A 123,322-nucleotide genomic window follows, 5' to 3' on the forward strand; every position below is an offset into this window, starting at 1 on the left:
ACGCTGCAAAGACTCTCCTGAATCACCAGCTTCAGCTTCTTCTTCTTCTCCACCTGCTCACCGCAGCCAACCAGAGTTAGCAGGAGGTGCTAACTGCTACAGGAGCCGCCAGCTTCAGGCCTGGACAACAACCAAACTCCTTCTTCAGTGACAATGTGCTAACTACTGGGCCTTTACATGAGAGGACTAGTTAAACCTGAAGCTCTGCATAGAGCTGTTGAACTTTGATGAAGATGTGTTGATTCTATTATAGTGATTGAGTTCTACTGACAACGATATCAGTAGTTATCAACCTGTAAACCAACGTTAGCTCTGCCACACACACACACACACACACACACACACACACACACACACACACACACACACACACACACACACACACACACACACACACACACACACACACACACACACACACACACACACACACACACACACACACACACAGGGTCTGCATACTAATCTTGCTTTACTAACTAGTTAACTAACAACCTGTACATTTCACATCAAAGACAACATCCCACAGTAACTGAACACCGTCTGACGACTCCAGATGTTTTACAAAACAAATCAGCTTCACATCAACTCATTCTAGAAATGTTCCTTTAACAGAGACACTCAGGAAGCAACGCTACAGACTGGCTTCTATGTTCTATTGTTCTCCAACACCTGGTGGAGACCGAGGACGGCCTTCCTGCTCTCTGGTAACCTCCACTCTGAGTGGAGCTGCTTGTTCTCCAACACCTGGTGGAGACCGAGGACGGCCTTCCTGCTCTCTGGTAACCTCCATTCTGAATGGAACTGATTGTCCTCCAACACCTGGTGGAGACCGAGGACGGCCTTCCTGCTCTCTGGTAACCTCCATTCTGAATAGAGCTGCTTGTTATTAATCATTATCGATAGCCAAACTGCCAAAACACTACATAAACGCACCACGTGATCCTTATGAGGTAAGAAACCCTTACATAAATGGTTCTCCGTGCGCAAACTCCTAACATGTTCAATTCAATTCAACTTTATTTATACAGCACCACATACAACACGGTCATTTCTAGGTGCTTTTAACAGAGAGAAACCCAACAGATCCATATGAGCGACAGTAGAAAGGAAAAAGTCCATCTAACAGGAATAAACCTGCAGAACCAGAGGCTTCAGATCACAGAGAGAGAGAGAGAGAGAGAGAGAGAGAGGGGGGGGGGGGGGGGGGGGTACAGAGAGAGAGGAGGGGGTTATGGCAGTGTCCTGCACCAGTCCTCACTGTAAGCTTTAGTAAACAGAAAAGTCTTCAGCCAAACCTTCAAAGTAGAGACTCTGTCAGGCTCCTGAACTGAAACCAGGAGAGGGTTCCTCATGGGAGGAGCCTGAGAGCTGGAAGCCCCGCCTCCATTCTACTGGTAGAAAAGCTAGGAACCTCCAGTAAGCCAGCACTCTGAGAACCAAGAGTTCTTCTGGGGAGGTCTGGGACCAGCAGTTCTTTAAGATATGATGGAACCTGGTTGTTAAGAGCGTTCTAAGTTAGAAGAAGGATTTTAAATTCTCTTCTAGATTGAACAGGGAGCCAATGAATGTTACATCTAAAACCCTCATTTTCATGTTGAAATGATGTTTGTGTATCTTCTAAGAATAACGCCATGAGTGCATGCTCAGTTTGAGGTTTTATACAGGATCTTAGTCCACCCGGCCCCGTACGTTCAGATAGGTTGTCTCTAAAGTCTTTAGGACCGAATCACGTGTTTTATTAGAGTTCAGGAGCAGAAGATTACAGGCCGCCCAGTCTTTTATATGAACCTCCGCAGTACAACATAGAACTTCTTTGTAAAAGCATTAAATATTATCATATTGTCTTCAATATTGCTGTATATTTGTGAATATTAAAAACTTTTCCATTTTTCCTCTGTATTACACCAGTCACTGATTAGTTGCTAGTTTGTGACACTAAAAACACAAACAATCTCATTGAGCCAGAAAACAGAGGGAAATGGGAGTTCTTCGCCCCCGTTTGTTAGCCAGGACCATAATTTTCCTTCACCTCGGTTCTGTTAATCGTCACAATAGTGAAGAGTAACTCAGACGGTCCTGTTCCTGCAGCAGACGTCAGAGCCACGGTACCAGTCTGATGCTACCTGTACTTTTATTTCATTGGTTTGCCCTTTAAACTGCCCACAACTCCTTTTAAAGGCTGAACTCATTTAATTATGTAACGCGTGTGTAAAAATAACACTCAGTGTGCATGTAACATGAAGGTGATTCCCGTTTGTAGATCGGACGATGCCACAATTCCAGTTTAATGTTCATGTTTGGCTGTGAGAGGATAAAAAGTGGTCTTAAACATTAATCTGTATCAAAGCCTCCTCAGTGGGCGCAGGCCCTTCAGTCCGGGCGAGACATCTGCTGAGGAGCTCGTCCTTGGCACATCTCAAATTTACACCCACATAAAAAGGTAAATACCCTGCAAGGCTGCACAGATACAAGCTGCTGATTGTCCTTCCTATTACAGCTTTATGGAAGGTGTAATTCATACAGACATCACCCACCAGTGAGCTTTAACCCACAATCCTCTACCCTCGGAAAATTATCAGCCCATATACAGCGCAGACAAAATACCTCCGCCAGTAAAAACCCTATAGAGGAGCAGGTGAGATGATGGAGCATCATGCTGCTCACGTTTTCCTTCACTGGGAGAACAACTCTCCCCGGTCTCTGCTCGGAAAACACTCAGCTCATTACTCTCAATGGTTAATCATATCTGTGTGTGTGTGTGTGTGTGTGTGTGTGTGTGTGTGTGTGTGTGTGTGTGTGTGTGTGTGTGTGTGTGTGTGTGTGTGTGTGTGTGTGTGTGTGTGTGTGTGTGTGTGTGTGTGTGTGTGTGTTGCCCCATCACATAAAACATCCCTCCTCAGAGGACACTGCTGCTGAGCCATCAGACCACCTCCCGCCATTCCTCTCAGTCCTCCAAGGACACACACACACACACACACACACACACACACACACACACACACACACACACACACACACACACACACACACACACACACACACACACACACACACACACACTCCTCGACGAGACGGCTGCAGGATTTCCTAGGAGGGTTTTTTCATGTCAACATAACAAAGTTGTGGAAACGTGGACATTTCTAATGTGTTGACTCAGCAGAAACAATTTCATTCATCCATTCATCTTTTTTACAACTGATGATGTCGGGAGGGTGAAGCTGACTAATGGTCCATTCAATAATAAATCCTCTAACCCTAACCCTAACCCTGATCCTGATCCAGACTATAAACCCAGTTAATCATGGAGGGAGAAGAAAATTTTACTGATTTAATCTGATTTGTGAAACAAAGCAAACAGACGTTCATTGACTTTATTCTGAAGTGAAACAATGAGAAAATTTTACATTTCAGTTCATTTACATCAAATAATTATTTGACATTACTACAATAAACATTTTTTTTGAATGTAACTAAATTCAAAGAAAGATCTGTCGTTGTATTTTGTAAAACAAGTCTCATCGTATTTATTTTTCTTTAGAAATTATAACACGTTACATATTTGTAAAAAACACAACAATGTTCTATCCTGCTCTTTCAGGTGGATTTCATCCTCGTCACTACTTGTCCCGGTTGGACTTGTTTTCCTTGAATACAATCAGATAAATATGAATTGAAGGTGGACAGACATGTTTAGTTGAGTTCGTCCCATTCCAAACTGTTTCCCGTGGACAGACTCGCTCTCTGCAGCTTTACGTGTCCTTGACTTTGAGAGTTGTGCTCTTTGTATATTTGCTCTTTAAAAAAAGAGGATGTGGAATTTTTCAATCCGCCGTGTGAATCAGAAGAAGCACCGTTTTGGCCGGAGGGCTGGTTTCAGAGGCGTGCTGAGGTTACTCTGTCTCACTTAACTCGCGCCCTGCCACAGTTTGTTTGAGCACCTTATTAAACTGCCGTCGTGTTGTAGCGCTCTCCATGACCTGCCACAGATAAAAAATCTGTTTACTGTAAATTGCACCCCACTCCCTCTCAAATACCATCTGCTGCCTGGACCGTGCTGCGCCCGCCGCCGCTAAAAATAGATCCCCTGATTGGTTCCTGAGGAGACGGGGGGGGGTGGGGGGGTGGGTGGTGGGGGGGTGGAGGCACATCAGCCGGGAACGTCTTGTTCACGAGTCGGATTTTGACGTACGACTGTTTCTATGCCTCAGAGTCTCTGCTGAACATGACAGCAAACAGAGAGTCAAACACCGGTGTTTTAAAACATTTAGAGCCAGAAGGTCAGCAGAGCCAGATGTTCTGCTCTTTTCTTCATTAGAGATCATGTCTGGGACCTAAACGCACTCCTTTCAATTAATTCAGCACAGTGCAATTAAACAAAAATCAAAAAAACAGGACAATTAATGGAAGACTGAACATTTCTCAAAGCACCTCAGAAAGTTCCTTTCAGTTCTTCTCAGTTCCAGTTCCACTGTACAGCTAGGGCTCCGGACTTTCCAGGGTCAAATGCAGTGGAACCAGTTCAGACGTCGCCCACATCGGTCAACAAGGTCTGGGTCAACCCGGGTAAACTGGTGACTAACGACTAACGGCAAATATGAAGAAGGGCAGAGGAGGTGGAACCAATGAAACGCTCAGACACAAGCCTTCTTAACGACAAGGAAATCTGTCGAGAATCTGCAGTTACTTTGAAACTGAGGGCCTGTTCACGATGCAACGATATCCAGTGGGAAAAGGGAAAGTCTGTTTACTGGACAACGGTGCTCAGAGCCGCTGAAAACACAACTTTGTGGGAATGACCCCAGGGCAGAACTTCTCGAAAAAGAAAAAAAAAAACTTTGACTCCATTGCTGTGTAATTAAAACTAAAATAATCATAGTTCAGGAACATTTCATACTTTGAAGGAATTACCTTTTCGATATTGCTCAATTCTATTTCTAGGGTGTGGCGGTGCTGCGACATCACGGCGCCCCGAAGAGCTGATAAGAGTCAAGGGTCTTGCTCCGGTAATCCCAGTTTGACCTGGCAATATACATGTATGTGCTGGCTGGCCAATAGAGGGCGCCACGGTTTTTTTAAAAATTAATAAACTGTAATAATTTCAAAATCTTCTTATGCCAACAAACTAACAAAGGTCCCTGAACTGTATTCGCTTCATTTTCTATGGATAATCTTCAATGTGTGTGTGTGTGTGTGTTATTTACATCTTAAAAGCATGTGACGCACTTTGTGCTACAAAAACTATCTGAAAAGTGCTATAGAAATAAAGTTTGATTTGATTTGAGCAGCCAAACTATTTTAAAAAGTGGGACACGTAGTCCAGACACTACGGTACTCATTCTACCTACTCATCATACGCGTGTTTCGAGACATGTGTGTTACACTCAGGTGTGACTTATATTCCAGAAAATATCTTTTCTCATTCAGCCTGCTGGCTGGAGGCCATGTTATGTAACACTTGTAGTAGTTAGAAATTAGATTTTATAAATGTTCCTGCGTTCCGTGTCATTGTGTGATTTGAAGCCGTCGTTGCCCACGTGGGCGTTGAAGTCCCCCAGTAGAACAACGGAGTCCCCAGTTGGAGCACTATCCAGCACCCCTCCCAGGGACTCCAAGAAGGTCGGGTACTCTGTACTGCTGTTCGGTCCGTAGGCCGAGACAACAGTCAGAGACCTGTCCCCTACCCGAAGGCGTAGGGACGCGACCCTCTCGTTCACCAGGGTGAACTCCAACACATGGCGGCTGAGCTGTGGGGCAATAAGCAACCCCTCGCCAGCCCGCCGCCTCTCACCGCGGGCAACTCCAGAGAAGTGAAGTGTCCAGCCCCTGTGGAGGAGCTGGGTTCCACAGTCCAAGCTGTGGGTGGAGGTGAGCTCGACTATATCTCGATGGTATCTCTCTACCTCCTGCGCAAGCTCAGGCTCCTTCCCCCCCAGCGAGGTTACAGTCCATGTCCCAAAAGCCAGATTCCGTATCCGGGGATCGGGTCGTCGAGGCCCCCGCCGTCGACCGCCACCCAATCCACATTACACCCAACCCCTACGGTAGCCTCTGTGGGTGGTGGGCTCACAGGAGGAAGAGGAGGGACCCGCGTCATCCCTTCGGGCTGGGCCCGGCCACCAGGCGCTCGCATGCGGGCCCCAACCCCAGGCCTGGCTCCAGGGTGGGGCCCCGGCTGCGCCTCACCGGCCGACTTTCCTCTTTTGTTGTTTTTTCATAGGGGGCTTATTATCATTATTATCGTTGTTATTATTACCGTTATTATTATTAATAACTGGAGAAGGAACGAAGCCCTCCCCTCCATGGCACAGGGGGACCTGCACACGGGGGGGGGTGCAGGTCGCCGGCCCGCCGAGAAGGGGGGGTTTGTGTTCCGTTTCGGAAGGACCCAGTGGACTGATGGCGGGGGGAGGAGGAGCAAGGAGGAGGAGGAGGAGGACGAAGAGGAGGAGGCAGTCAGGTTGAGGGGGGTGAGAGGATGGATGGGGGGGTCCACCTTTCAGTGGACTGCTGAAGTATCTGTACTTTGAAGACTAGTGAAGGAGAGCGACGACAGATTTTTTCTGTTCATCTTCAAAGCTTCATTTATTTAGCAGATTTTCTCTGAATCACGTTTCCTTATTCCAAAGTCTTTTATTTGTGTAAATGCAGAAACGAGACACTTGGCTGTTTTTGTCCACTTTTATTGAACCAAATGTGCAATAAACATCACAAACAGATGGTGGCGCTGAAGACGCTTCTGTGTGACAATCATCAATCATTCTTCTTCCACTCCACCTTGTGTTGTTCCGTCACGGAAAATCAATAAAATACGTTTGTAATGTGACAAAATGTGGAAACGTTCAAGATCGTTCAGGACCGATACTTTACTTTTGAAAGACACTACAGTGTGGAGAGTAGAGGTTCTAAGACGGAACCCTGTGGAACTCCAAGTTTAACTTTAGTCTGAGCTGATGAGTTGTTAACATGAAGGATGTGGAACCTGTCAGATTTAATCTGACTGATCCAGTTCAGCACTGTTTCTTTAATCCTGATGAAATGTTTAGTATAGTGTAGTATCACTTCTATAGACCGTTGAGGGTTTCTGGGACGTCAGTCGACCCGGTCAGTGGCTCTGCTCGGCTCGGCTCGGCTCGGCTCGGCTCGGCTCGGCTCGGCTCGGCTCGGCTCGGCTCGGCCCAATCGGTCCGGTTGGCTGTGTGGCTCAGCTCGGCCCAGGCCCTTCGAGCAATGGCTGTTCTTTGCTTCTACCATATTTCATTGCTTTTCCACAGAAACGGCAGAAACTCTGAAACCGATGTCGTTTTCATGTTGTCTTGTTTGTAGTTCACTCCGTCTCGTGTCTCTCTTTGTGTCTTTGTGTAGTTTCTCTTTGTGTCTTTGTGTAGTTTCTCTTTGTGTCTTTGTGTAGTTTCTCTTTGTGTAGTTTCTCTTTGTGTCTTTGTGTAGTTTCTCTTTGTGTCTTTGGTCTTGTTTTGTAGCTGTTGGTTGTTTGGTGACTTTTTGTCTCTTTTGTTGTGAGTCTTTCACAGGTCCGTGCCATCATCTGTGTGTGTGTGTGTGTGTGTGTGTGTGTGTGTGTGTGTGTGTGTGTGTGTGTGTGTGTGTGTGTGTGTGTGTTTGTGTTGTGTGTGTGTGTGTGTGTGTGTGTGTGTGTGTGTGTGTGTGTGTGTGTGTGTGTGTGTGTGTGTGTGTGTGTGTGTCACATGAGAAGACAACCATAGATAAATTAATCTTAGCTGAACTTTTTGGTACTTTTTCATTTGAGTGACAGTATATTCATTAAAGGTCAGTCCACGCTCCAGTCCACGCTCCAAGTCCACGCTCCAGTCCATGCTCCAGTCCACGCTTCAGTCCACGCTCCAGTCCACGCTCCAGTCCACGCTCCAGTCCACGCTTCAGTCCACGCTTCAGTCCACACTTCAGTCCACGCTCCAGTCCACGCTCCAGTCCACGCTTCAGTCCCTGCTCCAGTCCACGCTTCAGTCCACGCTCCAGTCCACGCTTCAGTCCACGCTTCAGTCCCTGCTCCAGTCCACGCTCCAGTCCACGCTCCAGTCCATCCTTCAGTCCACGCTCCAGTCCACGCTCCAGTCCACGCTCCAGTCCACGCTTCAGTTCACGTTCCAGTCCACGCTTCAGTCCACGCTCCAGTCCACGCTCCAGTCCACGCTTCAGTCCACGCTCCAGTCCACGCTCCAAGTCCACGCTCCAGTCCACGCTCCAGTCCACGCTTCAGTCCCTGCTCCAGTCCACGCTTCAGTCCACCCTTCAGTCCACGCTCCAGTCCACGCTCCAGTCCACGCTTCAGTCCCTGCTCCAGTCCACGCTTCAGTCCCTGCTCCAGTCCACCCTTCAGTCCACGCTCCAGTCCACGCTCCAGTCCACTCTCCAGTCCACCCTTCAGTCCACGCTCCAGTCCACGCTCCAGTCCACTCTCCAGTCCACTCTCCAGTCCACGCTTCAGTCCACGCTCCAGTCCACTCTCCAGTCCACTCTCCAGTCCACTCTCCAGTCCACCCTTCAGTCCACTCTCCAGTCCACCCTTCAGTCCACGCTCCAGTCCACGCTTCATTCTTTGGTTTCTATGGTTGAATCATGATGTTTGTCTTCGTTTTCACTGAAGTTATTTGAAAGCTTTCTTTTTTCTCTTCTCCAGTCTAGATCAGGACAAACTCCAGACACACACACACACACACACACACACACACACACACACACACACACACACACACACACACACACACACACACACACACACACACACACACACACACACACACACACACACACACACAGCTAAAACTTCTATAGGAACATCCACCACAGGTTTTCAGAGTACTCTCACCGATTAGTCCTTGATGACCTCAGTCTGAGACTCTGCGGTCTGGAACTAGTTAATCTGAAGTTAAACCGCATCTCAGAAAACCACTGGAATTGTTTGGATTAATTTAGACCAGATTATCTTAATCCTAATTTTATATAAACCCTGAACCGGGCCTCTAAGTGTTGTTTCTCGTGTTCTCCACAAGGAGGCAGTGAAACCACAACTTCCTCTTCTTCTGCACCAGAACTTCACACTTCCTTCTCTTCATTTTCTTCTTTTATTTGTAAAGCTCTAAATCACATCAACAAACCTTCCAGAGCCTCTTACAATGATAGAGAACAACAGAACCCAACTAAACCTTCCAGAACCTCTTACAATGATAGAGAACAACAGAACCCAACTAAACCTTCCAGAACCTCTTACAATGATAGAGAACAACAGAACCCAACTAAACCTTCCAGAACCTCTTACAATGATAGAGAACAACAGAACCCAACTAAACCTTCCAGAGCAGCAGATGGAACAAGCAACAGTGGAAACCAGGAAAAACTCCCTCGCAGGAAGAAAGGGGGCGGAGCCTAGACTCTGGACGACACACTGACAGTTTCATGGTGGATTTACGTGGTTTTCCACTGAAATCAGCCCCATTGTGACTGTGAATTAGACTGTCGGGTCGACCAGCAAGGCTTTAGGATTCTATCCATGCTTTGGACATTTTGCATTCACTGAGGCCCCGTTTACACGATAACGAATGAGAGTGTATCAGCAAAACTTTCTTCACTTTTGGGGGGTCCGTTTACACGACACCAGTGTTCTGATCCACTGTATCCACAAAGTTTTTAATCCGGCTCCCAAGGTGGAAAGATTCTTTCACAGCCGCTAATCCCTCCTGCAGAGACTGATGGAGGCTCCAGAGCCTGTTACTGCTCATCTCCCCCTCCTGCTCTCCAGTTGTAAACAAACATGGCCGACCCGTAGTGGTACGACCCGTGGTGGTACGACCCGTGGTGGTACGACCCGTGGTGGTACGACCCGTGGTGGTACGACCCGTAGTGGTACGACCCGCGGTCCATATTCTAGTTTTATGGTCCAGATCAGTAGTTTAATAGTTGAGACTCTCCCTGATATCATGCGGTTCCTCATCAGTCCATACGGATGTCAGGTTCTCTACATTTTCTTCACCTTTATAGTGTTTTGTTCTCTGCACACGTCTGTGTAGTTTCATAACAAAATCAAGCAACAGCGCCCTCCAGTGGCCCGGCATACTAACTACACCATTATCTCTGTGTCTGCTGCTGCAGTGGAAACGCCCCCACTTGTTTTTTGCGGATTATGTGTTGTCACGTGAAACGTTGTCGTGCAAACAGGGCCTTAGTTTTATTCCTATTAAAAGTGTGGGTATTGTATTTGTTTTTATACAAAACCTCTTGAAGCTGATGAATTTAAATACCCTGTTAAAGTTCACATCATTCTTTAACGTGCTGTTAAAGTTTACATTATTCAACAATCTGACAGACAAATCGGGCCCCAACTTTTCCTTTTCTGTTTGTCTTTCTCTAGATTGGATTTTTGATTTTTGCACAAGTTGTTAGGCAATTTTGTCTTTTAAGTAAAGCCTTTAAAAAATTGCTATGACTTCTTTATTTTTATAGATGGTATAAATGCTATTCATTTCTTTTATTTCCATTTGTTTGAATTTCTGTTTTGTTAATTTATTTTAAATTTATTTTTTATATCTTTTGTTTGTTTTTATATTGATTTATATCCATTTCATCTCTATTATTAGTTACTACTTTTTATTATTTTATTTCAGTTGTTAATGTTTTCTTCTATTTTTTCATGATTTATTTCTTACACGTTGAAGCTCCTTCATATTGAAATATCAATATATTGATTGGTTAAAAAAAAACGTCCGGTTAACAAACGGCGCTGATGTAATCTGCCTAGCAACAGTCAGCTCTTCAGCTGATTGGCTGCCGCCCCTCTAACACATTTTAAACATTCTCATGAGCCTTTTTCTTCTTTAATATCATTGTAAATACACAGATTACCTACATTAGATATTATTATTAGCTCAGCCTCAGTGACTGTGGATCAATATATTAAGTTATGAAGGTGTAAAGTTTGATAAAATGAAAAGCAAAGCAAACACATTTTTGAAGGAATGAATTATATTTGTCCGATAAGGTTCAAAGGGCTTTACTGCAGTTTTCTTTTCAGCTTTTCTTATTCTGGTGTGTTTCATGGTTATTTTAGGGAAGTGGTGATATAATACTGATCTATTCTGTACAGAAACTTTTAAAGGGGACATATCATGCTAAATCCACTTTTTTAGCCCTTAAATGCATTTTGTTGTATATTTAGAGTGTTTAGAAGTACAGAAAAGTTCAAAGTAGTCTCTTCAGGTGCTCCGTTGATATCTTTATATTCTGTTTTGGTCATATTTTGCGATCGGTTTCGATTTTTCTATTCTCTATTACGTTTTTTGAACAATGACGTCACAGTATTCTCAGCGGAACTGCCAAATTAGGACATCGACATTTCGAGCAATCCGCCATTTTTGTTTCTCGCTGCGATTTTGTAGTCCAACCGAAGTTACGAGAGGATAAGTGGAAATGTTCGGTTGTTGGATGTAGTAACCCACAAGCTTCGTTACACCGTCTCCCAGCATCAGAACCTTTTCCAAGTGCCTGGTTGAGTTTTATTTTTCACAGAAATGTACCCACATTTCGTCAGTTCCTTCTATCTATGGAGACGACGAACAGAGCACTTCGGTAAGCTGTATATAACGCTAAAAAGTGTGATGATAAGACGTCCCTGTCATTGTTTTGTTAGCATTAGCAGTTGCACCGTCTTCATATGTTAGCGCTGTGTGCTCGTTTTAGATTAGAATGTAACTTCTGTGTTAAATAGTCGTTGTAATACAGGCAGTATTGTAGTAGTGAGCATGGATGGAGAAGTTAGTGTAAATATAGTAACACACCATTGCGTTACATCCATATGAAGACGTTGTTCTTCAGGTGCATCATCGTCATTTTCATCTGGCTCCGCCGGGTCCGACTCTGGCTCCAACATGTATGGCTGGATGGACAAATCTTCCCTTGTTGACATTTTGTAAATAATGTGTGAATATAAAGTTTCTGCGCCGCTAGATAATTGTATCTGTTCTATCAAACTACAAAGATGGCTGAACAGGGTGGCGTTGAACCGAGTGTCACCTCTGCAACCTGGAGAGGAGGCGGGATATGAAGTGTCTCATTTGCATTTGAAGAGACCGCCCCAAAACGAGTTGCTCTCAGAAGCACATCAGAAAAGGGGTAGAAAAGGGGCCTGTGGAGCTCTAATAATGAGGAATTCAGACCCAAGCATTGCAGTTTCGCGTTGTATAGACCACAACTGTATGATTTATATGTAAAAAGGAAGGATTTAAAAGCATGATATGTCTCCTTTAATACAGGATTGGACCTGGAATCACATCTGCTGGAATCTAATTTATGTTCTTCAGTGCTTCAGCCAAAACTTCATATTCTACTGCAAAGTGATCAAATCTCAGCAAGGAGTTGGTAAATGTCAAATTCAAGACATGAAGTAATTAATCAGTGTAAAGTGACAAAGAAAACATGAATGATAAAACATTAGGACACAAAAATGACCAAGAAGATCTGCAATGACATGAAGAATCCAAAAGGTCATAAGGTGGGATGAAAACATCCCAACAGGTGGGAAAGTTTGTGCGGCAGTGGTCATTGAACGCAGCACCACTCTGATTTCCCACAGAGCGCATTGAACGCACAGGACGCACAGGACGCACACTGAACGCACAGGATGCACACAGGACGCACACAGAACGCACAGGACGCACACAGAACCCACACAAAACGCACAGGACGCACACAGAACGCACACAGAACGCACACAGGACGCACACAGGACGCACACAGAACGCACAGGACGCACACAAAACGCACACAAAACGCACAGGACGCACACAGAACGCACACAGGACGCACAGAACGCACACAGGACGCACACAGAACGCACAGGACGCACACAGAACGCACACAGAACGCACACAGGACGCACACAGGACGCACAGGACGCACACAGAACGCACACAGGACGCACACAGAACGCACACAGGACGCACACAGAACCCACACAAAACGCACCCCGTCGCGGGCAGAAGCAGGAAATTGTGACCGAGCACGTTGTGCTTCGCCCGCCGAAACGAACGACAGACGAGTCGGTCCTCAGCGCGGTTCAACCCGGTTCCACCTGTTCCGCAGAGCATCCCCGAGTCCGGCTGGAGGATTAAACATGTCCGGCTCCATCCTGCTGGTCCTTTTTGGGACGATGGTGACGGTAAACTGCGGTAAGTTCAGTTTTCTTCTGAGTCCGAGGAAAACGAAAGTAAGAACCTGTAACGTCTCTGAAACTCAGTCTGGTTTTTTATTATTTTTATCACGAAGTCTTCGTGTTTATTGAGTTTTACTAAATTATTCTGAGTTTCTTTTGAACTCCTGGGAATGTTTCTCCGTAAGTAACAGTGGGATTAATACGGTTTGATTTAACCTCAACACAAAGACATTCTGACTTTAAAAACTTCTTTAATGAGACTTTATCTTCAAATTAGCAGAAATATGTTTGTTTTTGTCACATTTTACTGTTAAAACTGGATATTTATCAAGGAACCGCGTGAAGTCTGATTACCGCGGATTCCACGTGTTTATCACGTGTGTAGTAAAACTGGTGTCAAAGTCTCATATCAAGTTTTTATCCAAATTTCAATGACACATATTAAGTATTAAATTCAATAACGCATGACAGAAAATACTCTAAATGTCTTTAAAAAAAAAAAAGCAGAAAAGGGTAAAATAATGTAGTTATTTTACTTATTTGTAGAAATATTTACTAAATCAGGAAGGTGAGATTATTTTAATACTCTTTAATTATACGTGTATTATTTTGTTTAATCAAATCTTCACGAAAATATGAAGAAAAACAGTTTATAAAGTCATTTGAGTACATAAAATTTAGAGTATTGATTTTTGAATTTAAAATATAATCTGAATTTAAAGTAAATAAACTCCTTCCGGTTGGTTTTTAGTTATAGTTAAATCCCTTTATGGACAAAAATTACAAACCTTTTGAAATTCTGAGTTTCAGTTGGTTTAAAATGTCTTTCTCTCACTTTGCAGTGAGAATCTGTTGCTCAGGTAAATGCTTTTAAGACTCTGGTTGTTTGGGGGTTTTTTTTAAACCAAATTTACAATCAAATCACTTAAAAATATTCCTGCAGAATGAAAAATGTTTTTGATGTGTTTACAAAAACGACAGATTCAGTGATTAAATATAAAGAAACAAAATAACAAAAACATAACAGAAAAAACTGCTGATTTGTCTGTATTTTCATTATTTGAAGCTGAAAACATACTTTGTAATTATGAACATTTTTGTACGCATTGACAACTCTCTGTACACGTCGACCAATCTATTTACATGAACATATTCTAGTACCGATTTTTTTACACATTTGAAAACCTAATTACAGACTCAGGTTCACATTGACAAATAATTTGACATATTGACAACTCTCACTTCAGACAGACAGATTAAAATACAGACAGATAACCTTCCATGCATGCTGCTACAATAATGCCCCCGTAGCTTCCCTCCACGTGTTTCTACCTTCTGCTTTTTGGATTTTAAGTTTCGCTTTCTGCTTCTGCCTGCGTCACATTTCCGCTGTTTAGGGACTTTAAATAAACTCTTTTTGATCTAATCACGGGTGTGAGAGTCTGCATTTGGGTCCCGTCCTGGTTTGTGACACTCGGTGTTGAAAATAATTTGAACTATTATTATTATTATTAACAGTTTACAGATCATGGACTATTTAAACATCGAAAATCTGTAAAAACGTGAAAGTAATATGCAGTCATCCTGTAAATTGAAGCTCTGACTTCATGAAAAGCTTCTTTAAAACAGTTTCTGCAGTTTGCTCTGAGAAGTTTAGTGAGCAAAGAGGCGGAGGTGTTGCACCGCGGGACGCTGACGTGGACCGGAAACATTTCTAAAATATGTTCCACATGATCGGGCTCAGATTTTACCTCAACAGCAAACTCTCACTGTGTTTTTTCTCTTTCACCTTGTAGTTAAAAACTAAACAATAACAAGACTTGTCAGGATTCCATGAGTCCGACTCGCTGGAGTTCCTTCATCACAGAACTACGATGTATTTACTGGATCAGATTTCATCCTGAAAGACATGGATGAAAGGATGGATGAAAGGATGGATGAAAGGATGGATGAACAAATGAACTACAGCAGTTCATCAATTAATATTTTGACAGTCACGTCATCGACTCCACAAAGGACGCCGTCATTACTAACTATGTGTTATTCAATTAGCTGCCATCAAAGTTTCCACAGTATCGTTAGTATTCTATCATGAATTGTTGCTGCACGTAAAAAGTGTAAGTTTGAGACGCTGTCCTCGGAGCGGTGTTTCTGCGGCGTGTGAGTCCACCCGACGTGTCGAGCAGATCCTGACTTTTATCAGAGGAAGCCTTTGACTCTTCTAGACGATTCTTTTACGTAGATGATTCCTCTTGACGGTTCTTCCCGACGATTCTTCTAACTGTGTTTTCAGAGGTTCACTCGCTGACCTACATCTACACGGCTTTCTCCAAACCGGTGGGCCTGCCGGGGATCCACAAGTTCATGGCCATGGGTCTGCTGGACAACAAGATGATCGACTACTTCGACAACAACAACCAGAAGAAGGTTCCCAAACAGGACTGGATGAAGGAGAAACTCCCAGATGACTACTGGGTGAAGGGCACACAGTCACGTTGCAGCAAGGAGCAGTGGTTTAAGGTCAACATCGACATCCTGATAAAACGGATGAACCAGAGTGATTCCGGTAAGCAGGACGCTCAGCACAACGTCTTAGATCCAGGAACACTGTCTATCTGACCAGCATCACCTCAAGTAGTTCGGTCTCCCTGGTCTGACATGTCAAACCTCATCTTAAAAACTGTGAAAAAAGCCTCAAAACCAAAGTCTTGATCAAGTTTTTTTAACCTGAAGGTGCAAATAAAACCAACAAGTTCATCAGATCTTTATATTTTTGTTCATACGACACGTTGAAGTTCGTTTGGGGATTCAGATGTTTTTTGGAGGCATTCGAAGACATTCAGTCAATCGGTCATTTGTGATTCAAACAAGGATTATTGCAGTTTGTTTTGACTCTTTGGGAGACTTTTGAGGACAGTTTGTTGAGCGAGTGGACTCTTTGTGAGATGTCGTGTTTCAGGATTGTCTCCGGTCGGTCCTTCATGATTTCAGTCGTGTTGGAGAAGTGTTCATCAGCACTTCAGATTATTGGAGCTATAGCTTTTCCTCGAGCCGCCGCAGCTTTTAACAAGCTTTTTGGAACAATTCTAAGAATCAGTTATTGATTTCATAGTTGACAAATTGAAGAGGGACATCTTCTGGTGTCAGATGTAGCTTACGAGGTGTTTGAGGACAGTTCAGGCTGAATTTGGCTCAGACGTTCCGGTCCTGAGGACTGACTGGTTGGTCTTCTCATGTGTGTACTCAAACGCAGCAGTTACTTTCCTTCATTCACCTTGACCTTGTAATGACTGTGCAGTGCCTTCATTCTATTTAAAGTTTGTCACTGTGGTAGCTCTGAACAGATCCGTTTGCGTTTGCTTCCCTCAGACGTCCACGTCCTGCAATGGCAGCACGGCTGCGTTGGTGAAACGCAGCCCGACGGCTCACTGAAGTTCTTGCGCGGGATGGACATGTACAACTACGACGGGAACGACTTCCTGTCCTTTGACGACGTGAACCAGGTGTGGGTGGCGCCCACCCAGGCGGCTGAGCCCACCAAGAAGAAGTGGGACGACGTGCAGGTGCTGAAGGAGTACACCAAAGGCTACCTGGAGAAGGAGTGCATGGACTGGCTGTCCAAGTTCGTCACGTACGGAGAGAAGCAGCTGAAAAGCTCCTGTACGTGAGGTTTCCACACCATCATGAGCAGAAACTTCCACATCCTGGTCACGGCACCATTAATTTCCTTGGGATATTTCAGTCCAATTATTTAAATGAGGTTTTCCACAGTCCAAAAGTTGATGCCTGTCATCAATCACTCAGCCCAATACTGAGTTCCTATGGTCCACATTTAATCTTTCCTACCTACTGCCACTCTCCCTGACACGTCTCCCTGGAACGGTTCAAAACCGTGTCTGCTCCCCTCTCCTGCACACCTGGCATTGATTAGGTGGAGGCTTTATAACCTCCACCTCGCCCTAGCTCCACCTAGTGGGCGAATATAAAATCTAAACAAATGGCCAGTCATCAGGAGGACACACACAAACAGAAATAAACAATAAACCCATAAAGTGGCTCCTGCACACCGGCCCCTAACTGTTAATGGCATGTGGGCATAAACAGTTCAAGACATATTTACATAAAGGAGCCAAAAAAAAAAACATTTTAATTATTTAAAGAAATCAAAATTCATTTTTCCATAATTGAGAAAATCAAAACTTATTTTCAAAATGAATTGTTTCTTTAAAGTTCGTGCATAATCTTAACTCATATTGTCTTTTCACAATAGGCCTACAAATCAAACCTCTTTTTCAAAATTTAATATTTCTTCAGTGTTTTACATATAATTGAACTAATATTGCTGCCATTTCAAAAAGTCACAAAATTGACTGTTTTCCCAAAATGTAATATTGCCAGTAAGTATAATTTCCAAATCATTTTGAGGCCTTTCAACTGGCCAATTCAGTATATTGATTTTAGTTTGAACTTGAACATGTCAGTCCTTTTCTGTCTTTCTGTCTTCTATTTAAAACATTTTTTGCCAACAATGTTTCTTAGATGTGCTCATATATTTTTGTCAACCATCTAACTGATCTTGTCTACCAAGCTCTTCACTTCCAATATCCTGTTTTTTGTTCTTTTCTTTTTGTTCTTCCTTCTTTATCCGGGGGCTTTCCTTTTGTTCTTCTTCATCCTCTTTTCTCAGGCTTTCCTTTTCCTTTTCTGATGATCTCGTCTCGTCTTCCTCATCTTTGGTTCTCCGTCCTCTGCACCTTTGTCCTGGGAATAAATGAAGTAAAGGACGTTCTTCTTGTTCTGGGCTTTGATGTTGGTCTTCCAGCGTCTCATCTTCACCGTCCCAGACCTGGACATGCAGGTGTCCTTCGGAGAGCACCAGTGGTTCAGCTCCCTGTTAGTGCTGCGATACTCATCTGGTGATCCAGGCAGAAGTGAAGAAGACACCTGTCTGTGGTGAAACCTGCACGGGAGGTGGTCCATGAGGTCCTGGAAGTCCAGCTGGAAGCTCTTCTCCTGGGGTTTGGACACTGGCTTTCCTTCAGTCATGTCGTTGGCGAAGTTGGATTTCTTCCTCCTATTGCCCGTCTGTGGCAGGTCTTCGTGGTCCCATTGTGGCCAAGCAGCTCCGTATTGCTCTTCATCTTTTTGCACTTTTTCTTTCTTCAATCTCTCTTCCTTAATTCTTTTCATCTCTGCCTCCATCTTGACCCTGCTCTCTTCCTGCAGCCGGATTCTTTCCTCTTCTTTTTTTCTTGTTCTTCCTCTGTACCTTTGTCCTCCTTCCCAGACCTGGACATGCAGATGTGCTCCAGAGTTCACCGGCAGTTCAGCTTCTTGTTGTTGGTGCTGGGAATTTTGTCTGGTGATCCAGGTCCAAGTGAAGAAGGAACCTGCCTGCAGTGAGACCCGCATGGGAGGTCTTGGATGACGTCCTTGTAGTCCTCATCTGGGTAGTGCTGGAAGTTCTTCTCCCCGGGGTCCATCACAGGCTGGCTCTCAGTGATGACATCAGCAACATGGGACTTCTTCCTCACTTTGCCCATCTGTGGTAGGTCGTCCTCCTTCCTCATGGAGGCGCTCTGCGGGCTCGGGTCGAGGTCGTTGTCATCACAGTGAGGCCCAGCCGCTCTGTTCTCTTCATCACCTGGGCCACACTCATCCTCTCGCTCCTTCTCCAGCTCTATGGAGGTCCTGTGAACAGTAACAGTGGAGTTTCCATTCTCACACTGTACCTCATTATCTCCGGCCCCTGTATGGTTCCGTGATTGAACAGAGACCAGCACACTGCTCACTGATGGTTCCTCAGGCTGTTCTGATGAGACACCTTGCTGCAGAACCTGGTCAGACTTGGTACATTTTCCAGGCGTTTCACTGGAAGACACAGTGGTTGAAAAAGTCATTCTTGATTTTGACTGTTTATTTGCACGTGATTTATGACCAGCAGCTGAAAACACGGATAGTTTAGCCCAAGTAACTGCCATCTCTGTTCCCAGCTGCAGCCTTTCCTTCCTCATCTTCAGCTCCTCCAGCTGTTTCTCCACAGCATGTCTCTCCCTCAACACTGCAGAGCAGCCTCCAGCGCTGCTCTCTCTGCTAGGGCCTGTTTGTATGCCGATGAGATGGAAGATCTGAATTTTGAGCTGGTGCCATTTTTTGTATGTGATTTTGCATTATGTTTAGACTGTGTTTCGATTTTACCACTCCAACGCCGACTTGATCCTCGTTGATCAGCTGCTGTCGGCGCTCCACAAGACCTGCACGTTCCTATGAGCACGTCTTTTTCTTAATTGTCCAATGTCTCAACCATCAATCCAACTCTGACGATCCTCCTTAATCAGCTGCTGCCGGCTTTCCACTGTCGGTGAACGATGAGTCTTGCAAGTTGTCAATCAAATCTTTTCTTTATTCACCAAGCTTCACAACTTGGCACGGATCCAAAGCTGACTCCCTCGATCAGCTCCTGCCGTGAACGACGAGTCGAGCCAGTTCACTGAGCAACAGTTTTGAACTTAATATAGCGGCACCTTAACCTATTAAAGGTGCCGCTCTGGTGAGGACGGGGGAACCGTTTCAAACACGTTCAGAGGCAACGATGATCAGGTCCAATGCGTAGATTTCCTTGGGATATTTCAATCCATTTATTTAAATGAGGTTTTCCACAGTCCAAAAGTTGATGCCTGTCATCAATCACTCAGCCCAATACTGAGTTCCTATGGTCCACATTTAATCTTTCCTACCTACTGCCTCTCTCCCTGACATGTCTCCCTGGAATGGTTCAAAACCGTGTCTGCTCCCCTCTCCTGCACACCTGGCATTGATTAAGTGGAGGCTTTATAACCTCCACCTTGCCCTAGCTCCACCTAGTGGGCGAATATAAAATCTAGACATATGGCCAGTCATCAGGAGGACACACACAAACAGAAATAAACAGCAGCTCTCATGAACCAGCAGCGGTCAATGACACTCCCACCAAGAGACATTCCCATCGTCGATGGTGATCCTCTGCACTACAGAACTTTCATGAAAGCATTTGAGCAAGCAGTGGAAAGCAAAGCACCAGCAGGAGACAATTTGTATTACTTGGAGCAATTCACCCGAGGCCAACCTCGTGAACTGGTGCGAAGTTGTCAACATACGACTGCAGACCGTGGCTATGCTGTTGCAAAAGCTCTAATGCAGGATCATTTTGGAAATCCTTACAAAATTGTAACTGCATACATCAGCAAGGCTCTGTCATGGCAAACAATTAGAGCAGATGATACTAAGGCACTCCAGAGCTTCACTCAATTCCTACGAGGTTGCTGTAACATCATGGAGGAGCTGGAGTATGTACAGGAGCTGGAGTATGTACAGGAGCTGGAGTATGTACAGGAGCTGGACATGCCAGTGAACATACGGGCAATCTTGGCGAAGCTGCCATATAAGCTGAGAGAGCGCTGGCGCAGCAAGGCTCATGACATAATGGAGTCTACTGGGTATAGAGCTGGATGCAATGACATGGTGGAGTTTTTGGAGCGTCATGTAAGGATCCTTTCGGACCCTTTCTTTGGAGATCTGCTAGACTACCGTTCTATCACAACATCATTAAGGCGTCCTAAGTTACAGTCCAGTAACAAAACAAGAGGAAATGTGGTGGCTAGCACAGTAACTGCTATAAGTACACACAACGAAGTTAAGCAGTCACTCTCACCAAAAGAGAAAACAAATGATCACTGTGTTTGCTGTTCATTGGAACACTCACTGGAAAATTGCAAGCAATTCCAGAAAAAGAGACACATGGACAAAGTGTTTATATTGAAGAAGAGAGGAGTGTGTTTTGGTTGCCTACGTCGAGGTCATATCAGCCGTGGCTGCGAAGCAAGATTGAAATGCAACCTTTGTAAACAAAGCCATCCAACTGTGTTGCATATAAATGGTCAGAAGACTTCTCCAGAACGTGTATTAGAAACCCCAGAACCCATTTCTATCTCTCACACCACTTGTGGACATACAGGTCACACACTGCTGTCAGTGCTTCCGGTTAAGATCAAAGCTGCCAAGGGTGATGCTGTTATTCAAACATATGCATTTTTGGATCCGGGAAGCACAGGAACATTTTGCTCTGAACAGCTGATGCATCGCCTAAGCCTCCCTGGAAAAAGAACCCAAGATTTTCACTTACCAAATAATTTTGCTGTGGCCGAACAGAGGTTACAAGGTCTGAAGAAAAGTTTTCAGTTGAACCAGCACTTCCATCAGGAGTATGTGAAATATATGAACAACATAACTGCTTGCAGTTACTGTATGCTGAACAAGTGCTTGAAGATCAAAGAGATGTTGACAATGTAAGAATTTGGTATATTCCCCATCATGGAGTGCGGCATCCAAGAAAGGGAACAGTACTGGTTGTGTTCGACTGTGGTGCCACATTCAAAGGTGTGTCCCTCAACACAGAGTTACTGCAAGGTCCCAATCTCACCAGCACATTGCTGGGTGTCCTGATGAGGTTCAGACAACAGCCAATAGCCTTCATGGGAGACATTCGGGCTATGTTCCATCAAGGGTGTGTGCCGGAAGAGGATCGGGACTTCCTGCGCTTTTTGTGGTGGCCCGGTGGAGACACGACACAAGAACCAGTGCCTTATAGAATGATGGTGCGTCTATTTGGCGCTGTCTCATCACCAAGCTGTGCAGCCTACGCTCTAAAAAGAACTGCCCAAGGCAATCAGCCAGAGTTTCCAGCCAGTGTTGTAAAAACAATCCAACAGAACTTCTACGTTGATGACTGCTTGAAGAGCTCAGCCACAGATATGGAAGCTATCCAACTGATAAATGGTCTCATTACTCTGTGTGGAAAGGGAGGCTTTGCCTTGGAAAAATGGATAAGCAACAGTCGTGTTGTGTTGCAGGCCATCCCTGAAGCGCTGAGAGCCAAAGAGTTGAAACCGTTGGATTTGGATATTGATAAGCTTCCTGTGGAAAGAGCGCTTGGTCTTCAGTGGTGTGTGGAAACCGATGTTTTCAAATTTGGATTGGAAGTGAAACATCGGGCTCTGACCAGGCGTGGAATGCCGTCAGTCAACAGTTCTGTGTACGACCCGCTGGGATTCTTGGCACCTGTGACTCTTCAAGGCAAAATAATGCAGCAGGAGCTGTGCAAAAGAGGCTGTAATTGGGATGACCCTTTGACACAGGATATTTTACAGCAGAAGATGGCCGAACTACCTGCTGCAAGGATTTTACCCGACCATCCACCTTTCACCAACACCGGGGTTGATTACTTTGGTCCAATCGAAGTAAAAAAGAGGAAGATCCTGCTGCAGAAGGTATGGTGTGATATTCACCTGCATGGCGAGTCGAGCCATACACCTGGAAGTAGCGTCTTCCATGGATACTGATGCATGCATAAATGTTCTGAGACGTTTCATAAGTCGGAGAGGACAGGTCCAGCACCTTTGGTCCGATAATGGAACAAACTTTGTGGGAGCGGAGTGAGAATTAAGAGAAGTGCTCGCCAAATTGGACCAGGAAGCAATAGCAGGATACCTGGTGCAGGCTGGAGTAAAGTGGACATTTAACCCACCTGCAGGCTCCCATTTTGGGGGTGTATGGGAGAGGATGATCCGCTTGGTGAGAAGGGTCTTGAGCTCAGTGCTGCACCAGCAGACTCTGGATGATGATAGGCTGGCCACAGTGTTATGTGAAGCTGAAGCTATTTTAAATGACAGACCGATCACCAAACTGTTAAATGATCCCAATGATTCAGAGCCGCTCACGCCCAATCATCAGCTCCTGCTCAGAGGAAAACCATCAATTCCTCCTGGAGTCTTCACGCCACAGGACCAGTATGGAAGAAGGAGGTGGAAGCAGGTGCAGTACCTTTCTGACCTATTCTGGAAGAGATGGGTCCGTGAATACTTACCATTGCTGCAACAAAGACAGAAATGGAATGAAAGGAAAGGAAAAAGAACCTTGCTGTTGGCGATATTGTGGCCATTATGATCCATCTGCTCCACGGGGATCCTGGATCCATCTGCTCCACGGGGATCCTGGATCCATCTGCTCCACGGGGATCCTGGCCTTTGGGAAGAGTTTTGGATGTTCATCCAGATACTCATGGTTTAGTGAGATCTGTGAAACTGAAAACTAAGTCCAATATAATTGAAAGACCAATTTCCAAGCTGTATATGAGAACTAAAATATGAAAGGTGGTCAATACAGTATTTGTCTCCTTTAGGTTTTGAGAATCGCCATGTTTTTTGTACCATGTCAATTAGGGGCCGATTTTTGACCGATCTGGCGGAGTTTATCAGGATATGCTCGTGTTTTGTTTTCTGGTGAATTGAACTTTGAACTAATATAAATTGCACTGAAATAAAGAGATTTTTGTATCTTACCGGACCTTTGGACTCAGTTGATGGACACGAAGCAAAAGGTAAACAATAGCCGCCTAGCGCATCAGACCCACCTACCGAGGCAACAACTCACCAGCCCAGTATTAGGCTGGCTGGTATAGCCACCACAGGGTCTGCATGCATCACCACAAACACACATCCGTAACTGGTACGGGCACTATCAAGTCAGAGCAAAGTCACAAAATTACTTTTCATTATGTTACGGCTATGGTAATTGAACATCTACGATCCGACTCACTGTAACTACATCAGTGCATGTTAGCCTTGTCATTAGGCCCTCGGCCCATAATAAAAACAAGGTGTTCTATGCTGTTCATTGGTGTGAACAGGTTCATGGATCATGAAAAACAGTAGACCTCAGCAAATAAAGGCTCATGTTAAAGGACCCGGAATACTCCCAAATATACTCTGTTTTGGTGAGATAACTGACGTTTGTGGTTTGTTCTCTCCCCAGCACCCCCAAAGGTGTTCCTGTACGCCACGCCGTCCAGAGTGGAGTCCAACATGGTTCTGAGGTGCATGGCCACCGGGTTCTACCCCAAAGACATTGTCCTACAAATCAGAAGGAACGGACGCATCCTCGAGCACGCCGACGGCGTGGAGACGACGGGAATCCGGCCCAATGAGGACAACACCTTCCAGAGGAGAGACTTTGTGGAGATCTTAAAATCCGACAAGTCAGATTACACCTGTCAAGTCATCCACAAGATATCGGGAATCAACATTGAGATGCGTTGGGGTATAAACTTAGTTTCTCTCTTTGTCATATTTCAAACACAAATAGTTGATGGTGAGCACGTTCCTTCTGCTGCTTCCCTGAAATCACTTTGGATGTAAACAGATACCTGTAAACAGAGTGTAACCAGAAGACTGAGATCTGCACTTAATTTCACAGTCTGCCTCAAACATCCATCACTTCCTCACTTTGGGAAGCTCAAACTCATAAAACCAAGAAAACACTTTCTTTGTTGGCAGCCAGGTGGCAGCGTTACATTTTTTCCTCAGACAGAAGTCAGAAAACAGGAAGTCCAGCCAAAACGTGCAATTCTTTTAGCACATCCAGGAAACAAGCTGATCTCTGAGTGTCCCTGAACGCCTCCGAGCTGCTGCTAAACAGCCTAATTCTGTCCTTCTGCATGATGCTTATTGTTGGGGGCGGAGCTTACAAGTTCACACAATCTATTGGCTGCAGACACGGCCCCTCATGCTGGTTAAATCATCACTTCTCTCAAACAAGTTCACTTAATGTGAAAATCCTCCAGTCATCAGTATTTTAATTGGACTTATTTGAAGCGATGAAGAAACAATTTGATTATATCAGATGAAAAACTGGGGATTGTATTTGTTCTTGTCTTGAGGTCTACAGGAGAGAACTCATGAGGATGTTCTCTGTTCCAGATCCCAATGTTCCGGAAGAGGATGGAGCATCTATTGGAACGATTATTGTTTTGGTCGTTCTGGTCATTCTGGTCGTTCTGGTCGTTCGGCATCGGCAGGGAAAACGGTGCAGCCTGAGTTGTGGTAGGTTTTGTTGCGATGAGCAGCATATTTGGTTGTTTCGTCCACATCTGGATTGTCCCGTCAAGGTTCTCACACAAAACCACACACACGCTAATTTCTTTGAGTTTTAACCCTTCGTGTTTGGGACTGAACTCGTGCACTCCTCATCAACTCCCGACTGTGATTGTTAAAAAAGGTTGCAGATCTCATGATCTCTAAAATCTGTCTTCTCTGTTTACAGGATAGAAAACAACCATCACCAGAGGTATCGTTCACGTCTATGGATCTCTCCGCTCTGCATGTTGATTTTACCTTTCTTCAGAGTGAAATTAAACCAACATTCTCTTCTAATTCAGTTTGATTATTAACTCTGTCACTTCTCTTCTAATTCAGTTTGATTATTAACTCTGTCACTTCTCTTCTTATTCAGTTTGATTATTAACTCTGTCACTTCTCTTCTTATTCAGTTTGATTATTAACTCTGTCTCTTCTCTTCTAATTCACTGTTTGATTATTAAATCACTTCATTTTCATTTAATTTAATTTCATTGTTTATTTAATTAGTTTAAAACAAAAACATATAAAAACAAGCAAAAATATACATTTCAAACAAATATTTTGAATGAAAGGTGACAGAAAGAAGTAAAAACGTATTTCTGCCCCCAGCAACACAAAATCATTGCCAGTTGTAGTCAATTAGTAAAGTTAAACCAGCTGTTTGACAGACGTTTAACACACATTTTCACACTAAACAGCCTTTTTAGCAATAACGCTTTTAGACTTTTAAAACTTTTGAGAAGTGTGGAAGTAGTGATTTAGGTCTGTAGTTCAAGAAATCATTTTTATTTCTTTTTTTAAAAAGTGGAATAATTTTAGCTGTTTTCATACGATCAGGAAATACCTGAGGTAAATGACATATAGTGTATATGTGAAAGGCTCAATAATAACATCTATGATTTGTTTTATCAGTGTCATATTCATATCTGTATAATCATTTGATTTTTTTTTTGGGCAAATTTATGAACGATAGTCAAAATTTCACCCTCTTGCACACTCTCAAGAAAAATACTGTTTACATTATCTGGTGTGATTCCGCCATCGAACTTCCCATTTGGGATATTTTGTGATAAACTCGGACCAATATTCACAAAATAGTTGTTGAATTAATTTGCAATTTCCTCTTTTCCAAAGATATCAGTGTTGTTCTTTGTAAAATAATTTGGGACGTTTGATTTGGCCTTGTCTTTTTGCAAGGCTGTGTTTATTACACCCCATGTGTTTTTGTACTGTTTTTACTTTTTATCTAGTAACTTGGTGTAGTAATCCTTTTTTGTCTTCTTATAATTGATAGAAGTTTATTTTTATATATTTTGTACCTAACCTCTGTATCTTTGGTTCTCAGTTTGAGAAACAATCTATAAAGATATTTTTTTTCCACCCGTTGGTCATCCATGGTTTTCTTTGAGAGCTTTCCTTTCCACCAGAACGAATTTGGATTATTTTGCAATTTTTGTCATATAGGCTAGTAAATGTTGACATAAAAGCATTGTAGGCGTTATTTAGATCACTTGAGTATACTTGGGCCCAGTTTTGTCTTTTCAAATCTTCTCTGAAGGCCTCTATGGCCTCACTGGATTTATCCCTTTTAATCATTTGAGTTTCCTCTTGCAGCCCCCGCCCAGCTCAGTAGGTAGAGCACAAGATAAGATAAGATAAGATAAGATATCCCTTTATTTATCTCGCATGTGGAAAAATTTGCAGTGGTACAGCAGGATAGTACAGAGAAAGAAGCACACATAGCAGGAACTAAAAAAAGCAGATAAAAATGCAATATAATAGAAACAATATGCACACGATGCCTATAAGTGTGGACATGTACAGAATATGGGGGTGGATGTATTTTACATAGTAAATACTCATAGTAAGTGAGACTCACAATCTCAAGGTAGAGGGTTCATGTCCCCCGTCCAGCTCAGTAGGTAGAGCATGAGACTCAAGGTAGAGGGTTCATGTCCCACGCCGGGCGCCACCTTCCTGTGGGCTCTCCACCTTCCTGTGGGCTCTCCACCTTCCTGTGGGCTCTCCACCTTCCTGTGGGCTCTCCACCTTCCTGTGGGCTCTCCACCTGCAGGAAGGTTCTTAATGGTGCAATGTGATCTGGGTGACGGTGCTCAGACTGACACCACCACCACCCGGAAACAGAGAAGATGGATGGATGGATGGATGGATGGATGGATGGATGGATGGAGTTTCCTCTTGTGCAATATTGAAACACAATTTTTCATAAATTATAAACACTGGTAAGATGATCACTCACATCTGTCATAAAGATACCACTAATTATATCGCCATGTATATTTGTAAATATATTGTCAATGATAGTGATCCTGGTCAGAGCTGCAGTATGAATAGTGATCCTGGTCAGAGCTGCAGTATGAATAGTGATCCTGGTCAGAGCTGCAGTATGAATAGTGATCCTGGTCAGAGCTGCAGTATGAATAGTGATCCTGGTTGGTTTGGTGATTATGGGACACAGACCAACAATTTCCATCTACTTCTTAAAATCCCTTGTTGCTGCAGTGTTTCCCAGATCTGTGTTGAAATTGCAACACAAAATGAATGATTTGTTGACGTCCTCAAACATTTCAATGATCTTCTCCGTAAACAAGTCAGTACCAGGCCCGGGCGGTCCATAGACACAACCGATTAACATAGTTCTACCCATGTCATTTATCATTTCTATAGTAAGCACTTCCACAGTTACGGTTTTCTGTTCAACAACTTTACATTTTAGATTTACATCAACATAGAGGGCTACACCCCCTCCTTTTTTACTTGTTCGACTTCTATAAAACATGTTGTAGCCCTCGATGTTTACACTATTGATATGAGTTTTGGTTAGCCAGGTTTCTGTTAAAGGGGACATATCATGCTAAATCCACTTTTTTAGCCCTTAAATGCATTTTGTTGTATATTTAGAGTGTTTAGAAGTACAGAAAAGTTCAAAGTACTCTCTTCAGGTGCTCCGTTGATATCTTTATATTCTGTTTTGCTCATATTTTGCGATCGGTTTCGATTTTTCTATTCTCTATTACGTTTTTTGAACAATGACGTCACAGTATTCCCGGCGGAACTGCCAAATTAGGACATCGACATTTCGAGCAATCCACCATTTTTGTTTCTCGCTGCGATTTTGTAGTCCAACCGAAGTTACGAGAGGATAAGTCGAAATGTTCGGTTGTTGGCTGTAGTAACCCACAAGCTTCGTTACACCGTCTCCCAGCATCAGAACCTTTTCGAAGTGCCTGGTTGAGTTTTATTTTTCACAGAAATGTACCCACATCTGTGGGTAAGGTCATTTTTGTGTGCGCGAAGCACTTTAAGGAGGACTGCTTCAGCAACCTCCGCCAGTATAAAGAAGGATTTAACGAAAGACTTGGTCTGATTGAGCGGTCAGTTCCTTCTATCTATGGAGACGACGAACAGAGCACTTCGGTAAGCTGTATATAACGCTAAAAAGTGTGATGATAAGACGTCCCTGTCATTGTTTTGTTAGCATTAGCAGTTGCACCGTCTTCATATGTTAGCGCTGTGTGCTCGTTTTAGATTATAATGTAACTTCTGTGTTAAATAGTCGTTGTAATACAGGCAGTATTGTAGTAGTGGGCATGGATGGAGAAGTTAGTGTAAATATAGTAACACACCATTGCGTTACATCCATATGAAGACGTTGTTCTTCAGGTGCATCATGGTCATTTTCATCTGGCTCCGCCGGGTCCGACTCTGGCTCCAACATGTATGGCTGGATGGACAAATCTTCCCTTGTTGACATTTTGTAAATAATGTGTGAATATAAAGTTTCTGCGCTGCTAGATAATTGTATCTGTTCTATCAAACTACAAAGATGGCCGAACAGGGTGGAGTTGAACCGAGTGTCACCTCTGCAACCTGGAGAGGAGGCGGGGTATGAAGAGACCGCCCCAAAACGAGTTGCTCTCAGAAGCACATCAGAAAAGGGGTTGAAAAGGGGCCTGTGGAGCTCTAATAATGAGGAATTCAGACCCAAGCATTGCAGTTCCGCTTTATATAGACCACAACTGTATGATTTATATGTAAAAAGGAAGGATTTAAAAGCATGATATGTCTCCTTTAAAGCAATCACTTTAAAAGTTTGTTTAAACTCACTGAAAAACTCTTTAATATTTGCTAGTTTATATTTCAGACTTTGACTATTAACGTGAATGATGAATAATGTTTCATCAGATACTTTGTCTGTCTGATTATTAAATTGCTGTACTGTAAAATAAGAACACTCACCAGGCGTTAATATGTCATGAGGAAAATCAGTTTCCAATTCATAGATTTTATCACTGTGTCATCATATGTGTCCATTATTCAGTGTGTAAGTCCGTATCTATAGAACCTTTTCCTCCTTTAGTCCATGCTGTCGGTTCTTCTCACCGTATTCCAGCCTGGTACTTCTCCAGTTCTTCCAGGTCTCTGATCATCCTTGCTTCTCCATCTGTGCCTCTAATCCACACATTTCCATTCCGTGTCCATGTCCCAGTCATGTTCCTCTGCTTTCTCAGCAGCCTTGCTTCCCTCGCTATGCTTCCATTTTTTTTTGGGAGATGTTCGCTTAGAAATACATTTGTGACTTTCAGATTTGTGGCTTGCGTCAGAACATCACTCCTCGTGTTCCTGCTAATCAATCATAATATAATAGCAGGCTTTGTTTTCTCCCACTTTCTTGGTAGAGTGTGGCAAACAAATAGTTTAGAGAGCTGTTACGGTAACGTATATAATGTCTGTCTGTCTGTCTGTCTGTCTGTCTGTCTGTCTGTCTGTCTGTCTGTCTGTCTGTCTGTCTGTCTGTCTGTCTGTCTGTCTGTCTGTCTGTCTATCTATCTATCTATCTATCTATCTATCTCAACGACCCAGTCATCTAACCGGGGATCTTCCTGCTGTGCAGCTGGACTGCTAACCACTACACCACTGTGGACTCTTTCTGTTTGATCTTGGGTCGTTTTCTTTCTTCTTTTTTAAATAAAACCGTCTCCTTCTCTTTTATTAATCCACCATTAAATTCAGTGTCGGAGCTCCGAGTCGTCTTCTGATAAGCGTTGAAGGGTTTGTGTGTGTGTGTGTGTGTGTGTGTGTGTGTGTGTGTGTGTGTGTGTGTGTGTGTGTGTGTGTGTGTGTGTGTGTGTGTGTGTGTGTGTGTGTGCCCTGAACCCTCCGTCTCTTCAGTTAAAAATGAGAGCTACTAGAAAATGTCCTCTGAAGTGCACAACTTTTCCAGCTCTGCAGATAACGTGGCTCATATATATCTTTCTTTTTTGGGGGGAATCTATAATAATCTTGCCGAGGCAGAGCCCATATCTCCAGCTCGGCTCATATTTAAAGGTCACCGGTGGTTTTAAAAGTGGAGGTAATGGCGTTTCTACATTTCCATGAATTGGCTGATCTGTCACTGAAGGCTTGTTTATGAGCGGTTTGTTCCTCTCCGCGCTCCTCGCCAGCCACCGTGCTCATTTCAGATGCCATAAAATACACAATTGCTGCGATTCATCACTGAATTAGTGGGACGCTGACAGTGCCCTCCAAGCTGCTGCTTGATCGCTCATCCGGGGGCAGCCGGGAGCTTTTATTGTATTACCTGATTAGCAGAAACCGTCGTCTTTGGCTGGTTTGACGGCTGTAGACTTTCCAGCGTGGCTCCGGTTGTACGTAGAGGCTCTGATGAAGAAGTGTCACACAGCCTCCGATCACTGATTACACTTTGTATGGCTGCTAATTTCAGACTGTCCTCTCCTGGAGCACCAGACTGAATTTACACACGGTGAAAGGTGTCATCTGTTATTTCATTTGCTAAATCATCTTCCCACTGCGACCTCCTGGTGGAGAGAGAGGGAGAACGTAAAGTCAAAGATATATTGATGGTAGAAAAATTTCAATTGTGCTCACTTGGAAAAAAATGAGGCAAATATCTCATTTATTTGCAAATCTTTAAAACTATGGCCACGTTTACACGATATTTCCTCTTCTAGAGTTACAAAAACCACCTCCATTGACACGGACCTGCAGATACACCTGCTTCAGAGCTGCTATGAGCAGCCAGACCTCTAGGGGCCAGTGTAGTGACACGTATGAAACCATGAGAGCCAATCAGAATCCTGGAAATAGAAACACAACAGCGCTAATTGTAACGTAAATCTCCACCAACCTCCTTTAGATGCAACCAGAGACACAGAGTTTTATCAAATCTCCACTGTGGCCGGGGTTCCCAGGAATCCTCGTGTGTGGAGACTCATAGCTGCTTTTACGAAACGTAGAGAAATATCAGTGTTTTAAAATACCCGGGTACATGTAAACGTGGCCTATGTATCCCATCGATTTCTCAAATCTTGAAAGCTGAATCAATCGGAGAAGGTGGGGACATCATTTGAAAACATCGGTGATCCAATTGACGGTTGAACCTTTTCCTGCTTTATAACCAAATTCTCTGGGAATTATAAACCAATGGATTACATTTGTAGGTTTACAGTTCCGAAGGAAAAACTGACCATAGCAGAGCAATGATGTTTTACCAACGTGAGCCATGCTGGTGTGTCTGGACGGGACCCAGTAGTGATAATGAAACTTTGGTGAGGCCAGTCCTCCTCCTTATATTGCTCTTTGGAACTGAAATAGAACGAGTTGGTGAAACTGGTTTTTGGGGATAATAAGAGACCATCAGCTTTGTTGGAAACCACATGTACAGTACGTTCAGTCTAAGCTATTAAAAACCCTTGGTAGGTTATATAATACTAAAACTGTACTGAACATAAAATGTCTGCCTATATTGTACTCCTCTCTTGTGCTACACTACTTATCATATTGCTCAGAAATGTAGAGAAATGCTTGTAACACATTCCTGGACCCGATCGTTAAACTACCAAAAAGAGCAATTAGAATAATAAACAACGCTGGAGTCCAGGAATCGACCTATCGACTCTTTATAAGAGCAAAACAATAAGAATGTATGGATTTACTTAAGTTCAAATAGCTGGAAATGATGTTAGGTGCTGTGAACGGGAGCCTCCCCATGAACATCCAATCCTTCTTCAAATTAAGACGAGGACATTCTAATTCAAGAGGTTTGCTTCGGTTTGAAACGAGCAAAATAAGAACCAACGTCAAACAAAGTGTGTTTCTGTTGTTGGAGGGAAATTATGGAACGATCTTAGTGATCAATTAAGTTAATCAGTTCTCTGTTCAAATTCCAAAAATTCCAGTTCTGTGAATAGTTCGTTCAGCACATCTCCTTCATTGATGTGGTCAGAGAGGAATGTGAGCTGAGGGGCAATAGTTGGTTTATTGTTGAGCTGATGTGACGTACAGGGAACATTGCTTCTGCCTAAACCCCCTTTGGTGGTGTTCTTATGGTGGTGTTCTTATGGTGGTGTTCTTATGGTGGTGTTCCTTTGGTGGTGTTCTTTTGGTGGTGTTCTTATGGTGGTGTTCTTTTAGTGGTGTTCTTATGGTGGTGTTCTTTTGGTGGTGTTCTTATGGTGGTGTTCCTTTGGTGGTGTTCTTTTGGTGGTGTTCTTATGGTGGTGTTCTTATGGTGGTGTTCCTTTGGTGGTGTTCTTATGGTGGGGTTCTTATGGTGGTGTTCTTATGGTGGTGTTCTTTTGGTGGTGTTCTTTTGGTGGTGTTCCTTTGGTGGTGTTCTTTTGGTGGTGTTCCTTTGGTGGTGTTCTTTTGGTGGTGTTCTTTTGGTGGTGTTCTTTTGGTGGTGTTCTTTTGGTGGTGTTCTTTTAGTGGTGTTCTTTTGGTGGTGTTCTTATGGTGGTGTTCTTTTGGTGGTGTTCTTTTGGTGGTGTTCCTTTGGTGGTGTTCTTTTGGTGGTGTTCCTTTGGTGGTGTTCTTTTGGTGGTGTTCCTTTGGTGGTGTTCTTTTGGTGGTGTTCTTTTGGTGGTGTTCCTTTGGTGGTGTTCCTTTGGTGGTGTTCTTTTGGTGGTGTTCCTTTGGTGGTGTTCTTTTGGTGGTGTTCTTTTGGTGGTGTTCCTTTGGTGGTGTTCTTTTGGTGGTGTTCTTTTGGTGGTGTTCTTTTAGTGGTGTTCTTTTAGTGGTGTTCTTATGGTGGTGTTCCTTTGGTGGTGTTCTTTTGGTGGTGTTCTTTTGGTGGTGTTCTTATTGTGGTGTTCCTTTGGTGGTGTTCTTTTAGTGGTGTTCTTATGGTGGTGTTCCTTTGGTGGTGTTCTTTTGGTGGTGTTCTTTTGGTGGTGTTCCTTTGGTGGTGTTCTTTTGGTGGTGTTCTTTTGGTGGTGTTCCTTTGGTGGTGTTCTTATGGTGGTGTTCCTTTGGTGGTGTTCTTTTAGTGGTGTTCTTATGGTGGTGTTCCTTTGGTGGTGTTCTTTTGGTGGTGTTCTTTTGGTGGTGTTCCTTTGGTGGTGTTCTTATGGTGGTGTTCTTTTGGTGGTGTTCCTTTGGTGGTGTTCTTTTGGTGGTGTTCCTTTGGTGGTGTTCCTTTGGTGGTGTTCTTTTAGTGGTGTTCTTATGGTGGTGTTCCTTTGGTGGTGTTCTTGAAGGGAATATACACTTGTTAAATGTAAACAACCAAACTAAAACTTCATTTCATTTCAAGAAGTGATGGCGCGAAGACGCAAAGACTAAATGATAATCTTTCTCAGTTCAAAACCATTTAAATTTTTGAATTTGCATATTTGTTCCAAAATGTGGTTGTTTGGTCCTGTGTTGGACTTTCTTTAATCCTTCATTAAGCACTTATTGATACACTTTTGAAAATACAATTTTTAGTCTGGAATTTATAAATCAGGTTTTTTCAGGATTGCTAAATAATAAATGATAATAATAATAAATAATAAATAATAATAAATTTAACATGCTGTTAATATACTGTTGTGCAGTGTTGGGAAAGTTCATAGTTCTAAATTCACAGTTCCAAAAATGAACTAGTTCAAAGTTCTTTTTTTTCACTATGTTGCCGTGAGCTTTTACCCTCAGAATCCTGGTATTCCTCCATTGTTACCCCCCAGTCAGTCCTCACTAGTAGCAGCTGCAGCCCCCCCCCCCCCCCCCCCCCCCCCCCGACAGGATAGTCTCAGAACCATGAGGACAAACCTTCAATGTTCTTTATGAATGAGGAATTATTAAAACAAAACAAAACGGACAGTAGTTCTTAAGGTGCAAAGGGAAATATACCAGGCAGGTTCTACTAACAAATTACAACTTAAAATAGTAAAACCCTCAAGGAATGTTTTAGTTCCTGGCACATCCCTTGAAAGGCCCGCCGGGTCCAATGAGCCTCTCAGGTTAGTTTTACAGAGTTGCTTCTTGAAACCCGGCGGGCAAAGTTTATATAAAAGGTACGATTGTTTCCACCTGGATCATCACTGACTTTTTCATAAAATTCTTTTAAATACCAGGATTTACCATGATAATTAAGGCACCGGAATATAAACTGCAGACACCAAATTTAAAAAAGAAAAAGTAATGTTGGAGTTACGTGATGCACCTGAACGCATCACACGGTATGAAGCTCGTTAACCCTTAAATTCCGAGTCTTCAGCAGCAGGTATCAAAGCATGTAGAAAAAAAAAAGTAGCGGCTTATCGTCTGGAAAGTACTGTAACCATAGGAAGATGAAGTATTAATGGTAGAGGCAGAGTCTGAGGTAGAGCTGCTGTCTTCTCTTTGTTTTTGTCGCGATGCTTCACATGTTGATGACGTAGGCGGTGGAGCCACTCTGGCTGCTGTTGCCAGATTGGCTGTTTTCCTCCGACATGATAAAGCCTGTTTACGGTGAGCTTTAGCCGGGTTTTCACTGGAAGGCTCTATGGAAATCTGGCAACTCTCTAAAACAACGTTAAACTGTGAGAGCGCCGTTCACTAAAGCCTCGTTTCCACAGTGCCCCTTGGTACCGGTGCGGGTCGGGTGGGAACCGTTTGTTGTGCGTTTCCACTGACTCAGAACCGTTACCAACCGGTACCATTGGTAACCATTTCTCGCTACCCCTCGCTACCCCTCCGCTTGGGATACCAGGCGCAACCTGCCGGATATGAGGGGGAGGAGCTTCAACACTCCCGTCTGCTGATTGGTCCGTGACAACGGCTATTCTCCCGGCAAAAAGCCATTTCCAATCAGTTCTCCGGCAGAAGTCGGATAACTACTTTGAAAATGTCTATGGATTCATGGTCCACTCAGGAGGTGCAGCTTCCCCTCTCCATAATCGGAGAGGAAAACATCCAGGAAGAGCTGGACGGGGCGGTGAGGAACGAGAAAACTTTCCGCGTGGTGTCGGAGCGGATGGGTTCTCACGGTTTCAGCAGGAGCCCCGCTCAATGCCGGGCCAAACTGAAGAAACTGCGGAGTGACTACCGTAAGGTAAAGGACCACAACAGCCGCAGTGGGGTCCAGAGGAGGCACTGGCAGTGGTTGGACGCCATGAACCTAATTTATGGCCCCAGACCGGCCAGTCAGGGCAGAGAAGCTGGTGTGGACAGCGCCACGGCCCTGCTGGAGTCTCTGCTGGAGGGAGATGGGAGGTTTTTAAACTCTGAACTGTGTTTACAACCACCACTGTTTCCATGTAATTATCCACAACTGAAATCCATCCGTGCTTTTTATATCCACGCAAGGCGCTAGCTAGTTGCTTTAGCACGCGGCTAAGCTTGTGAGCTTTAGCACGCGGCTAAGCTAGTGAGTTTCAGCCCCAGTTATCGGCGCGGTCTGAACGTGTGGTTTGTTTACATTCTGCAGGAGGAAGTGAGTCGATGGTTGAGGGTTTCACCTCCCCCGGGCCCAGTAGTGTGGAGGGGCGGTGCAGCACACCGTCACTCGCAACGATAGTCAACCCCCACCCCCCCGACCAAGTGGCGCTGTGGAAACGGGGCTTAACACCAGAATGAGCGCCGCTCACAGTGACGTTCATCAGACAGCAGTACAGAACGTTCAGTTCACGTTCGCCTAGAATATGAACGAGTTCAGGCTCAACACTGCTGCTGTGGCAGATCCACACACACAGAGGCAATTCTTCCTCACACACACACACACACACACACACACACACACACACACACACACACACACACACACACACACACACACACACACACACACACACACAGTACACTGCTGCACCTTTACCTCCTCCTTTATGTGCAGTGAAGTCTTTGGCAGCTAAAGCACTGCCTCCACCCGCCACAACTGTGAAATCAGTTTAAAAGAGGAAAACAGATCAAAAGAATATTTATTTCAGAGTTTAGGCAGAAAACTATTCAAAACCAACAATTTATTGTTTTAATTAAAAATATCACGAGTGACTAAACATGAATTTTAATAAAGGTATTGAACATTTCTATAGAATAAACTCTCAAACCGGCTCCAAAGCTTTACCTGTTAACGGTGTGTAGAACTGTGTGGAGCGGCACAGTGGGGCAGTGGTTCGCTCTGTCTCCTCACAGTGGTCAGCTCCTGGTTTGAAACCGGCTAACAACACTTCCCTGTTGGTCAGAATAAACCTTTTCTTTGGTAATATGGGCTTATTGCTGCAGCTCCGGTCAGTTCACCATGATGTTGTGTAGTTTTGGGGGTTTTTACGTTTTCTGTCAAAGTTCCGATGAACCAAGCAGAGAGCTGTGAGAACGTTCCTGTCGGTGTGAGTTTGGTGCTGGAGCTCGGTGGGAATCCACTCCACTGTGTGTTCATGCTAATGAGAGCTCATCCTGGGACCTCTGGTGCTGCTTCCTGGCTGGATTAATAACGGCGCTGCACAAACAGACACAGATGCCAGAGTTTGGAGGCGTTTGGCTCCATTCGTCCAAACCTGCAGTGAAAAAGACTTTTCTGTCTTCTGTCTGGACGAGGACGTGGTGATCGATGTGGGAGCTCAGAGGAAGAAACCTGAAAGAAACTTAAACACAAATAATAACATGGAAATGAAAGGGCCAGAGTCTCTGAGTTTATTCACTTATTTCATTGTTGTTTCCCAGTTATACCCCCTATCCACCAACTGAGTCTGGACCGACTGGTCCTGTCAAGCCCTCCACCTGGGCCGCCACTTTGGAGCGCTGGGTGTTGCAACATGTTTTTTCTACAATTTACGGCTATGAAATGTGTAAATTAAACTAGTTCCTGACTATAGTCACGTCTCATTTAACAAACTTGAGACTACTTTAAACAGCAATTGGCACCAGTTTTGGAAAAAGTACTTGAGATATTTAAAAGCCGTCAGAAAACAGTCTGCAAACTACAAACTACATTTCAAGTTACATTTATTAAAAAGCCAAATCAAAACAAAATATGGAAAAAAGTTTTGACTCTACCAGAGCAGCATTGTAACAGAGGCTGTAACTGTATGATCTGATAAAGCGTGACCCATTGAAGACCAGGGTGTGACAGGATGATCTGGCATCATCACCGTGAACAACACCTCTTTAACTGTGTGTGGCTTCATCTGTTTAAAGCTGGAATCCTGGACCTGCTCCGCTCAGCCTCACACTTTCCTGTATCATCACAGCCGACCTCCGTCACATCCACAGGCTGAACTGCAGTCAGTCGCAGCGCCACCTGGGGGACATGCTTCGTGAGGACCCATTCATCACTGTTGGCAGCTTTAATTAGGGTCTGAGTCCCAGCAGAGCAGGGAGAGGCCGATTGGAATGGATTTGTATTTTTTTACTTTCTTCTACTGTACAAGCTGCGGCGTTTTGACGGCCTGAATGTTCTGAAACGTTCCCGCTATGTCCGGTATAGTAGATTCTGTCCAGATACTGTCCAGTCCACTCTGCGGTGGCAGTGGGGACTCTTTCCAGGTAAATGAAGCACTGCTTACTCAGCGATTCTTCCGTACAGAACAAAGTTCGTATTTCTGATCGATTCAGACGAGGTGGACGATTCTTTTAAAACGAGTCATGTGGGCTGAACACCTCGTCAGCCCAAACAAGTAAACGAGTTAATGGACGTCACCGTTCAGCAGAGTGACTCTCAGTTTCTCAGAACATCACGAGTATGAAACGTGCTTGCGGTGATTCATTTGTTTGTACTGGAACATCAGTGGGAATTGAACTGTGGTTGAATCAGGGACTTTCATATCTGGGTAAACATGTAGTTTCCAGGGCGTCTTCACCCAAAAGCTCAGACGAGCTGACATTGAGGAAAAGCAGCTATTTAAGCGGCGAGCGGCGGCGAGGACAGATACTGATGCTCTGCTCGCTGCTTGTGTATAACACTGAGAGGTCGTTCTTCTCAGCCCGGCGTCTTTAGTACAGTTCTATCTCCCACCTGCAGCTCTGTGGAGGGGTGATAGCACCGGGGGACGCTGTCATTTCCCCACATTTTCTCATCTTTATCTTCTTGCCTGGTTCGGCTCTGGATGGGCAGAACGTGTCCCGACACACCCCGGAGAGTAATCTCTCACTGCCGACCTGCTTCGTATAAATGAGGCCTTTTCTCCGGGCCGTCACCTCGCTCCCCCACTGGAGCACACTCCTGCTGCTCCTCCTACTGCTCCTCCTCCTCCTCCTCCTGCTCCTCCTCCTCCTCCTCCTCCTCCTCCTCCTCCTGCTGCTCCTCCTACTGCTCCTCCTCCTCCTCCTCCTCCTGCTGCTCCTCCTCCTCCTCTTGCTCCTCCTCCTGCTGCTCCTCCCCCTCCTCCTGCTGCTCCTCCTACTGCTCCTCCTCCTCCTCCTCCTCCTGCTGCTCCTCCTCCTCCTGCTGCTCCTCCTACTGCTCCTGCTCCTCCTCCTCCCAGAGTCTAAACCAGCCCCTCAAACCTTCACAGGCCCCTAAACCTGCACCGACTCCTCAGGCGCTGCTCAGGAGACCAGTCAGTTCTTATTATCTTTACCGTTTAGTGTATCAATATCTACGTCAGGAGGGTGGAACTGGTTTCACTTCAGGGGCCACAGACTCAGCAGCTGGAGCTCAAAGGAGCCAAACCAGTCAAATGAGGCCAAATAAACAATAAATATTTGATGCAAAGAGCACATTATGAAAATGTTTGTTAAATTCCTTAACAAACCTTCATGTGATCAACCCAGAACTTTCAGTCATTTCTCTGTTTTTCATTCATTTGTGCTTTACTTAGTTTTATTTTCTGCACTCAATACCTCCTGAAAAGCTGTGAAAAACGTACTTCTTTTGTCTTCTGGCTGATAAAGCTAAAAATAAAGCAGTGTAACATTGTCGCCCAGTCTTTAGCATTATGGTATTTTCACAGTGGATTACTGCAGAGAGTGCATGTTCTCCCTGTGCATGCCTGAGTTCCTCTCTCTGTACTCAGTCTAAAAACATGGCTGTCAGGTGAAGTGATGACCCGAAATGACCCGTACGTGTTCATGCATGTCTCTCAGTGTTTGCCCCGTGGTCAGGGACCAAGCAGTGGAGCAACCAGGAAAACAGTTTTTTTGAAAAATGGGTTTTTACTGACCCCAAAAAAATACAAGATACAAACTTGAGTTTCTTTGATGAAAACGGGTCAACAAAATAAAGTCATAACTGACAAACTGAGGCGTTAACACAACAAACTGACAGAATGAGGCAAGAGGGAGTTCCAATTCTTAGAACACCAGTGTGTTCTCACATACGTCATGAGTAAATACTTGCAGGGCGTCCTCAGAAGTGAGGATCTCCTCCGCCATCTCCTGCCAAATGCATTATGGGTAATTTGTCTTCCCAAGACTGCACAGGTCCGTGTCGATGTTTCCTTGATAAAGTGGGCGGAGCTAGGACACATCCGGGTATTCCATGTGTACTCGGTCAGAAACGGCCTAAGAACAGTACTTGGTCTCCCACTGATGACGTTTCCCGAGTACATGAAAGTACAAGTATTTACAAGTATGGGTATTGGAGAACGGCCTATAGAGTGGCTTGGTAAATCCAACCAAGACTAATGATGAGGAAACTACCTAAAGTAAACCCCTCTGCCGTGGCCACAGGTGGTTCGGCTGCTGCAGGACGACTCGTCCCACCAGGACAGTAACTCCAATAGAAAAACATCATTAGGACAGCTGGAATGTGGAAATCATAGTGTTTCAACGTGGACATGATAGTGTTTCAACGTGGACATGATAGTGTTTCAACGTGGAAATGATAGTGTTTCAATGTGGAAATGATAGTGTTTCAATGTGGAAATGATAGTGTTTCAATGTGGAAATGATAGTGTTTCAACATGGACATGATAGTGTTTCAATGTGGAAATGATAGTGTTTCAACGTGGAAATGATAGTGTTTCAACGTGGACATGATAGTGTTTCAATGTGGAAATGATAGTGTTTCAATGTGGAAATGATAGTGTTTCAATGTGGAAATGATAGTGTTTCAACGTGGACATGATAGTGTTTCAACGTGGAAATGATAGTGTTTCAATGTGGAAATGATAGTGTTTCAATGTGGAAATGATAGTGTTTCAACGTGGAAATGATAGTGTTTCAACGTGGACATGATAGTGTTTCAACGTGGAAATGATAGTGTTTCAATGTGGAAATGATAGTGTTTCAATGTGGAAATGATAGTGTTTCAACATGGACATGATAGTGTTTCAATGTGGAAATGATAGTGTTTCAACGTGGAAATGATAGTGTTTCAACGTGGACATGATAGTGTTTCAATGTGGAAATGATAGTGTTTCAATGTGGAAATGATAGTGTTTCAACGTGGAAATGATAGTGTTTCAATGTGGAAATGATAGTGTTTCAATGTGGAAATGATAGTGTTTCAATGTGGAAATGATAGTGTTTCAACATGGACATGATAGTGTTTCAATGTGGAAATGATAGTGTTTCAACGTGGAAATGATAGTGTTTCAATGTGGAAATGATAGTGTTTCAACGTGGAAATGATAGTGTTTCAACGTGGAAATGATAGTGTTTCAATGTGGAAATGATAGTGTTTCAATGTGGACATGAGTGCACTCCATTGAAACTGTAAGACTAGGAAAAATAAATGATAAATAAAATGAATGAATCCAATGCGTGGTGGGTGTGGGGTGTTGCTGCAAAACAAACAAGGAAGTGAGGTGAGGTGAGTGTATGGCTTCACCTTCACCTTCACCATCACCATCACCTTCACCATCACCTTCACCTTCACCATCACCTTCACCTTCAGCTTCACCTTCACCATCACCTTCACCATCACCATCACCTTCACCATCACCTTCACCATCACCATCACCTTCACCATCACCTTCATCATCACCTTCACCATCACCATCACCTTCACCATCACCATCACCTTCACCATCACCTTCACCTTCACCTTCACCATCACCTTCACCTTCACCATCACCTTCACCTTCACCATCACCTTCACCTTCACCTTCACCATCACCTTCACCTTCACCTTCACCTTCACCATCACCTTCACCATCACGATCACCTTCACCTTCACCATCACCATCACCTTCACCATCACCATCACCTTCACCTTCACCATCACCTTCACCATCACCATCACCTTCACCATCACCATCACCTTCACCTTCACCTTCACCATCACCTTCACCTTCACCTTCACCATCACCTTCACCATCACGATCACCTTCACCATCACAATCACCTTCACCTTCACCTTCACCATCACCATCACCTTCACCTTCACCGTGTGGACTCACGTAGGGATCGGGTCCAGCACCGCAACTGGATAAAGTGCTATAAGTTCATAGATATACTAGAGTACTTCATAGAATAAGAACCTTCATGCTGATGCTATCTTACCTGTCCAAAGTTACAGAGTTTTCACCTTTTGTTTCCCACAGAGGACAAATCAAGAAGTTCATTTGAAAATGTCCTATTTTTGGATATTTCTACCAGATACAAGATCCTCCCACAGCTTGTTCTGGGCCAGTTCTGTCCGTTAAGCTTTATTATTGTGATGAGGTTTTATTTACATTTTGTATGACTGGAGCTTTCCAGTGTGAGATCATCAATTCTAACATCTTACTACAGAGACTGGAACGTTATTGAGATTAAAAGCACTGCACTAAACTGGTGTTAATCATATTCATCCGCCAGGTTCCACTTCCTTTATGCTCATGACTCTGCAGCTCAGACTAAAGTTAAACATGGAGTTCCACAGGGTTCTGTCTTAGGACGTATACTTTTCACATTATACATGCTTCCTGTGGGAAATATTATCAGGAAACACTCCATTAACATATATTATTACACAGACGATGCACAAATTAATTTCTCTGTGAAACCAGATGCTTTTGTCATCTTCTCGTTCTTTCCCCCGACTCTGGTTGGAGGTGAATGGTGTAAATAAATGAAACTGAACTGATCCCGATACTCTGTGGAGGTTTATTGTCTGACTGGAACTCCACTAAGTTTTCCATGTTTTCCATGTGAAATAAGATCTTGAGTTATCTCAGGGCATTTACAGTCATTATGGTTGAAACCCGGTAATTACTCACTTCCCACATGAGGACAGTGGAGAGGAAAAACTTGCTTCCAGCAACAAGAATCTTTGGCCACACGCAGAGTCTGCGGTGGGCGTCCTGCCTCAGACAGTGGAGGTTCGGGGAGAGTGGGCTTGTCATGGAGCTCTGCACAGGACTGATAACACGACGCTCATCTGAATGAGACGAGCTGGAGCCTCAAGGAAACGTTGGTGATCAAAGATCCCAAGAAGCCTGGAGGAAGAATGTCATGGTACCTTCCTCCAGAGGGAGCAAGTAACACAACCAGCTCTTCACTGCCGACAAACAAAGTTCTACTTTATAGGTCAAAACACCTGACAGGAACATTTACACACACTGAAGCTGCAGATGGTTGAGTAATCAAATTACATCGTTAATTCCTGTTAAAAAAAAAAACTCTTCCAAATAAAGGTATTGCATGAAAAGTTTTCCCCAGAAGAACCAGTATCAGAGGCCTGGATTTCACAATAAAATAAGTTGTGTTAAGGTGTTTAAATCTTAAAAGTGTTTTAATGTGGCGTCATAGAAATCCTGTGAAGGTAATAGTAACTAGACGAGGAGGTCCTGGGCAGCACAGGTTCACATCATCAACACCCTCCGTCAGCTAGAGGAGCCACCGCCTGGTGGGCCGCCGCTCTGACGAGCTGCAGCACAACTTCTGCCTTCCCGTCAATGGTGGATCGATCAATGCAGCAGGTTGGTTTCAGGGGAGAAGCTGGTCTCAGTTTGGAGCTGGTTTCAGGTGAGGAGCTGGTTTCAGGTGAGGAGCTGGTTTCAGGGGAGAAGCTGGTTTCAGGTGAGGAGCTGGTTTCAGGGGAGAAGCTGGTCTCAGTTTGGAGCTGGTTTCAGGTGAGAAGCTGGTCTCAGTTTGGAGCTGCTTTCAGGTGAGGAGCTGGTTTCAGGTGAGAAGCTGGTCTCAGTTTGGAGCTGCTTTCAGGTGAGGAGCTGGGTTCAGGGGAGAAGCTGGTCTCAGTTTGGAGCTGGTTTCAGGTGAGAAGCTGGTCTCAGTTTGGAGCTGCTTTCAGGTGAGGAGCTGGTTTCAGGTGAGAAGCTGGTCTCAGTTTGGAGCTGGTTTCAGGTGAGGAGCTGGTTTCAGGTGAGGAAGCATCCGAAGCCTCAGAGATGATGGAGTGTAAGAATGTGCTGGAGCTCCGTCAGCTGGCGGTGCCGCAGCTCCACCACACTGGAGGAAAAGCCCATGAGGGCCGGCGTCTGAACAGCACACGATAAGGCTTCATTACCATACGTTTATTTTCTTCTGTTCAACAGCCGCGAAAACAAAAGGCCACTTGATTATTTTTCCTTGATCAGTGTAGCATTCAGGAGGAGGGGGGTGGGGGGGGGCGGGGGGGGGGGGGGGGGGTGGGGGGGGGGGGGGGGGGTGGGGGGGGACGGGGACGGAGGGCAGGACAATGAAATCCCTCCCAGGAAGACAGAGGGAGGCTGACGCTCACACAAGGCGGGGAGGACGGCTGGATTCCCGAGGCGGGATCAGCCGTCCAGCCGCACAATGGACCCGTGAGACGAGACGGACACACAAAAGAGGCGAAGCTGACAGTCCGTCCACCCGGCCGGCCGCCGTCTCCTGAGAGGACGGCCTGGCTGCCAGCTCCTCCACCTTCACAAAAGCCTCCTTCAGCATTGTACTCAACATTTGACAGATCTGACACATTAGACTCAGTTCACAGAGCCGCGGCCACGCCGGGAATAAACTCATTAAAATAGGAAGAGGATGAAACTACGTTCAGCCTCCGTCTGCTGCCCCGCTGAAACCTCCGTCTGCTGCCCCCGCTGAAACCTCCGTCTGCTGCCCCGCTGAAACCTCCGTCTGCTGCCCCGCTGAAACCTCCGTCTGCTGCCCCGCTGAAACCTCCGTCTGCTTTCGCCACTGGAAACACGAGTCTTACTGCAGGAGAACAATCCCACACTTCAGGAATCCCATTGTTCCATTATTCATTCCGGCCCAACAGGAGAAAGTCCAGATTGAATAACAGCAGCAGAACGTCCGGATCCTTACTGACGACAAAGACAAATTATTTTCAGAAGACAACGTCCGTCCTGCCCAGAGGTTCTGACTCCAGGCGCTGGTTTGATCACTTGTGACTTTACTTGGCAACAAATGAAAGACTTGAGACTCGACTTGGACTTTGAAGTCGGAGATTTCGGACTCGAGTGTTGCTGATTAGTTACTGTAAATTCGAGCTGCTCGATCAGTCACATTTTAATGTTGATTCTGATTTTGGCTCCAGACGATGTCAAAACTCCTGGAATGGAGGAGAAAGGACGATGAACGGGAGTCTGAGGAGACGTGTTCAGAGAGGAACTCCAAACTTTATCCTCCATTCAACCTCACTTCTCTCACTCTTTTCTCTCCTCTTTCTCTCCATCATGAGAGCGCATGCGCTGTGTAACACCAAAATACTTCCGACCAGAAACCCCGCCTCTCCAAAATAAAGTTCCCCACCACCCCACAGTTACTGGGTGAATTATGAACTTAACTGATCACCACAAGGTGGCGTTTTCCTTCCGAGCGTGAAAGCATTGTTCTCAACTTGGCGACTTTCTCACTAAATCTGTCGACTTCTCAGGTCCTGCTGGCGAAAAGCGACGAGCGACAAATCTAGCAACTTTTTCTGGCGTTACGGCGACTTTCTAGTGTGTTTGGCGCCTCTGAGGTGAAAGCAGGTTTGGTTCTGCAGTCACTGTGGTCAGCGAGCAGCAGGTCCTGCTGAGAGCCCCTCCCCCGTCCTGAGGTCAGTCTGACTGTCCCTCCGTCCCTCCTGCAGTCAGACCAGAGGACACCCTCACCACACTGCGTCCACACTGAGAAGGAACCGAGCAGGACCGCCGCTGCTTTACTGAGAGGCAAGTCAATATAATGGTTTTATAATCAGACTAAAACATCCAATCAATCACTGGATTTGACTCAGTCTGAGTCACTTCAAGTTGTTTTGAGAAGTGACGGCCTTTTTCAAAGATAAAAATAAAAACTCTAGAATCAGCCGCAGACATAATCATGTAAATAATCCTGATTAAGATTTTTTCCATAATGGAACATCCCGACTGTAAATATGAAACGTCTCTGAAATATGAGCTGATGTGAGGCTCTGAATGGATCAGTACCCTGTCGGTCCTGCTTCTGCTTCCCACCGCCACTCAGGAGGAGGAGGAGGAGGAGGAGGAGGAGGAGACGGAGGAGGAGGAGGAGACGGAGGAGGAGAAGGAGGAGGAGGAGGAGACGGAGGAGGAGGAGGAGACGGAGGAGGAGGAGACGGAGGAGGAGGAGGAGGAGAAGGAGGAGGAGGAGACGGAGGAGGAGGAGGAGGAGAAGGAGGAGGAGGAGACGGAGGAGACGGAGGAGGAGGAGGAGGAGGAGAAGGAGGAGGAGGAGACGGAGGAGGAGGAGGAGACGGAGGAGGAGGAGGAGATGGAGGAGGAGGAGGAGGAGACGGAGGAGGAGGAGGAGACGGAGGAGGAGACGGAGGAGGAGACGGAGGAGAAGGAGGAGGAGGAGACGGAGGAGGAGGAGACGGAGACGGAGGAGGAGACGGAGGAGAAGGAGGAGGAGGAGACGGAGGAGGAGGAGGAGGAGACGGAGGAGGAGACGGAGGAGGAGGAGACGGAGACGGAGGAGGAGACGGAGGAGAAGGAGGAGGAGGAGGAGGAGACGGAGGAGGAGGAGGAGGAGACGGAGGAGGAGACGGAGGAGAAGGAGGAGGAGGAGGAGGCGGAGGAGGAGACGGAGGAGGAGGAGACGGAGGAGGAGGAGACGGAGGAGGAGGAGGAGACGGAGGAGGAGGAGACGGAGGAGGAGGAGGAGGAGAAGGAGGAGGAGGAGACGGAGGAGACGAAAGAGGAGGAGGAGGAGGAGAAGGAGGAGGAGGAGACGGAGGAGGAGGAGGAGACGGAGGAGGAGGAGGAGATGGAGGAGGAGGAGGAGGAGGAGACGGAGGAGGAGGAGACGGAGGAGGAGACGGAGGAGGAGACGGAGGAGAAGGAGGAGGAGGAGACAGAGGAGGAGGAGACGGAGACGGAGGAGGAGACGGAGGAGAAGGAGGAGGAGGAGACGGAGGAGGAGGAGGAGGAGACGGAGGAGGAGACGGAGGAGGAGGAGACGGAGACGGAGGAGGAGACGGAGGAGACGGAGGAGGAGGAGGAGGAGACGGAGGAGGAGACGGAGGAGGAGGAGACGGAGGAGGAGGAGACGGAGACGGAGGAGGAGACGGAGGAGAAGGAGGAGGAGGAGACGGAGGAGGAGGAGGAGCGACACAGAGGAAAACTGGCAAGACGCGACATTTCTGAGTTTTGGGTCATAGTTGATTCATTCATGAGGTTAAACATTCAGCCTAGGTTGGGTTAACCCTGTTATGTGGAAATGGTTCTCTGCTGAGGCCGGAGGTTTGGGCCGGGTTCCCAAGCTGTCGATGGTACGGAGAACATGGCCACCGCCCGTTACGTTCTCCGTCGTTTGTTCACAAGGAATTATTCCCTTTCCAGATGAATGCATTAGTTTCTACTGGCTGGCTTCACGACTTCGTATCGTTTATCATCGGGTCTCGTCAGATGTCCAACACGTTGTGGGACAACATAGCTGTTGTCATTAAATCAGTATTGTGTCATCATCATAGAGCGTCATGTTGTCTCCTCCGTCACACTGGGTCTGTATTGAATTATCTTTAGCTTATCATATCAGTATTGGTGTTGATCGTTATATATCTGTATACGTATCAGAATACTGTCTTTAGTGGATCCTCTGGTATTGTATTATTAACTTTATAATTTAGCTTCAGTCCCGCATTATTTTGTATTCTTATCTTAATTGTCTTTATCAGGTTGATTCTGTTGCGGAGGTCCGAGGCTCAAGAGGGGAAACCAGTCCCGGTCTGTGAGGGTCCTCGGAGGGAGCCACTGAGCCCAGGAGGTTCTGAGACGGGTTGCCGAGTCGGGCGATCCGCCGGGTCGACTGGTTCAGAGCCGAGTCGTTAGATCAACTGATCCAGAGTGGAGTGGGTGCTGGGCTGAGTTACGGAGCCAAGCGATTTCCGGAAGCGTGTTAGCAGACTGGTGGGCAGGCGGCCGCGGCGGCGTTGGCGAGCAAGAAGTGGGTTTACAGCTGGTCGGAGTCGGAGAAAAGAGCTCCACTCAACTCCACACTGCTTTCAGGAGGACGTAGCAGAGCAGGAAACAACTAACGCAAGGCAACAGCGCCCCTATGTGGCTGCTGGGGAGCTTCGTATTGTATCATAATCTTTATCATATTATATCATGATCTTTATCATATTATATCATGATCTTTATCATATTATATCATGATCTTTATATCATGATCTTTATCGTATTGTATCATGATCTTTATCATATTATATCATGATCTTTATATCATGATCTTTATCGTATTGTATCATGATCTTTATCATATTATGTCATGATCTTTACCGTATTGTATCATGATCTTTATCATATTATATCATGATCTTTATCATATTATATCATGATCTTTATCATATTATATCATGATCTTTACCGTATTATATCATGATCTTTATCATATTATATCATGATCTTTACCGTATTGTATCATGATCTTTATCATATTATATCATGATCTTTACCATATTATATCATAATCTTTATATCATGATCTTTACCGTATTATATCATGATCTTTATCATATTGTATCATGATCTTTATATCATGATCTTTATAATATTATATCATGATCTTTATAGTATTGTATCATGATCTTTATCATATTATATCATGATCTTTATGTCATGATCTTTATCATATTATATCATGATCTTTATATCATGATCTTTATCATATTATATCATGATCTTTACCGTATTGTATCATGATCTTTATCATATTATATCATGATCTTTATCATATTTTATCATCTTTACCGTATTGTATCATGATCTTTATCATATTATATCATGATCTTTACCATATTATATCATAATCTTTATATCATGATCTTTACCGTATTATATCATGATCTTTATCATATTGTATCATGATCTTTATATCATGATCTTTATCATATTGTATCATGATCTTTATCATATTATATCATGATCTTTATATCATGATCTTTATAATATTATATCATGATCTTTATAGTATTGTATCATGATCTTTATCATATTGTATCATGATCTTTATCATATTATATCATGATCTTTATATCATGATCTTTATAATATTATATCATGATCTTTATAGTATTGTATCATGATCTTTATCATATTATATCATGATCTTTATGTCATGATCTTTATCATATTATATCATGATCTTTATATCATGATCTTTACCGTATTGTATCATGATCTTTATCATATTATATCATGATCTTTATCATATTTTATCATCTTTACCGTATTGTATCATGATCTTTATCATATTATATCATGATCTTTACCATATTATATCATAATCTTTATATCATGATCTTTACCGTATTATATCATGATCTTTATCATATTGTATCATGATCTTTATATCATGATCTTTATCGTATTATATCATGATCTTTATAATATTATATCATGATCTTTATAGTATTGTATCATGATCTTTATCATATTATATCATGATCTTTATCAATTATATCATGATCTTTATGTCATGATCTTTATCATATTATATCATGATCTTTATCATATTATATCATGATCTTTACCGTATTGTATCATGATCTTTATAATATTATATCATGATCTTTATAATATATCATGATCTTTATAATATTATATCATGATCTTTACCGTATTGTATCATGATCTTTATATCATGATCTTTATAATATATCATGATCTTTATAATATTATATCATGAGCTTTACCGTATTGTATCATGATCTTTATATCATGATCTTTATCGTATTATATCATGATCTTTACCGTATTGTATCATGATCTTTATCATATTGTATCATGATCTTTATATCATGATCTTTATCATATTATATCATGATCTTTATCATATTATATCATGATCTTTATATCATGATCTTTATATCATGATCTTTATCATATTATATCATGATCTTTACCGTATTATATCATGATCTTTATAGTATTGGATCATGATCTTTACCGTATTATATCATGATCTTTATAGTATTGTATCATGATCTTTATATCATGATCTTTACCGTATTGTATCATGATCTTTATAGTATTGGATCATGATCTTTATATCATGATCTTTATCATATTATATCATGATCTTTACCGTATTATATCATGATCTTTACCGTATTATATCATGATCTTTATAGTATTGTATCATGATCTTTACCGTATTGTATCATGATCTTTATCATATTGTATCATGATCTTTATATCATGATCTTTATCATATTATATCATGATCTTTACCGTATTATATCATGATCTTTATAGTATTGTATCATGATCTTTATATCATGATCTTTACCGTATTGTATCATGATCTTTATAGTATTGGATCATGATCTTTATCGTATTATATCATGATCTTTACCGTATTGTATCATGATCTTTATAGTATTGGATCATGATCTTTATCGTATTATATCATGATCTTTATAGTATTGGATCATGATCTTTATAATATTATATCATGATCTTTATAATATATCATGATCTTTATAGTATTGGATCATGATCTTTATATCATGATCTTTACCGTATTATATCATGATCTTTCAAATATTATATCATGATCTTTACCGTATTGTATCATGATCTTTATATCATGATCTTTATCGTATTATATCATGATCTTTGTCGTATTATATCATGATCTTTACCTTATTTTATCATGATCTTTATATCATGATCTTTATCGTATTATATCATGATCTTTATATTATATCATGATCTTTATTGTATTATATCATGATCTTTATCATATTGTATCATGATCTTTATATCATGATCTTTATAATATTATATCATAATCTTTACCGTATTATATCATAATCTTTATATCATATTATATCATGATCTTTATCATATTGTATCATGATCTTTATATCATGATCTTTATCATATTGTATCATGATGTTTACCGTATTGTATCATGATCTTTATATCATGATCTTTACCGTATTGTATCATGATCTTTATCATATTATATCATGATCTTTATATCATGATCTTTACCGTATTGTATCATGATCTTTATCATATTGTATCATGATCTTTATATCATGAGCTTTATCATATTGTATCATGATCTTTATATCATGATCTTTACCGTATTATATCATGATCTTATGAACGACTGAGCGACTTATGAACAAAAAGTTGGTAAACGAGACGGACGATGACTGTCCTCCGATGTTTGGTTGGATGAACGTTGAACTGACGGTGTTTTGGTTGGAAGGAGAAGCGGTGTCGGCGGCGCAGCAGGACTTTGACCTCGGTGTCGGCGGCGCTGATTGTGTGGACGAGGCGCTCTGATTGAGGACGACGCTCGCTAACTAACTGCTAAATTACAGCTTTGATTGATGGAAGCCAGAAGTGGGAGTGAAGGGCAAAGCCACCTGCCGTCCCTCACACGTGAGCGCCGGCGTCTCCTCCCTCTGATAAACTGGGATTAGCATCGTGTGCTACACCTGAACGGAGGAACCGCAGCCTCGCTAAGAAGGAAACAGGATTACAAGAAGCTTTTTGCATCATAATTTGATTTTAAAAAGAGTGGTACCTTTGTTCTCCGTGCCCAGTTCGGATGTGCTGGGAGCTTGAGATTAGTCCACAGAATGGAGCTTGTGACAAAGCCGATTAGCTGCTGAAACGGGGCCAGCCAGGCTGTCCTCACACAAATCTGCATTTTTCTTCTGGAAATATTTTCATTTGTTTGGTCCAGGAGGCCGAGGCTCACCGCCTCCCTCCACGGACCGAACGCACAGTTAACGCACACCTTTTTCATCTGTTTGCATGTTTCCACAAAGAAACCGAGTCACTTCATCAGGGGGACTCAGCATCACCTTTAAGGGTGTGGTGGGCGTCTACTGCCCCCTGCTGGAGCCTCTCGGCACTGCACACAGTATCGCCCCACATTGTCTCAGGGTTCAAATAAAACTATTTTGATAAGAGCAGGAGACATACATGGAATAACAGGAAAACAAAGTCGCTCCTCCCTAATTTATGGAGCACAATGTCCATTTCATTCATTCATTAATCTGTTTATTTGGACGGGACAGTGAATATTAATGAACAAACCATCTCTTCACGTGGTTACCGTAAATATGCCTGATTTAGCACGAGGCTAATTTCCATCCGCGGTCCCACAATAAAACCATAGACGGTTACAAACATATAAAAACAATATGGTGAATCAAAGACAAAGATTATGAAATAATTCTTCCTAAAAACCTACCATAAAGTGAAAATATTAAATTGCTTATTCAGCATTCTGACATAAGTAATTTGCCAGGTTTAAATTTTTTTTTTATATATATACATATTTTAAAGTGCATAATTGTTCTAATGATCACACGTTTGGTTGTTGATCAGCCGTATCTTGCACAGTTTTGTTTTTTTAAACCGACAAAGGTGGAGTTTTCTTGGTTAAACCGAGATAAAATATTCCAGGTTGTGTAACTCTAACAGATCAAGCATTCATCCGTTTCATCTGCCCCCCAAAAAAACATTTACATTTACATTTAAGGTTAAGATGTAAGAAGACAATTATTTCCTTTTTGTATTCATTTCGGTTTTTCATGAAAAATATTCACACAAAAATGAAAACTTCTTCAGTCAGATTAGACTCTTAATCCAGAGGTTCTGAAGGCTGGAGATCAATTTCTATATTTTGTGTTCGAGGTAAATAAAAGTCAGCCAATTAAATACTCACTGACCTCTCTTAACCCTTTACAGGCCACTCCTTCAATATCAAAAGTATCTTAATTATATTTCTACACTTAGACAAGATAGAAATCCCACATCATATCTATTTATACAATCAAGTTTAAATTAAACTGGATTATAATCACGTTAAAACCTTCTTGAAATGGGCTTTATCTGTTGTTATAGATTACTGCACATGATTGAGTACCGCAGTACACAAAGTAGTTTTTTTAACGCACTGAATAGGACTTGCTGACTGTATTAGGATTAAGTGCTGTAGTTGTACGTATAAAGTGCTCACACTCAAGCAGTCTTCTGTTTTTATGATGAATGAACCAATCAAGTGTACGAACAGAAGAGAGACATTCTTAAAGATCAAGAATGAAAACCGCTGAGCTGTTTCAAGGAATTACGACAAAATGAACACTAATATCAACGTGCATTTCATATTTAACGTATTAATTTGATCATATTTGTTATTGAGAACGATTTGCAATCTGAACCATTTCTTACTGTTCTAACATTTGTTTCAAACTTTATTTTAAAATAGTCCTTTCACCTTCACACGCCTCCCTCGCTGAGCTTCTGTGTGAAAACGCCATCTTTAATGAAGTTGATGTGTTTAATGATTTATTTCTGATCCTCTTAAATGTTGAGAATTAAATTCATTTATATGATCACTGAACGTTCACTGGAGGATTTCAACACTCTGAACATTACAGGACTTATATATACACGTGTGTATGTAATCAGTATGACTTGTATATACTGCTTGTGTACGGCCTTGCATTTCACAATAGATATAAATTATATTCAAATAGGATCAAATGTGCAATCATTTCAATCGACAAAAAAATTAAAGGGATACATAAAATAACTAACTAAGAATTCTTTAGAAAAGAAAAACTTCTCAGCACGGAAATCGTTTGTGTAGCGGAAATGTGTTTTAGTGGGAATGGGCTGAACACAGAGATGATAGAGTGACCAGTACTGTGAAACATCGTCTGTAGATCCACACGGACGGTAAATATGAAAACACGTGCATGAAAACTTGAAAATACAGGATTCAGCCTGAGATTTTACCGTGTTTTGCAGAAATCTTAGAAATGGTGGATTTACACTCGTTTTCTTTATAAATGTCATCTTGTTTAAGTTGTCGAACGATCTCGAATGTGACTTCCTCCAGAATGTTTCCAAACCTCTCGGCACTAAAACCAAGGAAATATAAATACTGTGTAATAACTGTGTATTAAAGGTTGTTCGGCTGTCATTGACTCAACCCTCCTGATGGGTCAGCCTCACCACGTCCAGCAGGGGGCAGCAGAGAGCTTCATCCAGCCTCTTTGTTTCCATCTATAAAGCAATTTGAATATTTATTAGATGTCCAACTTAAGGTCCATGTAGTAGTAAGCTCTTTGAGCTCACTGGTACTACTGGTTAGGTCAAAGAGCATACTAGTAGTACTACAGGGCACTCTGGTACTACTAGTAGGGTCCAGGAGGCTAGTAGTGGGTGATACATGCCTACTAGTTGGGCCTAGTAGTGTTACTAGTGCAGCGGTTTACTTGTGAGGTTTGATTGTATTTGAAGTACAAAAGTGTCACTAGTATGACTAACCATGACTAGGAAGACAGCTGTTCTACTAGTGCATTGAATCGTCTTACCAGTGAGGACGAAGAGCTGATTAGGACCTGGACCTCAGGTTTGACACACACGTCTTTAGACGGAGGGGGGAGACGGGAGGACAACATGCAGCTTCTGCACGTCTTTAGACAGAGGGGGGAGACGGGAGGACAACATGCAGCTTCTACACGTCTTTAGACAGAGGGGGGAGACGGGAGGACAACATGCAGCTTCTACACGTCTTTAGACAGAGGGGGGAGACGGGAGGACAACATGCAGCTTCTACACGTCTTTAGACAGAGGGGGGAGACGGGAGGACAACATGCAGCTTCTACACGTCTTTAGACGGAGGGGGGAGACGGGAGGACAACATGCAGCTTCTACACGTCTTTAGACGGAGGGGGGAGACGGGAGGACAACATGCAGCTTCTGCACGACCGGCCTTTGGAACGCTGCTGTGACGTCAGAGCAGAGAAAACCTCCGCCCGCCTCCTGCTCAGTACCAGTGATCCTCTGACCCTCAGAGCCGTGGGTGGATCCAGTACTCTCACTCCAACACTCTGGAAACACAAAGTGTGAACGCGGCCGTGTTTACCGACGGGAACATTTTAGAACGTAGGAGTGAACTGTCGTTACATTTAACCTCGGTGGGTCGCATCACCACAACAGGTGGTCATAATGTTATGGCTGGAGCACGCACGCACGCACGCACACACACACACACACACACACACACACACACACACACACACACACACACAGGGTGGACAAAACAAGTTTTTATTGCCATTGTGCATGAACTTTGACACTGCAGGAACAGGGGTACATTGGGGGGGGTGTGGGGGGTGGGGAGGGGGTGTGAGCCAGTCGTGTGCTCTGCTCACACTCAGTGCTGGTTTTGGATTCGCTTCATGGCTTTAGCCCCCCCACCCTACAACCAACGCCCCCCATCCTCAAAACCAAAGGAATGCGAGATGCTTGTGTCAAAGAACGGGCAACATCCGGGAGGACAAACACCTTTATGTTAGTTTTTTTTGTGTTTTTAATGATTTTCCTATTATTGCACTCATCTAGTTTACCAACGCCGAGGATATGTGGGACATTGGGAAAGCTATAGCGCTTGGTAAGGTGCTGAAATGTCTTTCCAAACCACAACATTGCATTGCGCCTCTTTTCAAAAGTCACATATGTACAAAATATGAAGGTGGATGTTGTTTCACTGTGGTGGACACACGAGATGACAGGATGAAGGTGTAGCTCAGCCTGACGACGCTCCAACAGCAGGCTGGGAGAGCTTTCCGGACGCCACCGTCTGCTGGAATGCTTCTAGTGGACGGGGAATGTGGTGGAGGTGAGCGGGATGCAGAGCGGGGAAGCTCGTCCAATCACATCACAGCCTCCTCAGATTACTCTTTAAGCTGAGCTTTCAAAATTAAAGATTTTCCAGATTTCCATTTTTAATACTGCATTTCTTTCTAGATTTGAGCGTTTTGGCTGTTTTTTTCCATTTAACGTTTTCTCATTGTTTCAGTAATTTGACTTATTCTCCTAAAGTCAACTGGCTTCTTTCCTTTTCATGAAGTTTAAGTTTGTTTTTCCCCCGAAGCCATTTCAGATTTTTAAGCTTTTTAAATATTTCTAATGAAGTTCGAATGTATAAAGCTTTAAAAGTTTTTTAAACCCATATTGCAGCCATTGTTTCCACTTTGAGTCACTCTTACTTTTGGTCATTTTCAGTCTTTGTGGCTTTTTTCTGTAGATTTGAGCCGTTTTAGACTTTTTATTTAAGCCCTTTTTAGCAGGAACTTATTTTGAAAGACAGTCCGGTGTACAAAAACATAAAAATGATTATGTCCTTATAATTTTGTGAAAGCTTCATGGAGTCGCTGCAGAGGGTCTCCAGAGCAACATGCAGGCGTCAGACCTCTGATAACTTCCTCTCTCTCTCTAACAAAATAAAACCAACCTGTGAAGGTGGAGCGTACGAGCCAATCAGAGGCAGAGGAGATTACGCTGCTGCTCCTGGTTTGTTACAGTGAAATCCCCCGTGAGCAGGTGCAGTGCAGGCTGTTCACTGAACCGGTACGGTTGGGGGTCGCTCTGGTCCACAGGAGACCTTCTCCAGGCCTCCAACCACTGAAACCAAACTCCCAGACAGGAAGTTTTACTGTGACAGTCAGACTGACCAGTTTAGTGCTGTGTTTCGCCAAAGTGTGGAATTCTTTGGACATATTGTAGAAAAGAAATAAGTGGAGGGTACCAGTATCAATTATTTAGCTAAAAACCTGATTTTCTTCACGACTGGAAGCAAAAAGAAAATGAATTCATGCTTTAGTGCAAAACTTCAGCTGCAGACTGAAAGGTGGAGACGATTTCAAACTAAGTTTCTCGTTGCCTGTAGATTGATAAAGTTGATATAGTAGGATGATATTACGTATAGATCTCAACAGATCATGTGAAAATATTTGGGGTGGGGGGGTGAAGTATGGGGGGGTGGGGGTGCGAGCCGGGGGGACGTCTGCAGCTCTGATCTGCATCCTGGGACTAATCGTACCTTCACAGCACTGCAGCGTCTTCAAACATCAGCCCCCCCCCCCCAACCCCCCACACACAGTCTCCCTCCATGCGGTCACAGTGGATGTGGTCCAAACACCGCCCCCCCCCCCCCCCCACCCCCCCGCATCGGTGGAACAGAGATGAGTGGACGCCTTCTGCAGATACTCCGTATGGACGTACGATCCACATTTACCTGAGTGCAAAATCTGATTGTGAGATTCCTGAAGCGAGACACTGGGAAACCCACCATGGCCAATAATCTGTGTGTATGTGTGTGTGTCTGTGTGTGTGTGTGTGTGTGTGTGTGGGGGGGGTGTGTGTGTGTGTGGGGGGGGTGTTGAGACACGAGCAATTTGGGTTTTGAGAAACGAGCATCATCCTTTCTTTAGATAGAGCTATATGTGTAGGTATATACATACATACACACACATATATGTATATATTTGAAGAGCTTATTCTTTCTGTGAAAGTTGAAAACAGAACACAACACATTTAATCAGAGATATACTACCAGTCTGAAATGCATGCCCCTCCCCCATCTGAAGTGCTCTACTCCTCTGTCTGAGGCCTGCACCCCCCCCCACCCACCCCCAACCAGAACAGGACAGTAGGTGGTGACTCTCAGGAGGCTTTTCCACCAGAAAGAACCAGGTTCTAGTCCAGGGCCACATTTAGCACCAGTTCTTTGTCTTTCCACCACCAAAGCCTATCAGGGGCTAAACGGGTCCAAAGCGGGGTCAGAGCGGGGCCAGCGCGAGGCCAGAGAGGGGTCAGAGCGGGGCCAGAGCGGGCCAGAGCGGGGCCAGAGCGGGGCCAGAGAGGGGTCAGAGCGAGGCCAGAGCGGGCCAGAGCAGGATCTGACACATCATCAGGAGTTATTGCTGGAGTTATCACTACCTACGAGGAGGAAGAGACTCTGAACCAGCTCTCTGAAATCTACAGTGAACATGGAGCCCTGGAGAGGTTATAGAGAAAATATAATGATAACTCTAGGAGCTGCAGAGCTCCAGAGCTCCTCCTGTCCAGTCAGCTGGTGGATCTAGAATCTAGAATCAGTTTTTTTCAGGCTTTTCATGGTGACATCATGTAACTGACTTCACCTCCAGGTCTTGTTTGGCGTTCTGACCGCAGGCTGAGGTCTGCATGAGGCAGCAGGGGGCGCTCTGCTATGAGACGCTCCACAGAACTTCTTTATAATGAAGCCAGACTTCTGGTTCCTCAGGAACTACTAAACAAACTACAAACTACTGGAAATGAAAACTTGGAGTTTTTAGAGCTAAAATGAGCCTTTTAATGGCTTCATGTGAAAGAGAACTTTAATCAGAGTGGTTACCTAGGTTACCATGGAAACGGCTGTAGAGCAGTTCTATCATTCTACACCTCCATTCCTCCATGTTGAAGCTTTTGATTCAGAAACGTCCAGAAATAAAGTGAAAGGAGCAGAAAGTCACTATGGAATGTTGGAATGGTGAAAAATAAGACCCAAGGTCATTCATGTTATTATTATTATTATTATTATTTCTCTCTATGGCCACTCCGGGGCTTCAGACTAAAACAAGACGGACGTGAACAAACAGCAATAGAGCGACGAGGAGACTCAATGTCTCCATCCAAGGTCCAGGTCAGACTAGATGGAGCGACCCGGACCAAACCATTGTTACAGTCCGTCTCCTGGTTCCTGGATCCTGCCGGCGCTACGTTGGTGGAACCAGTGACGTACCACGCTCTGGAGTGACGCCATGACCTGGCTCTCACTGGCTCCATGACAATGGAAACACAACCACTTCTTTGGAGCTGCTCATTAAGAACTGAACTAGAACCTGAACTAGAACCTGAACTAGAACTTGGTTCTTTTTGGTGGAAAAGCCCTATTAGTGGATTTGAGGGACATTGTTGCTACGTCATGCAGATAGAAGGTGGAGGGGGAGGGTCAGCACAGAGAAGTGGAGGCTCCCCCCTGTCTCCTCCTGCCGGCGGAGCAGAGGGGGTGTGGGTGGGTGGGAATAGTCAGTGTGTGGTGGTTCCCGGAGCCGGAGACCGGCTCTGCTCGAGGGTCTTAGCTGATGGCCGGGCTGTCTGTCTGGGGCTCTGCAGTCTCTGAGGGGGGGCCCGCCTCCTCTGGGGGGTCGTCTGTGCTGGTGCTCGTGGAGACCTGAGTGGGGGCGCCGTAGAGCGACGCGGCCGACTGCGGCTCCGAGCCGTCCTCGTCCTCCTCCTCCTCGCCCTCCTGGGGCTCTGAGGCCGGGGCGAGGTGCAGGGAGCCGGGCAGTTTGACGGGGCAGAATGCCGAGCCGGTCGGGATGAAGTTCACCTTGTTCTTGTCTGGACACGAGAAGAGCGGGACGGATGCAGAGGCCGACTGCCTGGAGCTGAGGAGAACAGACACACGGGGTCTGAAGTGCAGGACCTCCAGAGAGCTGGGGGGGTCTGGGTATCAGGTCGGACGTACCTCATCTCCTCGAAGGCCTTGATCTTCTCGCAGCCTTCTGGTGGCTCCCGTTTGAACATGTAGCTGTTGTTGGGTTTGGGCGAGGAGGCGAACTTCGGCAGTGGAGAGCTGCTTCCACTGTCTGTGAACACAAATGGCTTCATTGAACTCCAGTGAAGAGAGGAAGGGCGTCACTTTTTGTTCGAGGATATGAGGCGAACGTTAATGTTCATGCTGGAAATATGTTTGATGTAGTTCACCTTGTGACCCAACAGAGGGCGCTCTAAGCATTCACCTTCATGTTTAGGTGTTTGGTGATGAAAACAGACAATGGCTAATGTGCTGAAAGACAGTCTGGAGAGTATTTATGATTCTACATGTGTAGTTCATGGTTTCATCCCATCAGACTCAACAAAACACCTGAATATGAGAATTCATTCAGCTCAGCCGTCAGAGCTCCTTATCATGCATCATTTGTTGGTTCACTTAATAAAAAAACAAACTTATTTCTGTCTGCTGAGATGATTTCTTTAGTTCATTGTTATCTTGACTGAACTTTCAAGCAGCTGGTTGTCATGCACTGATGTACTTTCTTAATTTCCACCAGAATATCTCATCAATCAAAACAGAAATCAACAGACAAGTGAAATATTGGCTGGTTGAAGCTGTTATCATGTAAACAATGTGGGGGAAAGCTGCATGTGGCTCGTGGAGTTTGAACCTTCCTGTTCTACGGTTGGTTCACTCAATAAAATGATAAAAAAATAAAAAAATAATTTCTGTCTGCTGAGATGTTTTTGACTGGAACAAACAGATCTGAGAGAAAGAGATGGAGAAGGAAAGGTCAAAGAGAAGCAGAATAAAACAGTGTCATCTACAGCAGATCTGGAGGAACGACGCTGAGGGAGGTTTTAAAAGGTGGAGGAGCTGTTGGGCTCCACCGCCTGGCGGGTGGGGGACTGCAGACGGTTTCTTCACCTTTGTCGCGGTCGTAGAGCAGCTCCTCCGTGGAGTAGGGGCTGCCGTCGTGCGAGCCCTGCGGGCAGGCGGGCGAGGGGCAGGGCGACAGGCTGGAGCAGCTGCTGGAGCGTCCGGGGGCCGAGGGCGTCTGGGTGTCCACGCTGCGCGTGCTGCTGCTGCGCTGCTGCGGGGGGAAGGGCGCCCGGCGGCCGTCCGGGACCTCCAGGGACTGCAGGGAGAGGCAGAGCAGAGCTGCAGCTCACACTGGGCACTGGGGAAGGTGGGGGGGGGGGGGGCACAACACACCCACCTTCAGCTCCTCCTTCTCGCCGTTGTCTTTGATAAAGACCTTCTCCAGCTCGTGGTTGATGCCCTCCATGCTGCTGGGCACCCTGGAGATGGAGGGCTTTGGCACGGTGATGCTGGACAGCGGCATCTGGGCCGATTTCGACATGGAAACCTGCTGTAGGTCAGACACACACACACACACACACACACACACACACACACACACACACACACACACACACACACACACACACACACACACACACACACACACACACACACACACACACACACACACACACACACACACACACACACACACACACACACACACACACACACACACACACACACACACACACACACAGAGACAGACACTTTATTTATATTAGCCCCCCAAAAGATTAAATACAAACTGTTGTTTAAACTTCTCTAGCCGCTCTACACACTGTTGCTTTACCAGTATTATAAAGAAAACTACCATTTCGCCCCAAAAAACATGATACAATGTTCTCTGATATGAGTCACGGGTCGATTCAGGAAGGAATTTCCTCCACAGAAGATTCTCATGACCTCAGTCATCTCAAATGATTCCTGGGAGCTTCAGGTGGGAGGAGCCAGTAGAAACTCAGGGTTTCCTCTACTAAACCTGCCAGCGAGCAGTTTTGTGTTTTTATGGCAATTTTTAGTAATAAAAAGAAAAAAGAAAATCCCCAACGTTTTAAACCCATTCCAATAACAAAGGGCTCATTCCACATTATTGTAATCACAGCATCATGCAACAACAGATACGCCATTTATAAAATGTAAATGTCCACGGACCACCCACAAATCTATCGTCTGAAACCAGACTGAGATGACTTTCCGTGAAACGTTTAATCCATTATAAAATTCAACATTACCATGAGCTGGTAGTGAATAGGAATACATGCCAGTGTATATTTTGGGAGAAATAAACTCTGTTTCCAACAATGAACACTGAAAGTTTTTAGGTACTTGGTACTTGGTTTAGGTACGTGGCGGGTGTTCATGTGGTCCCACTGAAAAAGTTGTGGATGGTACGGAAAAAACCGTACCATAACGAAGGGGTCACACAAAACCGTAACCACCGGTTACATTTTCTGTGACCCCTTCGTTGAGCAACCTAGCAGTGAGGAAGGGTCTGATCGGAGGAGCAACAACGCAGCCGACTGCTGATTGGTCAGTGACCATCATCACTCTCGACTTGCCTGTAATATTTAAATATTTCATCGGCCGTAAACCCTCCGTTGTTGCTGCTTTGCGCTTGCTGGTTGTTTTGTTAACTGGGTTTAATGAAACATCGGCGCTCCACAACATGGCGTCTTAACGAGGTTCAGACGCTCCTCTCAGTAACAGGAGTAACAGGAGCATCAGCAGGAGCTGGACGCTGCTGCTCACAAGGACAAATTTAAGCTGTGTCAGGAGAAAGGAGGTTCAAGGCTTTACTCAGACGGGTGAAGACGGCCACGTTCTTCGCCTGACACGTCCACACGCCGTTCACAACCCCGCCTACATTTGAACCGTACCTTCTGCGGTGGAACCGCGGTGGAACCTTTAGGGGGTGACTGGCGTCGAGGGCAAACCAGATACAGACGTTAATCTTCAGGCGAGAACAGAAGCAGGAGCTGGGTCTCTGCAGGCTGTTTCCTCGACAATCCAGGGACACTAAACAGAGAAGTTTTATTTCTGCTCCTGAATGTTTGTGGCTCAGAATATTTCACCAACTGCAGTCACATGAAAGGATGAGGACTGGTGTCCTTTGGTGAAGATACCTGTGTGTGGCTGGCTGTGGTGGAAGGTGGAGGCGTACTGATGGGGGGACAGGAGCTCCTTGCTTCTGCCGAGTCGTCCTCCCCGTCTGCTTCGCTGGATCTGATGATGGAGTTTTGCAATCTGCTGGAAAACACACACACACACACACACACACACACACACACACACACACACACACACACACACACACACACACACACACACACACACACACACACACACACACACACACACACACACACACACACACACACACACACACACACACACACACACACACACACACACACACACACACACACACACACACACACACACACACACACACACACACACACACACACACACACACTGTTAGGGTAAAACGCTTCTATCACGCTTGTTAACATCTGCAAACCAAAGTCACACATTTCACCATTTCTGGCTTTAAAGGATTTCTGGTAGAATTGTTTACATCCTCCTGAATATCACAACCATTCCATTATACATTAGATCCGATACACCATCTTCTATACAGCTTTATCTTGTGCCGGGTCTTTGGGGCCGATATACTCTTTATACTATGTGCATAGTTGCATACATGCAACAGACAAACTTAGAGCTGAATGCATCTTTTGTGGTAAAAAACTGGAGAATAAAAGTTTGAAATTGCTCAAGGTGACGTGGCACCAGACCAAACACCTGGAGATGGAGTGTGAACCCAAAGAGTTTCATCTCACAGAAAATCATCATCATCACAGTAGAAAAAGAAACTCTATTTTATATTGTATTTTATGAGGTTCCTTCAAGTTTTCTTACTGTACAAAGTGTGGTTTCAGGGGTCCACTTCCTCAGTTTACTATAGTAGAAATTTCAACAAAAAACATGACAACGCCATTTCATGGAACCACATGGTTTTCGAACTATCCTCCACACGGCGCGGGTGCTTTAGGAGCCTGAAAATAGGTTTTTTGAAAACGGATTCCAGAGTGGAGAAATTTAAAAACACCAGCTCGGCTTTGAGATGTGGACGGGCAAGATGCATATTATCTGAAAACGATGATATAACCACCCTGGCTCTTGACCTATAACCCCGCCTCCCTCTGCACGAGGGTCATGACTTAACAACAATGGCGGAGTACCTGCTCCAGGTCGAGCTGCAGAAGCTACTGATGCCTTTTGTTTTTATAAGGATGAGCAGAAGTCTTGTCCCTGTCTTCTAAGTTTTTGTGTTCCGTGTTTTCTCAGTTTTTGGTGGATGTATGTGGCAGAGTTACAGCACCACCTAGAGACCTGGCAGATGTTACTTACTTAGGTCTTCAGCTCCTCCTGCAGCGTAGACCATCAAAGGTTTCTTCCCTCCGTCTTGGGTTGGTCTCTCTAGCATGTTCCAGGTGTGACCCAGCTCTTCATCTCAGCCTCAACAACTGGCCTCCCGGTGTTCGTGGGCCCTTCTCGTTTCTGCTTGCCATGGGGACTCCATTCTGGAGCTTGTCTTGTACCACTGTCTTGATGTTTCCTTAAGGTGTGGCCAATCCAGCTCCATTTGCGTCGCCTCAATTGTGTTTGAATGGATTTCTGACCGGCTTGTTTCCAGAGATCTTCATTTGTTTCAGTCTGTCCGCGATATCCTCAATGTTCTTCTCAAGCAGTTGTTGACGAATGTTTGCAGCTTGTTGTTAGATGACTTTATGTTTCTCCAGGTCTCTGAACCAGACAACAGGAAGCTTTTCACATTGGAGTTGAAGATTCTGAGCACAAATTCGATACTTTCTTCAGCAAGTTAAAAACGACACGTGCTTTTGTTTATTCTCACTTTAATGTCTTTGTCAGTTCCTACTGTCACAATAACTGCTTCCTAGGCATACAAATGATGACATTTCCTCTATATTCCTATCACTGATCTTAATTGGCCTACTTCAGGCACAGTTACTCCTCATGATCTTGGTTTTGTCGACATTTGGCTTCAGCCCCCGTTTGGTAGAATTTTCCACCATTCTTGTGGTTTTGTCTTGCATTTGTTGGTTGTTGCTAGAGAGGAGCGCGATACCATCTGCAATGTCGAGATCCTCAAGGTGTCTCCATAAGTTCTACTGGATGCCGTTTTGTTGTTATCTGTTGTCTTTTTCATTGTCCAACCCATAGCCAGCAGGAACAAGAATGGTGACATCAAGCAGCCTCTTTTTACGCCTGACTTTACCGCAAAACTGACGATTTAAACATACATCGCTTTGAATCGTTGTCATAGTGACGTGTGGACAGAAATCATGTTAAGAACAACAAGGAGAAAAATATTGTTTTGGCTCATGTGGACAGGGCCAAACATATTCCCTCACTGAAGTAACACTGCTGGACCACTGATTACTGCCCCCTGCAGGAACACTGATACATGGCAGCTCTGTGGGAACGCTGTTATGCGAGCTGATATGAGCCTGATGTGGCCGACACACCTACCAACTCTCGTTTCAAAACTCAAGACTGAAAAAAATGTATTCTTCTGAACTAGCATACAGGTACATCTCAAAAAATGAGAATATCATGAAACTGTTCAATATTTTCTGTCACTCATTTCAGAAAGTCAAACCCAGATATGATCTAGGCTCATGAACATAGAGTGAAATATTTCAAGTCTTTATTTCCTGAAATGTTGATGATTAGGACTTACAGATAATGAAAACCTAAAATTCAGTGTCTCATAAAATGAGAATATTACATAAGATCAAGAAAAACAGGATATTCTAAACCAAACTAAGTCTGTTCATCTCTCTGCACTCAGTACTTGGTTGGTCCTTTAGCATGAAGTACTGCGTCTTAGGGGCGTGGCCTGGAGGCCATCAACCTGTGGTACTGCTCAGGTGGAATGAAGTCCAGGTAGCTTTGATAGCAGCCTTCAGGTCATCTGGTGTCTCTCACCGTCCTCTGGACAATAGACAGAGATTGTCTCTGGGGTTCAGCTCAGGCCAGTCTGCTGGCCAGTCCAGCGCAGTAACACCAGGGTCATTGAAGCAGCTTCTGGTACCTTTGGTACCTTTGGCAGTGTGGGCAGTTACCAAGTCCTGCTGGAACATGAACTCAGCATCTCCATGAAGCTCGTCAGCAGGAGGAAGCATGAAGAGCTCTAAAGGTTCCTGCTGGACGCTGCCTTGACTGTGGACTTCAGAAGACCCAGTGGAGGGACAGCAGCAGAGAACATGGCAGCACAAATCATCACAGACTGAGGACACTTCACTCTGGATCTCAAGCAAGGTGGATTCTGAGCCTCTCCACTCTTCCTCCACCCTCTGGGACCTGGAGTTCACTCTTCCTCCGCCCTCTAGGACCTGGAGTTCACTCTTCCTCCACCCTCTGGGACCCGGAGTTCACTCTTTCTCCACCCTCTGGGACCCGGAGTTCACTCTTCCTCCACCCTCTGGGACCTGGAGTTCACTCTTCCTCCACCCTCTGGGACCTGGAGTTCCAAATGAGATCAAAATGTTCTTTCCTGTGACAAAAGGACTTTGGACCACTGAGCAACAGTCCAGTTCTTTTCCTCCACAGTCCAGGTGAGACTCTTCTGACCTGGTCTCTTGTTCAGGAGTGTCTTGACCCCAGGAAGACACATGAGGATCCCATGTCTAGGATTGGTCAGTCCTTAGTGGCTCTTGATGCGCTGACTCCAGCCTCAGTCCGTCCTTGTCCAGTATTTTGCTGGACAGTCCTCTCCAGGCTGCGCTCCTCCCTTTTGCTGCTGCACCTTTTCCTCCCACTCCACCTTCTCTGGACATGATGGATCCAGCACTCTGTGAACAAGCAGCTTCTTCAGCAAGGACCTTTAGTGGACAGTGTCAATGACTGTCTTCTGGACATCTGTCCAGTCAGCAGTCTTCCCCATGATTGTGTCCCCTCGATTGTGTCCCCTCCGGACCCAGACTGAGACATTTAAAGGCTCAGGGAACCTTTGCAGGGGTTTGGACTTCATCAGCTGATGAGGGTGAGACACCAGGACTTTACAAAACTCAACTTTTCCACAAGATTCACATTTTCTCAGACACCGAATTTTAGGTGTTCTCTCTCTGTAAGCCAGAATCATCAACATGTCAAGAAATAAAGGCGTGAAATATTTCACTCTATGTGTCATGAGTCTATATCATATATGGGTTTGACTTTCTGAAATCAGTGACAAAAATACTGAACATTCTCAAGATATTCACATTTTTTGAGATGTACCTGTACATCAGATATGTGGCCTTGCAGACTCAGCACCAACAGTGGCTTTTTAATTCTCACCTCAAGATGGTGGGAGTGTGTAACACACAGTCAAATATGATGGGCTCTTTAAATCACATCAAAACACTAAGCTGGACTTTTCTTTTCTGACGCCTAGAAGGTTCCTTTAAGTTCAGTAATCATCCTGCAGTGGCTCTGTAAAGTTTGGTTCAGTGTGTCCTTAGCAGCAGTCTTCAGGACTACAGAGCTCTTTAAATCAAACCACACTGGGTGGACTCCATGTGGACTTGGTGCTCGCCCTGGTCGCTCTCTGCTGCTCTGTAACTCAGTAACAAGCCTGTGAAGTCATGTGAGCAGCCCTCATTTCTCCCTGCGCTGCAGGAGAACCGTAAACTCTAAACTGCAGCAGGTTAGGGTCACTGCGAAGAGGGGAAGTGGGTCGTTAGTCTGATAGTGTTATCTGCCACCTCCTGGCTGCTGCAGTGTGGGAAAGAGCAGCTGATCGTGGCATGCTAGGAGCCACATTTAGAAAAACGTTCAGCCTTTATCAGGCCAATCCAAGCTTGTATCAGCTGAATTAGTGTTATCAAAAGTCACTGAACTCAAACAATGCTGCAGAAAAGACACCTCAGAGTGTACAGAACTTGTTTTGTTCTGCTGATGCTGGTCAGTGCAGCACATACAGAACAACTGCAACATAAGGAAGTGAGCAGGACATGCAGCGATGCGTCTGCTGCTTTAACTGAAGTGTTTCTTCACACAGACTGTGCAGACTTCAGCCTGAGAGAATCAGTCATGTACATGTGACATTGAAGTCCTTTGTGATGGAAGTAAACGCTGCATCGGTTGTTGTAATGTTCAACATGGAACATTAGCTTCTTCAGGCAAACATTGCAGCCACTTTAGTCTTTATTAGACTTGTGCAACATTTTCAGTGAAGATAGAAAGTAGTATTCTCTTCTTAAGGCTCCGATGAAACCAGAGGAGGAAAGTTAACTATTTGTTCAAAACTATTCCCAAGACAGTTAAGCCTTTTGCTTATGACTTTTTAGCTTTCCTCCATACACATATGTAGTCTCCTTTTGAGTTTATGAAACTCCAGATGATGTTCAGAGCAATCAACATTAACATCATTACTGGTCCTGGTGAAGGAGGCTTGTGTTACCTCAACCTCAGGAATGTAATGCCGACTGTTGAACGGAGAGTGAAGACCATGGTGAGATCCAAACAGCTGCCTGAGTTCATCAGAAAGACGACGGAAGCAGCTTATGAGTCTGCTAATGAACTTTCAAAGATCCCAAACCAGTTTGAAAGCATCCATTCCACTGTCAGGAAAAGAATCTACAAGTAGAGGACATTGGAAACAAGTGCCGTTCCCCCTAAGAGCAGACCACAAGGTGCTAAAAGAAGTCTCCCAAAGGTTTCCCAGAGAGGACACAGACAGAGACCAGGACTTCTGGAAGGATGTTCTTTGGACAGATGAGTCTAAGACTGAATGATGTGGACACCAGAACAGAGGAGGTGTTTTCCACAAAAAGAACCTCTTCCCAACTGTGAAGCATGGAGGTGGAAACATCATGGTTTTGGGTTGCTTTACTGCAGCAGGACCTGGCCCACTCACCTTCATGGAATCCTCCATCAATTCTACCGGTACCAGACCCAAAACACAGCCGGAGATCCACCAGGGACTGGCTGGAAACGGAGACACAAAGACACGGAGACACGGAGACACGGAGACACAGAGACACGGAGACACGGAGACACAGAGACACGGAGACACGGAGAGTCCTGGACTGGCCGAGTCAAAGCCTAAAGATCTTAATCCCAGTGAGATGATGTCAGGTGACTTGAAAGGGGCTGAACCTGCATAGAAACTCTCAAATGTCTCACAGCAGAAAGAATTCTGCATCGAGGAGCAAACTGACTCAGAGACTGATCGATGCCTGAAGAACTGAAGTTATTTCAGCCGCGGGGGAAACATGAGCCATCAATGTCCCAACGTTTTCCTCAGTGGGAATGCACCGTTTTGTTGATATGGTGAAACAAGGTTTTTTTTGTCGTTTACCTTGAATTAAATCACTTTGTTTTCCATATCTGAATGGAAACAAGATTAGACTTCAATGTGTGAACATTACTTGACAAAGAACACAATTCTATACCAGTGGCGCCTGGTCAATAGAGGGCGCCTATTTCTCTCCTGTTTTCTTTCTCTCTAGCAGAGTGTGTGTGTGTGTGTGTGTGTGTGTGTGTGTGTGTGTGTGTGTGTGTGTGTGTGTGTGTGTGTGTGTGTGTGTGTGTGTGTGTGTGTGTGTGTGTGTGTGTGTGTGTGTGTGTGTGTGTGTGAGCAGCCTGGGGCGATGAGGAAAGCCGCCCCGAAGAGGCGGGGCTTAGTAGCGATCTGACCAATGACTGGTTAAATTAAACCAATCAGCTTAATTTCATGTCTGCGACTCGGGGCGACTTTGAAATGGCCCCTGGCTCAGTGATTGGCTTAAAGTTAGCTCTGGTTAGCTCTGGTGTTTCTATGAGATGTTGAGATGAAGACAACAAGCGGTGAGTCTCTGATTATTAACTCCGTCACTTCTCTTCTAATTTATCGCTTGAAAGAAGAAATTTGGCTGAAAAGCTGCAGGTCAGGTTCAACTTTCTCCAGGAAAGTTATTTTTTGAGTTTTTTTCCAAAAATGCTTCGAAAGATGAATTGATGTGTTGTTTGAAAATAAACCTGATAAACCTTTTGTTTCACTAAACTCAGACTGTCATTTCCAGTAAACCAGCAACAAAACATTCTTTTTCTCAAAGGGATTGATGAAGCTTCTGTTTCTATTTGTATGTTAATAAAAATATACACAGCTGTCAGAAAGGGCCGCACAGCGGTAGTTTAACGTACCATTGAGTATTGTGATGAAATCTGACTTGTATAAATACTCAGGCATACGATGTTGACGTCTGATATTTGTAATCCAAAAAGCAGCAGTGTTTCTCATGTTCCTCCAGCAGAGTTTCAGTCAGAGTTACATATAACAACCCCTCATTTAACGTGTAACTTCTTCTAACTTGAGTCAGCAGAACAAACTATTGAGCTGTGTTAGCGGACTGCTTATAGTTTGCACCATTTCCTTTTCCTTTGCATACATCAACCAGTAACGTACACAAGAATCTTTTTTCAACGGGAAAGACTCCCTGCTCTCTTCATGCAGCCTGATCACAGTCCTCACGGAGGCTCCGGCTGCAGATGAAGAGGAAGCTCGTCCCCTCATGGCATCGTGTGAGTAAACCAGGAAACTGGTTGGAACGCCCAGGAACATTGGATGTTATTATACTAAAAGCCTTTTTCCTCCTTCACTCAGCCATCTGACAGTGTAATAGCATTTGGCTACACACTGAAATGTAGAAAATGCACTCAGCTGGCTCTGAAGTGGACTCCCAGTCATTTAGTTCCTCCCTCAGATTAAATGTCTTCTGTATTGTTGTTCACAGTCACGCTGACAGCTGCACATCTTCAACGGAAGCTTGGAATTGTGGGATTTTATTTATGCAACAAACTCCAAATACAAGACGACTCAATTAAACCAGAAATATAATTCTGATAGTTTATTCATGCAGTGTAGTACATCCTCCCACCACTAATGGGAGCTACAGTGGTTCACAAAGCAGCTCAAATTGATCTGAATACACACAATATATGTCAGCGAGTAGGTTTAAAATATAGTATTCTGGGCATTTTCCCTTTAACAAGATGAGTCGACTAGAATTAATTCCTCATGTGGAGCAGAAAATGTAATAAAATAAATCGCTTCACACTGCGTTGTGTCAGTTGTAAAGCTGTGAGTGCGTGCGTGCGTGCGCTTTGCTCACCTGTGTGGATTTCTCCGTCGTACAGAACGGGTCGGGTTGGTGGGGGTCGCGAGGCCACTGCCCACTGAGGTAGGGCCGGGTGACGATGGCCCCAGAGCTCCGAGCCTGTAGCGGCTCTGTCTGCTCAACTGTAACACCAGAGACGAGGAACAGTAAGCACTCGAGACAATCATCAGAAAACAGGAACAGAATACAAACCAGTCCTCACTTCAATTTAGTGCATTCTTTTTACGAAACTTATGATAAAGTAATAAAGTTTCATTCAGGTGCATGGTAGACTTGGAAAGATGTGATTTTCAAAATACGATAATCTGGACTTCCGGTCCGCTCATGGAGGACACCGACGTATCTGAGACCTCGCGCCTGAGAAAATTATTTGCTTCCCACTGAAAACTCACAATCTTAAATTTGAGTAGAGAATACAGTAGATGAGTGGGAAGAGACTCACAAGGGTTCAAAAAAAGGAAGAAATAATGCCTAAAAACCAGGAAAAGGGCGACTCAGCGGCCAAAGCTAACGCTAGCAGCATGGAGGCACGGTGTGCTCGCCACGACACGGAGGACGCCCCTGGAGCCGTGACCACGGTGAACTCCAGCGACTTAATGATAGCAATTAAAGAGCTTAAATCGGATGTAACCAAAGGCAACGACTCTCTGCGGCAAGAAATTAACCTAATGGCTCAAGAAATTAACAGAAAACTCCACAACCTAGCAGGGGAAATGCTAAAGCTATCCAACCGCGTTAACGAGGTGGAGGCTCGGGTGGGGCACCTGGAGGACTGGGCGGCTGAGGTTCTCTCTGCCTCTATCAAACAACACAAAACTCTCCAAGCTAAGGTGACGGACCTGGAATCCCGTTCCAGAAGAAATAATATCCGCCTCTTAATTAATCTTTTGGACCCATTTTCTTTGATCATCATCGGGGAGAACGGTCTCACTCAGCGCCATATTGAAGTTGGACTCATAGGATGGGGATAGTACTTTTACACGAACCAATAACCATCTCTTACGATGGGCCCTCTGGAAACCAGAGGCTTAACTCTCGACCCTCCAACTGGGTCACTTGGGAGGAGATAGAACTCCTCTCCTTTTGGAAGCCTCGGTTCCAGTATGTCTTCTTTTGTAAAATACTTTTTGTTATTGTTCTGTGTTCCTTTCTGGGGGAGACCCAGGACTTTTGTGAGTCATATGTCAAGGTCAGACAATTTAAAGTCTGTATCATTAAATGTAAACGGTCTACTAAACCCAATTAAAAGAAGCAGAGTGTTGGCAAAGTTAAAAAAGGATAAAACACAGATTTTAATGCTCCAGGAAACCCATTTGTCCAATGAAGAACACAATAAGAGGAGAAGCTTGGGATACTCATTTTACAGTTCCTGTAAAAACAGTAGGAAAAGAGAAGTGGCCATTATGGTGTCTAACTCTTTAAATTTCAACTTAATAAGCGAGGAAGGGGACAAAGACGGCAGATACATCCTCGTCAAAGGGAAAGTAGATAATATATTCGTCACATTTGCCTGTATTTATGCACCTCCAGAAAGCGATAAGAAATTCTTTGCTGAGCTTTTTGAGAAAATGGTTCCTTTCAGTGAGGGCATGTTAGTCTGTGGTGGCGACTGGATTATAGTCCTAGATTACTCTTTGGACACAACAAGTAAAAACAAGACAAATTGCACATGTCTAAAAAGCTCAATATCTTCATCAAAGAATCTGGTATGTAGGATGTCTGGAGGAATCTGCAGACTTCTAAGAAGGACTTTACTCATTTCTCGGCCACACATCAAATTCACTCATGAATATATCATGTTTTTGATGAATGTAGTAGACAGGTAAACTGCATTGTGGTCTGAGACATCTGAAGTTCCAATTGAGCATTCTATCACCCTATGCCTAACTATACATCTAAATCACTGTAGAGAAAGAATATTGGGATTCTGAATACCATAACAACAGTGAATGAAATAAAAGGAGAAAGTAGGCAGTGTATTGAAAAAAATCTAAACAGTGAAGTAGAACCAACAATAATATGGGATACTTTTCAAGCAGTTATGAGAGGGAATCTAATTTCACGGACGGCCTATATGAATAAACTGAAGAGGTTAAAATATGAAAAATTACAGGAAGATTTGAAAAGGTTAGAGAAACAAAAACAAAGAGAAAAAGATATCGAGCTGACAGATCAGCTCGAAGAAGTCAGAAAACAAATAGATGCAACTCTGACTGATGAATTGGAAAAGAAACCCAGATTCATGAAACAAACATTGTACGAACTCGGCCCTAAATCATTAAAGGCTCTGGCAAGACGCCTCAAGACACAACAAATTAAAAACTGCATATTTAAGATTAGAAACTCGCTGAATAATGTCTTGACTTTTGAACCTGAGAAAATCAAAAACTGCTTCAAAGTTTATTACATGTCACTATACTTGGATTCAGATCCAATGGAAGATGAGACGATTAATAAATACTTCCAATCACAACATCTTCCCTCCATAGGAAAGGTACAATATGAATCTTTATCCAACCCAATTACAAAGACAGAATTAGATTGTACTATTAAGACATTGAAAACCAATAAGAGCCCAGGGAGTGAAGGTTCCCCTAGTGAGTGCTACAAGGTTTTTGCAGAGGATCTTCCACTCGCATTACTTGATTCCTTGAATTGGACTCTTAAACACACCAAAATACCCCCATCATGGAAAGAAGCTGTGACATCAGTGTTACCAAAGGAGGTAAAGATAAAGAGCTCTGTGAATCTTATCGTCCGATGTCAGTACTAAATGCAGATTATAAAATATTCCCATCCATAATTTCTAGGAGGTTGGAACATCTCCCCCCTCACGCAATAGATGAGGACCAAACTGGGTTCATTCAGGGTAGACAAACACAAGACAATATCAGACCCACATTACATATTGTAGAGCAGATTAATAAAGGGAACTTGGCGCAGTCTTGATGCAGAAGAGATATTGGACAGAGTTAGCCGGCCCTTTCTCTATAAAGTGTTGGAGAGATTTGGCTTCAATAAACAGTTTATTAGCTGCATAAAAGCTCTTTACAGTAACTCTCCTGCCAGATTGAGGATCAAGGATCTCTGACAGGCACTTTCAACCTCACAAGAGGTACAAGACAGGGATGTTGCCTCAGCCCCTCCCTCGTTGTGTTTTTTATTGAGGTTCTAGCCCAAGATATCAGACAAAACACCAAACTGGAAGAGATTAACATAGCAACGGAGGAGTACAACATAAGTTTGCTGCCGATATTATTAGCAGTGGCGGCTGGTCAATAGAGGGCGCCGCCCCCCAGTGGAAGTAAGAGGAATGTTTGGTTTTTAAATTATAAAATATATGAATAAAGTGTAATAATATCAACATTTGTTTCTGCCAACAAACTAACAATGAGCCCTGAACTGTGTTCGCTTCATTTTCTGTGGATAATCTTCAATAAAAGAGAAGATTTCTTGATTTCTCTCTCTAATAGTGTGTGTGTGTGTGTGTGTGTGTGTGTGTGTGTGTGTGTGTGTGTGTGTGTGTGTGTGTGTGTGTGTGTGTAGCCTGGGACAATGAGGAAGGCGGGGCTTAGTCGTGATCTCAGCAGTTACTGATTAACACCAGAGCGACTGACAGGAAATGAAACCAATCAGCTTCATTTCATGTCCGAGACTTGGGGCCTTTATAAATGGCCCCCGGCCAGAGCTGCTCTGTGATTGGCTTAAAGTCCATTCTGGTTTGTTCTGGTGTTTCTATGAGATGTTGAGATGAAGACAACAAGCGGTGAGTCTCTGATTATTAACTCCGTCACTTCTCTTCTAATTTATCGCTTGAAAGAAGAAATCTGGCTGAACAGTTGCAGGACAGGTTCAACTTTCTCCAGGAAAGTTATTTTTTGAGGTTTTTTCAAAAAATGCTTTGAAAGATGAATTGATGTGTTGTTTGAAAATAAACCTGATAAACCTTTTGTTTTACTAAACTCAGACTAACTATCATTTTCAGTAAACCAGCAACAAAACATTCATTTTCTAAAAGGGAGTGATGAAGCTTCTGCTTCTATTTGTTTACAAGTATGTTAATAAAAGAGTCTTAATAATGTTCAGTAGCCCTTTAAATTGTTCATGGGGGTGGGGGGGTGGGGGGGTGGTAATAATGAAGAGCCCCACCTCAGAAAATCTATCACCAGCCTCCTCTGATTATTACCTATTTAAAACACCCAAATGTAACAATCCCCAGACTCTTAACCACTCTGTATCCAGATATCCTGCCAAAGTTTTCCAAAGTGAATATTAAAAAAAAACAGGTTCTCTGCTTAAATTAAACACCAAACAGCAAAATTAGAAGCAATTATAAATTGAAGTGGGAATGAAAATCGTAAACATTTCTAGGAGTAATAACCACACAGAAATATCTAATCTGTATCAATCAAATTATTATACTTTGAAGGATAAAATTCAGAAAGACATAACACGCTGGTGTTGGATTATTAGAACTTAAATTCTTCTCTGTCGTCTGACATTTTGGCTTCACTGTTAGAGACAATAGGTTTGTGCTTTTCCCTCCATGTTGGTTTCACTGATCCTCAGACAATAGCCTGTTGACATGTAAACCAGTACCTACTGCATTCTGGGAAACAGGAACCCGCCTTAGATTGGATGAGTCAAGGACAGGAAGTGGTCACAAGAGGCGGTTCACAGAGACGGAAGGAGGACCGCCTCTCTGATTCAAAAGTCCATGTTTGGGTACAATCCCTCTTTCCCATCCTTAAGTTGGGGGGGGGACACGGCCGTCCTGTGCAGCTGACCATGTGGTGAGAAGGTCTTTGTTTAATAAATAATTGTGTTCATTTGGAACTATCTCAGATGTGTTGTTCTTGAGCCGGCCACAGTTTAGAAACATGCAGAATCTAGAGAATCTAGATCAAATGAATCTGACACTGGTCAGCATGAATGGTGGACTTCAGCTCTAGGATAGAGATGATAAAAATGAACGTACTGCCCCAAGCTATTATATCTCTTCCTCTCACTCCCTGTAAGGATCCCCGAATCCCAGTTCTCCGCATGGAGCACATTAATATCTAGATCTATTTGGACAGGCGCTAAACCAAGGATGAACCTCAAAACACTCCAGTTTGATAAAGAACGAGGAGGTCTCGCCCTGCCTGACTTAAAACAGTACTGCTATGTGGCTGAACTGCGATACATAGTTTATTGGGCTTCTCCTGAATATCAAGCAAAGTGGAAACACATTGAATTCAATATAGATAAAGTTCCACCTTCTGCAAAATTAGGAGGAAAGAAATTAAGGCTCAGAAGGAAGATAAATCAATCTTGAGTAACACTTTGAAAATATGGTCTGAGATTGTTAAGAAAACCCAATGGAAGGAGGTAGTAAATGATTAATATGGCCGTCTCAAACACCTGCTTTTGGTCCCAGTGTGTCAGATGAGACGTTTTCCAGGTGGACAGAGAGGAAGAACAGCAATACGCACACTAGTTGAAGGAAAAACCTTTAAATCCTTTGAAAAACTCAAAGTTAGAAAACAAAGATCTGTACCGGTATTTACAGTTACGGAACTTTAATCAAAAGGAAGAGAAAAGGCTTTTATCAGAAGAGATTCAGAAGTTGACATTATTTGTGACAGGCGCATATATGAGAGTTCCTTCAAAGATCGTATCAAAACTGTATCTCCAAGAATGTAATGGAAGAAACTCATTACACCTGAAAACAAAATGGGAACAAGAAGTCAACGTCACAATGTCTGACGGTGTCCGGCTCTCCATGTGCAACACAACAAACTTCAACCAGCTCCAGAAGATGGAGAGAATTCAGTTGGAAAAACCTTCTACACTTTTTTATAACCCCACACATAAAGGTTAAACAATTAAAATGACAACAGGATTGTTGGACAGGGTGTGGACAGTGTGTGGACAGTGTGTGGACAGTGTGTGGACAGGGTGTGGACAGTGTGTGGACAGGGTGTGGACAGGGTGTGGACATGTGGACGCCAAACACTCCCACATCTTTTGGTCATGTGTAAAAATACAGTCATACTGGAACAATGTCTTTCAAATAATGGAGGAAATCTTAAACGTAAAACTACCCAGGGACCCACGGATTGTATATCTGGGATAAATACCTGCTGAAATACTTGAAAAGAAAAACACTTTTTACCTCTTTAAAATATTGACCGTTGCTATCAAAAAGACCTTGACAAGAGACGGGCTGAAAAGCGACCCCCCCCCCCCAACCTAGACAATGTCTGGACATTGTTGAGGAAATATATACAATGGTAAAATTGACTTTCCACTTGAGAGTCAGAGTGGGATTTGGAACAGAAATGGTAGAAATGGACAGTGTTCAAGGTCAAATCCTCGCCACAACGGACTATTTAAAAAAACATGGAAAACCTCCCCCCATTTTTTTTTTGTTACTATTTTTGTTTTAAATAATTTTTGCTGTAAGTTGGTGTTACTGTTATTGTTTGTAACTAAACTTTGAAAATGGTAAAATAAAAAGTTATAAAAAACACAAAAGCGATAATCTGGTTTCAGCCACTGCTTCTTCAACAATAGAGAACCCTCTTAAACAAGGCAGGATCACAGGAACACTTCACAGACTGGATTAGACCTGGTCCGGAGCTTCCCACTATGGTAAGTAGTGTAACCAGGCACCAAAAGAGCAGCTTCACCGAAACGGTATTTGTCTCCCGCAGACTCGTCTTCACTAACTCCTGGATAAAGCTTCACACACATTAAATAACATCAGCTGGTGGGGGGGAAGATGCTCTATCATCAGATTTATTGAGCCAACAACAAGAGTAATCAACAGCCGCCAACATGCAGACGGCTGTTAGGAAAAGATGCTAACTGCTCGTTATGAGCAGCGCGGATACGGGCTATCGCTACATGCTACGCTTCTGGGTGAATTAGTGACTGTGGCAGACACGAGCAGTGTTAGCTACCAGAGCAATGCAGCTTTTCAAATGTTTTTATGTACAAGAGAAGTAAGAGGAAACTGTGTTGCCAAAGTCATTCAATTACGAGGACATTACAGCTAAAAGAGTTGGTGTTACTTTAAAAACATGTTCCCCCCCAGTAATCATCAATAAGACCCGATGATCAAACTGATAGAACGACCGTGTGTTGGCGGCTGTTCTCACAGACGTCCCTTTAAATAAAACTCCACTTTATTAACAGTAAGAGAGAGAGAGAGAGAGAGAGAGAGAGAGAGAGAGAGAGAGAGAGAGAGAGAGAGAGAGAGAGAGAGAGAGAGAGAGAGAGAGTCCATGTACTTCTGAATAAAACCAAAATCGAACCTGAAGTTTGCACTCAAGCTCAGTTCATGAAGATCTGGTAAAGATGACCCAGCATGAGAAAAACAGAATTCCTCCTTCGCTTTTCAGCAAGACACAACTTGGAAAGTATGCAAGAGTGAGTCGGCTGAGGGTGACGAGTAAAAGTCATCCGAAAGCGTCAAGCCAGCTCTGCAAATACCAAGCACTGAAGAAAACAACAGTTTTTACCTTGTTTAATCAATGTTCAGTCCACAGCATGTTTCACCTTTAAGATAAACCACAATCTGATCCAGATATGAGACGATTCTGTTCCAGAAAAATAATTATATGACCTAATGGACCCCCGGCTCGCTCAGTAGGTAGAGTACGAGACTCACAATCTCAAGGTAGAGGGTTCATGTCCCACGCCGGGCGCCACCTTCCTGTGGGCTCTCCACCCTCAGGAAGGTTCTTAATGGGTCAATGTGATCTGGGTGACGGTGCTCAGACTGACACCCCCGCGACTCGGGAACGGATAAGAGGGAGAAGATGGATGGATGGAGGGATGAACTAATGGAAAAAAACAGCCCATAATAATAAATGAACAGAACTTTACATTCTGATAACTCTTATTACATTTCATCCCAGCTGAATATCATCATCAGCTTTATAACTTAAGTTACAGTTGTTCTTCCTTTATTTTCTATTTATCAGGGTGAAAAACTCAACATAGATATCAAGTTTTTTACAATAAAACCTGTCTGACACTGATCAGTCACAACATTAGGACCACCCTTCTAGAATCAGGATCTACTGCAGCAGTTTGGGTCTGTTGGGTGAAAGGTGACCTTTGACCCTATCATCAGTTCAACTGCATCCTGTAATGGCTGTGTTTTATCTTAAGCCAATAGCAGCTGTTCACTATGCCACAGTGGCTAAAAAAGTGTGCAATCAAATCTAATTATACCCTGATCCAGTCAGCTTCAGAGCGATGGGCCTTATCAGCGCGTTCTTTTTGTTTCTGGCATCGTCAACTCACATCTTAGTCACGCCGCACGCTGTTCTTTACAGAAGAAAGTGGGACACTCAAAAATCCCACTGATTAGGATGTGAGAGCCATTATGCTCCAGGGTGAGGTTTGGAATAGGTTTTCAATAAAACTGCCTGAATAAAGACGTGAATACACTGAGGAAATGTGCAGTCCGAGACAGAAAATTGTACTTTCTCAGTGAACAAGTGCAAAGGACAGAGACTACAACTAAACAGGAAACGGGCCAAGAGTGAACAGGAAACAGGCCACAAGTGAACAGGAAGTGGACTAAAAGTGAACAGGAAATGTGCCACATGTGAACAGGAAACAGACCACAAGTGAACAGGAAATGTGCCACACGTGAACAGGAAACAGGCCACAAGTGAACAGGAAGTGGACTAAAAGTGAACAGGAAACGGGCCACAAGTGAACAGGAAACGGACTAAAAGTGAACAGGAAATGTGCCACAAGTGAATAGGAAATGGGCCACAAGTAAACAGGAAACGGGCCACAAGTGAACAGGAAACCAGCCATGAGTGAATAGGAAACAGGCCACAAGTGAACAGGAAACCAACCATGAGTAAATAGGAAACGGGCCACAAGTGAACAGGAAACAGACTAAAAGTGAACAGGTATTGGGCCACAAGTGAACAAGAAGTGGACTAAAAGTGAACAGGAGCCACGCCACATGTGAACAGGAAACAGACCACAAGTGAACAGGAAACTGACTAAAAGTGAGCAGGAAACGGAACACAAAAGAACAGGGAACAGGCCAAAAGTGAACAAGAAACGGACCACAGGTGAGCAAGAAACTGACTAAAAGTGAACAGGAAACAGACTAAAAGTGAACAGGAAACAGACTAAAAGTGAACAGGAAACGGACTAAAAGTGAACAGGAAATGTGCCACAAGAGAATAGGATATGGGCCACAAGTAAACAGGAAACGGGCCACAAGTGAACAGGAAACCAGCCATGAGTGAATAGGAAACGGACCACAGGTGAGCAAGAAACTGACTAAAAGCGAGCAGGAAATGGACCACAAGTGAACAGGAGACGCGCCACATGAGAACAGGAATCAGACTAAAAGTGAAAAGGAAACGGACTAAAAGGGCACAAGAAACTGACGAAAAGGGAACAGGGAATGGCCCACAAGCCTCAAGATGTCTCCCTTGCAGTTTTAGATAATGTGAAGATTTAAAACCGGCTTCAAGGCTAAAATGTGTTTGAATTTATGAACCAAAAACATTTATTATTTCCAATATCTGGAGATGGGGTGATATTTAAAACTTTCCTTTCTTTTTAATCCAATACAGGCATAAAATCCGTCTAGAATGTTTTATTTTTTTCTGTCCGTTTCAGTGCACAGTTTAAGGCAGCTTCATAAATGCTACAACTCTTCAATAAGTAAAAACATGACTCCTGTCTTGATCTCCATGCCATGAGTGTGTTTCTGGACTGATGTTGAAGTTTCACCGACTTTTTACCCCCAAAATCGCACGATGATCTTCACCTCATCTTTCTGACCTACTTCAGCCTCGGCTCTATCCTCTTGAAAAGCCGGCATCTGTTTGTTTACAGGCCATAGAAGAAAGAAAATCCACATGGTGGAGAGACCATCATGCTGTCGCCTGTGGTACTGAAGGCACTGAACTTATGAAAGGAAGAGTGTAATGCAAAGATTACCAAGTGAAAAGTGTGTATGGCACAACAGGAATAACTTATTCAAGCATAAGTGTCAAACATATGGTCCAGGAGGCAAAACCAGCCAGCCAGGAATTCAGCGTGTCCTCTACATTCAGTACATTAGTTGTGGCAGGCCGCCATTCCTAAATCCTCGCCGCTACTCCTTCAATTTTTTTTTTTTTTTCTTGACTTTATTTGATGCAAAAAAAACACCACCGCAACAAGTCTCCACCTTCAGGGCAGAGTCTTGCAGTCACTGGGTTGGGTAATCACGAGCCCATCCTCTGACGGGGGGGGGGGGGGGGGGGGGGGGGGGGGGGTCTACACTCATATGTCTACGCTGTTGGCTCGTTGGAGCAGACATTCACTACGCGGTGATTGACAACAGTTCATTTATTAATAGTACCTCATTAGTCCTCAGATGGGAAATTTCTTCACCAAACGGACCGTCTTCCGCTACACAGCGCAGCGCTTGGAAGAGGTGATGGAGGCCGGGGGTGTACTGTGAGGTTTTGCAGTCACTGAACATGCGGTGGTCGCTGAACGTACCACGGCCACTGAACGTACGGTGGTTGCTGAACGTACGGTGGTCACTGAACGTACGGTGGTCACTGAACGTGCGGTGGTCACTGAACGTACGGTGGTCACTGAACGTACGGTGGTTGCTGAACGTACGGTGGTCACTGAACGTGCAGTGGTCACTGAACGTGCGGTGGTCACTGAACGTACGGTGGTACACAGTCGGGGCTCCTCCCGACAAGCATTGACAATATTTTTAATGAAGTGATTCTAGTCGTTCAGTAACCTTTAAAAAGAGCTGCTTTGCCCCTCATGTCTCTTCTCTCGCTCAAGCTCAAATATGCACAGCGCCTCCTGGTGTTTTAGATGTGCAGCACAATCAGAAGCAGTAGAGCGGCCTCCGACGTCACTCTCAATCGCCGCTTGGAATGCTAAATCAAATTGAATTTTGACCCTTTTTTTGAGGGCCGGACATGGAAATGAAAAAGTAGGTTTTCTTTTGAGTTCTGCCATAAAATGTACAACCTGAAAAAGGAAATGAAAATGCAGTTTGAATGAACTGTTATTAATTTAATTTATGAGTCAGATAACGCAGATACATCCTTGAAATTAAAATGTATTTATGCAAATGCATTCTAATTATCAAATTTGAGATTTCAAAATGAATTTGTCACTATTTTGTGGAGTGTCTTTTAAAAATTAAATCTTAATCATCATTTTCTTTTTTATTTGAATGAAGTCACAGAATAAGCAGCCTTGTAGAAGAAAATGAAAATACAGTTTGGATGATTAATTAATAATTTTATCTATGAGTCAGATAATGCAGCTATACCCTTGAAATAAAAAAGTATTTATACTAATACATTTTAATTTTCAAATTTGACATTTCAAAATGAATTTTGGTCACTATTTGCTGGAGTGTCTTTTGAAAATTAAATCTTGTCATTTTCTTTTTCCTTTTAATTAAGTCAAAGAATAAAAAGTCTTGTAGAAGAAAATGAAAATACAGTTTGGATGATTAATTAATAATTTTATTTATGAATCAAAAAACGCAGTTTAATCCGAAAAGGAAAAAGCATTTTGTTTAATAAATTTCAAATAGATTTTTGATTCATATTTGCAGGATGTTTACATTTCACTGTATTTTGCAGAAGCAGAATGTTTCATTAAAATTGACTTTATGTTGAGATTCTAGTCATTTTCAGTACTAAGTGTGTGATCTTACAAATTTATAGACAGTTTCATCACGTACACTGACTACAACAAAGAAAAACTTAAGTGTAGATTTAAAGGTTATTATAGCATTATTTTTCAAGATGAAACTGGACTGTATCTGGCTCCTGAAGTCAAATTTCATTTAGATTTTATTTTGTATACCTCTTTGTATATATAATATTCATGTATATATATTGTATACATCTTTATAATGGTTCAGTTATGTGGTTTTAAATAAGTATGTTTCTTCCAAAATATATTATTTGGCGTTTGGTTCGTTCAATATCATCACAATGTAGTATTTAGTCGTCCACAATGCATTGAGCTCTATTTAAGGTCTATTTTGTCAACATTTCTGGGTGTTTGTGGGGAGGCTAAACCTTTTCAATTTTATATTTCTTGATGTTATGATTGATAGTGGGGTTGCAACTAACGATTATTTTGATAAACGATTAATCGGTCGATAATTTTTTCGATGAATCTGATTAAAAAAACAAAAAACATCTCTAATTGTAAGACCAGTTGATATTGAATGAACCAAACACCAAATATGTTATGGTTATTTAAAAGCACATAACTGAACCAATACAAAGATATATATAGATATATAAATACACACACGCACATGTAAATAAGATGTGTACAAAATAATTATTAAATAAGATTTAATTTACTTCAGTGACCACATACCTTCCAGTTTCATCCTGAGTGGACCAGACTGGTAAAATATTGCTATAATAATAATATAATTACTTTCATTGAAAGTTACTATTCAAGGGATCATATTATGTAAAATTCACTTCCTAAAGGTTTTCTAGCAGTACTAATCGTCCTCATCCCTGGACTGACGCCCCAGAAGTGAAGACAGTCTGTCCTCTCTCTCCCTGGCTTGTTTCAGGTTTTAAAAAGTGTGTTGCTCCAACCAGCCAATCAGGAATCAAACCCTATATAGTGTCATCGGGGGTTTAACCAATCCCAATCAAGGTAGGCCCTCCCTTTGACTCCTCCCACAATCAGGCAGCTCTGCTCTGGCCCATGGCACTACGAGAGGAAGTACTTCTTCCTCTTCCCAATATGGGCATGTGTGGGCGGAGCCAGTCCAGCTCACACAGACACAGCAGATTGTGAATTCAGCTCCTATGATCCAATGGGGGAAAAATCAAGGGAAAGCTGGATTTGAGGCAATAAACTTTGAACCAATGAGACCATGTGGAAGTGTTGAAAAGCTGTAGAATATGACCCCTTTAAATGTCATCTGTTTTTGTATTTTTACACTTTGCAAGCTGGATTAGAGCCTCCTTGGTAGCAGCTTTGGTCAAACTGTTTGACAGCCACCTGTTGACGTCCCTGATGCACAGAGGAGAGAACATGCGGACACACTCGAACGTCATCAATAATAAACGGCCATCACGTGCTTCTGTGTGCAAAGGTACACACAGAGTCCTGCTCCTGTTGTCAGTTCGATTTTTATGTGGGAGCGTGTACTGATAAGACGCTGGCCTGCTCACCCAGACTGCTGTGTTTATGTCTTGGTAAATACAAGGCCCCAGTGTTATCACAGAACCAACCACTGGGGACAGATTACTATTATTACTAATATCTCCTAATCTAGTCAATGATGCTAAACAGCCTTAATGCGGCTAAATAAACAGCTGTGGAAATCTGTGTGATCATCTGGATATCATCGAGCCCTGTTCATCTCCGACTGAGTAGCTGCATCATCATCATCATCATCACCACCACCACCACACAGGCATCCAGAGCATGTTTACCTCATCATCATCAACTGCAATAGCACATCCTTCCCAGTGCTGTCGTCACGCACTAGAAATGTCCAAATTCCTGCTCAAACTGTTAACCGTGGTGAATACGTGGCTGGTGTCATCCTAACAACCATAACACGGTTATAATTATATCGATTCCTACTGTATTCTCTGTGTTTTTAGCAGTGGATCCCTGGTGTATTCTGACCCAATTAGAAAGCTAACCAGCTAGCCTAGCATCAGCTGTGTGGCAGCTTCAGACGGGGCTGGCCGCTAAATCCAGCCTCGCTGTAGGAAAACATCCATTTAAGGTTGTCAGCGTGAGTGTGGAAATTAAAAAGACTTTACGAAATTTGTATTGTATCCTCCTTGATAAAGCCATTCCGGTTAACAATCCGGCTGGGGCAGATTTTTTATAGCAGCAAACATTCACGTTTAAACCGTATTTGCGTAGCTGCTTTACCTATTTTTCCCATTAGCTTGATTCACCAAAACACAACATGGCGCTCGATGACGAACGATGGGGGAAGATGATTAAAAGGTGAGATTTTCCCATGTGTTCAAGATTCAATAGATGACTACACAGATGCCGAATGTAAAGTGAGCATAAAATCCTTCGGGAAATCACCTGTTCACGTTCTATGAAGCACAGATAATCTCAATTTCTCGTTGAAAATGGTTGATTGACGTTTTTCCAAGCTAATTTGGTGTGACGATGGCCACATAGGAGGAAAAACTTAGCATAGCACCGAGCTACTGGAACGATGATGCGAGCGTTTGAAGCAAACTTCATGAATCCAGAAGGTTACCTTTGGAGACAGGTGGGCACACAGGCCGGTCTGGGAAGCTCCTGCTGTTCGGTGCTAAAAGCCTCTTCCTCGGAACCAGCCTCTCGTCCGAGCCGCTTCCACCCGTGTTGGCGGGACTGGAGCAACGGGACGTCGACGGTCCTGTGTTGCTCCCGGCTACAGAGGAGGAGGAGGCGGCGGCGGAGGAGGAGGAGGCAGAGTGAGAGGAGCGGGTTGGGCTGTGCTGTGCTGATTTCCATGCAGGAGCTGGTACGGCACCGTGGCGCGGACAGACTGCAGCTGGACCGCGCTGCCGCCGGCACAGGACGCGCTGGAGGTGGGAGGAGAGCCGCGGGGGGGTCGTCGGGGTTCACCCCCTGCTGGGACGAGCTCCCTGCTGTCGCCGCAGACATGATCAGCTATTTTGACTTCATGTAGTTCTAGGTAAAGCTGGAAATATGCTTGTTAACGAGTATAAAGTCTCATTCCACGTCCAGCGGGGGTTAAATGACAGGTGCGCCGAACATGGCAACAAACTTTCTCAACTTTCTTCACGACGTCCCACATTAAAGGACACATTTCAAGTTAACACGTCCAGTCCGAGTTTGAATAGAAGACGAAGTGGTTCATTGTATTCTAAACATGGTGTAAAGTTATTTTTATTACCGTGTTACTTTATCTTTTATCTTTTAGACTGTTGCGAGTCCGGTCCGAGGACAGCACAGTTATTACGGCTACCAACAACCACTTAACAGTGGGCGGGGCCGAAGCACCACTGCTTCTTTCTGATTGGTTACTACTGTCATCACCCAGCACTGACAGAGTGGGCGGGGCCGAAGCACCACTGCTTCTTTGTGATTGGTTACTACTGTCATCACCCAGCACTGACAGAGTGGGCGGGGCCGAAGCACCACTGCTTCTTTCTGATTGGTTACTACTGTCATCAACAAGCACTGACAGAGTGGGCGGGGCCGAAGCACCACTGCTTCTTTCTGATTGGTTACTACTGTCATCAACAAGCACTGACAGAGTGGGCGGGGCCAAAGCGCCACTGCTTCTTTCTGATTGGTTACTGCTGTCATCAACAAGCACTGACAGAGTGGGCGGGGCCGAAGCACCACGGCTTCTTTCTGATTGGTTACGACTGTCATCAACAAGCACTCCTGACTGAGTTCTTCTGTACTTCCATAAGGTGTTAAACATGTTGAACCGACAGGACGCAGCACGTCAGTGAGCATGTTAATTGATGGGTAATCACTTTAAATAGGGCATGAGATTCACTTCAATCACCAGCATCCCATGGAAATTTAAAAGAAACACATTGTGGGGAAAAAACATTATTTCGATGGGTTATACAGGTACTTCTCAAAAAATTAGCATATTGTGATAAGTTCATTATTTTCCATAATGTAATGATAAAAATTAGACTTTCATATATGTTAGATTCATTACACACAACTGAAGTAGTTCAAGCCTTTTATTGATTTAATATAGATGATTTTGGCAAAAAAGTAAAGGAAAAACCAAAAATCCCCATCTCAAACAATTAGCATATCATGAAAAGGTACTCTAAATGAGATATTAACCTAATCATCTGGAGCACCACACCCACCCTTGAATCAACGAATTAACTCTAAACACCTGCAAAAGATTCCTGAGGCTTTTAAAACCTCCCAGCTGTTTCATTACTCAAAACCGCAATCATGGGTAAGACTGCCGACCTGACTGCTGTCCAGAAGGCCATCATTGACACCCTCAAGCAAGAGGGTAAGACACAAAAAGACATTTCTGAGCGAATAGGCTGTTCCCAGAGTGCTGTATCAAGGCACCTCAGTGGGAAGTCTGTGGGAAGAGAAAAGTGTGGCAGAAAACGCTGCACAACCAGTAGAGGTGACCGGACCCTGAGGAAGATTGTGGAGAAGGACCGATTCCAGACCTTGGGGGACCTGCGGAAGCAGTGGACTGAGTCTGGAGTGGAAACATCCAGAGCCACCGTGCACAGGCGTGTGCAGGAAATGGGCTACAGGTGCCGCATTCCCCAGGTCAAGCCACTTTTGAACAAGAAACAGCGGCAGAAGCGCCTGACCTGGGCTACAGAGAAGCAGCACTGGACTGTTGCTCAGTGGTCCAAAGTACTTTTTTCGGATGAAAGCAAATTTTGCATGTCATTCGGAAATAAAGGTTCCAGAGTCTGGAGGAAGACTGGGGAGAAGGACATGCCAAAATGCCTGAAGTCCAGTGTCAAGTACCCACAGTCAGTGATGGTCTGGGGTGCCATGTCAGCTGCTGGTGTTGGTCCACTTTGTTTTATCAAGGGCAGGGTCAATGCAGCGAGCTATCAGGAGATTCTGGAGCACTTCATGCTTCCATCTGCTGAAAAGCTTTATGGAGATGAAGATTTCCTATTTCAGCATGACCTGGCACCTGCTCACAGTGCCAAAACCACTGGCAAATGGTTTACTGACCATGGTATTACTGTGCTCGATTGGCCCGCCAACTCTCCTGACCTGAACCCCATTGAGAATATGTGGGATATTGTGAAGAGGAAGTTGAGAGACACCAGACCAACACTGTGGATGAGCTTAAGGCCGCTATCAAAGCATCCTGGGCCTCCAGAACACCTGAGCAGTGCCACCGGCTGATTGACTCCATGCCACGCCGCATTGAAGCAGTCATTTCTGCAAAAGGATTCCCGACCAAGTATTGAATGCATAACTGAACATAATTATTTGAAGGTTGACTTTTTTTTGTATTAAAAACACTTTTCTTTTATTGGTCAGATGAAATATGCTAATTGTTTGAGATGGGGATTTTTGGTTTTTCTTTACTTTTTTGCCAAAATCATCTATATTAAATCAATAAAAGGCTTGACCTACTTCAGTTGTGTGTAATGAATCTAAAATATATGAAAGTCTAATTTTTATCATTACATTATGTAAAATAATGAACTTTATCACAATATGCAAATTTTTTGAGAAGTACCTGTATATGTACAACATGGGATGGAGTTGGCTTCCTGGCTTTTAAACTTACAATTGATCATCGCAGTATCTGAAGTCACAGGCTGTGTTGCTGGGCTTTGGACTCTATCCATTATACTGTGAACAACAGGTCCAGTTGTGAGCGTGTGTCTTTACACAGCCTCTGACAGACAGACTAATTGCCTGGATTCATTTCAAGCCTGGTGGGAATTGTCCAACAATTTATCATCTGACTGTTTCTTTAATGGAGCTCAGTACAATAGAAGACCTCCAGAACTTCACCTGAGTACAGATCAAACTGTTCAGAGACCCGAGGGTCTTTAACCCCTGGACTGATTTGAACTAATCTAATCTAGAGCTATATGTGGGCCTCAAACAAAGTACGGCATTTCTTTAACAGACATTAGTTGAACAACCCTCGTTAAAATTCATCAAAAGTTGTCATCCAGAGGAAGTACACACATCACTGACAGAAACACGACTCAGAGGGAGAAAATCAAGAAAAGGATTTTATTGGGAATCAAAGTGTAAAAGGCACAGCAGGTAAAGGTGAACGAACATGGCCTCGCACAAACAGTCCATCATACTAATACAGTTTCTGATTTTCACAGATTGTTATATTAGTGAAAAGCCCATGGCTACTTTAAAGTTTAGATGTACGAGAAATAAGGGAAACATAAAGCTGATCCAGGAAGTACAACAAACCATTCGATCACTACTACTTCAAACTGGAGCGACAGAGTACTGAAGGAGAACAATATGGGAGAACTTTGGGATTTTATTGACTTCGAACACGGAAGCTGCTGTTGAAACAAGTCTCATGAAAATAACTGCTTCTGTTCTAGTTTCTTTTTTCAATTTTCCATTTTTGAAACCTTCTTCTAGTGATTTCAGTCGTTTTACGTATTTCAGCCTATTATAGTTGTTTATGCCATTTCAACTGGACTCTTTTCCACATTTTATTCCCTCTTCAATCTGGTCAACTAATTTAACCAATTGTCATTTTTAAATGACTTTTTTCACTTGAACAATTTTCACTATTCTATCATTGCACAATCCTTCATAAATAGACCATTTCAGCAACTAAATCAAATATCAGATAATAATTTAGTCTCAGTCTAAAGGCTGGACACCTTCTCATTTAATGATTGTTTCTTTACTACTATTTATTTCATGCCTGTTTAGGTTGTAGATTCTCACTGAAGGCATTAAAACTCTGAATGACCACACATGGAATTATGTAGTAAATAAAGTGAAATGACTCTAAACACATTTTATATTTTAGATTCTCCAAACTAGCCCTTTGCTTTGATTCCTGCTTTGCACTCTTGTCCTTCACAGTAAGAGCCTCATGAGGTCGTCACCTGAAATGGTTCAACAGTGTTGAAGGAGTCCCAGAGATGCTGAGCACGTTGGCCCTGCTGCCTCCACTCTTCCCCCCCAAACCATCTGGACGTGGTTTAGGTGGGGTGACTGTGGAGGCCAGGTCGTCTGGCAGCCCTCCATCACTCCCCTCTTGGTCACACAGCCTGGACGTGTGCTTGGACTCATTGTCCTGGTGAAAAAGAAGTGACGGTCCAAGGAAACACAAAGTGGACGTGCTGGCATGTCGCTGCAGGATGCAGTGGTAGCCATGCTGGTTCAGTGGGCGGAGCCCCCCCACACCATCACACCTCCTCCTCCTCCATCCTTCAGGTTGAACCTTGCATGTAGAAACCATCTGCTCACCTTTTCTGCGTCGCACAAAGACACGGTGGGCGGAACCAAAGATCTCCAATTTGGACTCATCAGACCAAAGCTCAGAGTTCCTCTGGTCCAATGTTCAGTCGTTGGTCCAAACAAATCTCTTCTCCCTGAGCAGTGGATGTAGAGAGTGTCTGCTACCAGAACATTTATCTGGGCTCTAATCTGAGCTGCTGTCAGCTTGTGAGTTCTGAGGCTGGTGACTCAGATGAACTTGTCCTCAGCAGCAGAGGGGACTCTTGGTCTTCCTTTTCCTGGGCCGGTCCTCATGTGATCCAGTCCCGTCGTAGCGCTTCATGGTTGTTGCGACTGCTCTTGGGGATGCAGTCAAAGTTTTTGCAATTTCCCAGACTGACTGACCTTCAGTTCTTAAAGTAACGATGGACTGTCGTCTCTCTGCACCAGCTGATTGGTTCTTCCCATAATATGATTTCTATCAGTTGTCAGGCTGTCAGCTGTGTGCCAACCTGACTTCTGTACAACACAACTGATGGTCCCAAGCCCGTCAAGGAGAGAAATTCCATAAATGAACCCCGATGAGGCTCAGCCATGAAATGACAACCAGTTCAGGTGATGAAGCTCATTGAGAAGGCCGAGGGGGAAATAACTCATGTTTTGAGTTATTTCATACATTTTTGTTTCTTACATAATTCCATGTGTGTTCATTCCTAGTTTTGATGCCTTCTGTGAGAATCTACAACATAGTCATAGAAATAGTCACAAAGAAAAACATTAAATGAGAAGGTATCCAACCTTTTGACTGGTAGTGTGTACAGAATGTTGTGAAAGATCTGCGAAGGCACGATGAGGAGCCACATTTTAATGCTTCATCCACTGCCTTCAACTTGAACTGTAATCAAACTGAACAGAAGAAGAGTGGACCAAAACACTGTCCCTTTCCAGCCAAACCTTACCTGTTTCCTTCAGGTTACTATAGTATGACTGCTCAGTAATTCTTCTGTGCTTCGATACGAGAGCCAAAGGGAAAGCTTGCAGTGGAGAGAACTCTGCTGGATGATTGAGTTATCTGTGCAGCCTGTGTGAAGGCTCGGTGCCAATGCTGCCGGTGAGGATGAGGTTACCTCCAGTGGAACGGCGTGCTGGTGATTTACACTGCATTAGTCAGGACACGTCCCTCTCTGAAGGTCTGAACATCTTCTCTCTGCTCTGTCAAAGAAACGGCTCAGCAACCGAGAAGGTTTGGTAGGATGAGGAAATAAAAATGTTTTAGCAGCTTTATCCTTTTCAAGATACCACGTTTGTGTTTGTGTTGGTTTCAGGTCGTTTAAAATAACATATACACACTTTATTAAGTCAGACTGAAGGTATCTGAGCACCTCAATGAAATACTGTTACCACAAAGAAAGGCAGGTATACTATAAATAGAGATATATGATGATGCTGTGGTGATAATGTGTATACCCCTTCATACTGATCAACGCATTTAAACCAGCAGACAAAAACACTTCATGTAGACGTACAAGAAAAACCTACAACGTGTCGCATTTAAACACGTCGTCGTACCAGCTGTCTGGAGCCGCAGCTAATAAATTACATTCGTTAATGGGGGTGAGATTGAGGCTTTGATTTTGAAAAGCAGATGTCACTTTATGTAGCCTGTAACTGTCATACATGGAGCAACTTTAATATTGACCGACTCCATCATTTTAATTCATAAGCATTGTCTTTAATATGATAATATCAATTTTGTCCACTGTTCTGACCACATTGAAATAATATATTCCTTTTATGGTTATACCATTTGGTATTTACAGCTACTTACATTCTTACCTAACTTTAAGATAATGATTATTTGTCTTTTTAATTGACATGAAACCAACATGAACACAAACTGAAGATTTGACGCTTTTAGAGCTCGAGAATTGTCCAAAACTAAGGCCGGGACTTTTCATCACCAGGTGGGGTTTTAACAAAATAATCTAGAGGTTAACAACCTGAATGGCTATTTACTTACTGCACATACTTCCTCAATAATTATAGTGTAAAATCAGGTTTGTACTTGTGTTCTTTTAGCAATCCACATCTTTTACTGAGATTACCAACAAAAATAAGGCCAATCGAAGACAAATGTTTCTTCTTGTGACCAAAATGAACAGAACTAAAGAAACGTCAGTGATCTATACGCCCTACCCTGACTGACCCTGCTCCTCAGAAACTGTTCCGTTTGTGGTTCTCAGTGAAAAAAGTTGGGACACTCATGATTTTGATAATTGGCAAAACAGACATTTGTGTTTGGTGCCGTGGAACCTTTAAAAATCTTCTACTTCGTTTGTTACAACCAAAGAGATAAATATGGAGGAAGTGTAGTGATCCTCACTGTTTAACTTTCACAGTACGTCGGCGGCTCTGCTACCCTCTTCACAGAACACAAAGTATTGGTTTCAGGTCAAACAAAAAAAGACTGGATTCAAAATTTACAACGTTCAACAGTTCAATGCCAAATGTCCCACAGTGTCATCTGTCAGGCGTTTAGCGTTTATAAAACCAACCACAACAAATGGTACACACATCAAACCGTATTCTACTGGGAGAGATAAACCATTATCGATGTGGGTTTGCTACAGAACAGGAATATCAGTATGCCAAATCAAAACCAAAGACACTGACTCATCCTCAGAGTGAAACCACAGAAAACATCAACTTCTCATGAACAGTTTGTCTAACGTATTCATTCAACAAGACACGCGGTGGTTTGGGTCAGACGGGCTTTTGCTTCTGATGATGAGGCTGAAATGATCCAGGACAGAATGTCGAAGGTGGATGGATAGAAACCGTTGCCACTGAGCACCACCTCTCCCTCATTATGTTAAGAATAATAGAAGGCTTGGGTAAAAACTAATGCTTCCGTGCCACAATGACACAAAATTCTTCCAAATTACGGAGGAGATTAAGGGACTTGTCAGGATTCAGTAAAGGTTAGATAATAATCACATAATCCCGGTTAAATTTGAAACCACATGCTGATTTGGGTGACACTAAGCCCAATCTCTTGGATGATGAGTCTTGGGTAGGACAGATCCTTGGTTAGGTTTGGAGGAATGTGCTGGTTTGGGTGAATTTAAGTAAGTGTCAGGTTACGTGTAAATAACTAGCTTTGACTATAAACATGTCTCGACTGTAAACACACCTGAGGGTCTTGAAGAAAAGCTTTGAGTCAGATCCATCCATCCATCCCCACCTCCTCCACATCACTACTGCACAGCAAGACTTCTGTCACTTCATTTGAACGACCATAACTCCTCGGATTAGGCACCACAGACACTCGGTAATGCGAGGAAAACAGATTGATTTGGATGAAAGTGAATGAAGGTGTGTATCTCCTGGAGTCAAACTCTAGTCTCTTGGAGGATGTTCCTCGGTACCATCCAGCCTAACCTGTTTCTCCTTTCTACATCCACTAGCGGACTGGAACCATTGTGTTTTCAGACAGTCAGCATTAGGGTGGGTTTACTGCTTCATCATTCTCCAATAAACTTAAAATATTTATCTTTCCAGAAATTTTCAGGTCTTTCTGAACATTAATGAGGATTAATAGAACTTTGAGCAATGATAGATTGAGTTTCACCTGATGGCCACTTCCTGTTTCAGTGTGTGTGTGTGTGTGTGTGTGTGTGTGTGTGTGTGTGTGTGTGTGTGTGTGTGTGTGTGTGTGTGTGTGTGTGTGTGTGTGTGTGTGTGTGTGTCTTGTTCAGGTGTCTTAAACCTGATGCTGGAGCAGCGTTCATCGTCCTGCATCCAGCTCGATGTGCAGATGAATGGATTCGGGTTGTGGACAAAGTGACCATGAGACCTTTTTACAGGGACGTGTTAATGAAGAGAAGTTTTCCTATTGGCTCGTTTAAACCAACCACAGACCACATAAATCATGAAATTATACTTGAAAATAAACTTTGACGAACGTCTCCTCTCTGAAGTCAAACTCCAGTCTGTTGGATCAGAGCGTCGCTGTTCAACCTTCCACCAGATTCTCATCCAATCAGGGGCCAGCACTCCGCTTATAATCACAACTAGTGGAGGTTACAACACACACACACACACACACACACACACACACACACACACACACACACACACACCTATCTGCATAGTCTCAGATTGATATATATGTCTTTCATGCTTTTTAGACAGTACAGCAATGTGAGATTAAAGTGCAGTAGTTCTGCTGTGAAATGACTCTTGGCACACACACACACACACACACACACACACACACACACACACACACACACATGCACAGTGTTCATACCATGAGGGAGTCGGCTGGGTTCAACTTGTCAACATTTACATTCAGCAACATTTGTTTGAGTTCATCGGTTCTACAATGTCATGAGCGTCACATTTAGGGAAAAAAGAAGATTTGCAATCTGAATGACAAAAGTCCATAAATTGAGGGAACTGCTCTGAACTAACATCAAATTCTGGTAGAAACTTACAGGTTAAATGGAGCTAAAATGATCTCAACAGTTCAAGAAGTTGAATTCTTAAGAAAAAAGTTAATATACAGAAAGTCAGACTGAATATTAAGATTTGAAGTTATATTTTTTTCCCATTCAATGCAAACGGTCAGGATGGTAAATTGACAATAAGTAAAAAAATAAATAAGAAATAAAAAAAAAAACAACAAAGGGGAAATTTAAAGTAAATGTAAAGAAAATAAATGTTGTTAATGAAGTTCAATTGAAAAAAAAAAGAGAAATAAGACATTTACAGAAAAAAAGTCTAAATATTATTCTGGATAGAAAAAGACTGACTTACATTTCAGTATCAAACTGCAAAAATCCTAGTTTTTCTTCTGAATGTGTAAAATGTTGGTTTATCTACCTGGACGGCCGTGGGCTGAAATCTGATGTACGTCCCACAAAGTGGATTTCTAAGGAAGGCGATCTCGGGTTGAGATTATAGGAGAGGAAATGGAGAAAGTGTCAGCTCTACAATCTGCTGAGGTTTGGTTTGTACTGGAGTGAATCCTCCCGCTCCAGGGCTGATCCTGTAGTGTCTGAGCCGGCTGACACGGTGTGAACTCACGCGTTGTGCAGCACCGAGTTCTCCAGCGTGAAGTCGTACTGGAAGTTGGCCAGGTTGTAGTTGATGTCTCGGGACAGCAGGACGTCTGGGATGAGGGGGAATGCCGTCTGCACGGCCAGGACGTGAGGGGCCAGCGTGAAGGGAATGTCCCCGAGAAGGTCAGGGAGAGCCGGGGCTGCATCCACCGCCGGGGGCCCCGGCGGGGGGCCTGCTGCGGGGGCCAGGCTGGGTGAGGCTGGTGGGAGCCTCATGTCAAAGGGCAGAGCTGGAGCTGGACGGGAAGGCTGCAAAGGAACAAAGACACACACAGAACAAGAGATAATTGTGATAATAAAATTTATTTGTATATATTTAATTTGTTCCACATGTCACTGTAACCAGGTCGGTATCCAGAACTTCTTTGGGGGTAAATGAGGGGCGGAAAAAATAGAGTCAATGCCTCTTATTTGATCTCATCCCTTCAAATGTGACTTTATTATCTAAATGGAATGTTCAAATACACTTTATTGAATTTATAGTCGACATCTATTCTAGACTATTAAAGGCCCCTTGTTATGCAACATTCCCTTTCTAATGGTTTTCTAACAGTAATATGTGTCCCCATACGTGGAATGATGCCCCAGAAGTAGAGAAAGTCTGTAATCTCCCTCACTTGCTCCACTTTTTAGTGAATGTGTGCTCATACAGGCGAATCAGATTTCCCCTTCATGACATCCAGGAGGAACTCCCCCCTCCCTCTACAAGTGGATACTCGCTATGACCCTCCCACAGGTGGATGAGCTCTGACCTCTAATATAACAACAGGCACCATTTTCTTTCTCCTCACAAACGCCACTGGAAAATAGACATGGAGTATGTGGACGGACACAGCTCATTAGCATTTAAAGGTACAGACAAAGAAACAGGTTCTTCTCAGTAGAGCTCACAAGAGGGACATTTAGGCCCCGTTTACACCACAACGTTTCATGTGACAACACCTAATCCGCTAAAACAAAGCAGTGTGTTTCCACTGCAGCAGCGGACACAGAGACAACGATGTAGTTAGTATCATTTTCTGTTGATGCTTGGAAACTATTTCTGTTGTTCTTTGAATCTCCAAATGGCAGATTGAGACTTTGAGTTGATTTAACTGTGTAATTAAAAGCTAACAAGATGTTGTTCCAAAAACTCAAACTCGCGTTATTTTATGTGGCGCGCTGGAGCTTAAAGGTCTGATTGTCTTAAAATAAATACCGTACTGTTTTCTATAGACGCACAGTGCTCGCCTTGGGTGTCTATTGGAAACAATACGGTAATTACATGAGCCTTTGTTGACACGGACGTAGTCGCACTTGGGCATATCCAGATTAAGATGTTCCCCATACAGACCCGTGTTCCACCCAACGACGGACAATCCCGCGTGAGAAACAGCACGCGGGGGTGAACACCCCCCCAATTACATTTGTTTACATTTAGTTACCTTTATACTTTCTTAGTTACATTTGGCCTTTTGAGGGCAGCCATTATGTTGATGTGGCCCTCAGTGAAAATGAGCTCGACACCCCTGTTCTAAATGATTGTTTCATCATTTAGCCAAACACTTTCAACAACATTCTGCTTAGAAATACTTTTTATATGAAACAGGTGGATCTTTTTCTCCCACCGGCGCCACCTACAGGAACTTTTACAGCAAGCCCAATTCACCAGAGGAAAGGATTTAAAGAAGTGGACATAATGTAAAACATTTCAATCATATCAAGAGCTATTAGACCAACCCATGAAGAGTGAAGATCACCACACAATTAGAAGGGAAATGTAAAGAGCTACTGCAAGTTTCAAAATAAAAGACTAAACATCTATTAAAGTTACTCTACCAGAAATAATCTGGTAAACATTCTTCCCATAAAACTCACTTCTGCACAGAGAATAAAGCAACACACCAAAACTAAAGCATCGCCACTCGTTTCCACTCATTTCCAACCTGCAGTTCCACTAAATCCATCACACCAAAGTCACTATGGCGACAAACAAACCGGAAGTTGTGGCCATCAAACTGTGTTTATGTTTCCTGACTGACGTCGTCTTCAGAAATCTGCAGGGTTTCTGGGATATCAAAGATGGCGTCACAGCTGCTCAATCGGAAATCTCAACATTTGACAGATTCAGGGCAAAAAAAACTAAACATAACAGACTTTTCAAAGAAAGAGTCTTCGAGCCACGACAACAGTCTGGAATGTTGCTGAACTGGTTGCTAAATGTTTCCCTGTGGATTCTGGGCGAGGAACTTAACAATGGAGTCTTTCAATATGAGATTTTAAGAATATATGAGGAAGGCAGATATCCAACTTAGGAGCTATCGCTTAACTCAGTGATGATGAAGATGATGAAGATGGCAGCAAGTGGTTATTCCCAGCTAAAACTTCTCTAATCTCAGTTAAACCCGTAACGCCTCTGGCAGCAAGAGAGAAATATCTGCTGGAAACAGGTTCACTCCCCTTTTGTTTCAGGAACGTCTCACTACGGAGCATTTATACTGAAGCTTTAGAAGTAACACACATATTCTTCATTTCTTTAGCATCAAAGTGTCTCGGCCTGCAAAATGTGCTCAACCTATCGTTCTCCAGAAAGAATCAAATGTGACGTATTCTCGAAACATTTCAGAGCACGCTGTTGTGTTTAGGTTCCATGTCGCTGCACGCCGACACTTCCTGTCACGCCGTGTGAAGAACACTGGAGGGACGAGAGGCTCGCTGACTGTGTGACACCTGGCAGCTCCGGCAGGCCATATGGAGCCAACACACACACACACACACACACACACACACACACACACACACACACACACACACACACACACACACACACACACACACACACACACACACACACACACACACACACACACACACACACACACACACACACACACACAGACACACAGACCTTTTGGGAAATACAGACCAAGATAGGAGACCGATGGACAGTGTTGCCACAGTTACCTTGAAAAAGTAATCTGATTACTGATTACTAGTTACTCCTTTAAAAAGTAACTCAGTTACTTTACTGATTACTTGTTTTTAAAAGTAACTCAGTTAGATTGCAAGTAACAAATGTATTTACCCGGTGATGCAGTTGTAGTCTGTTGTTGCATTATTTATCTATTTATTTGCACTGCCTGATCTATACCACCTTTTGATTCACCCCCCCCCCAGGAACAAATACTTTTTCTTTCATTGATTGATTTATTGATTGATTGAAAAAAATCAATGTTTGGAGGAGAATGAAGGAGCTGCCAGTTCTGTTCAGTAATAAAGCGGCTTTACAGACCAGAAACTCGTCCTGCTGGACGCTGCAACAGTAACACACAGTGACTTGGAGAAGTAACTTTAATCTGATTAATGGTTTGGCGTTAAGTTACACGTTACTGAAAAAAGTGGTCACTACTGCTGATCAAGACTGAGGTGTCAGACTGGAGATTAGAGCAGGTTAAAAACACATTCTCCTAAATGAAACTGTCAAATTGCAGCTGGTCCTTTCAGGAAAAGAGAAAGGGCTTTCTGGCTGGTGAAGTGGTTGAAACAAAGAGTAACTGAACTTGGTGAAGTGAAGCCCTGTGAGGATGAATCCAACACCATGCTCACCTTCGATGGCTGCACAATGACGTTTGTAGAGTGCTGTGCAATATTCATGGTCTGCATCTTCCTCCTCTGTTCCTCCACGGTTTCTCCTGCGGGTCAAACAGCAGATATCTGGGATATACCAGGATACATTCAGAACACGGTGAACTAACTGAAGCTTTGAGGCTTCTGGAAGTTTCTGAAAGATGTTGAGTCTGAATACATGCTGCAAGGACAATGCTAAATGCTAATTGCTAACCTCCAGAGTGCTGCAGGGAGCAAAGAGCCTCCAACTTCAGCAGGCTGAACCACTGGCTCACTCTAAACATATAGCCACAAGCTAACACTAAAATGTAGCCACCAGCTAATGCTAAAATGTAGCCACAAGTTAATGCTAAACATGTAGCCACCAGCTAATGCTAAAATGTAGCCACCAGTTAATGCTAAACATGTAGCCACCAGCTAATGCTAAAATGTAGCCACCAGCTAATGCTAAACATGTAGCCACCAGGTAATGCTAAACATGTAGCCAGCAGGTAAAGCTAAACATGTAGCCAGCAGGTAAAGCTAAACATGTAGCCACCAGTTAATGCTAAACATGGAGTCACCAGCTAACGCTAAATATGTAGCCACTAGCTAACGCTAACATTATTTGTAATGTTAGATTCAGGCCGTGTTTACACAATAACGTTCAAAGTCACAAGACTTCAGCCACGTTTCCACCGCACAAAAAGTGCAGGGAAGGAACGGAGCAGTTCGGAGCGGTACGGCAAAGCAGACCCCAGCGGAAATTTGAGTGGCGTTTCCACCGCAGAGGGGAGGGTTAAAATGTAGGCGGGGTTTAGAGCTCTGTAGATATGTGACGCTGCTACAGTGATCTCAGCCGGGGCGACAGATCTGGACCTCATGAATCCTCTGTTGGTGTTTACATCCTCCACTTTGCACTAGTTGTTCAGTTTTTTTATTTTAATTTTTTGCAGCCACAGAGCTGCAGCTCCTCCTCACAGACCCTATCTCACTGCTCGGTACCTCAATGGAGCGGTGATGAAAAATCATAGCCGGTGGTCACGGTTTTATCCGTACCATCCACAACTTTTTCAGTCTGACCACACGAAGACCCGCCCCGTCCTGCCCCGCCCCGCCCCGTGACGTACCAGCACAAAAAGTATGGTGGGACCGCTGCTTTAGAGGTTTAAAGAGGCAGTTGAGGTGGTTCATGACATTAGTTTCCCCCTGCTGGCTTCCTGTTGGAGATGGACCAGACTCCTGGGAGGAAGTCCAGAGGTCGTCTGGGACCTACTGTGAGGGTTATATCTCTGGATGGGATCCCTCACAGCAGCTTGGTTTATCTGCAGGAGCTGGAAGGGAATACGATGTCTGGACTCCACGGCTCTGTATACGTCACCATGATCCTCACATGAATCAATCCCTGAAGAATATGGATGGAAATCTCAAAAAGCTGCTTTTTATAGAGTTCCCCACATTCCACACTGAGCCTGAGCTGCTCACGCTGGAGGAAGTGTCTAAACACTCGGGCAGTGTGTGAGCGCTTTGTCCTGCTGGAAGTCAAACAAGGCTTGGCTTGGCCGCTCGTCCCGCTCAGACAAAAATAGCTCCGCACCATCTGCACCTCTTCACCATGATCAGGAACAAAGATCCAGGCTCTCTCACCAGCAACCAGCCACTACGACCATCAAAATAACAGACGAAGTCATCAGCTTGTTGGAGTTGAAAAATTACGACTGGATTATGACGCACGAACGCATGCACACACTGCTGAGACTAGAGCATCTTTATTAAAAGAGGGAAGAGATGAAGCAGGCACAGAGAGAACTCAAGGTCCGCCTGCGAGAGGCAAAGGAGTCCTACAACAGAAGCTTCAATAGAACAACAGGGGGGAGGAGTGGGAGGGGATAAAGACCAGAACAGGCTGCAGAAAGACCCACTGGACAGGACGTCAGCAGGGAGCTGAGGCGGCACAGACCCAGAAAAGCAGCCGGACCGGACAGTGTGGGTCCCAGGGTGTTAAAAGCCTGTGCTTATGAGCTGGAGGAGCCTCTCCAGCACAGCTTCAAAATGTGCCTCCATCAGAGAGAGGCGCCTTCCCTGCGGAAGACTTCCTGTATAGTTCCTGTCCCCAACAAACTACACACAAGCCAGCCAGAGGACTTCAAACCAGTGGGCCTGACATTGCACGTCATGAAGACCCTGGAGCGGCTCCTGCTCTACCAACTTGCTCACATCAGCCCCCGGACTCTGATCCGGATCAAACAAGGGAATTCTGGTCCATTTGAAACTGTGTGAACGTGTCAGAGACTATCAGGGGACCTTCCATCAGATGGAGCTGGAGGGCGTGACGTAGAGGGCAGTGCATCCTGGGTAGTAAACAAACAAATCTGAAGAAGCACACACACATAGAAAAAGTTGGACAATATCTTGTGGGCAGACGTGGAGTAAACAGTTCATAGGGTTATTTCCCACAGTCGTTGTGACGTCAGTTCACCTAACGTCATGACGTGACCACATGTGGGACGTATGGGAGGTGAGACAGGTAGTGGAGTAATCCGTGACACATCACACAAAACGTGTCCCGCCTCGTCTCTTCCTGATTATACTTTGACCAAGAGAAGGAATCTTTGATGTTCAATTTCAAAAAATATTGAAAAAAGAAGCACCACAAGTATAATAACTCCTTAATTTCTGGTTTGATCCTGGTGGGCTTCTGGGTTAAGCCGGTTGTGGGATTATGTGCGCATTTCACAGACAACAAACTTCACAGTGTACAGGATTATGGGATTGATCCACTGACATGAATCACGTCACATCTTGGTGTATATAAACTGGCTCAATATTCTGACTATTTTATTCAATGTTCATGTAAACGGTCCAATCTGATCCTCTAATCGAAAAGGATTTAATCTGATGATGTGAATGCAGCTATCGATAGCTGGTCTGAGGTTGCTTGTGGCTACCCATTAGCCACGAGCTACTGAGCCCCTTTAGTCACCATCGGCTAAAGGGGCGGGATTTCCACTTTCGGTTCGGGCCAATCAATGAGCCAAGATTCTACTTTGACATTTTTTATTTCCTCTCTGGTCAGGTATTCCTTTCAGACAATAGCGCCCCCAAACGAGCAGCTGTTGTAATTGCATGACGCGTTCCAGGCGGTTTGATCCGCTTTCAAAAGTGCAATGTGAAAGTAAAATAATCCACATGAACCAAGTCCCAGACTATCCTGGTGCGAAAGCCCCCTCAGGCCCCAGGTTCAACTCGCCCAGGACCCCCTCCCGGTTTCCAACCAGGAAAAGGTGGGTGTGGACGACGCCATGTTGCACTTGCTGCACAAGGCTCACTGTGAATTGGAAAGGGGGAGTGGCGCTATGAGGATGATGCTCTTCGACTTTAGCAGAGCCTTGACCACCATCCAGCCCAACCTTGTGAGACCAGCTGAGCAGCAGGGGAGTGGACTCACCCCTGGCTTCCTGGATTGAGGACTACCTCACTGCACTGCCGCATCGGACACTTTGCTCATCAGCATGGGGGTGCCACAGGGCACTGTGCTGGTCCCCGTACTGTTCACTATCTGCACATCTCACTTCCAGTACGAGTATGAGCTCTGCCTGTGCAGAAGTACTTGGATGATATTGTGATTGTTGGATGCGTTGATGATGGACAGGAGGTGGAGTACAGGGGCCTGATGGAGGACGTCCTGTGATGGTGCAACTCAAACCAGCTGCAGCTGAAAACCTCCAAGACCAAGGAGATGGCGGTGGACTCCAGTAGAACTAAACCTCCTTTCCAGCCGTTTCCATCTGGGACACGGACGTGTTGGATCAGGACGGTTCAGTACCTGGGACTGAGCCATTGTGACTGTGGAATACACCTTGTGTAGTTTACTACACTCACTGTCTTAATATGTGTAAATACTGCAAATATAAACTTTTAATACTTGTAGTATTTTTATCAATTTTGAAATTGGAAGTTTTATTTGTGTAGATTTGATCTATTTTAAAAACAGAAGTGTTTTGTGGACTAACTGTTAATGTCAACCTGCCTGTTATCTGTCCTTCTGCTGGTGTATGTGGGCTGCTGAAAAGTTTATGTCTCTTGAGATTAATAAAATATCTATCTCTCTATCCATCTATCTAAAATACAAACCCTTGTACTACTAGCTATAACAGAAAACCAGTAGTTACTTCGTAGAGTAACTCATGGAGTGATTTAAACGTCCTCCCTCCGAGATTTTAATGGATGAAAAACCTGAATTATTCCATTGATTAGATCATAGAACAGGTTATCACTCTTTAATAATGAAGATTTTCTTATTAGTTTGATCAATGTCACGTTTCATCCTCACTAATTGACTCATGTCACAGAAACAGATGTTTGTCACTGATTTGAATCGACGTGCATAAAGAGGTCGATAAACCGGTGCGGCGCAGAAAAGTCTTACCAATGATGACAAAGCCTCCGTCCACTTCTTTCTCTGTGGGAGACTTCTTGGAGTCTTTCCGGAGTCCCAGGAAGCTGAACATGGTTCTCCTGTGAGAACAAACAGGAACCGAGACTGACTTCACACTGCGTCACTACACCTCCACGAGTCCGACACAGAGAGGAAACCACGGATTGTTTGACAAATTGCACACTCCCACCAGAGAAAGTTTTATTTCCACGTTTCAGGTTTTTTATCAACCTGATCTGGGCGTGCTCCAGCACTTCCAAACTGTCTTTAACAAACAAACTATTCGCTCCTACAACAATATGTTTTCTTTAACGTACCAAAAACACACGTTTTGGAATTTTAAGCAGAAAAAACACTTAAGACCAACAAGTTTATGTCTTATTTACAAAACGTGACGTTATAACGACTCCTTGGACGTATAAATCTGACGTCCCACAATACATATAAATAGTTTGTCAGTGTTCAACTTTAATCTACTTAATGACAAAAATACTGTCATTTGGCTTTTATTCTGAAAGATTTAAAGTACAAGTTGTCATAAGTTCTAGCCGCAAGGATGTCAAAAGCAGAACTACCCCAAGTACTCAGAGATTGTTGGCATACCTTTTGTTAGTTAGGTAGAAATCTTACCACGGAGGGTCAAATAATAAAATGTTTAAAGCCAGATGAAGAAAGGACAAAGACACTCATACTGACATGCTGGATGGTTTTCTGTTAGCTGGAGGTTTTTAGTTCAGGATCAGCTCAATGTGTCTCACCTCGGTGTGTCAATGTGTCTCACCTCGGTGTGTCAATGTGTCTCACCTCAGTGTGTCATAGTGTCTCACCTCGGTGTGTCAATGTGTCTCACCTCAGTGTGTCATAGTGTCTCACCTCGGTGTGTCAATGTGTCTCACCTCGGTGTGTCAATGTGTCTCCACTGTGTTCTCTAAACCCCTGAAAACACAAGATTTATCTTCTTTAAAGTCTTAATTGTCCCCTGGACCTTCCGATGTTTTCATACCTTGTTTGTTATGACGCTGACGTCACTGTGGTCCGTGCGGCTCTCCCACTCGTGCAGAAACTACAAGCTAAGAAGCGAAGTTCCGCTTCTGTTTACGGCGTCTTTTTCCCCACTCTATTTTCACTGTACATGTAATTTTTTCTAAGTGAACATTTGATTCCAGCTAATTTCTTTTATTATATCTAATCCAAAAATATTCAATAAACGTGAACTCAATTCTGTGAAAAACATTAACACATTCACACGTTATTCATTTTAATTTGGAAATAGAAACAGAACGATTTTATCATTATCAAACAATGTCCAACGAAACTGGAAAGTTGCTGCTGCCGCAGTGTGAAAGAACTCTCCTCACAATAGACTGACGAAAAAACAAATAAAAGCCCTTCAAGGCTTCTTAAAATAATCAATGAATTAATCATAATTCTTGTGTTGATCGTTGCTGTAAAAGTACCAACACATCACACCAGTCTGTTGTCTTTTGATAGACACGGAGGTGGTGTCTTCAGCACAGGGACGATGCAGGAATAATAATAATAATAATAATAATAATAATAATAATAATAATAATAATAATAATAATAATAATAATAATAATAATAATAATAATGTATTTGTGAGTGTTTCTGTGACGCACACAGCGGATATGACGTGGAGGTTGGGAGCGTTTGATTTCCTTCCTGCGTTAAGCCGCTGGTTGCTTCACGGTTCCTCGCCCAGTCAGTTCAGACGCTCCGCCCTCACGAGCTGCAGTGACAAGAGAAAGCGTCACACCACCTTTTCCCGCGCTGTGACGTCTTTCATTACTCCATTGCCGTGAAGATGGCGAGTATCCTGGAAGTGCCGAAGAGCAGAATAAACTGCTCTATGTTGTCTCAGCACATCAACAGAGCCGTGTGCTTCGTGGGCCTGGTGGAGAAGGTCAGCGCGTGTTAATGGAAGTTAATGTTGATTAACCATCGTGAGTTTATCTGGAGACTTTGTTCCACTTCTTCACTGTGACTTTTTCCGCAGGTTCACCCGAGCGGGAAATCCTTCAGCGTCTCCGACGGGGAAGGAAAGAGCGCAACAGTGGAGCTCAGCGACCCGGTAACGAATATCATGTTAATACATCAGTAACGGCTTCCACCGCAGACGCGGCCCCTTTATTAGTTAATGCATAGACATATGTGAGTAGACACTGGCGTGTTTCAATATGCGTGCTTTGGCCGTACTTGCGTACTCGTGTAACGTCATCAGTTAGAGACCAAGTACTGATCCAATTCAGAGTACACATGAAATACCCGGATGTGTTGTCGCTCCGCCCTTAATATAGAAGATGCATCAAGACTGGACTTGTGGAGAAAAATTCATCAGAATGCATTTGGCAAGAAATATGTTCTCATGTCTTGCAAGTCAGTATTTCTGAGAACACACTTGCAAGTACATGCTCACCAAGTACGAGAGTACGAAAACGTATTTGCATACTTTGAATTGAGAAATGGCCATCTTTGGTAAAGGAAACATTATCCAGCCCGGCAAACTGATCAAGCTCCTTTTTAATTATTGTGCAGTTAATGGATTTATTGATTATGGCGACAGGCCGACGTAGTTAAATGTCTTTTTTCTGTCTGCAGCTGGAGGAGGAGCTGAGCGGCGTGGTGGAGGTCGTCGGCATGGTTTCCACCAAAGGAGCCATCATGGCCAGCACATACAACCTGCTGCGGGAGGACAAGGGCATCACTTTTGGTGCGTGATACGAGTAATGGATTACTTATAGTAGTTACTTCTTTCAAAGGTTGTGGTGTGAGGCAGACTGATGCAGTGGTTAATGCAGCGGTTAATGCAGTGGTTCCCCCAACATTTTCTGTTGGGCCCATTTGGTTTAACAGAATGTTTGTGCCCCACCAGGAGCACTCCACAGTCAACCACACACACATTTAGTTTTTAAAACTCCATTGCCGTTTACTTCACACCGCAGCAGGTTGCAATAAAATGTACTACAAACTGTGTAGTGTGTAACCGTTTCACTGGGCAACAATACTCTTTGCTGTCGGTGTAATTTGAAGAACCTTTAAAGTGTAAGTATGTTCAGAGTAACAGAAGTCTTTCTTTTTTCTTTTACTGTGTAACAATATTCAACATTGTTCTCAATACTTTCTATTTTATTTTAAAGCTTCTTTGCAAAATATGTTTGAAAACGTTCTGAGAGGGGAAAGAGAGAGGGTTGTTGTGCATGACTGGCACCTTGAATCCTCACGTCCTTCCTGTGACGGTGTGAGCCTGCTTCAGAATGTGGGTTGCCGTTGTGAGAGTGATCTGGTCTGGTCTTGCTTGAGGCCACAGCACCGTCACAGGTAGGACGTAGCAAAAGGAAGAGGTGTGGCCGGAGAGTCATTTTTCTCCACTGCATTCCAAACCTCAGCCTGATTGTTGAATCCGAGGTGACCTCAGTGAACTGTCCTGTGATGCGCTGGAAGGTCTCCGCTCCAGTCGGATTCTTTCAGAGTCTCTGGAGGTGGATGTAAAGGGTGGAGGTGGAGGTGGGTGATTCCATGCATGCGGTCGCTGTGTTCTGCAGCTTGTGGTCTTCAATCAATGATTTCAGGTTCTTCAATGAATCCACATTTCCATCTTTCACTCGCTGTTGCCACGTCTCAGGTTTTCTGATGAGACGTTACCGGCCAGATGTGGGAGGCGAGTGTCACATCCTGCTTCTGCAAACTCACTTCATTGACTTTCAGGAACGCGTCGCTGAGGTCTGCATGTTTCATGAGGAAGTTACAATAAAATTTGTGGGCCAGATCACTGCCCTGTGACCCGAGAGATGAGATCTGCATCTCCTTGAAGGAAAAGACCGTAGACAGTGGACCGTAGACAGTGGACAGCACCTTCCCGTGGGACATGGGACGGCTGTATGATCCGTTTCCTCACAGAGCTGAAAACATCCGGGCTTGGCAGCTCGTGTTTTGATGTAGTTGAGGGCGGTCATCTCATCACTCAGCTGTTTAGACGCCAGTGCTTGGCCGTGTATCATGCAGTGGGTCCACTGCTCACTGGGGGAGACGCTCTAGATGAAGCCCTCCTGGTTTCCCAGCCATAGCCTGCAGAGCCCCACACAGTTCTCCCAGTCCAGAGCGGCTTCTCCAGGTAATTCTCAATGATTTTAAAGAGTTGTTCTGTAGAGGCTTTGCCAGGATCTGGTTTGGAGAAACGTGATTCGTCCCTCGTCTCGTCTTTAATCTGACATAAGTTACCAGTGAGCGCCGTGTCGGCGGCTTCGTCAGGCTGCAGTGAAAAGTGACGGCCAAGCACCTTCTCATGATGATCATCATGAGCTGATGATCATCATGAGATCATCATGAGCTGATGGTCATCATGAGATCATGAGCTGATGGTCATCATGAGATCATCATGAAGCTGATGGTCATCATGAGCTGATGATCATCATGAGATCATCATGAGCTGATGGTCATCATGAGATCATCATGAGCTGATGGTCATCATGAGCTGATGATCATCATGAGATCATCATGAAGCTGATGGTCATCATGAGCTGATGATCATGAGCTTATCATGAAGCCGCTTCGCTTCGTCCTTCAACGTTTCCTAAATGAGCCTGCAGAAGGGATTTGTAACGGCCATTTTGGAGCGTATTTGTGGGTGTAGTACACGATTGATCCACAAGGGGCAATAATTTCACAGAACGGAACCTTTGTGGCGTCAGGTGTTGCTTGAGGGGGGGGGGCACATGTGGTTTCTGACCGCATCACCACAACTCCACCACATCCGTGTCCAATACACAAAGTGTGACGTGGTCTCCTTACTCGGTTCACGGCGGCGTCATTGACTCATTGTTCCGTCGCCGCGGCGCTCGAGCTGTTGCTGAATTATTTGACAAGAAGAGCCGGAGTTTGCTGGCTGCTGAGTCATCCATCATGTGGGAAGTTTGTCGGTGGTCACAGGAAGTATAAATTCCTCCTTTTTCCACTGCCACTCCAGTGGTGATGATGATGATGATGATGATGATGTCATACTGCCTCTGTTCTGTGTTTCAGACTTGGAGCTTTACAATGAAGCCCTGAAGGTGATCCACGACTTCCCTCAGCATTACCCCTTCGAAGTGGCTGCCAGTGGCTGAAACCACCTTTTTCCCCTTTTTTGTACAGAAATAAAATAATATTGTTTAAAATCCTCCTCAATTTGTCTTTTACTCAATAAGCACGCGCTCCAGTGACACGCATCCACGTTATGAAACATGACACCGGTGGACCAATGCTGCCCCCCAGAGGCTCCTGCGGGACCCTGCAGAACCAAAACTACAAAAGCTTTCACAGGATTTCTAAAATACTTCGATGATTATCTCTAGTTAATGCTGGATTTGATGGTTTTAATCTTACTTATTAAAAAAGGACAATACGTAGGTGAAGTTAGTACTTCTTAGAATTATGGAATCATTTTGCCCATTCTAATAATAAAGCCAGTTGACTTTTGTTTTAATTATAATAAATGCCAATTGTGTAACAGAATCCTTGAGCTGTTAGTTTACCTGAAGTGATAACTGATGATATTTTAGTAAAATATAACTACAGCCAGTTATGTTGTAATTGATTTTTTCTTGCACTTGCAGTAGATACTGTCTTATTCATCAATTGAAGAAACACATTGTGCAGCAGTTTTATTATATATATATATATAATTGGAGACATTAAATGGGAAATACGATAAACTTTTAAGCGTCTCAGAATATTCAACTTAAGTTTTAAAAGGACTGAATAGAACGCAGAAATCGCATTTCATTTTTCTTCACTTTTTCTACTTTTTAAATTCATTATTAATTAGATAGTTTTTCTGCTATATAACCCTAAAACTTTACATATATACATTTTTATTAAAATGCTAATTAGTACAGGCGCCAAGGAGAGTTTTAAAATTCCACTTTTCTAGCACTTTAAACGTTTTTCATGTTTTATTTGGTTTTCTTTGACAGTGGAAGGTGCAGCTGTGACCAGCAGGGGGCAGTAGGAGCTGAGAAACTACCCCACTGCCCTCAGGAAACTGAACTCGCACTCCTCACTCCTGCATCTGCCCTCACAACAGAAAACCTTCACTCGTGTCCAGTGGAAATATTCTGATTTACTAAACAACAATGGGCTACTCATACTACACATATGTACTTTAGTATAATCATAGAAAGTTAAGAGGGGAAAAAATGTATGCTTCATCATACCTGAAATAAATCAAAAATAGAAATTCAACCAGTGGACAAAGAAAGAATAAGAATGTGAAATAACCTTTAAAAAGAAAATACAGCTCTCACAAATGGGCTCTCATTGCGTTTTTAAGTATGCGAATGTAAAGACTATACGATATTCACAGTACTTTAATGAACTAAAAAGATCTTAGGTTTTAGTTTTCTTCTATTGGAAAGAGATTCTCTGTGTGAAGGGAAGACATCTGACCACGAAGCACACCATAAAGTACCGCCTCATGTTCCTCCAAAAACATGCATGAGGTTAATTAGTGGATCTAAGAAGTTTACCCTTGGTGTGTGTGTGTGTGTGTGTGTGTGTGTGTGTGTGTGTGTGTGTGTGTGTGTGTGTGTGTGTGTGTGTGTGTGTGTGTGTGTGTGTGTGTGTGTGTGTGTGTGTGATGTCTAACGGGGAGTAGGGGTAATATTAGTGGTGGTGGCTAACGGCGGGTATGGGGTAATACTGGTGGTGGTGGCTAACAGGGGGTAGGGGGGTAATACTGGTGGTGGTGGACTAATGGGGGGTAGGGGTACTACTGGTGGTGGGGTACCGGGGGGGGTGGGGTTATACTGGTGGTGGTGGCTAACGGGGGAAAGGGGGCAATACTGATGGTGGGGGTCAACGAGGGGAGGGATAATACGGGTGGTGGGGCTACCGGGGGGTATGGGGTAACACTGATACTGATCCCGGCTCCTTAGTGTTTTGATGTTTGGGTGGGTGGGGGTAGGGGGTGGGGGGTCACTGTGCTAGCCTGGGGGGAGGCAGCTGCCTCTTCTTGCGCATGTTGAGACAGTCGTGTTAGTGCAGCAGTATCTGCCCCTCCTCTCCCTCCTCTCCCTCCTCCCCGTCCTCCTCCTCCCCCTCCCCCTCCCCCTCCCCCTCCCCCTCCTCCCCCTCCTCCTCCTCCCCCCTCCTCCTCCGTCATGAAGTCCTCCTGTTAAACCTGCTTCGGTTTTTGTTTTCATTCCCATCCACACAGAATGAATCCGTCACTTCAGAACTTAGAAACGTTTGACTGACGTTTCACATCATTTATCAAGAAAAAGCTTCAGTTGTTCAGCTGAAGCTTTTATTAGACATCAGATATGAATCACAGTGTGAAGAACATTGTATTGTTATTTTACATGAGAAGTAACTCCTCAGTTTGGTTTTCACAGGCAGCTGATAATGACAGAAAACACTGCACACACACACACACACACACACACACACACACACATACACACACACACACACACACACACTTATATTGTTGTTGCTGAGCACATACCTGTATAGTTTTATTATTGCTTTTCATACGTTTTAATGACTGAGTGACGTTCAATCAACATGAACGTTCACAGATTATTGGACGGAGTTCAAACATGTGGCCCCGGGGCCAAAACCAGGACGACTTTGGCAAGTATCCAAACAACAAAGAGTAACTGTAATCTTTCAATAACAGTTCCTCCTGTTTGTCCAGTTGGTGTCACTCTGTTTCAAAAAGAATCGAAAGTTACGTATGTAACTACAGTTCTATGAATCCTGGATGACTGCCAGAGGCGGTGCTTTAAGCACTAGATGTTCCATCATGCGCAGGTCGAGTAATTATATCAACAAAGTCACCCGTGACCCCTGGATGACGTCTATATCTACCAGCGTCATCAGGTTCCTGTCACAATCTTCTTGTGAGGACACGAGGATCCTGAGTGACAGGATGCTGTGGCGATCATCCAGGATTCATAGAACCGTAGTTACATATGTAACTTTTGTTCTATTTCATCCTTCCAGACCGCCAGAGGCGGTGCTTTAAACACTGGATGACTTGTACCAGAAAGGACATAAAGAATCCTCACCTACTCAAGGCCTGGAGCTGTGGACAGTACAGCCATTGCCACAGGCTGGACACCAGCAACATTCACCCTATAGAAACGTCCAAAGGTGCAAGATGAAGTCCAGGCAGCTGCAGCACTGCTGTCCTGCAGGGGAACGCCCCTCAAGGCGGCCCATGATGCCTAGAATGGCACTTTATGCCCTGAGGCATCGGGATGCTCAGTGCACGATAGGTGTACTGAATGACCTCCACTACCCAGTGACAGAGTCTCTGTTTAGAAAACGCCGTCCCCCTTCTACAGCCTCCAAGGCAGACGAAAAGCCTGTCTGTTGTTTGCAGGCTCGCTGTCGCCTCCATGTACGCCTTAAGTACCTGCACCAGGCACAACAGCGTTGATGGCTCACCCTTCCCCTCTAAGGAGCCCGGAGGACTAACTCCGTAGACTGGTTCACATGATGAGGGGACAACCGTGTCCCTGTGGCTCAAAGGGCGGCTGGGAAAGAGACTGAAGGACGGCCGAGAAGTCCATGATGACAGCTCTGCAGTATTGCCACAGTGATGAGCTGGAACTGGGTCGAACCTGCGGGCCGGCCCCTTGAAAACCGTCTTCCTGGCTGTAACCATCCAGGGTTCTCATGGCTGTGGCAGGAACTCTCCGGGGACCCGCAGAGGCTGACCAAACACCAGCTCGGCCGACGACGCCTGCAGATCTTCCTTCAGGGCCGAACTCAGACCCAACATGACCCACGGCAGCCGATCGATCCAGTTGCTGTCCATGCGAGTGGCTCATAGAGCGGCCTTCATTGTGCGATGAAAACACTCACACAATCCATTCGCTTGCGGGTTGAAAGCCGTCGTCCAGTGTAGTTGCACCCCCATGCTCTGAGCCACCTCTGTCCACAGCGCCGAGGTGAACTGGGAGCCTCTACCCAATGTGACATCCAATGGCATGCCGAACCGGGCCACCCATGTGGAAATAAAGGCGTGTGCCACCTCAGCTGACGTGGTTGGTGAGAGAGGGACGACTTCTGGCCACCCAGTTGTCCTGTCCACCATGGTGAGGAGGTGAGTAAAGCCTTGGGAGGAAGGGAGCGGACCCACCAAGTCCAGATGCACAAAGTCGAACCTTCTCTCCGGAATCAAAAATGGCTTGGTGTGGCGATGTACTTTGGCCCGCTGACATACCACACAGGAGGCTGCCCAGCTCTTGACGTCCTCTCTAAGCCCTGGCCAGACGAACTTTGCCCCCACTGGTTTGACTGATGCCCTCACACCTGGATGTGATAGAGTGTGTATTGCATCAAAACCTGGCATCGCCAGCCGGCAGGTACCATGGGGTGAGGCTGTCCAGTTGAGACGTCACAGAGGAGCGTGGTCCCGGTGTCGTGGAAGACCACATCCTCTAGCCGTAACCCCGTCGCGGCTGTCCTGAATGACTGGATTTTGGCATCTGCCTGCTGGTCAGTGGCCAAAACAGCTTAGTCCACACTCAGCTGCACAGAGTTTACTTGTGCCCGGGAGAGGCAGTCAGCCACTGCGTTGTTTTTCCCAGTCACATGCCGAATGTCAGTGGTAAACTCTGAAATAGCAGAGAGGTGGCGCTGCTGCCTTGCAGACCACGGCTCTGAAGTCTTGGCCATAGCAAAGGTGAGGGGTTTGTGGTCCACGAAAATGATGAACTCCCGGTCCTCCAACAGAAACCTAAAGTGACGTATGTCGAGGAAAAGAGCCAAGAGTTCTCTGTCAAACGTGCTGTACTTCCTCTCATTGTCACGCAGCTGCCTGCTGAAGAACGCCAGAGGCTGCAAGGCTCCACCCACTGTTCACATACTGCCCCCGCTGTGTAGTCTGAGGCATCAGTGGTGAGTGCCACCGGAGCCGTTGCAGATGGGTGCGCCAGCATGGCGGTGTTAGAGAGCACAACCTTGGCCTTCTCAAATGCCAGGAGTCTTTCTGGGGACCAGTCCACATCCTTCTGGGCTTTTCTGCCCCTCAGAGCTTCATACAAGGGGCGCATCAGGTGAGCTGCGTGGGCGATGAAGCGGTTGTAAAAGTTCACCATGCCCAGAAATTCAATCTTCAACAGCCCAAACCGACATTTACCCGGGTTCGCGATCAACCCGTGCTCATGAAGTCTCTCGAAGAGCTGTCGCAGGTGTAGCAGGTGTTCCTCCTCTGAGGCGCTGGCCACCAGGATGTCATCCGGATAGACAAACAGGAAAGGCAGTCCCCTTAACACAGAGTCCATCAACCGCTGGAATGTTTGTGCTGCACCTTTAAGCCCGAACGGCATCCTGAGGAACTCAAAAAGTCCAAATGGTGTGATGACAGCAGTCTTGGGCACGTGCTGAGGATGGACAGGTACCTGGTGGTAGCCTCTCACGAAATACACCTTGGAAAAAATTACTTTCCCTGCCAGGTGGACAGAAAAGTCTTGGATGTGTGGGATTGGATACCGGTCATGCGTTGTGATATTGTTGAGGTGCTGAAAGTCCCCACAAGGCCTCCAACTACCATCCGCTTTAGGGATCATATGCAAAGGTGAAGCCCACGGGCTGTCAGAGCACCGCACAATCCCAAGCTGTTCCATCGTGGCAAACTCCTCCTTGGCAATCGCCAGCTTAGCAGCATCCAGCCGGCAAGGATGCGAAAAACTGGAGGGCCAGTCGTGGAGATATAATGTTCCACACCATGTTTAACTATGGAGGTTGAGAAGGTAGGGACTGTCAGTTCAGGAAACTCAGCCAGCAGCCGCTGGTACACATCCCCTGTGGCCAAGATATTGGCGAGATATGCCCCCCCCCCCCCCCCCCCCCGCCACCCCCAAAGTGCAGGAGTAAGAGGAGAAAAAGACCATGTCCACAAGTCGGTGGTTTGCAATGTCCACTAATAGTCCATGAGCGCACAGGAAGTCAGCTCCCAGGATGGGCACGGACACAGCAGCCATCACAAAATCCCATCCAAACCGACGGCCATCAAAACACACAGACACGAACCTGGTGCCAAAGGTGCTGATGGGGGTCCCGTGAGCAGCATCCAGAGGTGGCCCCTTTCTGCCACTCGCGATGTCGGTGGAGGAGGCGGGGATTATGCTCCGCTGTGCACCGGTATCCATGAAGAAACGCCTCTCGGATAAAGTGTCTTTAATGAACAGCAGCTTATCCGTGTTCCCAGCGCCCACAGCTGCTCTGGAGCACCGGGTCTGGCGTTTCCCGGCACAATGAAAGAGCAGGGCGGTGTGCAGGGCGCTTGGCTCTGTTCCCGAAATGCTGGTGGAAGAAACACACTTGGCTGTCCTCTTTGCGCTGGTCTCTCGCTGTTGAGATGGCCACCGGTGCGTTCTCCTGTGGCTGGTGTTGCAGCTCCGCTGGTGCTGGCGCCCTGGGTTCTGTCTGCAGGCAAAGCAAGATTGCCTGAATCTGTGCAAACTAGTGTCACGATACCAACATTTTGGTACCGATACCGATACCACCATGTAGATCGTTACTTCCGATACTTTTCCAAATAAAAAGAGAACACAAAGAATGTCATTAGATCCAACCTGTCTTAAGGAGGACAAATGTCTTTAAATGGTTTGTTACTAATGTTACTATGCAGTAATCTTTATAACATTAAATGGCTAAAATTAAATATTTTCATATTATATTCTTTTATATTATTTATTATATTATATTTATAATACTAATATTTATAATAGTTTAATTATTTTTCCAGAGCTATATTTTCATGGGTTATTAGCTATTATTACTAAGTTATTAGCTGTGGTTCTTTGAACTCCTTATGCAGGTCTGGCTGTTTGTCCTTCAGGAGTTTAGCAGGTTAGTAGTGTAGCAGGTTAGTAGTATTTCCAGCCTTGGCCAGACATTTAGCCAGATGCTTATTCAGTTGCGGATCTTGGGTCGGACCGCAGGAGCGCTCGCGCACCCTGTCTCGGAGAAATCGAAGCGCAAAAAAATAAAAAAAAACAATAAAAGTGCTTTCCGCACTTTCGATTGTCCAAAACATCCAGAACAAGTCAGAAAGCAGAGCAGCCTGCCGACGCTCCCCCACAGAGAGACTGACTCTCCTCCGTGCAAATTAACACAGTGACGCTCCGCGGTGACGAAAAAAATATATATATATATACCGGTACTGGCCGGGCTCAGTATAGTATAGTTTTAAAGGCGTCAGTACCGCGATACCAATACAGTACCGGTATACCGAACAACCCTAGTGCAAAGTCGGTGGTGAGAGCATCCACCTTGTTAGCCAGAGATTCGACCTTCCTCGCCTCCTGTGGAGGATCGCCGGACACAATGGCGGCATGCTTAGCACCACCGGCGGCTCTACCTGTAGAGGGCAGGTCCATCGTGCCCTTTGCTTCGGCCAACCTGGAGGGTCGCAGTGTATGAAGCATAAAACTGCAGTTCATGCACTACTTATCGGATCCTCCTCTTTTAGGTGGTCAATGCCAAGACAAGCAGGACACCGATCATGACCGTCCTCTGCCTGAAGGGGGTGACACACACGGCTGTCCATTCTTCAAATGATTATTATTGGTAATTAATAAATAATATTCATTATTATTAGTGCTGTCAAAAATAACACGTTAATTTAATTCATTTATTTGAAACATTTTATTCGTTAAAGAAATGTAATGAAATTAACGCAGTTTTGTTTATTTCCGTTTTTTGTTTTTTTTACTTCCTTAAACCCCGGTCACAACCCACCGCTTTTAGTCCGCACATTCTTTCGGGAGACGACGGCCGCCACGTTTTTCTGAAAACGTGGGGAGGGACTGGCAAGAGCAGGGAGGGAGTACGTCAACGCACGTCACTTGCACGCTTGCGCAAGGTGTCAGTACGTGGCTCGCACGCCACATCTGGCCGTGAGCGGTTGCGTGCATGGTACATTGCACACGTGGTGAGTCATACGTGCTTACAATGTGCCTACAACGTACGATCTCTATGCGGTTGCCACATTAGCCTATGGAGGCCGTACTTAAACGTGCTGCTCACTTACAGTGTCCTTACTTACCTGCATGTTGTAAGTGGGAGCAAGTACGATGAACTTGAGTTTTTCCGCCCAATGTCCCAGCTGCTGCTGCCTCCAGCTGCTGCTGCCTCCAGCTGCTGCTGCCTCCAGCTGCTGCTGCCTCCAGCTGCTGCTGCCTCCAGCTGCTGCTGCCTCCAGCTGCTGCTGCCTCCAGCTGCTGCTGCCTCCAGCTGCCGCCCATTCCACCGCAGAGACTCCGGGTTCTGATGCTGCAAGAGCAGCTTCAAGCGGCAGCGCAGGAGCATGACGTGGTTTTACTTGCCTTTATACGGGAGAGGGGAAAAAAAAGATAGGGAGAGGCAACGGGAGAGGCAACGGGAGAGGCGGAGCAAGTGCTGACTCAGTACGGTCTACGTGAGTTCTGCATGCTCATTGGACAGTAGAACTGGGGAAGTGCCGAGTAAGCACAGATCACGCACTTATCACCTGCGCAGCACACAGGTGATAAGTGCGCCGTCCGTAGAACAGGCGACCGTGGGAAACCTTTAAAACAGTGGTCCCCAACTTTTTTATCACCACAGACCGGTCAACGCTTGATAATTTTACCGCTGCCCGGGGGGGATGGGGGGGGTTGGCCAGTTTGAACCGTCAGCCGAACACTCGCTGACTCTGGTCGCTATGTTAACGTTTCCAAATCTGATACAGATACACCACAAAAACGAACATAGAGTGAAAGAAAATTTTAACTCACCATAATGCCAAATCAATGGGAGCCCTGAGCTTGTTTTTCTGCAACAAGATGGTGCCATCTGGGAGTGATGGGAGACAGTGACACCCGAAGTGTGTTGCTTATGTCCAGTCTACTCTATTGTTTTGTTTTGGTTGCAGTCACTGCAGAAAACCCCATTTCACACAGATAGGATGTCGGAAATGGCAACAGGGTTTTCAGTGCTGCGGTGGCGATCTCAGGGTATTCTGCCATGACTTTAATCCAGAACACCGGCAGAGTTGTTGTTTCGAACATACTTTTAAGGCCGCCGTCATTTGCGATCTCCAGCAGTTCATCTTCTTCTTTCATAGACATGTTAGATTCACCTGGTTTGTTGACAAATGGGTTGCGGATCCATTCCTTGCCAGTTCGCGGGTCCTTTGTGGTTGGGAAGTAGCGCTCGAACTCCTTTAAAAGCAAAGACAGGTGATCGTGCACCAGCTGGGAGAATGAAGCCTCAGGCGCGCTCTCATCCATAATCTCCGCTAATGTTTGAAACATGTCCAATATGCCGTTGTTCACGCGCCGTCCCCACAAATCCAGTTTGGCTTTAAATGCAGCTACTTTATCTGCCAACTTGAAGACAGTGGTCATTTTTCCTTGAAGTGACAGATTTAGTTCATTGAGCAGGTTGAATATGTCGCACAGGTAAGCCAGTTTTGCAACCCATTCCTCGTCACTGAAACTTGCTGCCAGCGGTGACTTCTTTTCTGAGAGAAATCTTTGCAGCGGCTCTCGTAGTTCAAACACTCTGGTCAGCGATTTCCCTCGGGATAACCATCTTATTTCAGTGTATAAGAGAAGGCGTCTGTGCTTCGCGTCCATCTCCTCGCAAAGCTGCTCAAACAGGCGTGAGTTAAGGGCATGTGCTTTGACGTGGTTAATAATTTTAACGACATCATTCAATACGCTGTTCAATTCCGGTGGCATTTTCCGGCTTTCCAGCATTTCCCTGTGAATGATACAATGTGTAGATTCACACTCAGGTGCAACCTCCTTAATCCGAGCAGTTAAACCGGACAGCCGTCCGGTCATGGCAGCAGCTCCATCTGTGCATATGCCGACACAAAAGGACCATTTCAGTTTTCCTGATATATAGCCATCCAGCGCCTTGAACAGTTCTGCGGCTGTGGTGTTTTTTGGCAACGATTGTGCACACAACATATCCTCATGCACATCCTTCTGATAAAGATATCGCACATAAACAAGTAGTGTTGCCTTGTTGTCAACATCTGTAGATTCGTCAACCTGGAGGGCGTACCACGGTGATGTATTAATCCTCTCCAACAATTGCGTCTCAATGTCTTCGGCTATTTCCTCAATGCGCCGAGTGACGGTGCTCACCGACAGAGGCACCTGTGCTATCTTTTTAACAGCATCCTCTCCTAGAAGTTTACGGCAAATGTCTTTAGTGGAGGGCAAGATCAATTCTTCACCAATAGTGAATGGCTTTTTAGCCTTAGCAATCCGGTTAGCCACCAAGTATGATGCTCTCAGTGCATCAGCATTTACTGATGTGGTGGCCCTCAGTAATTTCTTCTGTCCTTCGTGTTCCTGTTTTTTTCTTTCAAAATACTCCAGGATGCTTGGTCTCCAAGTGGCGAAGCAGTTTTGAAGGTTTCATTGCCTCATTAGAGAGCCGGTCGCCGCATATTATGCAGAGCGGGCTTGGTGCGTGGGAATCACCGACCGCGATAAATCCAAATTTCAAGTAGGACTCCTGGTATTGTCTGTTAAAAGCTTTCTTTTTCTTGGAAGTCGAAGGCTCTTCTCCTGTCTCTTCACTGGGCCTTTTCCCCTTCGTAAAGAAATTTTCCAACGATGTCTGTTTCTTGCTCATTTTGCTAGCTTGTAGGTTAAACATTGGCGCTCAAGTGACTGAGACGTAACCGAGAGAATCCGGTCATTTTTCAAAATAAAAGATCGTTTAGACACAGATGATACGTAAAACGGAAGTACTTATTTATTTCTTGTGCGGCCCGGTACCAATTGATCCACGGACCGGTACCGGTCCGCGGCCCGGGGGTTGGGGACCACTGCTTTAAAAGACTCACAGAGTCAGTGTGCCGTGCGCTGATTGGCTGTAGAAAGCACACGCGTCACCCGTGCGGGGGTGAATCCGTAGCCCAAACACAGCGAAACTTCTTCAACTTCTACGGCGTGTCTGCGTGCTCCCAAATCCGTACGGAGGCGGTACTCACCACGTACGGATCCCCAAATTTTGCCCACGTTTTTGCAAGTAGACAGCAAGTATAGCGGGTCGTGACTGGGGCTTTACCGGAGCAGCAGCACCGTGACTACAGAGCAGCACAATACCCAGCGGATTAATATTAAGGCAGAAAGTTTCACTTTAAAAACTTCCCTGAAGGCTGATTGAGAAAGTGAAAGTCATTAGCTTTACTTTGAAAAGGGGAATTTAGCGACCACAGAAGTAATTCTGCAGCAAAATGGCAGGTTGCCATGTTGGCTGACCAGCAGCCACCAAACTGCTAAAGCTGGAGGAAATATATATCCTCTTTCTCTCTTTCCTGTATACTGTGTGTGTGTGTGTGTGTGTGTGTGTGTGTGTGTGTGTGCGTGCGTGCGTGCGTGCGTGCGTGTGTGCGTGTGTGTGTGTGTGTATTACAGTATATTGTTGTCACTTAGTTCATGTAGTAATTTTTAACTTTGTTTCTAGAAATATTTAAATTCTCAAAGTGGTGGACCTGCACTCTAACAAAACCCAGAGTTATGTTAGATATTTATTAATTTATGTTTTTATTGTTTTGCTAATCTTGGACAGAAACAACATTCACACAAAACTAAAAGGACGTTATAAAAAATTATATCCTAAATAATCTTATATATATTTTCAGTCGTCAGTAGATAAACAATGTAATTAATTACAGAAAATTGTGCAATTAATTTGTAATTTTTTTTAAATTGATTGTCACTACTAATTATTAATAATTATTATTCTATTAACAATTATTCTATTCATAGTTAGTTATATTAATAACTATTTGTCAGGAGGATTTTCCCAGTAAGAAAACCTCTGGAATCAGACTGAGAGCCTCTTCCTAGAACACAGACTGCAAAATTACATCATTCTTTATGAGACACAACAAGAGTTCCAGAACACTATTATTATTTAGTTATTAATTCACACCTCTGATAAGGAGGTGTGAGCGAGAAAAACACCAACGTTTTTTTCTTCTTTTTTTTTCAGCTCCAGCGGCTTCACTGTAGGAGCTTGACTCAGGCTAACGAGCGCACTGGCTAGGAGTGACCCCCGACAAAACCCACAGCGCACACACTGCTGTTAGCGAGAGAGAGAGAGAGAGAGAGAGAGAGAGAGAGAGAGAGAGAGAGAGAGAGAGAGAGCGAGCAGCGCCAAGGCGACCGGCCCGCCGCTAGCGGCCCCACACAGCAGCGAATCCACCGGTCAGGTAGCCGCAATGGTGCCAACAGAAAGCCCAGCAACACAGCAGAGTAACCTGAGCTGTTTAATACACAGAGGAGAGACAGCGGCTTAGAGGAGCTACAGAGGCTAAGTTAGCACACAAGCACAAGGCGGATCTCCGCCAATCACAGTAAGTCCCCTGGTTAACTGGTCACATTAGTCAAGCGGCGCTCTCCCCTGTCGCGGACTGTGGTATCCCAGCCACACTTCAAAAGGGAAAACAGCGAGTCGCAGCTCCTAGCGGACGAGAATACTCGAGGCGCCAACCTTATGGTTACTAAGCGACAAGCGACGAGCCGTGAATAGCAAACACCGACCTGCTAGCGTAACCGCAATCGCCAGAAGATAGAAGGAACAGATCACCTGATGACGCCGGTAGATATCGACTCTCTGGGTCATCCAGAGGTCGCGGGTGACTTTGTTGACATAATTAGCTGACATGATGGAACATCCAGTACTTAAAGCTGGATGGATCTGGACGGATTCAGTAGCATTAGCGTCAGAGCTAATGAGGTTTGTAACGACGGAATAAAGGACAAACTGTGAGTTTCCTCCAGAAAACCAACCATGAATCCAGGGTCCCTGAACGTTCTCTCTAAATTCACCATTAACACCATTTATGATTAATTTTCACCCGTGAGCAAAGAAACAGCGCAGAATCTGATCACAGTTGTGATTTTATACTTTTCCTGACGTGTTTTAATCGTTACAACGAGGTTCAGATCTGCAGTGAGCTCAGGTTGATTGGTCCTAATGGCTCTGAGAAGTTTCCAGGTGACGAGTGACTTTAAAAGCTCTGTGGAAGGGTGAGAAGGGTGGGACCGGTGGGATGGGTGGGACAGGTGGAAAGGGTGGGACCGGTGGAAAGGGTGGGAAGGGTGGGACGGATGGGAAGGGTGGGAAGGGTGGGACCGGTGGAAAGGGTGGGAAGGGTGGGACGGATGGGACCGGTGGGACGGGTGGGACGGGTGGGAAGGGTGGGACGGGTGAGAAGGGTGGGAAGGGTGGGACGGATGGGACCGGTGGGACGGGTGGGACGGGTGGAAAGGGTGGGAAGGGTGGGAAGGGTGGGACGGGTGGGAAGGGTGGGAAGGGTGGGACGGGTGAGAAGGGACAAGGGACAATCCTGGACTTCACCTCGGATGTAGAAGCAGATTGGGCTCAACTGATACCGTCTCTATGTCTTCATTTTTCTTGTTCCAGACATGTAGTACATTGAATGACCCTCTTACTTTTCAACACATCCACTTAGACACATTTTTCTTCTGATGTTATAAAAAGATAAATAAATAATGAAAAGGGTTAGATTTAGGATTAGGATTTAGATTTTGATAAGAAAAGAAAAGCTCAGTGGTCAGAACCAGGCGGGTTTTACTGACTGAAACTCTGCAGTTGTTGTAAAGAAGCTCTCCGTCCACTAGGTGGCTCCACCTTTGGTTTTGTGTCATTTTGATGTGAATTCTCTCCTCCCATCGACCATTCAAAGGTTCTTTTGTTTGAAAGCTGCATGTTCATGTTATTAATCCTCCAGAACACTGACATGAGCTCAGAGGACTGGTGTACCATGTTCAGCTCTTCCTTCGCAGGTGAGCAGTTCAGCTTCCACATACCAAAGTGGACGCTGCATGTTTTTCTGCTCTGGATGATGTAATGTGATCCAACATGTCAGGAAACCCTCTACATGCCTGTCCGGGCCTCCGAGCCATCGCATGAAGCTGTCAGGAGCAAAGTGCCACAGGCAGCTTCACAGCCGCTTCACAGCGGCTTCGCAGCCGCCTCGTGTCGGCGTCCGCCGCCTGGAAAACTCTGCTGAGCCCATGTTGCACTTTGAAGTGACACTTAAACATCAGTTGTGTTTAAAGACTCAGACCTCAGTGATCAACAGACCTCCGACACCAGCAGTGGAAACACTCCACTGCTCTCACCAGGAAAACACTGATACTGGGAGGAAGTTCTTCACTTCTTAATCCACAGTCACACATGAGAAGAACTGTTCCTGCTCCTCCTCTGACATCAGGATTATAGAGCATTTCACTCCTCTAACATCCAGATTATAGAGCATCTTCCTGCACTAACATCCAGATTATAGAGCATCTTCCCGCACGAACATCCAGATTATAGAGCATCTTCCTGCACTAACATCCAGATTATAGAGCATCTTCCTCCTCTAACATCCAGATTATAGGCAAACGCCCTCCTTTAACATCAGATTATAGAGCGTCTTCCTCCTCTGACATCCAGATTATAGAGCATCTTCCTCCTCTAACATCCAGATTATAGATTTTCTCCCTGCACTAACATCCAGATTATAGAGCAGTTTACTCCTCTGATATCCAGATTATAGAGCATCTCCCTCCTCTAACATCCAGATCATAGAGCATTTCAGTCATCTGACATCCAGATTATAGAGCATATTCCTCCTCTAACATCAGGATTATAGAGCAACATCCTCCTTTAACATCAGATTATAGAGCGTCTTCCTCCTCTGACATCCAGATTATAAAGCATCTTCGTCCTATAACATCAGATTATAGAGCATCGTCCTTTCTAATACTCAGATTATAGAGCATCTCCCTCGTCTAACATCCAGATTATAGAGCACCTTCCTCTTCTAACACCCAAATCACAGAGCACCCCCTCCTCTAAAATCCAGATTATCAGTGGTACGACCACTACGGGTCGTACCACTGCGGGTCGCACCACTACGGGTCGAATCACTACGGGTCGAATCACTACGGGTCGTACCACTACGGGTCGCACCACTACGGGTCGTACCACGACGGGTCGTACCACTACGGGTCGGCCATGTTTGTTTACAACTGGAGAGCAGGAGGGAGGGGGAGATGAGCAGTAACAGGCTCTGGAGCCTCCATCAGTCTCTGCAGGAGGGATTAGCGGCTGTGAAAGAATCTTTCCACCTTGGGAGCCGGATTAAAAACTTTGCGGATACAGTGGATCAGAACACTGGTACCGTGTAAAAGGACCCCCCAAAAGTGAAGAAAGTTTTGGGGATACACTCTAATTCGTTGTGGTGTAAACGGGGCCTCAGTGTAATGTCTTGGGGAACGGTCAGGGTCCGCCTCCCTCTCCGCCTGCTGCAGGGCCTTCCGGTTCTCCCTGGTTCAGCTGGAGAACCACACAGTGCAGTACCAGACTGTGTCTGGGCGACCAGATCAGTTACTCTTGGAGGAATAAGACACTTTCCAAAGCTTCACTGCAGCCGTGATTGACACAATTTGGCCTCGGGCCAACGAGTGAATGCTAACAGCCCGACCCGCTGGCCGTGCTGCAGCAGGTTCTCAGCCCAGCGGCCCGCGTCCAGCCGGAGTCTCACGTCTCTGCATCCTGAGCAGAACGAGCTGGAAAACAGTCCTGATGGTCTTATGAAAATATGTTGAAGTGCAGCAGGAAGCAGATCCAAACTCCCAGACTGCTGCTGGAGCTGTTTTCTTTACAAAGACAGATTTAAACCCAGTCTGACCAGACACACACACACACACACACACACACACACACACACACACACTCTCTCTCTCTCTCACACACACACAAATACACACACACTCAGACACACACACACACACACACACACACACACACACACACACACACACACACACACACACACACACACACACACACACACACACACACACACACACACACACACACACACACACATAAGATTGCTGATAAACATATACATAATAATGATAAAACTCAAACTTTCAGAATAAAAGCACCGTGTTGAAGCTCCACTGAGGCTCATTAAAGTCACATTAAATTCACACTCTGTTTCATGTAAAGCTGCCCTGAAGGTTTGATCCCAACATGGACTCTGAGTATTTCAGTCTATTGACACTCGCCTGACAAGGAATTCTACACTTTGTGTTTATTAAGGAAAAGGTTTTCCTGCCAAGGATCTGTCGACGGTACCAAACTCAATCCAGCAAACTAAT

General features: G+C 44.4%; 4 protein-coding genes across 9 annotated transcripts; 2 read left to right on the plus strand and 2 right to left on the minus strand.

The window, feature by feature from the left end:
- Positions 1-12,644: 12,644 nt before the first annotated feature.
- LOC308122456 (H-2 class I histocompatibility antigen, Q10 alpha chain-like) lies at positions 12,645-26,524 on the plus strand. Of its 2 annotated transcripts, none has more exons than XM_080484264.1 (6): positions 12,645-13,199; positions 15,477-15,749; positions 16,553-16,843; positions 24,032-24,316; positions 24,976-25,098; positions 25,319-26,524. In XM_080484264.1, the coding sequence occupies exons 1-6, from the start codon at positions 12,653-12,655 to the stop codon at positions 25,321-25,323; spliced, it is 1,524 nt and encodes a 507-aa protein (XP_080340390.1). In that variant the 5' UTR covers positions 12,645-12,652; the 3' UTR covers positions 25,324-26,524. The 2 variants fall into 2 exon arrangements, with proteins under 2 accessions (XP_080340390.1, XP_080340389.1); XM_080484263.1 differs by having other exon boundaries at positions 24,936-25,098; positions 25,319-26,511.
- A 30,359-nt stretch (positions 26,525-56,883) lies between these two features.
- glcci1a (glucocorticoid induced 1a) lies at positions 56,884-84,484 on the minus strand. Of its 2 annotated transcripts, none has more exons than XM_080484978.1 (8): positions 84,325-84,484; positions 70,041-70,168; positions 61,998-62,121; positions 61,752-61,890; positions 60,227-60,379; positions 59,935-60,145; positions 58,978-59,098; positions 56,884-58,897 (listed from the first exon to the last, which is right to left on the minus strand). In XM_080484978.1, the coding sequence occupies exons 5-8, from the start codon at positions 60,368-60,370 to the stop codon at positions 58,585-58,587; spliced, it is 789 nt and encodes a 262-aa protein (XP_080341104.1). In that variant the 5' UTR covers positions 60,371-60,379; positions 61,752-61,890; positions 61,998-62,121; positions 70,041-70,168; positions 84,325-84,484; the 3' UTR covers positions 56,884-58,584. The 2 variants fall into 2 exon arrangements, with proteins under 2 accessions (XP_080341104.1, XP_080341105.1); XM_080484979.1 differs by having other exon boundaries at positions 56,996-58,897; positions 61,998-62,118.
- An 8,360-nt stretch (positions 84,485-92,844) lies between these two features.
- umad1 (UBAP1-MVB12-associated (UMA) domain containing 1) lies at positions 92,845-103,179 on the minus strand. 4 transcript variants are annotated; one of them, XM_080485487.1, is made up of 5 exons: positions 103,135-103,177; positions 103,028-103,067; positions 102,123-102,211; positions 97,694-97,779; positions 93,311-94,357 (listed from the first exon to the last, which is right to left on the minus strand). In XM_080485487.1, exons 3-5 carry the CDS (start codon positions 102,202-102,204, stop codon positions 94,070-94,072), a joined length of 456 nt encoding a protein of 151 aa, XP_080341613.1. In that variant the 5' UTR covers positions 102,205-102,211; positions 103,028-103,067; positions 103,135-103,177; the 3' UTR covers positions 93,311-94,069. The 4 variants fall into 4 exon arrangements, with proteins under 4 accessions (XP_080341612.1, XP_080341613.1, XP_080341614.1 ...); XM_080485488.1 differs by adding an exon at positions 102,735-102,756 and having other exon boundaries at positions 103,028-103,146; XM_080485486.1 differs by lacking the exon at positions 103,028-103,067 and having other exon boundaries at positions 92,845-94,357; positions 103,135-103,179.
- Positions 103,180-103,843: 664 nt separating this feature from the next.
- rpa3 (replication protein A3) lies at positions 103,844-107,310 on the plus strand. Its single transcript, XM_080484292.1, has 4 exons — positions 103,844-104,055; positions 104,149-104,223; positions 104,751-104,862; positions 107,172-107,310. The coding sequence occupies exons 1-4, from the start codon at positions 103,957-103,959 to the stop codon at positions 107,252-107,254; spliced, it is 369 nt and encodes a 122-aa protein (XP_080340418.1). The 5' UTR covers positions 103,844-103,956; the 3' UTR covers positions 107,255-107,310.
- The last annotated feature ends 16,012 nt before the right edge of the window (positions 107,311-123,322 follow it).

This window comes from Lipophrys pholis (assembly GCF_963383615.2).
Source record: "Lipophrys pholis genome assembly, chromosome: 17".
Lineage (NCBI taxonomy): Eukaryota > Metazoa > Chordata > Actinopteri > Blenniiformes > Blenniidae > Lipophrys > Lipophrys pholis.

What these genes read in the sequence shown, in the direction of transcription:
- umad1 (XM_080485489.1), bottom strand. An exon ending in CGGAGGCTTTGTCATCATTG is followed by an intron (nt 97,780 to 102,122) that starts GTAAGACTTTTC and finishes TTTGACCCGCAG; the next exon opens with GAGAAACCGTGGAGGAACAG. An exon ending in TCATTGTGCAGCCATCGAAG is followed by an intron (nt 94,358 to 97,693) that starts GTGAGCATGGTG and finishes GTTCCTTTGCAG; the next exon opens with CCTTCCCGTCCAGCTCCAGC.
- glcci1a (XM_080484978.1), bottom strand. Translation starts at nt 60,370, where the DNA reads ATGTCGAAATCGGCCCAGATGCCGCTGTCCAGCATCACCGTGCCAAAG. An exon ending in GCGAGAAGGAGGAGCTGAAG is followed by an intron (nt 60,146 to 60,226) that starts GTGGGTGTGTTG and finishes CTCTCCCTGCAG; the next exon opens with TCCCTGGAGGTCCCGGACGG. An exon ending in AAGGCCTTCGAGGAGATGAG is followed by an intron (nt 58,898 to 58,977) that starts GTACGTCCGACC and finishes TGTTCTCCTCAG; the next exon opens with CTCCAGGCAGTCGGCCTCTG.
- rpa3 (XM_080484292.1), top strand. Translation starts at nt 103,957, where the DNA reads ATGGCGAGTATCCTGGAAGTGCCGAAGAGCAGAATAAACTGCTCTATG. An exon ending in CAGTGGAGCTCAGCGACCCG is followed by an intron (nt 104,224 to 104,750) that starts GTAACGAATATC and finishes TTCTGTCTGCAG; the next exon opens with CTGGAGGAGGAGCTGAGCGG. An exon ending in GGACAAGGGCATCACTTTTG is followed by an intron (nt 104,863 to 107,171) that starts GTGCGTGATACG and finishes TCTGTGTTTCAG; the next exon opens with ACTTGGAGCTTTACAATGAA.
- LOC308122456 (XM_080484263.1), top strand. Translation starts at nt 12,653, where the DNA reads ATGCACACAGGACGCACACAGAACGCACAGGACGCACACAGAACCCAC. An exon ending in GATGAACCAGAGTGATTCCG is followed by an intron (nt 15,750 to 16,552) that starts GTAAGCAGGACG and finishes TGCTTCCCTCAG; the next exon opens with ACGTCCACGTCCTGCAATGG. An exon ending in CAACATTGAGATGCGTTGGG is followed by an intron (nt 24,317 to 24,935) that starts GTATAAACTTAG and finishes TCTTGTCTTGAG; the next exon opens with GTCTACAGGAGAGAACTCAT.